Below are 114,183 nucleotides of genomic sequence, written 5' to 3' on the forward strand. Positions count from 1 at the left end.
ATCTTGAAGGCGAGGAAACAACAAAAATGGAAGAGACAGTTACGCAGACAGTTACGAGCACAGACTTGAATATGATTTTGGCTGCAATATCTGCTCAAACATCGACAGTGGCTTCTCAACTGGAATCGCAAAAGACAGATATAACATCTAAACTAGAAGAAGAGAAAACGTATATGTCATCATAGATGGAATCCCAAGAGACACGAATAACATCAAAGATGGAAACACAACTGAAAGAACAAGAGGCACGCATAACAGTAAAACTCGAAGCGCAGGAGGCGCATATATCATCAAAACTCGAAGCGCGTATGGACGAGAAAATAACGCAGTTTCAGGAAAAAATTGATGCCGAGATAGAAGCTTTGAGAGGTCGTATACAGGAGTTGCAAATGAATCGCCCAGCTGTTTCAGCGAGTAATACAAAGTTAAAAACACCATCCTTTGACGGTTCTGTTCAGAGCTTTATAAATGGCATACGGGACGTCGAAACAAAGGGAGCTACATACGCAAACCCAAAGCCAACATTCGCAGAAACGGTGTCACAAGCTCTGATTCAGGAAACAGCGTCGCTTCTGTGTAAGCCAGTTTTCAAAGCACGCCGTGTGGAAGTAGAAAGGCCAGAGTGGGTAGACGCAATATTGGAGGCGCTGAAAGGATCGCAAAAGCGGAGTGAAAAAGTTATCAAATGCTCCAAATGCGGGAGGTCCGGTTACATTGCACAACATTGCGATCTTGGTCTTAATAGTTCCAACAATGTGGGTGGCCGTAAACGCAAAGTTGGAGGAGATAAGCAAGAGCGTGTAAGTTGTAAAGAACGAAAACTTGCTCCAGCTATTGAATGTCCTGTGATATCTGTGTCGCAAATTGGTAGAAAATCGAGCAGTCTTACCGTCAGAGGGAATGTGGATGGCAAAGAACGTGTACTGACTGTAGATATGGGCGCATCTCATTCCTTGATCCGATCTGACTTGGTCAACAGGAGAGTAAAACCGTTACCTGGAGCAAGGTTGCGTACGGCCACTGGCGAGTATAACCAAGTCCAGGGAGAAGTTATCTGTGAAGTCTTAATTGGGAAGGTCATGGTTTTATACAAATTCGTTGTGGCGGAGATAGTTGATGAAGTTATATTGGGAGTGGATTTCTTGGTTGACCATGACATCAACATCGATATGCAGAGAAGGGTGATGCATTATGAGAACCAAGATGTGCCACTTAACTTCAGTTTGGAAAAAGGGTTCAGCAGTAAGCGAGTGCTGGTGGAGGAGATTCGACAGAGACCACTAAAGTCAAGGAAAGTAGATCGAGCAAAGGTTGATGGATCCAATGGGCCAAATAAAGCGAAATCAAAAGCACCTTCTAGAAAAACACTGGCATTGACAAACACTAATGGACGCACTAAAACGACTGAAAGAATTTTCCAGAAAGAATGCAAGGGTGGTTTCAAGCCAGCGCGTAGTACTGTTGTGAAACGCCAAGACGATACTGATGATGCAAAGTCAATCCGTCAAGGTCAAGCTCTGCAAAGTAGTTCTTCATTGGCCAAGCAACAGAGTGCGAAGGATAATGAGTAGTAAGATGAAATACAGGTACGACAACAAGAATAATTCGGAAGGTTCCTTGGTGGGAGATTTGGTACTGTTGTACAACCCTCACCGGCGGAGAGGTGTTCCTTCCAAATTTTGGTGCAGTTGGGAAGGCCCGTACAAAGTTGTAAAATGGATCAGTGATGCCATCTACCGCATACAAATAATTGGGAAACCACGAAATAGAAGAGTGGTTCATTTGGAGAGGCTAGTAGTGGTTAGATCGAGAGATTCGTCTGATCGGGACGATCAGACTTAGGTGTAGGGCAGTGTCACGGATATTAGCATCACTAAGCTATACCATCACTAAGGCGATGCTAAGGCCATGCTAAGCGGTATTTACGTCAATAATCAAATCATGTATACACATATATAAGGCAGCCGAGAGATGTCACACACAGATGCATTTACTTATCCGCCTATGTGTGTGCGAGAGACTGTAAACTACAAACTCACATAGATTTGAGAGACGCTGAAAAGTAGACAATTGTAAACAAGTAGAAACTATATGAGAACTATAAACACACGAAATAGTTGGTAAGTTCTGGAAATAGAAGAGCCTAGATGTATGCAGCGTAAACTATAAAAGCGGCGCAAGCGAGTAAAAAGTAATTCAGTTTGATTTGAGTCATTGTAAACTTTACCAAGTAGCAGATTTTTTAATTTTTATAAGCTTTTCTGATCTAATTGTTGATAGTGCGAATAAAAGAGACTTATTCCACCTTATAACTCAACGTTTCGCCAAATTTCCTTGGCATCATCAGGAGTTGAGATATCTATATTTATTTAATATAAGAAAGCGAACATTACAATAAGTTTTTATTTTTTTACATCCATATATATAGAGATATGTAAGGAGACGGTGAACATGATTACACATCAAACAAAAATTACACTTGACAATAATGTTAATTTTGCACTTACTTACATAAAAATGTGTTGCTTTAAATATTCAAATATGTTAAAACCATTAAACTATTAAAACTAAATCAAAAATCGATACCATCGTTTTTTGTGGTAAACTTGTCACTATAAATGCTATAAACATAATAAATATGAAGCGGCAATATTGTCAGTGTCTTCTCTTCTGTTAATCGTATGTTCTCTTTTTTGAAGTATTCGAAGGCTCTCTATGGTGTATCTCGTTTTTTCTCTTTTCTCTTTGTCCAATATTCTTGTATTTGCAAAGTCAGCTGTGTGGTTGTTTGTTACCGCGTGTTGAGATAAAGCTGTGCTTTGTTTTTGTTTGCGTATGTCGGCTTCGTGTTCAGCTAATCGCGTACCTAGTGTTCTTTTTGTTGTGCCAATGTACACTTTGTTGCAGTTTTCGCTGTCGTTACCTTTGCACTGTATTTCATATACTACATTACTTTGTTGTTGGATATCTATAGGGCTTTTTGTTTTAGTGAAACACGTCGCTAGAGTGCAATTCGATTTGAATGCCAATGTTGTGTGGGATGTTCTCTTATTATTATGATCATGTGCAAGACTTTCTGTCAGCCTGGGAATGTATGTGACACTGAAGTATCGCTTTGTTTGGTTATCTATATTTGGGGTTTGTTTTGTTGTGTTTTTTATGTCCATTAGTTTTTTGTCGATTAGATTGGTTATTAAGTAGTCAGGGTAGTTATTCTTTTTAAGCGTGTTTTTAATATTTCTTACATTGGTCTCATGAAACTGTTGATGGCTTATTGATAATACTTTATGTATAAAATTATTTGCTGTATTAATTTTATATTTAAAGGGCTGAGAAGAAAAATAGTTCATTAGGCGCCCAGAAGCCGTTGGTTTAGAGTACCAATCTAAAATCAAATTATTGTTGTTGTTGTGAATGCGGGTGTTCAAGAAAGGGATACTGCCATTTACTTCTTTCTCTATAGTAAATTTTAACTTGTTGTGGTATTTGTTGAGTGTATCTAAAATTATATTTGGGTCGTCCTTTTCAATAATCGCGAAGATGTCGTCTACGTATTTGACTAGAAATTTTATTTGTATGCCGTGTTGTTTTTGGAGTTCCATGAATGTGAAGTTGAGTACATCGTCCAGGACTATGTCGGCAATAGTGGGGGAGAGGGGGTTGCCCATGGGCATGCCATAAGTTTGTGTATACATTTTGTCGTTGTGTGTGAAGTAATTGTTATCTTTGAGGCAGAAATCTAATATGCTTTGGAACTTGCTCTTTGATATAGTCGTGTTTTTTGCTATTTCTTCCCATTTCCGCATTATGATTTTTGACGCTAAATTTGTTGGTATGTTGGTGAACAAGGAGACAACATCGAACGACACTAACACATCTTTTTCACAAACATTTATATTGTTTAGTCTTTCTTTTAATTCATATGAGTTTTTAATGTTGAGTTCAGGCGAAATCAACGATATCAGTATTTTTCCTATAAATTTGGAGAGCTGATAACATGGGACATTGGTGCACGAAACAATTGGACGTAGGGGACATTCAGGTTTGTGGATTTTTGGTAGCCCATATAAACGAGGGGCAGTTGCTGCCGTGCTCGTCAATTGTTGTTTTTCTCTTAAGCTAATGTGTTTGCCTTTATATAGTTCGTAAACTATGTTGTTGTTTTTCCTTTGTAGTGTGTTTGTTGGATCGCCTCTAACTACTTTGTAAGTATTCTTGTCTCCTAGTAGATTTTCCATTTTAGTGTTGTAGTCCATTTTGTAGAGTGCTATGTTTTGTTTCCTTTGTCGCTGTCTGTGATGACTATGTCGTCTATGTGTGTCTTAAGGAACGCTTTTGTTTTCCTATATGTTTCTAATATGAATTTTTCCACAGAATTTAGATACACTCAACAAATACCACAACAAGTTAAAATTTACTATAGAGAAAGAAGTAAATGGCAGTATCCCTTTCTTGGACACCCGCATTCACAACAACAACAATAATTTGATTTTAGATTGGTACTCTAAACCAACGGCTTCTGGGCGCCTAATGAACTATTTTTCTTCTCAGCCCTTTAAATATAAAATTAATACAGCAAATAATTTTATACATAAAGTATTATCAATAAGCCATCAAAAGTTTCATGAGACCAATGTAAGAAATATTAAAAACACGCTTAAAAAGGATAACTACCCTGACTACTTAATAACCAATCTAATCGACAAAAAACTAATGGACATAAAAAACACAACAAAACAAACCCCAAATATAGATAACCAAACAAAGCGATACTTCAGTGTCACATACATTCCCAGGCTGACAGAAAGTCTTGCACATGATCATAATAATAAGAGAACATCCCACACAACATTGGCATTCAAATCGAATTGCACTCTAGCGACGTGTTTCACTAAAACAAAAAGCCCTATAGATATCCAACAACAAAGTAATGTAGTATATGAAATACAGTGCAAAGGTAACGACAGCGAAAACTGCAACAAAGTGTACACTGGCACAACAAAAAGAACACTAGGTACGCGATTAGCTGAACACGAAGCCGACATACGCAAACAAAAACAAAGCACAGCTTTATCTCAACACGCGGTAACAAACAACCACACAGCTGACTTTGCAAATACAAGAATATTGGACAAAGAGAAAAGAGAAAAAACGAGATACACCATAGAGAGCCTTCGAATACTTCAAAAAAGAGAACATACGATTAACAGAAGAGAAGACACTGACAATATTGCCGCTTCATATTTATTATGTTTATAGCATTTATAGTGACAAGTTTACCACAAAAAACGATGGTATCGATTTTTGATTTAGTTTTAATAGTTTAATGGTTTTAACATATTTGAATATTTAAAGCAACACATTTTTATGTAAGTAAGTGCAAAATTAACATTATTGTCAAGTGTAATTTTTGTTTGATGTGTAATCATGTTCACCGTCTCCTTACATATCTCTATATATATGGATGTAAAAAAATAAAAACTTATTGTAATGTTCGCTTTCTTATATTAAATAAATATAGATATCTCAACTCCTGATGATGCCAAGGAAATTTGGCGAAACGTTGAGTTATAAGGTGGAATAAGTCTCTTTTATTCGCACTATCAACAATTAGATCAGAAAAGCTTATAAAAATTAAAAAATCTGCATGCCAAACAAACTGATCGTTAACAAAAATCTTGTATATTTACCAAGTAGCACAACTAACAGCTGATCGCTCAAAATTTACACACACACACAAACATCACTAATGGCCATATTACGGAAATCTTAGGGAAATTGAAGTTAAATTTTTAAACAGACATAAAATGTTATAATTTTGGAATACATAGCATCTAGGACACCTTAATTGCAGTAATTGAAAGAAAATGTTTGCTTATACTCAAGTATTTAATTATTTTTTCTAAATTTATCTTTAATATTGATGCAATGATTGATTCAATGCAACTCTGGTCTTCCTATTGTTCTTCATTCCACTCCATTCGAGTGCCTATTTTCACGGCCTGCGAGTGCCTTCCACTCTATTCGCAACATAACCTCGATTTAAGCTGCAAAACTATATAGTAAATAATGATTTGAGTTGTCAAGCAGTTTCGACTAAGACGCTATCTAGCGAGCCAGAGCAGTATTATTTTGAATAGTAGAGTTTCATTTGAGCTATCAGTCAGTTTGGTCAAAGAGTATATATTTGTCAAGAGGCGTCACTCGATACTTTTTCTCGAAACCAGGGATGCACCTTAACGTTAAGCTAATCGTTTATCAAAAAATGTCCACCGTTTCCGTTGAAACACTTCGAAATATTATCGATAAGAAATTATCAAGATAAATTGTATCCCGTTTTTAAGCTGGAGACATTGGTGCTTTATCGGTAACCGTATCGGTAACCTTATAACAGCTGACTCGACCAACCTTATGAGAATCAATGCAATCGATTATTGGTGCCGCTAAGGTCGTAACCGCATCGTAGCCAACCAATTGGGTTTTGGTTTACCGTCGTAACGATAAACAGCTGATTACGTTAGGGATACGGATACAGCGATACGACATACGGCACCAATGACTCCGGCTTTAACCGAAACGAAAAGCCTTCGTTAACGTTAAAAACGTTAACAAAAACGTGATACTTTATGTTTGAATTGTGCTGGCAATGCTATAGCCATGGTGAAGCCGTAAGGTGGTAACAGCGAGCGGACATACACACACAAGCTCCATGTAAGTTGTTTGTGTAGTTCGTTGGTGGTAATGTCAAAAATACTCTGAGAAATATTCGTACTGTCAAAATTCATGAGAAAAGTTGCAATCGCCGTGGCTAATGCTTCCACCTTTAATGACTCCGCCATCAATCAGCTTTGCCAGCATAGTTTGAAATTAATAATCAACATAAACGATTTGATTTAGTTTTGATATGGCAGAAAACGAAACAAAATCATTTCGTTAATTTGACGTTCTTAACGGTAATAAACGAAACGAAATGACTTTGTTTCGTTTATTAACGTTAATTATCGTAACGAAATGATATCGGTTCGTTGGTTAAGCATGCCTGCTCGAAACAAAGAGTTGCAAATCCATTCATCTTTGTCGTTAACACGATAACTTGAGCAAAAATCGATATATCTTTACTAAACTTAGTTCACGTACTTACCTGAACTCACTTTATCTTGGTAAAAAAATGGCCGAAATCCGACTATGACCACGCCCACTTTTTCGATATCGAAAATTACGAAAAATGACACAAAAAAATGCCATAATTCTATACCAAATATGAAAAAAGGGATGAAACATGGTGATTGGATTGGTTTATTGACGCAAAATATAACTTTAGAAAAAACTGCAAAATGGGTGTGACACCTACCATATTAAGTAGAAGAAAATTAAAATGTTATGCAGGGCGAAATCAAAAGCCCTTAGAATCTTGGCAGGAATACTGTTCGTGGTATTACATATGAATATAAACAAATTAGCGGTACCCGACAGATGATGTTCTGGGTCACCCTGGTTCACATTTTGGTCGATATCTCGAAAACGCCTTCACATATACAACTAAGGGCCACTCTCTTTTTAAACCCTCATTAATACCTTTAATTTGATACCAATATCGTACAAACACATTATAGAGTCACCCCTGGTCCACCTTTATGGCGATATCTCGAAAAGGCGTCCACATATAGAACTAAGGCCCACTCCCTTTTAAAATACTCATTAACACCTTTCATTTGATTTCCATATCGAACAAACACATTCTAGAGTTGTATTAAAGAAAGGTTACTATCTAATAACTTAAACTTTTTTTTATAGATGCATTTTCATCTTTGGGTCGCAAAACGTTTGAAAAATTAATGCGGAAGTCGATCGAGCTAGCGCATAACCGATTTAAGCACGTCAAATCAATAATAAGTAATAGTAATAAATAAAATAAACTTTATTCGTTTAAGCCAATTACATATAGGGTATTCCATCCCATTTCGACCAATTTTGAGCCCGACCCCTTTGGAATTGGCTGAAAAATTTTCTTCTTTTTCTAGCTTACGAAGACGTTTTTCAGAATTTTTTCAAATTTTGCATTCCAACTCAAAAAAAGTTATGAATTTTTAAAAAAACACCGTTTTTGTTTTCAAAATGCTATAACTTTTTCAAAAATTGACCGTTTGGGATCTTTTTTTTTTTAAATATTGTTTTTAAATGTACTTTTCGGAAAAAATACAAACAAATTTTTAAAGTTTTTTTTTATATTTTCAGTTTTTCAAGATTTTTCGAATTTCGCCATTTTTTTTTCTCATAAAAAACTTCAATAAATTCAGCAATCATCCCCACTAATCTCGGAGTGGGCCGATTTTTTTTATGTTTTTTTTTATTTAATTGAAAAAAAAATTTTCAAAAATAAAATTTTTTTTATCAATTTTATTTATATAACAAAAAAAATGTAAGAAAATGATTTTTAAGTATTCTTTTCTTTATATATTATGGTAATCTACGATTAAAATGACTCGCTTTCGCTGTCCAGCAACTGCATTAGGCCGGTATACACATACATTCGTATTCAACAACTTTTCCGGTAGTAATTTATTATAAAGTAAATGGCAAACTTGAACACAAAAGCTTAGCAATTAATCATGATGCCATTGCTGTTCATGTTTTTATTAAAATAATTACTGATTATGTGAAGAGTTTTCCTGAACGTTGTGACAAGATTTATTATTTTTCTGATGGAGCTCCTCAACAATTTAAAAACTTCAAAAACTTTGTAAATTTATATTATCATGAAGATAATTTTGACATTCCTGCCGAATGGCACTTTTTTGCGACTGCTCATGGCAAAGGTCCGTGTGATGGTATTGGTGGCATTACCAAACGATATGCAGCAAGAGCGAGTCTCCAACTCGCGGTTGATAGTCAAATAACGAAACCTGAAGGACTTTTTAAATGGACTTCTGATCCGGACAACTTGCCAAACATTACAGTCAAGTTTTCCCCAGAAGATGATTATAAAAAAAAAAGATTTGAATGAAAGATTTTTGAAAACAAAATCGATTACAGGAACTCAACAATTACATTGCATAATTCCTGACAAATATGGTTGTTTGTATGTTAAAAACTTTTCAAATTCAGAAGAACAAAGAATTTGTAAAATATTTAAACGCCAGAAAATAAATTCATAATTTGTTACATTAGTATTAGAAAACTTACATGTTTACTGTGTCAGTCATTAATCCTGGTTATTTTAATCGTAGATTACCATAATATATAAAGAAAGGAATACTTAAAAATCATTTTCTTAAATTTTTTTGTTATATAAATAAAATTGATAAAAAAAAATTTATATTTTTGAAAATTTTTTTTTTCAATTAAATAAAAAAAAATATAAAAAAAAAATCGGCCCACTCCGGGATTAGTGGGGATGATTGCAGAATTGATTGAAGTATTTTATGAAAAAAAAAAATGGCGAAATTCGAAAAATTGAAAAATTAAAAAAAAAACTTTAAAATTTTTTTTGTATTTTTTCCGAAAAGTGCATTTAAAAACAAATTTAAAAAAAAAAGATCCCAAACGGTCAATTTTTGAAAAAGTTATAGCATTATGAAAACATTATTTCATGTTTTTTTAAAAATTCATAACTTTTTTTGAGTTGGATGAAAAAATTTGAAAAAATTCTGAAAAACGTCTTTCGTAAGCTAGAAAAAGAAGAAAAACTTTCAGCCAATTCTAAAGGGGTCGGGTTCAAAATTGGTCGAAATGGGATGGAATACCCCAAATATAAGTTTCACTTGCATGTTTGAACGTATGTAACTCACCTTTTATACCACGTGCTAACTTTTTTAAATTTTAAATTTGAATTTACCTTTTTTAAATTTAGTTTTAATTCTAATTATTGTTAAATAAAGAATGAATTATTAATAAAGTTTGATAGAAAATTGACTTTATTGGTATTTAATTTAGAATACGGAATTATTAACTAGTAAGTAACGGCCACCGTGGTGTGATGGTAGCGTGCTCCGCCTATCACGCCGTATGCCCTGGGTTCAACTCCCGGGCAAAGCAACATCAAAATTTTAGAAATAAGATTTTTCAATTAGAAGAAAATTTTTCTAAGCGGGGTCGCCCCTCGGCAGTGTCTGGCAAGCGCTCCGATTGTATTTCTGCCATGAAAAGCTCTCAGTGAAAACTCATCTGCCTTGCAGATGCCGTTCGGAGTCGGCATAAAACATGTAGGTCCCGTCCGGCCAATTTGTAGGGAAAAATCAAGAGGAGCACGACGCAAATTGGAAGAGAAGCTCGGCCTTAGATCTCTTCGGAGGTTATCGCGCCTTACATTTTTTTGTTTTTTTTTTAAGTAACTGGACATGAAAACATCGGTAAATTAGGCTATAATTTTGGAAATATTTACCCAAGAACTTACAAAGAAACTAGTGTAAGATTACCGGATAACTAACGGTATTTTAGACTATTTTTCCACGTACGCCACAAGGAACTTTTTTATAAAATACCAATATATTTCACGTGGTTTCAAGACAAATTAGCCATAAACTACGAGAATTTGCCTAGAAAACTACCAGTACAATTCACTGTGTTTATGAGATATTTACCAAAAAAACTACATGGAAATGATCTAAGAAATACCAGTAAACTACTAGAAATCATCAAGTAAACCACCGGGATAATTTACTGTAGTTATTGGTTATTTACCAAAAAAGTATGCAGGAAACTACCGGTATTTATGGCCATATATATACCTAAAATAGTTGGTTAAATCATGGAAATACTTTTATTTTCTTACGTAGACTACCAAAAACGAGCCTATTAATGGACGGGTTTTGTATTGGTAAAATACGTGGAAATTTCCAACAAATTACTGGTATATTCCAGTTTTCTATATGCTATTGTACTTATATAAATTCACATGTACGAGAGGTATATAGGGCAATTCCATCCCGATGCCAATTCTGTTTAACTGAAGAACTCTCTGATAAATTATCCGATAATTACCGAGTAAATACCAGTAGTATGTTTGCAGGGAATGGATGCGCAATTGAACGTGCAACTTTGCTGATAACGTTATTATCCGCAATCAGAATACGAAAAGTAGTTTTTCTTTTCGTAACCGGTTAAAATAATAATCCTTCTCACATTTATACCTAAATTTCTTATGCGATTACCCATTCGTTTCCCAATATTTCACAAGGTTCTATGCTGTATTTATAAAAAGTTTCAAATGCAGCCTAGATTTCGAGAAGAATTGTTAAAATAAAATAGTTTGATTTAAAATTAGATGACGTTTCAGGCAGGGCAAATGTCTACCAACAATCAGCTGTCTGATGGATCAGGCGCTTCGGGATGTATATGTGTGGGCATACGGAGTTGGATTAACCGCTAACGCAGAAAACCCCGATCTAGTATTATTTACTAGGAACAACAATAAGGTCGCTAAATGGACTAAGCCTATGTTTGGAGGGGTAAAGAAAAGTATAGAAGTAAATATCTAGGAATTATAGTAGATAGTAAGTTGTCGTAGTTCCACCATGTGGAAGAGAGGGCGAGGAAAGCCTCAATGGCACTGTATGCACGCAAGACGATGCTATATTGCATGCGGGGCCTATCGCCCAAACTCTCAAGTTAGGTAATTGTCTAGCCCATACTTTACTATTGGTCCTAGTTTGGTGCACAGCCACACAAAAAAGTAGCTTTTATCAATGAGTAGGATAACGGGAGCCTTGAAAGCTACCCCAACAGCAACATTGCGTGCCATTCTGCAAATCTCACCTACAGACCTAAAGGCAAAAATATAGCGCAGCAACAGCAACAAGGCTTTAGTCCTCGTCCAAGATTCCAGCTACTAGGGTGGCAGAGTTGCCATATCTCGAAGCAGCAACTAAGATAGGTCCTAAAAAATTCTAGTATCTGACAAGAGAACTTTCCGTTTCCGTTTTGTCGTCAAACGAATTCTGGACGTGCAAGAGTCCATAGCAGTCTTTATTAACCGGCCGCTTCAACCTAACCTAGACCTAGTAAAGGATAAATCGCACTCGGTATCAACGCAATAGCTCAACACCCCGCAGAGTTACATAGGCTTAACATGATAATTAGCGAGAGGACCCAATTTGTATCTATGTATACCCCCACAATAATACAAAGCGCCGAAAATTTTCTTATATAAAACACGTTTTAATTTTTTCTCCAAAATTATAACTTTTTTACATGTACATATTCTCATTTTTAGGTTTACACTCCACATTCATTTTATAGTGGAAGCTTATCAAATTAGGTTTGTATGTGCAAGAACGCGGTAATTATAATAAACATTAAATTAGTGTACATAAATAAGTACATACATATGTACATATGTATATAGTACGTGTGTGCTTGATTTTAGGTTGAAACTTGAATATTTCCTTAATCAGAACAAATATTTCTGTTTTAAAATTGATTTTTTGAACTGAGTCAAAAAAATGATGAGTACTTAAATAAAGAATGGATTATATTTATATTATACGCTCATACATAAAGGGTTTAAATAATTTGTTTATACTAATTTATATATGTATATATGTATATTTATTTATACTTTGCATTAAAATTACTTTAAGCCTACAATATACATGACTAAAATATTATTAATTAAATTAAATTAACCTGCGATAATGACGAGAAAAGAAAATTACGTAAAAATATTTGTTCTTTATCAGCCCAATTCTAAATATTCCCTCGGAATTTAGTTCTCGCGGATTTTTTTATTCCCACGAAAAAAATCCTCCAATTCTTTTCTCCTAGGGAGAACAATAATTGGGGAATAGTCAGCTGTTTTGTCAATTGAAATTTCGTTTCGCATTTCTTATTTTGTTTAAAAAATTGAAAAGTTTAATTATTGTTGCAAATTTGTTTGAAATTAAGAAATAAAATATAAACAATGTACAGTATTGCATTTCATGTGGTATTCACTGAAATGAGTAATGAATTAGTGCCACAGCAACATCAACAGAGGAGCATAAGAAGAAGAAGACGGCGGGATAACACAAATCCGCCGGAGTTACCTGCTTCCATTCAGCAAAGCAATTTTCTGGCGGCCAAGTCGAGTTGAGTTCGTCATATGCTAAATCTATTTAACCGTTCTTAAAAAATCCTTGTGCAATTTCTGGATTGCTGCATCAAATATATGTACCAAGAGCTCTTCCGTTGCTTATCATATACTTTTCGACTTAAAATAAAGAATATTGTGGTAGAATGTCCATATTTCAGCACAAATTTGTACAAATAAGTGTTCTTTCTTAAAAGAACCAATTTTCTTTAACTATTTTGATACATTCCCTTTAATTTAAAGGGTAAATTATACTTACATACATAGCATAGCAGGGCACAACAACATTGCTCTCACAAAAAATATCTGTTCAATGGGATTTGCGTGCTTGTACATTGCATGAAAGTCTGTTGAATTTTGATTTCCATGTATGCGCTATGCGCGCGACTCTCTCACTCTTCGTGCTGTTAACATTGTTATTGCAAAGAGTGGAAAAATGAGCATCACTCTCAGAGTAAACCATATTGATTACTTGAGTTTGTCTATATTCTACGTACTAAATTTATTTGTGTGTGTGTTTGCCCTTGTCAGCGATAGTCTATGTACGCTACGTAAAGTATAATCAGGTCTATGTTTCACATGCTATGTAGGTACTGTTTTGTCATGCAATGCGCTGTAAGTATAATTATACCTTAAACAAGTGAAAAAACTCCTAAGTAATGACAGAGAAATCTCCCTCTCCCTCACATTTATAATACCTACTTTTCTCACATAACCAGTTTCCGCTTTTTCGAACATTGTTCAGAATAGAAGGAAAGGGAGAAGTGAAGAAACTCACAAGGAATTTTTATTTAGAATACGAGGAATGGGAGAAGGGAAAAAACTAGCACGGAATTTTCGTTTAGAATTGGGCTGTAGTATGTATGTATATTTCTAATTTTCTTAGTAAACATTACGGGTGCCTAAGAAAAAACAACAAATTTATTGTGATGTGCAGTTAACTTTTATGTACATATGTAGGTTCATTTGCATGCCCAATGTTTTTTGTGTAAATTTTAATTTATATATTGTATGTATTTACAGCTTAAAAATGTGCCGCTTGTATGGAATATATGTGATTAAAAATAAAAACTTAAAACAGTTTTATAGGAAAATTTTGGCATTAAAACAAGTATTCGCTTGATAAATATGTATGTACATATGATTAAATTATTATGATATATAGGTTTTTCGCTTCTTTTACATATTTTGAATATGATATTAACTATACATATATGTAAAATATTTAGGAGACGAGACGAGGTGGAGCTTAAAACGCAGATATTATTGATAAAAAAATGGCTCTCAAATTGCAGTATAATTTATTTCAAAACAATCATTTCTCTAAAACGATTAAAATTTACTTAATTTCGCTTAATTTATGTAATTAAGTTTTTACTTGAATCTCATTTTTAATTTTCGAAAACGTTATAAAGTGAATTAAAAAAAATGAAATGATATGAATTAAAGAAAAATACAAAAATTTATATTGATTATAGTAAAAAATTAAAATTTTGAAGTTTGGAAAAAATTTAAATTTGGAATCTAAAGTGGCCTTCGACATAGGCAAATAAATGCATATTTACTTTATCATTTTTCCATGAACACTCATTATAATATATCTTTTTAATATTAATATTGTTATTTTTAAAAGATACAAAGATACATTACTCATGTATGAGTATGAAAACTAGTGCTCTCAAGCCATTCGACTAATAAACGCACGTTCCATTGTTAATTTTTTAATAACTGATGATCGAATTTTATTATTGAACTCAGTTCAGTGAACAATTGTAAACAATGATGATCTTTAAAATTGTATGTTTGCTATCATCTCAGCTAATAAAAACAAATCTGTCTTTATTAATACAAAACTGATTTTTAGTAAGCAAGCTGAAATAAGCAAAATAAGTTCTAAATGACTAGGAATAGTGGAATTAAAATTTTTAACAAAATTAGACATCGCTATATTTTTGAATGGATAGCTATAACGATTTCGGTATTCAGTAACGCTGCTTTATCGATATTCCTTAATCTATGATCAACTATTGTGGCTAAGACCATGTTTACACATGCCCTAGTCTACGAAAAATCCACAACCGTTATTCTAGATGTTTACAGATATCCCGGCCCTCGAAACTACGTTATAGGTTTAGAATCTGCTGGTCGGCCATCTTGTTTACACAGTTTTTGGACGTTTCTCTTTTATTTTGTGCTTTCATCTAGGGATGAAACCGCAAAATGTATGGGCATCACTACAACTTCTTCATAATTACCGTTTATCGAAGGGAAAAATTTGTGTGGAAAATCGAGTTATTAAATTGCCGATTAGGAGTTAAGTACGAAAATTAAGATAATCTTGTTATATGTGAAAGATGATTTCAAGTTTGTTGGCGTCATTATTTTTGAAGCCATTTGTTTTCAATTTAACGATGTTAACGACGTCGAACCTTAGTGAAAAGCACAATCGGTTTCGCAAACGAAAAATCATCGTTAAAAGCTAGTGAATTCCCATACAGTTGTACCATACTTCAAGTTATTTGAATATAACTCACCTAATTGTACTTTTACTATCGAATGCAGTCGAATTTAAAACCTAATTTCTCAAGGTGTCGCCAATTATAAACACTTGACATTTAAGGTCGTTATAGTTACTGCAATATCCCGTGAAATATGTTTATTCAAAATTTTCGATTTCAAGAACTCATGTTTTACATTTTTTAGTTGATTTTTTTAAAAAAGTGTAACTATATGCTCGAAAGATTCACGTTAATATAGTAGGCGTGTTGTCGTTTTGATCTCATAGTCGGTCGATCGGTATGGTGGTGTACACTGAAAGAAAGGCTGGTAAAATCAACCGAAATACGGGTCAATTCAACCGAAATTTCTGTCAGTTTTTATCCATCGCAACAAGATGTTGAATCAACTGCGTACAAATCGTTGATTCGTAATTGACCGTTTTAGTAGTCAAATGAACAAAAAAAGTTGTTGCGACAGCTTTGTCCGAAAGTACCTATGTTGCGGCATTTGCAAGGCAGATGAGTTTTCACTGAGATCTTTTCATGGTAGAAATACACTCGGAGTGCTTGCCGAACAGTGCCGAGGGGCGACCCCGCTTAGACAAATTTTCTTCTAATTGAAAAACCTTATTTCTAAAATTTTGATGTTGCTTTGCCCGGGGTGCGAACCCAGGGCTTACGGTGTACACAGCATACATAAGTACAAAGTAGAGAGCGCAGTGTGCGTAAAATTCTCTTTCAAATTTGCTCATATATTGATTGTTGATCGCTGTTGAAATGACCAGTGAGATCAGTTGTGTTAACAAAAAAATCAGTTAGATTGATTAGGAATCTGTTAATTTTACAGAATTTTGTTAACTTAAGAGCGACAATTTCTCTTCTGTTGAAATGACTAAACTAATTTGTTCGCTTAACAAAGAACTCGGTCGAATTAACCATATTCGATCAATTTCACCGAATCTCCGTTAAGTCAAGAACAACAGAACCGATTTGTTGATTTTACTAGCACAATTTCTTTCAGTGTACTTTTTTATGAATTTACATACAAACGCTGAGTTGTGTACATAAATTCATATATACATATGTAAATAACCATTTATAAGTCAGTGTATATAAATATAAGGTATGCTACACTTGTACACTTAAAAATTATTCACAGCATTTTTTAAAGTGCTCTTTTTTCTCCTTCATATATTAGTTATTTTCTTTACTAAGTTTTTTTTTTAATAATTTAGTTTTGTTTTCAATATGTCCTAATAATTCTTCTTAGTTTAAGTTCTTTTAAAAACGCTCTCAATCATTGGCCGACATTGCCATTACGATATTGTTATCCTGATCCATTTCCACTGGCAGGGTTGAGTTATTGTTGCTACTTCTGCATGTCGTATTTTCTCCAGCTCCTGTTACGCTCGCTATCGCCAATGCTGTGTCGGTAGTTTCGCAGGTGATTATATTTGTCGTCTCATCCGCCACTTCTCGTATTGACATGCATGATTGTGATTGCCTTATGGGTGCAAACGTGGAGCGCAGGTTAAGTCGCAATTTAGCTGGTGAATGACGCTGTTTTGGCACAGTTTTTGGTGTGTAGCAGAGGAACGGTGACTGTGCGTTAGATAAAGCAGCTGACGGTGAGGTCGGCGTAGAAGCCGTAGATGAAGAATAAGACGATGCGGACAACGATGATGAGGAAGCCGATGATGAGAAGGACGCTGTCGCTGAATAGCAGTACGAGTTCGAGGTAGATGTTCCCGTGTGCGGTGGCCATGTTAACCGCAATGCTTGACCATTTGCACAATTACTACTGCTCGCCGCACTGCTGTGTGTACTACTGCTTAGCTTACTGCGTGCATCTTCGAAGCATTCCTCACTGCTGTCATCAATGTTATTGCTTAGTTTACGTTTTGTATCGATATGATGTTTGCGTAAAAGTGATGAATCAGTTTCATCTTCATCCTCTACAGACGTCGATGGCACTGTATGTGCGCAAAATTCTACGTGACTAGATGTTGGTGTGGTGGGTGTGGAGGCACCTGGCGAGGCTGGCTTTAAAACTCCACTCATACGTAGACTCTGTTCTAGCTCGAGCAGTTGTCCCATGAAATTAAGATTTGGTGAAATAATGGGTCGCGCCACTTTGACCAGTTTGTAAGCCTCGAATAGTGACAGTGATTTGTAGCGCATAACATAAGCGATGGCGATTGTGGCGCTGCGCGAGATGCCTGCATGACAGTGTAAAAGTACACGAGAGCCAGTTTTACGTGCTTCCTCTGGAATAAAAAAAAGGATACAAGAATTAGTATGCAAGTTATTTAAAAGCAATCATATATGTATGTATGGCATGTGTTTTAGTATGGGATAAATGCTTTGAAGAGCCAATATATCTACAATATAGTAAATTTTTTTTAAAGTGCCAAACATTTTTTTCTGAAATATTTAAATAAATTATTTATTGCATTATTATTGTGTAGAAAAGTTGCAAATAAAAAGAGCTTGCTTTTGAAATATTCGAATTTGCACTTATGTATGTAAAAAAAAAAAATGCAGATACCCTAATTTTTTGTTAGGATGGCAGAACGAATGAACTAGGATTCTTAAATTTGTACTTGCATTCGCAAAAAAGCGAAGTAAGTTTTCTTTTCAACACGAAAATTTGCCTCTTACCAAAATCGATGATCTCTTAATAGAGACCACCACTAATTATCTCAAAATCTTAATTCTAGAAATATGCCACAGTTTTTTTTACCCTACCTATATTGTATACTGATTTTAAGAAAGTACTGGCATATAATCGCTATATCGAATAGACTGAGTGGAAAAAAAATTGCAAAAGTCCGCCCCTAAATTTTAACTAATAATGTTTTCCTACTCATTCCTGTAAAAAAATAGCTTGTTTCGATTCCTGCTTTAGCAGTGTACATTCATCGTATTTACTATATCTTTACCTTTGAAATACCCTATGCAAAATTTTGTAAAATAATTAAAAAAAAATTTAAAAGCGAATACATATACAAGATTATTATCGGGTGCACAAATAATGTGCAGCTTATTAATTTATATTAAAAAAGTCTATCAAAATCAGGGTTGCTAAGAAATTTCGCTTCGGTTTTGTTCATTGCATCTGTACTGAATTTAGTATTCAATTTAAACAAATGATTAAGTATGCACAAGTGTTTTCGGATATTTATGTATGTTTTAAGGCAGAGCCGGCCAAAAGTTGCACCATAGCGGAATGATACAAGTGGCAGCATGGTGACATACCTACAAACATAAATAAAAATTCCATGTACATTGGTTTTGTAAATTCGATGGACAAATGTCAAAATCGTACTGGGCCGGAAGTTGATGTATCAAATCAAATAAAAAGTTTGTAATCAGCTGTTCCATGCTGCCACCTTGTATCGTTGCGCCATGAGTTGCACATTGCGCAATTTGAATTCGTATTTTCACACAGAGACTAACTATGTGCGATCACGATCGTTTGCTTTCGCTTGTCACTCACTAAAATCAACAGTGAATGCAAAAGGAAAAGTCCATGCTACTTTTTGGGCACATAATAAACACAATATGCTGCAAGGTTAAAGTGACTTTTAATACGTTTTAGTTAGTATTATTAAGTTCCTTTGAGCATACATATTAATATTGACGATTTAAATATTAATAATTAATAATAATTAATTAATTATTAATAAATATTGAAACTTTAATATAAGTAACTTTTTATACGTTCTACTTAGTTTTATTAATTTTCATACATTTTTTTTATTGAATAACTTTATGTTTTGAAAATATATATTTCTATCTTTACATTTACTTTTTTTTATAGTTCTTTCTTAATGAAAAAGTGATTTTTTTACGTAAATTTTGCATTGAAGAAACACCATACCTTCTTTTATAAAAACGTTTTATCTGGCTAGCTCGACCTCCGCGTTCTTATTTATATGAATATAAGTAAATATTGTTAGGATTAGCTTGAAACCAAATAACCAGTCCTTTTTAATTTCGAACTTCACAGTCCACATTTTCTTTTAGCACACTGTGGGGAGTTGTCAGTCAATTTTTACACACACTTATGCAATTGTTTTAGCATTTGTGTGGCCGGCTCTGTTTTAAGGCCTGTTTCAAATTTTCAGTTCTTTTGAGTTTATTCTCGAGTAAGTATTCTTGAGTAGAATAACATATGATATGTAAGAATATTTGCATATCTTCTGGTAATGCAGATGGAGGAAACGGTATATGGAACGCTACTTTAAGTGATAAAAAGGCACGCTGGAAAATATGCAAGAGGTTTATAACGCTTTTAAAACCGAAAATTGATCATTTCAAAACACGTTATAAACCTCTTGCATTTTTTATGAATTGAAGGGGGACAAGTTATACCCTTGTCTTCTAGTTTAATATGTCAAACATTACAAAAAATAAAATTTAATTGCTGTTGTAACATTGTATTCTTCTACGCAGCTACTCAAAACTATTTATTTTCGTTGGTTTTTATAATAAAACAAAGTTTTTTTGCTTTTTTTTTTTGTTTCCCAAAACAACACCGAGTTCCAGACATTGAAAAGATACATGAGTAAGTTGTAATTTAAAATTTATTCAGAATGTATACATTTTGTGTATTGCGCAAGTAAGAATTGTATTAGTTACTAGTAAATATTTGAACCACTTGAAAATATATTTAAAGTTCACATAAATGTTGGCTGCATACTTGATTGTGACCCTGAAGAAAACATTAACATTAACATCTAAGCCCAGAATAATTAAACAAGGGGTACCACTTCTACATATTGAAGCTAGCTTCACCACCAGAAGGAGTCACTATCGTTTCCTACGCCGATGACTGCTCAATAATGGCCACAGGCACAGGCCCACACATCGATGAGTTTTGTAATAAAATTAACAGCTATCTCCCTGATCGCTCCAATTAAAATAATTTCGAAAAAGCATATATTAACATATTTAAAATTGTAATATTTCCTTTATTTCCGATACGCTTTAACTTCCCAAATACGAGTGGTCAAGATGTCCAATTTCATTTTTTCAGGGCATATTTATTTAAATTACGTGCCTTTTCTTTGCTTTCATTGGCTCTGAAGCCAAGGGATTAAGAGTCACGCCACCTGCATAGATGGAAGAGTCTCTGCCTTGCCAAAGCCACGCATTCACAGAGAATGTGAACTGGCGTTTCATCCTCCAGCTCACAAAAGTGAAAGTTTATTGTATCGCATAGATTTAAATTATTTTGGTGATATTGTACAGTGCCCGTATAATGTTCTTGTAGTTCGTAGGTCCTCTCTGCTTAGATTAATGAGTTTGGCTGATAGTCTCATTGCTGGGAGCATAAGCAATTTGGGCTGCTCTGGACATTCAATCCAATGTCGCCTAAATTGCTTTGTTTCGCAGTTACTAATGGTGTTCCTGGTGTGTACCTTTCTAAGTCCAAAGTAGGGCTCTGGATCAAGCAACCTTCTGTTAAATCTCCGGGAATGTTTGAGGGGAATGAATTATGTACATACATACATATGTACATATGAACATACATAGCAATGAACGATTTTTGTTGATTTCTTTATAATATAAATAAGAGGATTACTCACACACATTTTTTTTTCTAATTTTTTAGGATTGCATACTCTATGTATGAACGATTTGCACAATCCAGAGCGGCATACATAATAAATCTACCGTTTTCCATTGTGTGAAAAAGTGAAGTAATAAAATCTGTTTTTAGGGAGTGCATTTTGGGTGCCATATAATAGGGCGCGCCATAAAAACAGATTTTAGCCAAAACTTCAATATGTATGTATGTACATATGTGCAAACTGAATTTGTGGATTGGTGTTTATAAAAGAATCCGAGGGCTACAACTGATTATCTGTCTAACTGTATGATTTCCTGAAAACATAAATACGAACATTGAGGTGCTGCTTATTTTTAGCTTTGAGCAACAGAACAGAACTTCCTCACGTCAAGTTCTTTGGGTTAAAAAAAACCTGTGTATTTCTTTAATTTTATATTTGGAATACGTGCGACAAAAATCAGTGAATTCCCGTAATTGTTCAGAAAATATCACAGATTGGTTAGATCATTATCTTTCAGTTGATTATGACGTTCCATACGGAAAAAAGCATAAACATGCTCAACATTACAAGGGAGTTCAGGATTTTGTGCAGATGGGATAGAATCGTTGTACAAATTTGCAAATTGGTATTTTTCACAAAACCCCAACAAATTATGTGGTTATGCATTTGCTATACGTATTTTACAAAACTCTATAGCTGCCTTCACTTTAAATTGAAACTCGAGCTCGTGACTACAATTAGCCGAAAGTTTTTGCTAAAAAGCAAGGTCAAATATACGAAGTCTGGGTACCTGCCGCAAAAGGAGATATACAGAAGGAGATCTAACCCTTCCCTAAGGCTACAACTGATGTCTATGCTTTTTATCTTGACCCTCGTAGGGTTAGTTAGGATCAGTGGTATGTTCACAAATCCAATATCTGATACTAATGACCTTAGCTGTTTTAAAATTTTCCGCTTTAAGTTTTTTTTGCTAGATTTGAAAAAATGTATCCCCATGAAAAAGGCGAAGTCTAATGTGCACACATCCATACACATATATGTAAGTTATATGACTACCGTTTTGTTTGTTTGGCGGTGTGTCACTTGAAAAGAAGCAATAACATTGTTGACTCATAATGTTTGGCAAAGCATTCAAGTTGAGAGTATTAATGACCTCAAAAGTGTGTTCAATTATTTCGCCCAGCTACGTATATAAAGCATAAAGTCTAAGTGCCTATTCTTTGTATTTAGTATGGATGTAGCTATTAAGTATATTTTGTACTATAAATGTACATATATTTTTTTCAGTAAATATAGAGCTTTTTGCATGTATTTACGAGCCTTTTGCAGAGGAAGCAAAGTGACAAATTGATTTTAAATAATAATCGCTGATTATAGCTGAAAGAGATCAATAAGTTGACGATTCAAACTTAAAACCCCGTCACATGAACAGTTTTTCATATAGATGCGTTTAACTCAATCTTATGCATTATGAGTAGATTTTGCTCTTACTTTTATGGAAACGGCAGATCGAGCGACATCTGACATGAAAAATTAGCCAACTTCCAACTTTTGTTGGCAGGCAAATCATAAGAAGAAGTTCCTTTATATTTACAAACGCAACATCTTGCGTGATTGTGGCGATGCTTCGGAATGCATAAGATTCCATTTAACGCATCTATATGAAAAACTGCATTGTGTCTCGACTATAACTGATCAAGTTACGTGAACAAATTTGCATTCGCACGCTACTGGCCAGCGCCGAATCTGGGTGTGTGCGCTACATACGTGATTAAAAAAACATTAGTATTACGCATAATGTGAAAAACAATAATTACAATACGATGAATAAAGCCCCCATTACTGATACTTAGCATAGACTTGACTTGACTTGGCGTAAACTTGGCAACTTAGCCACGATTATACTCCACTTGGCGCATAAAATCTGGCATCATAATCAGTGTTGAAATTTATTTTTAAATAAATGTCAATTTGTATGACAAAATGTCAAAATGAAATGGAAACAAACAAATGGCATCTCAAAATGTAAACGTCACTTAGAACTTACATAGAAAATCAAAATTCAACAGACTTCTAAGTCAACTTATGTTTTGAGTAATCAGTAACATGCAATGTTAATTTAACAGAACTGTAAGTGACAGTTCGCAAGCCAAGTCAAGTCTATGCTAAGTATCAGTAATGGAGCCTTAAGCTGGAGTCATTGGTGCCGTATGTCGTATCGCTGTATCCGTATCCCTAACGTAATCAGCTGTTTATCGTTACGACGGTAAACCAAAACCCAATTGGTTGGCTGCGATACGGTTACGACCTTAGCGGCACCAATAATCGATTGCATTGATTCTCATAAGGTTGGTCGAATCAGCTGTTAAAAGGTTACCGATACGGTTACCGATAAAGCACCAATGTCTCCAGCTTTAAGCGCCGCTAAAATCAATGAATGGCGGTGCTGTGAAAGGAAGTTTTGAGTTGCGCATGCGCAGCTGCCGCGCGGCATTTTGTTACTCATACTGAGCAAATGCGAATGAGTTAATGAGCGTTGACAACGCAAAGGAAGTGAATATTGAATAAAAATGCTTTACTTGTGTGTATGTGTGTGCATGTTTTTTAAATTGTAAAGATGAATAATTGTGGTGACTCGTTACGAAATGGTGGGTGGGGGCGGTTTTTCGTAATCACATTGGAATTTGTGGAATGCGGGCACTATTCACGCATGATGATTTTAAAATTTCTTGTACTGACCCATCTTGTTCTATGAATATATTTGTCACAGCACTCTAACATTCAAACATAACGACTAAATAAAATATTTAAGAATGCGTGACGCAAGTTTTATTTGGCAGCTGCATGCAGTTGTTGCATCACCGCTGCAACATTAAAGTGTCATCTCTCTGTGTCGTATTATTTTTGTATTGTAACACATTGCGCGTTTAAATTTTGTTTTCATGCCTTATTTTTCGTTTTTGTTGATTTTTAATTGCTCATGATGATTAAAAATATTTTAGGAATGACTCCTACTTACAGGCACCACTAACAAGCTACTTGTCACTTGCAGCTGCAACATATCGGAAGACACAAATAAACTTTTTTGATATGAATGTTGGATGATGCATCAAATGATTGCTGTGTTTTTTTAAAACTATGAGCTGTCTGCGTTTAAAAGGTGTTCTATATATCTTTGTACATATATACATATACATATATACATTCTTGCGTTTATATCCGTATTCTCGATCTTTTTTGCTGCTGTAGCTGGCGATTAGCGTTCAAGAACAGCAGGTCACCGCTACTTCGACCGAGTGGTACATCAAGGAACAACAGGCAAGTATGACGCAGATACGCACTTCCCTCAAGCTGTCATTTTCATTGCATTTTTTTATGTAGTACATACTCAAATATTTTTAATTTAGATTGTATGTGAATAAACTTAAGAAATGTCCTTCAGCTGTGCTCAGATAACATCGTTAACACGTCATAGTTTTAGGCGCATGAATACGTCTAAAGTAGAGTATTTTGTGTAGTTTATTTGGGTGCGATTTGGGTTACAATTAATGTTTACATCAGGCATGCTTAACGAACGAAACGATATCATTTCGTTACGATAATCAACGCTAATAAACGAAACGAAGTCACTTCTTATCACTTATCACGTTAATTTGACGATCTTAACGTTAATAAACGAAACGAAGTGACTTCGTTTCGTTTATTAGCGTTGATTATCGTAACGAAATGATATCGTTTCGTTCGTTAAGCATGCCTGGTTTACATTCATCTAAGTAAATAAATTTATTTTTCTTGAGGATCGTGAGTTTTGTATTGTTTGCCTTTGCGTTTTTACATTAATCTTAAATATGTCTGGTGACTCATATGCACATATTTCTGCTAAATTGTTATATATATTCTTGATTTATAGCCGTGTGTATTTTTATGCTCACCTGAGCAGAGCTCACAGAGTATATTAACTTTGTTCGCATAACGGTAATCCGTAACGGCATACACTAATCGAGATTGATATAGACTTCTATATATCAAAATGATCTGGGTGAAAAAAGAAATTCATTTGGCCATGTCCGTCCGTCCGTATGTCCGTCCGTCTGTAAAGACGATAACTTGAGTAAATTTTGAGGTATCTTGATGAAATTTGGTATGTAGGCTAGAAAATTTCGAAAAACCGAAAAAGTGCGATAATTCATTACCAAAGACGGATAAAGCGATGAAACTTTGTAGGTGCGTTGACCTTATGACGCAAAATAGAAAATTAGAAAAATTTTGGACAATGGGCGTGGTACCGCCCACTTTTGAAAGAATGTAATTTAAAAGTTTTGCAAGCTGTAATTTGGCACTCGTTGAAGATATCATGATGAAATTTGGTGGCCACGTTACTCCTATTACTATATGTGTGCTAAATAAAAATTAGCGATATCGGATGACGAATTTTTTTTAAAGTCAAATTTTAACAAAAAATTTAATATCTTTACAAACAAAAGTAAATTATGTCAAAATTCGACTACAGTAATGATATGGTGCAACAAAATACAAAGATAAAAGAAAATTTCAAAATGGGCGTAACTCCGCCCTTTTTCATTTAATTCGTCTAGAATACTTTTAATGCCATAAGTCGAACAAAAATTTACCAATCCTTGTGAAATTTGGTAGGGACATAGATTCTATGACGATAACTGTTTTCTGTGAAAATGGGCGAAATCGGTTTAATCCACGCCCAGTTTTTATACACAGTCGACCGTCTGTCCTTCCGCTCAGCCGTTAACGCGATAACTTGCGCAAAAATCGATATATCTTTACTAAACTTAGTTCACATACTTATCTGAACTCACTTTGTATTGGTATAAAAAATGGCCGAATTCCGACTATGACCACGCCCACTTTTCCGATATCGAAAATTACGAAAAATGAACAAAATGCCATAATTCTGTACCAAATATGAAAAAAGAGATGAAACATGGTAATTGGATTGGTTTATTGACGCAAAATATAACTTTAGAAAAAATTTTGTAAAATGGGTGTGACACCTACCATATTAAGTAGAAGAAAATGAAAAAGTTCTGCAGGGCCAAATCAAAAGCCCTTAGAATCTTGGCAGGAATACTGTTCGTGGTATGCCATATATAAATAAATTAGCGGTACCCGACAGAAGATGTTCTGGGTCACCCTGGTCCACATTTTGATCGATATCTCGAAAACGCCTTCACATATACAACTAAGGGCTACTCCCTCAAAAAAAAAAAACCCTCATTAATACTTTTAATTTGATACCCATATCGTACAAACACAGTCTATAGTCACCCCTGGTCCACCTTTATGGCGATATCTCGAAAAGGCGTCCACATATAGAACTAAGGCCCACTACGTTTTAAATAATCATTAACACCTTTCATTTGATACTTATGTCATACAAACACATTCCAGGGTTACCCTAGGTTCATTTTACTAAATGGTGATTTTCCCTTATTTTGTCTCCAAAGCTCTCAGCTGAGTATGTAATGTTCGGTTACACTCGAACTTAGCCTTCCTTACTTGTTATCTTTATTCTTCTTTGATCTTTCGCAATAAACTTTGCTGATCTCAAAAATCAAGAAAATTAACGAAAATCTTTGCACCAAAGGCCGGGTGATTTACTTTTGGGTTATACGTCATCCACAAAATTTTTCTACTTTATTTTTAAGGCATTTTTTTCTCTTAATATTTTGTTGTTCTACTATCTTCTTTTTCAACTTATTTATATTTTATCTTGCCGCGTAATTGCTGGCCGAAACGAGTTTTGGCAGTAGTTAATTTTTAGCACTGACGCTATTTTTTTTGTAGCTTCCAATGGCTCACAACTACAACAAAATGAAAATATGCTAAACTAACCAGATTGGAGTAGCAAACACAGTGCAAACTATGAAATGAGTAAAATTGAGTATGAAAAGAAGATCGGCATAAGAATTATGGAGAAGCAGGTGGCAGTTTAAGTACCCTGCAACAAATCATGCGATTAATTCCTAAAGAGAGTGATCTGCGATTGATCTCTTTTGTCTTTATTAGAGTATAATTGATCCCCTCTAGTCCCTTTTGGGTACAGTTGGGGATAATCAGTTTGAAACTTATGTAGCAAATTTTAAGAAATATTTACAAAAAAAAAAACCAAATGGGTAGAGATGGGAAAGGGGTAAATACCCAAATGGTAAATACCTGATAAATTGGTTATATATGGTAAAAATGGGTAAATACCCAAATATTTACCCAAAAGAAGGGTAAAAATAATATTTTGGAAAATATGGAAAACAAACACACAAATTCAATCCAAAATGTACTCAATTTGTCCTATATTGGTGGGTAGTTATCCATTACGCTATCGGTTGAAATACTTTAAATCTGTAATCCAGCGTTTTTCAAAAATATTTAGCCAATAATACATACCGTTGCAAAAATTTAAGTTTACCCAGTAAAAATTTTAACTCAAAAAAGTGTTGGAAAAATATCTAAATTGGAGCGTTTACAGTCGGTATGTGCTCATTTATGAGGCCGAAACAAATGTATTTCCTTCTTGCAATGGTCGTCCTATATGAGCCTATCAACGTATATCATTTGAGCCTAAATAATAGTCCGACATACGTCTTAAAAGGCGTTTAAACAGCCCATATTATACTCTGCTGGAACTCTCCGGCGTCATTTTTTACTCTAATAAACTCTGATTATCTGACACCTATATAGCCTATATATTAGGCATCGTCAGCGCTTATTGGGGTCATATCTAATTCGACACACCTGGACAGAGCGTGGCAGCTTTACTGTCACATTAAAAATGTCGAGAAGCGTCCATGAGCGGAAAACGTGGATGCTTATACAAAAAAAGAATAGCAAGGGTAACAATAATGTACAAATGTAATTCATTTTGTATTAAAATGAAAAATTGTCGTAACAAAGTTTCAAAATTTGTTCCAAACTCGCTGTGACGAACATAAATAATTGATATATGATACTTTTTGCATGCTAGGTTAGGAGCTTTTAGGCCGTCAAATAAAAGGTAAAAATTTAATTTTCTTTTACCCTCCTGAGCGTTTCGACGCTTTTCTGATTCCTACTTATTTTGGACTCGTTTCGGATTTTTAAATTATGAGCGCCGTGAGCATGTTTGAGGGGTAGCTTTGTTTGCGTAAATATGTGTACCCTATAAACATTCTCTTACAGTTCTGGTGTTCAATATGGGTCCGAAAAATAGCAGTTTCAAAAATGCTATCACCGTAGAGCCTTTTATGACTCCAATTTCATGAAATTATGAACAAACGAAAAATATTAAAATCAGTAAACTAGGCAGCTCCGGAATATAAATTCCGAAAATTTTCTGCGACAATTTATTCTAAATAAATAATTAATTCAACTAATACTTATTTCATTTCTATCTTATCCTCATGGGGTTTTATCACAACAATTTTCCCCCCTTTTATTTTCCGCTTCGGATATATGTAAAAAATTCTTCCTAAAAGCCCTGAAGTAGTGTCATTAAAAGACTCAAAATTAGCAGTATATGACGTCAATAAGGCTCATATATGATATCAGAAGGAGGCCTGTATAATACTTATGTTAGAGGCAAAATATGAGCATATAGCATTCGCTTCAGGCTCCTAAATGAGTTATAACGAGTGCAAGCGATCAAAAATTTGGACTTCTTTCAGACTAATTGTTGACTCCGAGTGTTTGCTGGGTTGTTTGTTTAAAATCAAAACGAAATTTTTTTAATTTTAAATGACGTATAAATTTAATTGCTGAATTGTAATTCCAAGCAGCCTCGAATCAAATGATTTTTAAATACCCAAAAAAAGATACAAAACAGGAATAATCCATGTATTTTCCTGGTATTTACACATAAAAATGGTAAATACCCAGTAGAATCCCAGCTCTACAAATGGGTAAAGTAAACAAAAATTAAATGGATATGAAACGAATTATTTCATTATAACAGGATTTGTTTTTGTTATATTTTTCTACAACACCAATACGAAAAAGAAAATAAAAATATTTTGTTAAAGTTAAAAAAAATTATAAAATCTTTAAGAATTCCTGTATGGGTAGAAAGAGAACTTATCCGACAGTACTCGTAGTCGAAGAAAAAATCTGTCTATCTAGCACCCATAGAGGTACGAAGAGAATCTGCCCGACAGCAATCAAAAATGTACATAGAGGACTTGTCCGACATCACCCGTTGTGGTACAAAGGGGACCTTCGAACAGTATAAATCAGAGTGCCAGTACCCGTAAGGGTACAAAGAGGACCTGGCCGACACTACCCTTAGGGGTACAAAGGGTAAAAGTCTTGTCAAACCGACAAAACGACAACGAATAAATATCAATCGCTTTTAGCCATAAAGTTTTGTCGGAACAAAACGCATTTTGGCTTCGGTTGGCAATGCCAAAGCGAGCAATAAGGCGAGCGCACAAACACAAAAAACCGCAGACGTTTATGAAGCCATCAAACAGCAACACCTCAAAGTAGAAGGCTCAGTAGCCATGCCAACGGCTATCGTAGAATTGTAAAAATCAAAAACTTTTCAAAAGTTGAAGAAATATATTTTCGATGTTTGTTGGGATGTATGCCCAAAAATCATCATAATAGCCAAATAGATTCGTAAGCATGACAAAATAAGTCTTAGATATCCTAAAATACTATAATACCCTTCACCTGATCACATGGACCTTTGTGAAAATTCTATACAGTACGGTTTTGAAAGTCGCACACCAGTTAATTCTTATTTTTAAAAAGATAAAAAAAAAAAACACCGCTAAACTAAGAGTAATGAACGTTTAATTGATATGCATATGTATGTGTTTACAACAACACTGATTCGACCTAAAGCTGTTTATTTGCAATTAAAAAATGTGTAACTGCAATAAAAATCGAAACTCCAAAGTATTTAAAGAGGTTTCAAGTTATCAGCTGATTATTTAAATTTAAGGCGGCATGATTCAATAAACACAATCGATAACCACACACTTAAAAAAAAAACATAATAACAACCAGGCACTGTATGCAAACTCATCGTAAACAATGAAATGATTCATACGAAATGTTTAAGGCCAACGGCAACAGCAGTGCCAGCAAAGTTCAAGTGCCGCACCACATACACAGAACGAACTCCAACTGAAGTAACCACAAGTAAAATAATAAACAAAAACGTCAGGGAAAGGTTATAAAGAGTTTCCGCTATCAAGTGGATTTCTGCGCATGCGCCACTAAATAGCCTTCAATAACGAAAAGTAAGCAAACCATCCGCCCACAGGGGTTAGGGAGCACAGAACAAGTTTGTTGTGCAAAAAAACCATGAGCAGTTTATCATCTAGTCATCGACCACTGTGCGCGGTCACAACCAAAGTGAACTATAAATCGGAAGTGATGATGGATATTTGGCTTTTACAGCTTTGATGCTATACGACAGCTGCGCTTTACTGATCGGCCTTGAACTTTCAGCGCAGACAAGCAGCTGTTTGGATCATAACTGGGAGTTGAATGGAATGCTTTGAAAATTTAAGAACAATTCAACTCGAAAAAGCAAAATAAACATTAAAAATATAAAATCAAAATTTAAATGTTTCACATTTACGGTTCATAGTCATCACAGGCGAGCGCTTGAGCACATTATTTGGACAATCAATCAAGAGAGCGACGATAGCGAATATGCCTAACTTTTATGTTTTGTTAAAACTAAAATAATAAAATAAATATTAAAAAATTGCAATACAACACTAATTAAACCTAATTTTTTTTTGTGAATTGCTTAAATTTTGGTTTTGGTGATTCATCAGCATTAAATGCCAGAGTGCATACCTTCACAGGGCGCGCCTGCGCGCACACTACCGGTTCCAGTACACAACTCAGTGGCGGATCCACGGGTGGAACTGGGGGAGTATCAGCTTGAGAAAAACAAGTTTAAAAAAAACTTGTATTTAAAAATCAAATAGTTGTCAAACATTGTTCATCAATTTTCTTTCATATTAATTAGATGAAAAAATACAGAATGTTCATTTCTGTACATAGACCAATCCTGTACCTGGAATATGTTTGTGAATATAAGTAAACTGGAGTAAATTTCCAGAAGAGAATTTAGGCCTAGCTTCCATTTTACGTCGTGCTCTTTTTAATTTTTCCCACAAATCGGTGCGACTGGTCCTACATTTTTAAGCCGACCCCAAAATGCATTTGTAAGGCAGATGAATTTTCACTGAGAAATTTTCCACGGCAGAAATACACTCGAAATCACTGCCGAGAGGCGACACCGCTTAGAAAGTTTTCTAATTGAGAAAACTTGTGTCTTAATTTTTAAAGTTGCCTTGACCGAAGCTTGGACAGAGGATTTTTGGAGGAAGTGGAGCACGCTTTGTTATATAGTATAGCGGAAATCGAAATTTAAAAAGTGAATTGCACACCTGTCCCGTAAAAACAATTTATTTTCGAATAGACGTATCTAAATTTTATTTGTTATTTTAATAAAGTTTGGTACATCTACTACCAAATATAGCATTTGTTTTTTTTTTAACATTAAAGTTTCGTTGAAGTTTCTGCTGACTGACTAGTGTCCCGAACAAACGGATGCTTTTTTGCGATTTTCAAGAGCAGGTTTCTGCTTTTCATTTACGCATGTACGATACAATCCAATTGCACTAAAACCTTTGTATGAAAAAGTTATAGTTCTTCTTTAGTCAAGGCCTAAAAATTAAAAAATTTGTACGATTTGTTCCGTACCAACCGTGCAATGGCTCTATTAGCAATTATTGTGAGGAGCGGTAGAACATTATCAACAGCGCTGGGTGCTTCAACGCTGCTTCCGTTTAAGAAGACATAGACGACTTCCCTTTAGAATATGAGCACTTTCTGAATATTGGTTACCAGATTTCCGTTTCGTTCTGGCGGATATTTGACACGTGTTTGAAACCTTCCGTGTTTAAAAATTTTCCTATACTCTGTGCTATATTTTTCGATCAGGTGACAGCCATGTAGTTTTATGGATCTTTAAATGTTTAAACTTTGAGGTGGATATGAAAATATTTAGCGAAGTCGATCGTCCTCACTCTATTTATTATTATCTGAAATTGCTGTGCAAATGTATTTTTATGAACAATATAAATTTTTTCATTGCCAAATACATGGGAAAGTGCGATAGATGCTACAAATCTCGAATTTGTATGTGTGTTTTATATGTGTATTTTTCATTTTTATATAGGAAATGGGCGTGGTAATCAACCGATTTGGTTAGTCTTGTCTAGGGCAATGTTATTTTGAAAAGAAAAGATGGTTGTATTATTACACAACATCTTCAACCGTTTTTGAAGTCGATGCTTTTTTCAAGATAGTCAAATACAGTTTTTAAGTCAATCTCTTGATCATGTAAAATTTTAGAAGTGTAGCCTTGTATATGACGAAAATATCGCGTAAAAAAATGAATTATCACAGAATTGTGTTTCTTTTTGGAACAATATTTATTTTTTTACAGGATATTAGTCGGGGTAAAAAAAGTAGTTATTCAACGAACAATACATTTATTTAAATGACAGTTAGTGCAAAAAAAACAAGTAAGGAAGGCTAAGTTCGGGTGTAACCGAACATTACATACTCAGTTGAGAGCTATGGAGACAAAATAAGGGAAAATCACCATGTAGGAAAATGAACCTCGGGTAACCCTGGAATGTGTTTGTATGACAGGCGTATCAAATGAAAGGTATTAAAGAGTATTTTAAGAGGGAGTGGGCCATAGTTTTATAGACACATTTCGAGATATGGCCATAAAGGTGGACCAGGGCTGATTCTAGAATTTGTTTGTACGATATGGGTATCAAATGAAAGGTGTTAATGAGTATTTTAAAAGGGAGTGGGGCTTAGTTCTATAGGTGGACGCCTTTTCGAAATATCGCCATAAGGTGGACCAGGGGTGACCCTGGAATTTATTTGTACGATATGGGTATCAAATGAAAGGTGTTAATGAGTATTTTAAAAGTGGGTGCGCCTTAGTTCTATGGGTGGACGCCTTTTCGAGATATCGCCATAAAGGTGGACCAGGGATGACTCTAGAATGCGTTTGTACAATATGGGTATCAAACGAAAGATGTTAATGAGTATTTGAAAAGGGAGTGGGCCTTAGTTCTATAGGTGGACGCCTTTTCGAGATATCGCCATAAAGGTGGACCAGGGGTGACTCTAGAATTAATTTGTACGATATGGGTTTCAAATGAAAGGTGTTAATGAGTATTTTAAAAGTGGGTGGGCCTTAGTTCTATGGGTGGACGCCTTTTCGAGATATCGCCATAAAGGTGGACCAGGGATGACTCTAGAATTTGTTTGTACGATATGGGTATCAAAAGAAAGGTGTTAATGAGTATTTTAAAAGGGAGTGGGCCTTAGTTCTATAGGTGGACGCCTTTTCGAGATATCGCCATAAAGGTGGACCAGGGGTGACTTTAGAATTTTTTTACGATATGGGTATCAAATGAAAGCTGTTAACGAGTATTTTAAAAGGGAGTGGGCCTTAATTCTATAGGTGGACGCCTTTTCGGGATATCGTTATAAAGGTGGACCAGGGTTGACTCTAGAATGCGTTTGTACATTATGGGTATCAAACGAAAGGTGATCATGAGTATTTTAAAAGGGAGTGTGCCTTAGTTCTATAGGTGGACGCCTTTTCGATATATAGCCATAAAGGTGAACCAGGGGTGGCTCTATAATGTGTTTGTACAATATGGGTGTCAAATTAAAGGTATTAATAAGAATTTTAAAAGGGAGTGGTGGTAGTTGTATATGTGAAGGCGTTTTCGAGATATCGACCAAAATGTGGACCAGGGTGACCCAGAACATCATCTGTCGGGTACCGCTAATTTATTTATATATGTAATACCACGAACAGTATTCCTGCCATGATTCCAAGGGCTTTTGATTCGCCCTGCAGAACTTTTTAATTTTCTTTTACTTAATATGGTAGCTGTCACACCTATTTTACAAAGTTTTTTTCCAAAGTTATATTTTGCGTCAATAAACCAATCCAATTACCATGTTTCAACCCTCTTTTCGTATTTGGAATAGAATTATGGCACTTTTTCCATTTTTCGTAATTTTCGATATCGAAAAAGTGGACGTGGTCATAGTCAGATTTCGGCCATTTTTTATGCCAATAGAAAGTGAGTTCAGATAATTATGTGAACTGAGTTTAGTAAAGATATATCGATTTTTGCTCAAGTTATCGTGTTAGTGGCCGAGCGGAAGGACAGACGGTCGACTGTGTATAAAAACTAGGCGTGGCTTCAACCGATTTCGCCCTTATTCACAGAAAACAGTTATCGTCCTAGAATCTAAGCCGCTACCAAATTTCACAAGGATTGGTAAATTTTTGTTCGACTTATGGCATTAAATGTATCCTAGATGAAAAAGGGCGGAGCCACGCCCATTTTGAAATTTTCTTTTATTTTTGTATTTTGTTGCACCATATCATTACTGGAGTTGAATGTTGACATAATTTACTTATATACTGTAAAGATATTAAATTTTTTGTAAAAATTTCACTTAAAAAAAAAAATTTTTTTAAAAGTGGGCGTGGTCGTTCTCCGATTTTGCTAATTTTTGTTAAGCATACATAAGTAATAGGAGTAACGTTCCTGCCAAATTTCATCATGATATCTTCAACGACTGCCAAATTACATCTTGCAAAACTTCTAAATTACCTTCTTTTAAAAGTGGGCGGTGCCACGCCCATTGTCCAAAATTTTACTTATTTTCTATTCTGCGTCATAAGTTCAACCCACCTACCAAGTTTCATAGCTTTATCCCTCTTTGGTAATGACATATCGCAATTTTTCGATTTTTCGAAATTTTCGATATCGAAAAAGTCGGCGTGGTTATAGTCCGATATCGTTCATTTTAAATAGCGATCTGAGATGAGCGCCCAGGAATCTACATACCAAATTTCGTCAAGATATCTCAAAATTTACTCAAGTTATCGTGTTAACGGACAGACGGACGGACGGACATGGCTTAATCAAATTTTTTTTCGATACTGATGATTTTGATATATGGAAGTCTATATCTATCTCGATTCCTTTATACCTGTACAACCAACCGTTATCCAATCAAAGTTAATATACTCTGTGAGCTCTGCTCAACTGAGTATAAACAAGTAAAGGTGTCTAAGTTCGGGTGTAACCGAACATTATATGCTCAGCGTGAGATTCAATTGTACATTTCATTTCAGATAAATTAATTTCTAAATAACACGTGGCACCGCCCGTTAAAAAAAAATATGTCCCCATTTCCTCTTACAATATAACTTGATAAGTGAAATACCATAGATTAAAAACTATTTTTTGCTAAGTTATAGCTTATTATTCTAGTCTACGACCCTTTTAAACTTGTTTTATATCTAAGTTGCCGTGGTCTTTAACCGATCCCGTCCATTTTTGCTAGAATTATTTTCTGCTATAAGGTAAATATGTGTACACAATTTCAATACGATACGTAAATTTTTCTTCGAGTTATGGCTCCCGAAACATAGAAAATTGCTTAGTCATAAAAGGGGCTGTGCCACACCCATTTTCAAAAATTTTAGTGTTTTCCAATTTAATGTTATAATTCCATTAAGAAAGTAAAATTCTATTGATACAAAGCTCTTATTCGCTAAGATATAGCATATTATTTTCGTCTACGACCCTTTTAAAAAATCTTTTATATAAAAGTGGGCGTGCTCTTTAACCGATATCGTAAATTTTTTCTTTTTCTACTACAGGTAAAATTTGTGTACCCAATTTTATGACGATCCGTTAACTTTTCTTCGAGTTATGGCTCCCGAAATATAAAAAATACTTAGTCATAAAATGGACGGTGCCACGCCCATTTTTCAAAATTTAAAGTTTTTTCTATTTATTGTTATAAATCCACTTGGGAAATGAAATACCATTGATATGAAGCCCTTTTTTGCAAAGATATAGGTTATTTTATTCGTCCACGGCCCTTTTAAAAATCTTTTATATAAAAGTGGGAGTGGTGCTTAAGCGATTTCGTAAATTTTTTTTCAAAGCATTCCGTATAGTGAAGGCAACCTCTCTGCCGAATTTTGTTACGATAGGTATAACGGTTTTTGATTTATGAATAATATTTGTAAAATTGATTTTATCACAAGTGGGCGGTGCCACGCCCATTTTAAACAATATTTCAAAATTTTTATCAAGAGTCTCAATATCAGTCCAGACGTCAAATTACAATACTCTAAGTGTATTATTTACAAAATCATCAGGTTTTTTGTGTTTTCCAAAATTTTATATATATAAAAAGTGGGCGTGGTTATCATCCGATTTCGCTCATTTTCAACACCAATCTATTCTGGGTCCAGATAAGCAAGTGTGCCACATTTGGTGAAGTTATCTCAATATTTACTCAAGTTATCGTGCTAACGGACGGACGGACGGACATGGCTCAATCCATTTTTTTTCGATACTGATTATTTTGATATATGGAAGTCTATATCTATCTCGATTCCTTTGTACCTGTACAACCAACCGTTATCCAATCAAAGTTAATATTGTTACGAATATTAGCAAAACTAAGGAGTGCTGCCATCTCCAGGCCGATGCTAAGCAGTGACGTGAATTCACATCAATAATTCAATCATTATGTATCTACATAAACGAATCAATAATTGCGTCAAAGTTCAGTGAATTGAAGATCCAGCAATTAAAGAAGGAGTTGGAGAGCCGTGGATTGAATACAAGCGGCGTTAAACTGGAACTTCAGGCACGGCTACGAGAGGCAATGGAAACAGAAGGAATTGATGTGGAAGAGTATGACTTTCATCTTGATGGCGAGGAAATAACAAAAATTGAAGAAACACCGCAGACAATGACGAACACAGACCTGAACATGATATTGGCTGCAATATCGGCACAAATGTCCGAAATGTCATCACAAATATCCACCAACATGTCATCTCAACTGGAATCGCAAAAGACAGATATTACATCCTAGATGGAAACTCAGCTGGAATCGCAGGAGAACCGTATAACAGCGAAGATTGAAGCACAAGAAACACGTATTTCAGAAATGTCGACACAAATTTCTTCACAACTGGAATCGCAGGAAACCCGTATAACGTCAAAGATGGAAGAACAAGAGGAGCGCTTATCATTGCAGGTGGCACAAATGTCTTCACAGTTAGAAGCACAGGAAGCAAGGGTAACATCAAAGCTGGAAGCGCAGGATGCAAAAATCGCTCAATTTCAGGCAGAAGTCGATGATTTGAAGGGTCGTATGGAGCAGTTACAATTAAATCGTCCAGCAGTTTCAGCGAGTAATCCAAAGGTAAAAACACCATCCTTTGACGGTTCTGTTCCTTTCCAGGTCTTTAAGCTACAGTTTGAGAAGACCGCAGCAGTGAACAACTGGAATGCGGAAGATAAAGTTGCTGCACTGTTCGTGGCATTGAAAGGGCCTGCAGCGGAAATCTTACAGACGATTCCAGAGTACGAACGGAACAGTTATGAAACATTGATGGCTGCTGTAGAACGACGATACGGAAGCGAACACAGGAAACAGATATTTCAAATAGAATTGCAAAAACGCTACCAAAAAGCTAACGAGACTTTGCAGGAGTTTGCTTCGGACATTGAAAGATTGGCTCATCTTGCAAATGCGGATGCACCTGTGGAATATACGGAAAGAGTGAAGATTCAGAGCTTTATAAATGGCATAAGGGACGTCGAAACGAAGCGAGCCACATACGCGAACCCAAAGCAAACATTTTCTGAAACGGTATCCCATGTATTGACTCAGGAAACGGCGTCATTATTGAGTAAACCAGCATACAAAGCTCATCGTGTGGAAGTAGAAAGGCCGGAGTGGGTAGATACAATTTTGAAAGCTCTGAAGGGATCACAACAGAAAAATGCCGGAGTTATGAAATGTTTCAAGTGCGGTAACCCAGGTCACATTGCACGTCATTGCGATCTTGGTCCTAATAGTTCCAACGATGTGGGTGGCCGTAAACGCAAAGCTGGAGGAGATGAGCAAGAGCGAGTAAGAGATAAAGAACGAAAACTTGCCCCGGCTATTGAATGTCCTGTGATATCTGTGTCGCAAATTGGAGGGAAATCAAGCAGTCTTACCGTCAGAGGGAATGTGGATGGCAAGGAGCGTGTACTGACTGTAGATACGGGCGCATCTCATTCCTTGATTCGATCTGATTTGGTCTACAAGAGAGTAAAGTCATTAACTGGAGCGAGGTTGCGTACGGTCACAGGCGAATATAACCAAGTCCAGGGAGAAGTAATATGTGAAGTCCTAATTGGGAAGGTCATGGTTCTACACAAATTCGTTGTGGCGGAGATCGTTGATGAAGTTATATTGGGAGTGGATTTCTTGGTTGACCATGACATCAAGATCGATATGCAGAGAAGGGTGATGCATTATGAGAACCAAGATGTGCCACTTAACTTCAGTTTGGAAAAAGGGTTCAGCAGTAAGCGAGTGCTGGTGGAGGAGATTCGACAGAGACCACAAAAGTCAAGGAAAGTAGATCGAGCAAAGGTTGATGGATCGAATGTGCCAAATAAAGCGAAATTAAAAGTACCTGCGAGGAAAAGACCGGCATCAACAAACCCTAATGGACGCACTAAAATGACTAAAAGAATTTTTCAGAAAGAATGCAAGGATGGTTTCAAGCCAGCGCGCACTTTTGTTGGGAAACGTCGGAACGATACTGAGTATGTGAAGCCAATCCGCCAAGAACAAGCTCTACAAAGTAGTTCTTCATTGGCCAAGCAACAGAGTGCGAGAGAACGATCCAGAATAATGAGTAGTAAGATGGAACACAGGTACGACAGGGAAAATAATTCGGAAGGTTTCCGGAATGGAGATTTGGTACTGTTAAACAACCCTCACCGGCGGAAAGGTGTTCCAGCCCAATTTCGGTGCAGTTGGGAAGGCCCGTACAAAGTTGTGAAGAAGATCAGTGATACCATCTACCGCATACAAACCACTGGGAAACCACGGATTAGAAGGGTGGTACATTTGGAGATGCTAGCGGCGTTTAGATTGGGAGATTTGTCTGATCGGGACGATCAGACTTAGGTGGAGGGCAGTGTTACGAATATTAGCAAAACTAAGGAGTGCTGCCATCTCCAGGCCGATGCTAAGCAGTGACGTGAATTCACATCAATAATTCAATCATTATGTATCTACATAAACGAATCAATAATTGCGTCTACACATATGTACACATTCCGACGAGCAACATTTACATACAAGGCAGCGAGAGATGAGAGTCACACACAGATGAATTTACTTATACGCTTATGTGTATGCGGGAGACTGTAAACTACAAACTCACATATGTACATCTGAGAAGCGCTAAAAAGTAGACAATTGTAAACAAGTAGAAACTATATGAGAACTATACACACACGAATATAGTTGGTAAGTTCTGGAAATGGAAGAGCCTAGAAGTATGCAGCGTAAACTATAAAAGCGGGGCAGGCGAGTAAGAAGTAATTCAGTTGGAGTTGAGCAATCAATCAGTTATTGATTAAGCACGCGATCTGGCGGCCAATAGTAGAGTTCAATTTGAGTTATCAATCAGTTTGGTTATTAAGCCAGCGAGTAGCAAAGTATAAGTGTCATTGTGAAGTACTTTAATAAAGGCCATTTTTCCATTATTCAATATTGGAGTTATTTATTCAACAGTTTAGTGATTCGAACTTAGCAGAGGATTGCAAATAAGAGGATTTGCAAGTAAATTCGTTAAAATATACTCTGTGTGCAAAGCACGCTGATAAGACTACCCATTTTTCCGGTTGACTTATGTAGGTTATAAAACACCCCAAAATGCCTCTATAGACCCGCACATGACACAACTCATACACGATCACTTATGTATGTAGGTAGATACGTACTAATGCGGCTTTTCCGACTAAGGATTACTTTAATTTGCTGAACGACTGGCTGCCTGACAGTTCGATCGTTTACACGCTTGAATGGCTAGATGGATGAGCTGTCAACAATAAAAATCAACCATGCTGCTGTGATCTCATGCAGATGTAAACAAAAAACAGGGAGTGATACAAATTCGCTATAAAACTTTATGAAATCGTGAGTTTTCACCCCACCTCTTCCAGCTTCAAGTTTGCTGGCCATTTTTGGAAATTCTATGTTTTTATCGCAAAATTCTTGGTGACTTCAACGCCAGTGATTTATAAATATAAAAAACCCATTTAAGGTTGTGGAATTTTTACAAGCTTACTTTTCTGTATGTAAATATGCATATGAACGTACCGACACACATAGGTACACGTATTTACATATATTATATAAAGAAATTGTTTATATTTTAAATAGCTGATGCATGAGTAGCGATCGCATCTGCTGTGGGTGTGTACTTTTAAATATTTTTTTTTATACTCAACTTAGTAACAAATGATGTTGACCAAAGTCCGTACATGTTACAGTTCTACGTCGAGCGCTTTGTTGAGGACTGCGGAGTAGTATACGAACTGCGACGACGCGACAAAAATCGGCATAAACCTCTAATTCATATAGTTTTAAATTTTATATATTTAGGAGTAGGCGCATTGCACATCCAAGGCTGGATCTATATTGGAGCTTTAAAAATTTATGTTGAAGCTGTGATCCTAGTCTGAACTTTTATACTGAATACTCCCCGGGCCATTGAATCTGATGGTGTTATGGTCAGGATCTTCTTGTAGAAGGGCTTCGCGTCTTAACAATCGGTGCGATTACTCACAAAACGATATGGATATCCTCTAACGGAAGTTCACGGAAACTTGCAGTTTAAAAATGGTTGGAGCGAAGAGACATGAGCCTTAGAGGCGATGGGCCCATATCGCAGTTGAAAAGATGGCATTTAGTGACATATTACATTCGGGACACACATACATTGTGCGTGTTGGGGTGATTCTGTATAAGCAAGAGTTTAACCTATTGCAGTATCCAGATCGAAGTTGTGTTAGAATGACACGTATTTCCCCAACTGCGGATTTCTGGTATCGGACTCTGATCATATATTATCACTATGCTTAACGATTTTCAAGTCTGTTTTTGTTCGTCGATAGAGAACTTGGCTTCTCAATTGTCAACTTAGTCCAAAGAAGCAATTGTTGGCAAGGGAGATTTACCGTTGAATTTATTGGCTGTAAAATTATTGCTGTTTAAGTTCTTTGCAAGATTATAGACCCGTACCCGTATAGTTAAACCACAAAACCGTTTTGTATTCTTTGGTCAAATGTCTTTACTATGGTGATATTCAAATAGTAACAGTAACTCTACGCTGATTTTAGAAGAAGTTAAAATAAGGGTTAACATATATTTTGGAGTAAAATATGTTTAGGTTAACTTCACGAGAAACAATTTTTTGAAACATTTTAACTATTTAGATATCCCATGAAACGATCTTTTTGGCTCCTTTTTTTGATAGTACCAATAAAATGATATCGCGAAGGTCGCCACAGGACAGAATTGTTTCAGAAAACATGAGTCCTCGGACAAAGCTTTGTACAAAAAACGTGAAAGATAGGGAGAATAAAAAAGAAAATCTGTGCCTCCAAATATGCAACATATAATTTATTCATCCTGGTGTTGTTATTTTGCGTACTACAAAGTCTTAATAATGTTAAGATATGCACTAAAACAACACACCAGCGGAGGATTTCCATAATTCGACAGTCGACCTTCGTTTGTTCGATACTTTAAATCGATAACGTTTCGTATTGATATTGTTCCCGCATCTTGGTATGAGTGCTTTAGTTTTCACATTTCAAAAAGTTTTCAAAAAGAGTTTCGAACCAATTAAAATATATTTTGATGTGAACAGTTTCTGCTTTTTTAACTTTTTATTAAAAAAAATCATTCCTTAAGGAATAAAAAAAAAAAAAAAAATGTTCAATTTATGAAGATGCAATTCAATAGCTTTTAACGTACTGAACAGTTTCTATCGAACGTTGGCTACGTCACGGCGACATTTTGTGTTATGGAAAGCGAAAAGGATCATTTGATACACTTTTTTTTAGCCATCCTCGTAATAGGCGTTTGTAAAGAAAATGCGAATTGAATAAAACATGCAAAATTGTTGCAAACTTTAAGGCGGAAAATATTGTCTTTCTTCTCTGTTGGCCTTTTACCAAAGAGAATGTATATAATAATAGACGTCACTCTTTACTTGTAGCCATTTGCTGGATGTTTTCTTCGAGGCAGTCGCTGTTTTTTTTTTTGTGAGCATACAATTTCTTCTATACATTTTCGTGGGGTATTTGTATTTATTTTTCCGACTGTATTTAATTAATTAATTAATTATCTTTCCAAAAATCACATTTGCATAAGGTGCCTACACCGCATGGATAAATGGGAGACAATTCAAAAACGTCCCTCATAAAAAACATTAGGCATACATTTTTTTGATTTCCAGCGAGTTACTCCCCACTCTTAGCGGACTGGTGGCTCTTATTCAGCGGTCCCCATTTAGTCATGGCGGAACGATACAAGGTGGCAGCATGGTGACATACTTGCAAACCATGGCGCAACTATAGAAGGTGGCAGCATGGAACAGCTGATTATAAACTTTTTTTATTTGATTTGATACATCAACTTCCGGCGCGGTATGATTTTGACATTTGTCCATGGAATTTACAAAAACAAAGTACATGGAATTTTTATTTATGTTTGTAGGTATGTCACCATCCTGCCACCTGTATCATTCCGCTATGCTGCAAACATAAATAAAAATTCCATGTTCTTTTTTTTGTAAATTCGATGGACAAATGACAAAATCGTACTGCGCCGATGTATCAAATCAAATAAAAAAAGTTTATAATCAGCTGTCCCATGCTGCTACCTTGTATCGTTCCGCCATGCATTTAGTGAAATAATTATTGGCGCTACTTCACACGTATTATTATTCTCTTTCGTCTTTATTCGCCTTTAGTTGTCGCTGAACAAGCACATTGTGTAGACTAAGCGATAAACGTCAAAACTACAATCAGCCTCGCTCACCTGATGCAAATCTCAGGTCTAGGGTTGCATTTTTGGTACGTAAGGGTACCTCAAGCTGAGTTGCATTTGATAGTTTAATAAAACTTTGTAGTATTTACAGATGAAATAGTTGAATATATTTCCGCGGAAATAAGAATACTGGAAGATTTGTAGCCTGCAACAATGCGGAAACATACGGAAAGCAATATTTCTTTAGAGTCAAAATATAAAGCGCTACATGTGTAACATGGAAAAATTTCACTTCTAAGGCTGTTTACACAAATGCATAAGGGCAAAATTATATAAACGCTTTGGTCGCTTCAAAGCAAAGATAACGTACGGCGTTTCATTGTTTTTCTTCTCTTATATTTTTTGTCGAGGGAGCCAATAAGGTTTCAGTACTGGTGTGTGTGAACTATATTTAAAAAAACTTACGAAATACAAGAAAAATGCAACGTAGTTCATTCAAAACAACCAAGCTAGTTTGTATTTCGATAGGGTTTTTTGACATTAGGCCGTGTTTTCTTTATTTTTTCTAACAAATGAAAATTTAGTTTTTAGTTTCAAAATTTTTAGCATAAAAACAAAACTAAATTCAAAGTGTAAATTGTGTGTGCAAATGAGTTTTCAATAAGTGTACATTTTTCAGTTTCACATAGTTAAGGAATTGACCTCCAGATTCTTGTGTTACACAAATATAGTGAACTTGGGTACAGAAATTCTAATTAAAAAGTTTTTCACAATAATTTGAAAAATTCTACGTTTTCTCTGCTTTTTACACTTAAAGGAGTAACCCTCCGCAATGAACTAAACTTTTAATGAAAATCAATAACTCTCAACTGAACACTTTTCGCCATGATATAAAAATGCTGTGCAACAGGAGCAACACTTTTGTGACTACATAAACCTTGTTTCAATCTTTACGTCTCTGCACAGAATCCTAATTGACCGTTTTCAACCGAAACAACAATGGCAACCCAGATTTTCCCGTTATGCTCACTTAAGCGAGTGCCTGTCAGAAAGAAGTCAACACACTTGTTCTTGTACACTATGAACAACATTGTTTACTATATAGTTTGGCAGCTTAAATAGAGCTTATGTTGCGAATAGAGTGGAAGGCAGTGGACTAGGTAGTCGAATGTCATATAATGAAGGAATTGATGTTCGGAGTTTTTTCAAAATTTGCCCGAAATCCTGAATCACAAAAGGGAGTGTAGTTAAGTACGAAAATGAAAAAATGTAGTTAGGTTTTGCTTCTTTTTAGCAGGAGATTTTCATTTTAAAAATGTAATGTATAAACCAATGTTCATTCTATTACTTTTTTAGCAGGAGATTTTCATTTTAAAAATGTAATATATCAACCAATGTTCCTTCTATTACTCATTTTATCTAGGGAGCTTCACATGCACTTTATAAAAACGTGCTTTTTATTTTTACAAACTTATTCCTCAATGAAAATATATGAAACAAGTATTAATGTAAGCATTAATCATGTCTCTTACGTCTTAAATGTTCTTCTTAAATATTATAAATGTGTTAATAGTAGCAGGACCAAAATAATATTGACAAATCTGATATGTCAAACTAATTTTATATAATAAAAATGATTTCATAAATTGCATGCATCTTATACATATGCATTATATTTTAAATTTTCTCTAACTATTCGTTTTGTGCTGACTAAATTTTGATTATGGATAACTTTCTTTGGCTATATAAGCTAACAATTCCAGGGGCCGTTTTCACCATCTTCCTTGAACGCTAACAAATACTTTATTTGAAAGAAATCGTTCAGTTATTCGTCAAATAAGGGTTACTTTAAAATAAAGGACGTTAAAAGTTCCCCTGTCACATGAGGAAAAATGAAATACAACTATTTTTATAACATGAAGATAGATAGAAAATTTATTGGGGATTGCACTGCGACTGTGGATCTATTGTGCCCTCATCAGATTGCGTCGCGTTCCAGGAGGATATGTTACACCGTCTCTCCTGATCGATCACGAAATCGACATGAATAAAAAATTATGTTTTTTATTTAGTTGAACGGCGATAGAAAATCGTTTTTTTTTTTTCTAAAATGCAAGAAACTTCAAGAAGAACGTAAGTTTCTAATTATTTGTGTGTTACTTTGACGTTGGCGTTGCGTTGCTAATGGATTGAAGCAATTAAAGCACGTGTGTTCAAAGTCATATGTAGACGCAACGCAAGTGCCAAAACGAGGCAGAAGTCACCTTAAGCGTATTTGCTTTAGGTGTTATTTATCAATATTAATTAAAAATGTTAGATCTCCTAAAAAGTTGAACTTAGGCAAGATAAACAATAGGCGTAGCTTCGTAGACGCCTGCAAAATATGACATGCAGCTAAGATCTCTCTACACCTCAAGATTGCTTATGCTGTGCCTAATACGCGTCTATGAAGTTACGCCTCGTGTCCATATTCTCTTAGATTATATTTCGAATACATTTTTTTTAGCTTTAAACTTTGTTCATAATATTCATGTACATGTCTACTACTATGGCAGTCGCTGCATTTACTATTTCATTATTAAAAAAAAAAATTTAGTTCGGAAAAATGCAACCTTATCACGTGCATTCTCAAACACGGTTGCCACACCATGTTGTCGTTTTGGACCAAAATTTATCAAAAAAAGGACCAGACGTCAAAAAAAGGACCAAATTTTAGTTTTATTTTATTGGTATACAAACAATTCGGCAAGTTACTAGAGTATCGTATTTGTTGTAAAAAGCGAAAATTGTAGGATGTTTCAGGGGTGTCCTATATAAAATTTTAATAAAGGACACACTTGGCTTTAGTTCAAACTGCACAAACAAAAATAAAGTGTACCTTTAGGTATCACATTTTCAAATTTTTAGGATAAGACTATGTCTTTCACCAATATAACGTTGTGAACCTAGTTTTGCTTGATTGCAATGAAATAAAATGTATAGCGGTTAGGTTTTAGTAAGGAACGGTTAAAAAATTTGCGTTGTGGCAAACTCAATAAATCGTAAATGAAACTAAGCAATTATGTTAATGCTATTTTTATAGATGCTTTCATTTTCACTCACAGTTTAAACTTCATACCAGAGCCTAGATCCAGTAAGTGTGAGTTTTGAACTCAGACTAAAAATGAAACGTCTTAAACGTTTCAACTGTATAATAATTGAATACCGATCGAAATATCTAAACACTAAAACAAGTCTTTTTCTGATAAGTGCGTTGTTTCATCAAAAATCAATGACAATGTGTTTGTCCGAACATGCAACACTTCATTTTGAATGCCTCGCCTAAATTATCTCCCAAGTGAAATGTCATTGTTCTGCTACATTTTATTGATAGAGCAATTTTCGTGGTAAGAATTCCATTGGAGTAAATTGAAAATTATATGTGGGTAATAGATTTGCGACAATTTTTTAGCAGTGTTTTGAATTTTTGTTTCAGTGAAAAAGAAATAAAAGTACCAAAACCGTGCCGAAAAAGACCCAACATTGAGAAATAGGGACCAACGGACCATATAGGGGAGGAGGGGAATGTACTGAAGTGGCAACCGTGTTCTCAAATGCAAGCTTCCACATCAAATACATATACATGTAAGTACTTCGACATTACGAAATACATTGTCGCGTTGTGAGCCTAATTATTTTTGCATAAAAGCTTTCTGACCACCACAATACCACAGATTATGTATACAATTTCACAAAAATACTTTTTTTCGAAAAATCACATAGAATATCCGCAGTCATTGTTTACGAATTTAGGAACAATGAGAATGGAAAATACGAACGTGTATGAAATGAAACGTCAAAACGTATATGCACATGGTTGTATTTATATGCACGAAAATGCTTTAAAATCGCATGAAATTGTTAAAATAAAGTTCAAAAATAAATGATAAAAACCAGGCATGCTTAACGAATGAAACGATATCATTTCGTTACCATAATCAACGCTAATAACGTCAAATTAACGTTAATTTTACGATCTTAACGTTAATAAACGAAACGAAGTGACTTCGTTCCGTTTATTAGCGTTGATTATCGTAACGAAATGATATTGTTTCGTTCGTTAAGCATGCCTGATAAAAACTGTAATATAAATAAAAAGATTCATTTAATAACAACAAAAACGCCTTATATATTCTATATATATATCAATTGGTAAGGATTATCTCGCTTTAAAATTTAAGCTAAATAATCTAAAGTTTTTTTTTGAAACTGAGTCGAGACCTGTGCGTGTGAATGTGCGAATTTCACCGATCAGCTGTTAGTTGCGCTACTTGGTAAAATTTACTATGATGAACAAGCAGTGTAGCAACCATTGTGTACTTATACAAGTGTGTCGACTAAGCGATAAACGTCAAAACTACAATCAGCCTCGCTCACCTGATGCAAATCTCAGGTCTAGGGTTGCATTTTTGGTACGTAAGGGTACCTCAAGCTGAGTTGCATTTGATAGTTTAATAAAACTGTGTAGTATTTACAGATGAAATAGTTGAATATATATCCGCGGAAATAAGAATACTGGAAGATTTGTAGCCTGCAACAATGCGGAAACATACGGAAAGCAATATTTATTTAGAGTCAAAATATAAAGCGCTACATGTGTAACATGGAAAAATTTCACTTCTAAGGCTGTTTACACAAATGCATAAGGGCAAAATTATATAAACGCTTTGGTCGCTTCAAAGCAAAGATAACGTACGGCGTTTCATTGTTTTTCTTCTCTTATATTTTTTGTCGAGGGAGCCAATAAGGTTTCAGTACTGGTGTGTGTGAACTATATTTAAAAAAAACTAACGAAATACAAGAAAAATACAACGTAGTTCATTCAAAACAACCAAGCCAGTTTGTATTTCGATAGGGTTTTTTGACATTAGGCCGTGTTTTCTTTATTTTTTCTGACAAATGAAAATTTAGTTTTTAGTTTCAAAATTTTTAGCATAAAAACAAAACTAAATTCAAAGTGTAAATTGTGTGTGCAAATGAGTTTTCAATAAGTGTACATTTTTCAGTTTCTCATAGTTAAGGAATTGACCTCCAGATTCTTGTGTTACACAAATATAGTGAACTTGGGTACAGAAATTCTAATTAAAAAGTTTTTCACAATAATTTGAAAAATTCTACGTTTTCTCTGCTTTTTACACTTAAAGGAGTAACCCTCCGCAATGAACTAAACTTTTAATGAAAATCAATAACTCTCAACTGAACACTTTTCGCCATGATATAAAAATGCTGTGCAACAGGAGCAACACTTTTGTGACTACATAAACCTTGTTTCAATCTTTTACGTCTCTGCACAGAATCCTAATTGACCGTTTTCAACCGAAACAACAATGGCAACCCAGATTTTCCCGTTATGCTCACTTACAGCTGGAGACATTGGTGCTTTATCGGTAACCGTATCGGTAACCTTTTAACAGCTGATTAGACCAACCTTATGAGAATCAATGCAATCGATTATTGGTGCCGCTAAGGTCGTAACCGTATCGTAGCCAACCAATTGGGTTTTGGTTTACCGTCGTAACGATAAACAGCTGATTACGTTAGGGATACGACTACAGCGATACGACAAACGGCACCAATGACTCCAGCTTAAGCGAGTGCCTGTCAGAAAGAAGTCAACACACTTGTTCTTGTACACTATGGTAGCAACATCGGGTGAGCCTATTGTTTATTTGCGAAAAGATATTTTGCAAACAAAAGCTCATGCGCAGAATGTTTTCATGGTTTAATGTTAGCAATTTATTTTGTTTAAATTTTTCCTTAGACTCAAAAAATAAATGTATGCCATATTTACGAATTAGGTACTTTTTGTATGTTAACAAACATACGTGCATACATCCTACCTCATTGATTTTTCATCAGCAACTAAACCACTACCAATAAGATGATTTTAGTTTTACTCACACATCCACAGTTTTGATTTTGGGGACCACTGCTCTTATTATATTTATCCTCTTTATATATAGGGAAATTTTCCGGAAAATAATTTCGTATAACAATTTTACCTTTTAGCTACCTCTTAAATGCTATTTTATGCGAACTTTCTAGAGTAGGAGCCAAAAAACGCCTTTCGGGAGGGAATTAACGGGTTGAAATATTCCATATGATACATGTTTTTAGCCCTTTTTTCACTTGTTCTTAAATCACTTAGAAAAAATATTGCAAATTTCAAATATTACCATAGCAAAGAAATTTGATCAAAGAATGCAATTTCGAGATTTTATCATATGAATCTGGGTCTTTCATACTGAGTTAGTTGAAGTAGAAGTCCCATCGTTTTTTTTTCCATAGCACAATTTAAATTTTTTTTTAATGTTTTTGTGATTAATAAAAAGTAATTTTTTATTTAGAAGCTAAGCAGTAAGCTCTGTTCAGAATAGAATCTATTTTGTTAGCTCCAAAACACTTTTTGTAATATGAAAGCTATAATGCACATATCAAGATACTTACTTACTTAATTGGCGCTTAACTGTTTAAACGGTTATAGCCGTTCAACAAGGCGTGCCAGTCGCTTCTTCTCTCTGCCAACTGGCGCCAATTGGTTACATATCAAGATAAGGACACCTAAATGATCTCGTTGGGCGTTCGATATCGAATTGAAGTATCGAACCGACGAGTGTCGACTATCGAATTACTTAAAGCCACCCCAGGGCTGGGCAGCGTCCTTATCCTGGCGCTTTCGTGTATACCTATACACGAACGACGACTTCGTCATCATACTTCCGACTAAATCGCACTCATACTTACTTACTTATTTAGTTATGGCCGTACAAAAAGCAGGCATGCTTAACGAACGAAACGATATCATTTCGTTACGATAATCAACGCTAATAAACGGAACGAAGTCACTTCGTTTCGTTTATTAACGTTAAGATCGTCAAATTAACGTTAATTTGACGTTCTTAACGTTAATAAACGAAACGAAGTGACTTCGTTTCGTTTATTAGCGTTGATTATCGTAACGAAATGATATCGTTTCGTTCGTTAAGCATGCCTGACAAAAAGGCTTCTTCGCTTTGCCAATTGGCAGTTTAAACGCATTCATACTATGGTTCACAATTCCACGCATTCTCTGGTCAAGCTGCCAGCCGTAGACTAATGCACCTTTGAACCCTGGATAGAGTTATACCGAAAACTCTCTTTAGAGACTAGTTGCATAATTTTTTGCAGGGCAATTATAAACCGTTATAAATGTATATGTGGAAGTTATGTATGGACAAGCAAGTGCGTATGTAATAAAATTCAATCTGTTTTCACGCCATAGCCTAAAGATAGCATTAAGAAATATTTATGAATGGATAAATGAAAAAGGCCCATACACTTAAATGAACGATCGGCGAGTAATAAATAAAAGGAAATAACAAAATAAAAAAAAGATATTGCTTAACAAAGACGATTTTTAACACAGTACATAAATATATTATACATATGGGGTATTCCATCCCATTTCGACCAATTTTGAACCCGACCCCTTTAGAATTGGCTGAAAGTTTTTCTTCTTTTTCTAGCTTACGAAAGACGTTTTTCAGAAGTTTTTCAAAATTTTTCATCCAACTAAAAAAAAGTTATGAATTTACAAAGAAACACCGTTTTTGTTTTCAAAATGCTATAACTTTTTCAAAAATTGACCGTTTGGGTTCTTTTTTTTTTTAATTTGTTTTTAAATGTACTTTTTGGAAAAAATTCAAAAAAATGTTTAAAGTATCAATTCTGCAATCACAGCGGCCACAGTGGTGTGATTTTTCTAAGCGGGGTCGCCCCTCGGCAGTGTTTGGCAAGCGCTCCGGGTGTATTTCTGCCATGAAAAGCTCTCAGTGAAAACTCATCTGCCTTGCAGATGCCGTTCGGAGTCGGCATAAAACATGTAGGTCCCGTCCGGCCGATTTGTAGGGAAAATCAATGGGAGCACGACGCAAATTGGAAGAGAAGCTCGGTCTTAGATCTCTTCGGAGGTTATCGCGCCTTACATTTATTTTATTTGTATTCTGCAATCATCCCCACTAATCCCGGAGTGGGCCGAGAATTTTTTTTTCATCCAATTGAAAAAAAAAACTTAAAATTTTTTTTTGTATTTTTTCCGAAATTACATTTAAAAACAAATTAAAAAAAAAATATCCCAAACGGTCAATTTTTGAAAAAGTTATAGCATTTTGAAAACAAAAACGGTGTTTTTTTTTAAATACATAACTTTTTTTGAGTTGGATGAAACAATTTTAAAAAATTCTGAAAAAAACGTCTTTCGTAAGCTAGAAAAAGAAGAAAAACTTTCGGCCAATTCTAGTTGTTCTACTTCTAGAGTTGGATGAAACAATTTTAAAAAATTCTGAAAAAACGTCTTTCGTAAGCTAGAAAAAGAAGAAAAACTTTCGGCCAATTCTAAAGGGGTCGGGTTCAAAATTGGTCGAAATGGGATGGAATACCCCATATATAAGTTTGCAAAATGTAATAAAATGTTTTTATCAATTCCTGAAAGAACTCGAGTTATCACTTAGAGCAAACAGACCTCGGGATGGTATAACGGTATCAGCAGAATTTGCTTTTCGCTTAGTTTGGTTGTTGCCATTTACATATGTAAGTAAACAAGAAATAAGAAGTTTTAATTTTAGTTTTTTTGAAAATTTTTCGTTTTTCGTGAAAATAGAGAAGAGTTTAGTTTTCAAAACAAGAATAAAGGCCGTTGTAATTTTTTCTAAATTTTTTTTTTTTAATATTTTAAAGAGAGAAGTAATCTTTTTAATCACTAGCCTGTAGCAGCAATTTCAATAAATTGTTTAGTTGTATATTGTTGTTTTCATATAAGATACATATGTAGCAGAGGGTTATATTATTAATAATTAGAGTATAATTTTGACAAAAAAATATTTGCATAATTATTTATTTGCATTAAAAAGGTTTTAAAATATTTCAATGCGTACATAAGTATATGAAATTGGCATGTGCAATGACTGAGAAGCTTAATAAAATATAACTTCAAATACTATATTAAAAAAGAAATTATAACAAGTAAGGAAGGTTAAGTTCGGGTGCAACCGAACATTACATACTCAGTTGAGAGCTACGGTGACAACATAAGGGAAAATAACCATGTAGGAAAATGAACCGAGGGAAACCCTGGAATGTGTTTGTATGACATGTGTATCAAATGAAAGGCATTAAAGAGTATTTTATGAGGGAGTGGGCCATAGTTCTATAGGTGGACGCCATTTAGGGATATAGCCATAAAGGTGGATCAGGGTTGACTCTAGAATGCGTTTGTACGATATGGGTATCAAATGAAAGGTATTAATGAGTATTTTAAAAGGGCGTGGACCTAAGTTCTGTAGATGGACGCCTTTTCGAGATATCGCCGTAAAGATGGACCAGGGGTGACTCTAGAATGCGTTTGTACGATATGGGTATCAAATGAAAGGTGTTAATGAGCATTTTAAAAGGGAGTAATCCTTAGTTCCATAGGTGGACGCCGTTTCAAGATATCGCCATAAAGGTGGACCAGGGGTGACCCTAGAATTTGTTTGCACAATATGGGCATCAAACGAAAGGTGTTAATGAGTATTTTAAAAGGGAGTGAGCCTTAGTTCTATAGGTGGACGCCGTTTCGTGATATCGCCATAAAGGTGGGCCAGGGGTGACTCTAGAATTCGTTTGTGCAATATGGGTATCAAACGAAAGGAGTTAATGAGTATTTTAAGAGGGAGTGGGCCTTAGTTCTATAGGTGGACGCATTTACGAGGTATCGCAATAAAGGTGGACCAGGGGTGACTCTAGACTTTGTTTGTACGATATGGGTATCAAATGAAAGGTTTTAATGAGTATTTTTAAAAGGGAGTGGGCCTTCGTTTTATAGGTGTTCGCCTTTTCGAGATATCGCCATAAAGGTGGACCAGGGGTGACTTTAGAATTTGTTTGTATGATATGGGTATCAAATGAAAGGTTTTAATGATTATTTTGAAAGGGCGTGGGGCTTAGTTCTATAGGTGGACCCCTTTTCGAGATATCGCCATAAAGGTGGACCAGGGGTGACTCTAGAATTCGTTTGTGCAATATGGGTATCAAACGAAAGGAGTTAATTAGTATTTTAAGAGGGAGTGGGCCTTAGTTCTATAGGTGGACGTCTTTTCGAGATATCGCCATAAAGATGGACCAGGTGTGACTCTAGAATGCGTTTGTACGATATGGGTATCAAATGAAAGGTGTTAATGAGTATTTTAAAAGGGAGTAATCCTTAGTTCCATATGTGGACGCCGTTTCGAGATATCGCCATAAACTTGGGCCAGTGGTGACTCTAGAATTTGTTTGTGCAATATGGGTATCAAACGAAAGGAGTTAATGAGTATTTTCAGAGTGAGTGGACCTTTCTGGACCAGGGGTGACTCTAGACTTTGTTTGTACGATATGGGTATCAAATGAAAGGTGTTAATGAGTATTTTTAAAAGGGAGTGGGCCTTCGTTCTATAGGTGTTCACCTTTTCGAAATATCGCCATAAAGGTGGACCAGGGGTGACTCTACAATGAGTTTGTACGATATGGGTATCAAATTAAAGGTATTAATGAGAGTTTTAAAAGGGAGTGGTGGTAGTTGTATATGTGAAGGCGTTTTCCAGATATCGACCATAATGTGGACCAGGGTGACCCAGAACATCATCTGTTGGATACCGCTAATTTATTTATATATGTAATACCTGCCAAGATTTTAAGGGTTTTTTATTTCGCCCTGCAGAACTTTTTCATTTTCTTCTACTTAATATGGTAGGTGTCACAACCATTTTATAAAGTTTTTTCTAAAGTTATAATTCGCGTCAATAAAACAATCCAATTACCTTAACATATTTCATCCCTTTTTTCGTATTTGGTATAGAATTATGGCATTTTTTTCATTTTTCGTAATTTTCGATATCGAAAAAGTGGGCGTGGTCATAGTCGGATTTCGTTCATTTTTCATACCAAGATAAAGTGAGTTCAGATAAGTACGTGAACTGAGTTTAGTAAAGATATATCGATTTTTGCTCAAGTTATCGTGTTAACGGCCATGCGGAAGGACAGAAGGACGACTGTGTATAAAAACTGGGCGTGACATCAACCGATTTCGCCCATTTTCACAGAAAACAGTTAACGCCATAAAATCTATGCCCCTACCAAATTTCAAAAGGATTGGTTAATTTTTTTCCACTTATGGCGTTAAAAGTATCTTAGACAAATTAAATCAAAAAGGGCGGAGCCACGCCCATTTTAAAATTTTCTTTTATTTTTGTATTTTTTTGCACCATATCATTACTGGATTTGAATCTTGACATAATTTACTTATATACTGTAAAGATATTAAATTTTTTGTTAAAATTTTACTTAAAAAATTTTTTTTTTTAAAAGCGGCCGTGGTCCCTCTCCGATTTTGCTAATTTTTAATAAGCGTACATATAGTAATAAGAGTAACGTTCCTGCCAAATTTCATCATGATATCTTCAACGACTGCCAAATTACAGCTTGCAAAACTTTTAAATTACCTTCTTTTAAAAGTGGGCGGTGCCACGCCCATTGTCCAAAATTTTACTAATTTTCTATTTTGCGTCATAAGTTCAACTCATCTACCAAGTTTCGTCGCTTTATCGGTCTTTTGTAATGAATTATCGCACTTTTTCGGTTTATCGAAATTTTCGATATCGAAAAAGTGGGCGTGGTTATAGTCCGATATCGTTCATTTTAAATAGCGATCTGAGATGAGTGCTCAGGAACCTACATACCAAATTTCATCAAGATACATCAAAATTTACTCAAGTTATCGTGTTAACGGACGGACGGACGGACGGACGGACGGACATGGCTCAATCAAATTTTTTTTCGATCCTGATTATTTTGATATATGGAAGTCTATATCTATCTCGATTCCTTTATATATGTACAACCAACCGTTATCCAATCAAACTTAATATACTCTGTGAGCTCTGCTCAACTGAGTATAATAATAATAATCACGAAAATAAACTAGGCAAAAGCGTCAAGAAAAATACACTTGAGCATACATATAGATATGTATGTATATGTACAAATAACGGCCAGCAAAAAACTGTGTAGCCGATTATAATAAATGGGGTATATGGCGGTAGCGCTTTTAAAGTTGTCACTTCTTCTGCTTAAACTAAGATGAGCAGCAAAATTGTATGCTATAGAGCAAAGTGGCAAGGTTAAACTTAGAATAAGGACCATGGAGCTTTACTTTACATGGCCTATCAAATTGTTATATGAGGTTGTCTCCCAGACGATATACAGCCCAATTCTAAACAAAAATTCCGTGCGAGTTTTTTCCCTTCTCCCATTCCTCGTATTCTAAATAAAAATTCCTTGTGAGTTTTTTCACTTCTCCCTTTCCTCCTATTATGAAAAATGTTCGAAAAAGCAGAAACCGGTTATGGCAGAAAAGTAGGTATTATGAATGTGAGGGAGAGGGAGATTTCTCTGCCATTTCATAGGAGTTTTTTCACTTGTTAAATTAAAGGGAATGCATCAAAATAGTTAAAGAAAATTGGTTCTTTTAAGAAAGAACACTTACTTGTACAAATTTGTGCTAAAATATGTAGGTATATTCTACCAAAACATTCCCACTGTTAATACAACAACAACAACAGCAACAACAACCAAAGTATTCTTTATTTTAAGTCGAAAAGTTTATCATAAGCAACGGAAGAGCTATTGGTATATTTGATGCAGTCATCCCGAAATTACGCAAGTATTTTTTAAGAAGCCTTAAATAGATTTTGGCATATGGCGAAAGGCGAACTCATCTCGACTTGGTCGCCAGAAAATTGCTTTGCTGAATGAAAGAAAGCAGCTCCGGCGAATTTGTGTTATCCCGCCGTCTTCTTCTTCATATGCCCCTCTGTTGATGTTGCTGTGGCACCAATTCATTACTTATTCCAGTGAATACCACATGAAATGCAATAATGTGCATTGTTTATATTTTATTTCTTAATTTCAAATAAATTTGCAACAATTATTAAACTTTTAAATTTTTTAAACCAAATAAGAAATGCGCAACGAAATTTCAATTGACAAAACAGTTGACTTCGAAATTCCTATTCCCCAATTATTGTTCTCCCTAGGAGAAAAGAATTGGAGGAATTTTTCCGCGAGAATAAAAAAATCCGCGAAAACAAAATTCCAAGGGAATCTTTATAATTGGGCTGATAATGTTCTATAATAAGCCAACTTTCCATGATCCATCACACTTATAATGAAGGATGTCTATGGCTAAATCATAGATACTGCATTAAAAATAATACTAACTCTCTTCCATCATGAATTCGCTATCCATCACATTGTAGAAATGATATATTGATTAAAGAAGTGGCATCTACCTAAAATATTCGCACGAAAAGCATTTAATGTGGATAAAAAGGTACGTTAATATTAAAAAAAAATTCTACAAATTTTCTATTGGATATAGAATTTTAAAATTTTCAACGGCATGTGATATATATTTTTTCTTATATAAATAAGGCGTTAACTAATATTTATGTTTTGGATATCGATTTTTGCTTATTTAAATTAAGTAGAAAAACGTAATTGTAGCCAAGGAATTTCTCTCTGTGAAAGAAAGATATAATAATAATTGATACAATATGCTTCCGCGGAGATTTAGGCGGAGGAGGACCAATTTAGTGGGGACAACAAAATTCATGAGTGTTGCCGAATCTTTGGCGCGGAAGAATGGACTAAACCATGCTAAACCAGCTAAAATATTGTGTTGGGTACTTATGAACATTCTTTACATAAGCATATTTGCATTAACTCAACTACACACACAGGCAGATAAGTACAACATATATATAAACATTGCATCAACCCAACAGGATAATTTTTAGGCAGCATATTGTAAAAATAGAATGGAAAACAGAAAAAAAGCTTGAAATAGGTATAGGGATTCAATACACTGCTATAGTTGAAATAGTTGCACCTCAGAAGTGCTCCTAATGTATTCCGCGTTATAAAGTGTCTCAATAGCATTCATCTGCTTTGCCAGATAAAATTTGAAGTTGCCATAAGACTTTCTATTAATTCGCACAAAATTACATTGTGGATAAGACCATCGCCATATTTAAAGCATAGCCGTCAAAAGATAATATATTGGTCCTCATCCTGCTGTCACAATGCCAGACGCATTGCTTCGCTTTGACAACTCCAAAAGATAACAATACTACGCCTTGCTGCAATATTCGCTTTGCGTCTTAGGCAAGGTGCACACAATGCTATGCGTCATAGATGCGTACAAGATATTTCATGTAGCTACAATTCCTCTACGCTTCAAGATCTGCATACGTAGCTACTTCCAAGCGGTGCTACAAAAAGAAAAATATTTCTAAACAAATTAATTTATGCTGTATAATTGCCATTATACAAAAGTTGATTGTGTATAAAATTAAAAAGGAAAATTTCCACCACCGCGCATAAGTGAAAAAAAAGAAATTTCACAAGTTTGCAAACGAAAAATTGTAAACAAACATCTTCTTCTTGCTCTTTTCTAGGCGTATTTACACCTAGCTACATGAAGCTTTCATGCTTTGTCGCTTCCATACAGCTGACGCCTCGTGCGCAGCTCCCCATTCAAGTACATGTGTTCGACATCAAAGCGTAAAGATTTCGTCTGCAGCGTCTAATATGCGTCTATGACGCGTCGCCTCGTGTGCACCTTACCTAAATCGTTACAAGAGTAGCGAACCCGCTGCATATACCGCATATAATTTCTTAACCAACACTGGTTGCAGACTTTTTAACTTAAGATTCATATAGGGCTAGTCGGTATATAGACTGGGAATATACACACGAATATGTACGTATGAAAATGGAAACCTTTATATTTACTCGCCCAACGATTGCTTCAGAAATTTCATGGCGTAAAAATGAAATGGATGAGTCATCCATTGATTGTCAGCAGCCGCAAACCATCAGCCAGCGGCAGTCAATGCGCCAGCCAACTTGCCGGTCGATAAGTGGGTTAGACAAACAAATAAACAACCAGGGTGAGTATGAGTTGTTTCTGTTTTCGTTTCGGTTTAGCGTGAGCTAAGGAAACGCCAGCAGTGAAGTCAAAGTCACTCAGCCAGTCATCTATTGCTTTTCTTGATTTTTTATTTGTGATGGTTGTTGTCATGTTATTGTTATTTGGTTATTGTAGCTGTTGCTTCAGCCAAAGCAGACATAATAGAACCGAGGTACCTATTTATATTAACTAATACATATGTATGTGCTGAAGCGCGAAATTTCGCCGCTAGTCATCCTAATGAATCTCCTAGATACGTCGAGCATTGCTGCTCCCCGTTGTACGTACATATGTATGAATTTTTGTAGAGTTGCTATTTATGTGTAACTGTGTGCATTTATTGCCAGATATCGTTGTGTTTTGTTAGCATTTAAATAATCTTTTGCTTTTAATTGTTGATTTTTTTTCGTTATTGTAATTTTTCAGCTGGGACAAGTACTAGGAAAAGTATTCAAATTTTGAAGAAGAAACAACTTATGTATTCGTAGAAGTAAGTAGTATTTCGACATACAGACGAGCTGACGTATATGACAATTATGACACTGCTATGAGTCCAGTAAGAAGATGGGAGGGTTAATATATTAGAAAGGTAAAGTACCCTGCAAAAATCGCGAGTACTCCATGCATGCATGTATGGAGTACTCGCTATGGACCAACCGAGTGCTCCAAAATTAACCACAATTCATACAAAAAATATGGTCCAATTAACATTGCGATGTCCTAGGACTGGACCATATACTCCAGCTCCGCATTACATCAGAGTAATCCATGGATTACCCACAGTCCAAAAAGCATCGTGTAGTGATTACAATCGTTAAAAACGAGTAATGATCGGCTTACAATATGTTCGTGTAGAAACATGAGTTGGTCCATTGCTGCACTACAGTGGAGTATAATGGTAAGTACTCCAGTGGACCACATGATCCAACGATTTTTGCAGGGTTGTTGTACGGAAGTGTCGTTGTGGAATTGATATAGAAAAGGCGTAGAGGCGCAGTGAATGGAAATAGCTTAGTACATGTAAATTAAATAGTTTCGTGCCGTGTGCGAATACATTTTATTTTGGTTTGTTTGTTTTGCTCCTGCTTTCACTTTCGATTAAGCGTAGTTATCGCAAAAATGTCTAAGCATTCTTTTAAATTTTATATTGGAAACTATGGAAACAACTTAAAACCTCACAATGAAGGAGTAAATAGTGCCAGGAATGGTAACAAGTTAAAATTGCCAGGTCCTGATATTACTTGCTATGTTGCAGACGACAGGTGGGACGATTGTCCAACGGCTTAGCACAATATTTTAGGGTTGCATAAAACTGGCCGACGTCCCGTTTTCTTGGAGAACGGCTGAAGTCGTCTTCATATCTAGATCGGGACGAACAAGTCATTAAAGCCATTAGCTTGCCATGTTTTGAGCTGAAAACCCTGGAGAGAGCAATAGACGTACATATATATAAAGTCGAATAAGAACGAAGCTTTTATCATACCTAACCATGCTATAGCCAGTCAATTGAATTTGTGGAACCCAAATTCTATACAATGTGTCCATAGTGTTTCGTTAGTATTAGTATGTTTAAAAATAGAGTTTAATTCTGATATTGTTAAGCATGACAGACTTTTGTACTAATCCTTTACCTTGGAATGTGAGGTGTAACATTTCCATTGCTTCTCAAAGCAGTCAGCCTAAAAGTAGGCATTCATTTGCTCAACTAATAATTTGCATATTAAAATTCGCAATGTCAGCTACAAAGAGAGAACGAAAAATGGCACTGAAGATGGCATAACGTCGAAACCGGTTTGTCTCCATGCCAAAATTTGATAAAGGATAACGGAAACTGGTTTCAAAATCCATCAGATAGTATCACTTTACGAGGACTACCTTGCTGTCTGACTTCGCTTTCAAAATACCTAAAGCGACTAAGACAAAAACACTTTCCTTTTCCTGATTCGTATAGTCCAACGTTAAATAACTTGACTGCATACGTTTTTTATTTTGCCGCATCCTCTATAAAACGACAATTTCTTAACGATTTTGCACAGTGCACGGTTCTTGATTTTGGCTCAAATTCGTTATTTACTTAGCTGACAAGAAACTGACAGCTGAGTTGGCTGTGTTTATTTAAATGATAAAACGCCAGATAAGCAACGTACCAGTCATCGCATCCGTCATAATTAACCAATTTTCTACCTTTGACGTACAGCCACGTTACATATGCTGCGCCTGTGAAAAAACTGGTGCGTACAATTAAGAAATTTTTATTATTTTGATAAATGAAAATACAATATTATAAAATAAAATAAGCAATATAAAAGTATCTACGTCAGTTGTTATTACACATGGTGCACTTTACACCACGTACGTGCTGACAGTGGAAAATTGCATACGCTGTAACGCTGAGGGATTGTATTTGCTGAGCCCATTATTCACGTATCCTTTTAGCCCACGTATAATTAAGCTCACTTAGAGGGGAAATGAATGCCAAAGGTTTCATTGTAACACTCGCCCAAAACATCCATGCTGTAATTGCGTCATCGAGTTGCGATAAATACATTTTCTATGAAAGTTACAGTCGAATTAGAAAAAGTAGAAAGCAAAAAGTGGAAACCCGAAAAAGAAACTCTAGCCCTTTCACCCCTGCGTTTTTTTCCGAAATCAGGCGGTGTTTTCATCATTACGACAGCTAATCCTGTAACATGACTAAAATATAAGATGTTTGGCATACCTGAATCCTTACCGTTATCCTGGGATATATAATCCCAATAACATTTATTAACATTTAAAGGTGGGACGAATAAGTCCCAATAATTCCAAAAGGGCCAAAAAATTGTACACATCTAAAGGTATAAACAAATATTGGGATATTATTATCCCACACAAATGCATTATTGGGATTATATTTCCCAATGCAGTTATAAATATAAAAAACTTACTTTTTTTATTATAATTTCTTTCCAATTTCGAAGGAATAATATTTATTCACACCTAAACTTTACAGCAAGCGGTATATTACGAATAAAAACGGTATCAGATAGACGTTTCACGCTGAAATACAACACGCTACTGATGAAATTTCGCGACATGTCTGTGCAAAATATTGCGTAACGGGAAATTTGATGTCAATAATGACGGAATGCGGTTACTGATCATTAAAGAAGGCTTCAAGGTTTTATTGGGCACATTTCAATGCGTAATTGGATAAAAATAAAAGTTATACACATATTTGAAGTTTGCTGGGACGTATTGTCCCAGTAGGGGCGAAAGGGCTAGCCTTGAAGCCTTCTTTGATGATCAGTAACCGCATTCCGTCATCGACATTACGAAACAGTACACACCTGACATTAGCAGCTGCTAATACTATTAATTATTAGACAAAGTTTAAAAGGAAAATACAATAGAAATCTACAATTAATTAAAAGAAATAGTTGCATTCGAAATACTAATGTTTCGGTTAACACAAGCGAAGCCATGGAAGAAAATATAATATGGAAAACCTACTGAAGCAGCTAATGTATAAAAGTACCATCGTCGTAAACTGTCCAAGGAACAAACCAAAATTAATAAGGTTAGCTGAATTCATGCAATGAAATCAGTTTCCTACACTTTGGAGTAGAACAGGGCAAATATATATATGTAGGTACATAAATATTGTGACGAATATTAGTATCACTAAGCGATACTACCATCACTAAGCCGATACTAAGCAGTGACTTGTATGCACATCAACAAATCAATCATTATGTCTATACATATGTCCATACAAGCAGTGGATAGAAACGCACAAACACATGCATATATCTGGGATACTCCAAAAAGTAGGCAATCACTGGTGGAAGTAGCACTCACATATACACGCGTATATGGTTATGCGAGAAGCTATAATTGTGCATCTGTAATAGCTGAGTAATTTATAGCTGGTAAACAAATAGTAAATTCTAGAAATAGAAATGCCTAGAAGTATGCGAACGAGACATCACAGAGTATAAAAGGAGCTAAAGCTGAGTAAGCAGTAGTCAGTTTGATTTAAGCACGCTATTAGTTGCGATGTATAAGTGTTATTTTGAAGTATTCTAATATAGACATTTTGCATTATTGAATATTGGAGTTATTTATTCAACAATTTAGCGATACGAACGTTAGTAGAAGGTGTAAAATAAGCGGAGTTTCACTAAATTCGTTACAATATGTATGATGTTGCTGCGATACTTAAATTATGAGTTTGGAAGCAATAAAGCCACATGTCAACTTTTCAACCTCAAGGCTGGACAGTTGCATTTGCACATGCACTCGTTGCTGAATACACTCTTAATAGAAAACAAAATTTTTTGCTAAATACATATGTATGCTACATAAATATTTACATGGTTACATATGTTTGAACAGTGACGGACAAAAGACTACATAACTCCTTTTTCCGCTGGATTGAAAGAATAAGAACCTATCTAAAAGATGTGATTATACAGTTTCATTATAAACCTTTTTATAATCCTAAAAGAAAAGAAGCTTACATTACCATAAAATAGCAAGGTTAAGTGAAAGAAACATAAAAACAATGTTGACAAAAGTCTACATATGGTAGGTACACAAAAAACCTGTTTAGTCGGTCCATCGTTTGCATCAATAACAGTCTCTCGTGGCATTGAGGCTACTAAATTTGTTCCAAGCCTCTATGATGCGTTCTTTTAAAATTAAGATGATGCCTAGGCGAGATAGTTTTCTTGAAGACTTTTTTCAAAGTTTATTACAATGGTATATGCTCCTGCTGGACTCAAGTTTACAATTTTTGCAATCTTTCTCCATGAGGAGGCATTGTTGATGCTCAAGTGATCCAACCGCAACTAAAGTCAATATTAGCAAAGCAAAAAACATGACAAAAGGGATTAAACGAGATAAACAGTACATTATGGTTAGCACAACACAGCTAGAATGCAAGCTAGGTAACTGGTACTGTATGTAAATTTTTATCAACGCTAATATTGCGTTTTTTCGCCATAACTTAGTTGTTTCATGTTAAAAGACGGATTTGTTTTAGGTAAAACGATTAAAAAAAGGGTTAAAACAAAACCTCATGAACAGATTTTTTGTAATGTTTTTATCTTTTCTAAACACCGAAAGTAGGGGATGTATGTGGACTTCTGTCCGTCACTTTACATATTCTTGTTTGTAGCACTTTAAGCTAGTGCACGGCACATACAATATATTATTATGAGAAACGATCGCTGTGTTTCTGCGTCTTTTCTACACACTTCCAAAAATAGATCTATAACCGCCGTACCCGAAGTCTGTGAAAGCCGTTGGGGCGCACCACATACATCACTTAGCCATTACCACCATTACGAATGCCAACCTGAGAGGTGGAGGAAAATGTGTTGCTGGCAGTTTACCGGAATCTAAGCTAGGCAAAGTGTACGGAAGAATGGTTCATTTAAGTGTGCAACATTGTATATTAAAAGTAAACAAAATCGATGAATGAAAGGAGACTCCTCATGTAGATATGTATATACATACATACATATGCACATATGTAGATCAAAGAAGGAAGACATTTAATGAAAGGGGTGTTCTATGGTGGTAGTGGGGTGGTTTGTAGCTGTGCACATTTGCATTGTAATGCGATGAGTCATCATTGTAGTAAGAATATCGCTGCCAACACCGTTCTCATCATAATTATCATTATTTACACCAATATGATGATGATGAACAACAATAACGACATTGAAATAATTACATACAGCCACTGTTAGTCGATATGAGACCGTTTGGTTGATCCTAGATACGACTTAAGGTAGGAAGTGTTGATCCAATATTTTAAATGGTATATTAGAGCATGCAATTTACGCATACCGAAACGTTGGTTGTAGATTTTTTTTTCCGGTGAATTTTTTCATTCGCTAATGATTTTTACGTATTTGATTAACGAGGCAGCATCATTGCTTTATAAAATGTCTCTATGTCTTCGATATTAGAGAAAATTAAAAAAATTTGCACACGGCGATGGTTCCTAGGACATGTTTCTGCATTTAATTTCTTCATCAGCCAACATTTCGGGTGCTGAACTTTGAACTCAAGTACACCTGCATTAATACTTATTATAAGGCAAGATGGCTTTATTCACTCAGCCAGTTGAATGGCCCGCGGATCGCTTTGTTGTTATTGTCTTTGACACTTCGGTAAATTACATATAATCTATGCTTTTAAGCCCAAATTTTTTTTACTGCTTTAGTTCGGTTAGGACCGAAGCACACAAGAAAGACGAAAAGAAAAAAAAATATACAATTGAAATGGGAAAAGAAGACAGATCACCACTAAATTTCAACCTTTTTAATTAAAAAAAAATTTAACTTCGAGCACGGGATGTTACTTCTTTGGTTATGGATTAATCTCTATATTGGATCCAATACCCAGAAAAAAGGGGCTTCGTATATAATAGAGATTAGGTTTCACAAAAAAGCAGCCTTTAAAACTTATAGGGCTGCCTCACAAAAATTTGCCCCCTTACTAGTTTTTATTGAAAAAAAAAAAATAATAATAAAAAATATATAACAGTTACGTATAATGTAAACTTTATATATAGTGTAAATAAGCCTAAAATAAGGAGCCAATGAAAGAAGTTTGTTGTACCTTATTTTAAGTTTACTCATTTCCTGCTGGGATAGTCTACGCGTAACTTCTAAAATCTACAAACACCTTTTAACGTATACGTAAACATCCGTGACGTCAGCGACGAGTCGCAAAAAAAAGGTAAACGGAATATAGAAACAAAAGCAGGATAAAATACACAGCCTTGAGCAAAGAAACATAAGCAATGAAGCACAAAACCAACAACCCTCGCGATGATTTTGTCGCAAAATAGTGTGTAAGCTAAGAATGAGAATGCTAACAAAAAGATGACTAATGGTGTAGCGATAAAACAAAAATATTTATGAAAGCAAGCTCCTGATTCAAAAAAATTCCAGCTATGGAATGGAGGGCAAGTAATGTGCGTTCTAAAAGGTTGTGAGACAATATCAAGTTAGGGCTGTTGGGTAGTAAAGTAGATAATTACACTCACATATACATATCACAACTATATATATGTACAAATGTATGTCCTGGAAGGATGTTTGCGGTGTGTAGTGTTATAACAAGCGCCGGTGCTATATCTTTTATGTTAATATTACAACTTTTGTGTTTTCAAGTCCATTTGTGAAAATTTGTGTAAATGTATTTAGTTTGCTCTCCTCGTAGACCGCCAGACTGTCAGTTAGCTTCCACTTCCTGCCATCGCTCCTGTTACAACCTGGCAGGCTCAGCTGCAAAGCATGCAGACTTTTACGCTAACACTTTAGTATATATGGATTTGAGTGACTCCGGGAGCCATACTGTCTGTGACGAATGACAAATACTGCAACTGGCGTCGCTGTAAGCAAAATGCGACCACGCCGCTAACGTCAAAATAGACGATGGGCAGCAACTTACTATTTCTGTTGGGTGAACGGTGTGCTGAACTGAAGAGTAGTAGCTTTAATGTATGTATATACATAAGTAAGTTTTATGTACATAAAAGCTGATGTTAGCAATGGAAATTTTTATTGACGTCTAGTAGCACTAATAAAAATAAAAAGCATATACGGCGACCTCCGTGGTGTGGTGGTAGCGCGCTCCGCCTACCACATCGAAGATCCTGGGTTCACGCCCTTGGAAAAGCAACATCAAAATTTTAGAAACAGATTTTTTCAATTAGAAGAACATTTCTCAAAGCGGGGTCGCCCCTCGGCAGTGTTTCGCAAGCACTCCAAGTGTATTTCTGCCATGAAAAGCTCTCAGTGAAAACTCATCTGCCTTGCAGATACCGTTCGGAGTCGGCATAAAACAAGTAGGTCCCGTCCCGCCAATTTGTAAGACAAATTAAAAGGGACACGACGCAAATTGGAAGAGAAACTCGGCCTCAAATCTCTTCGGAGGTTATCGCGCCTTACATTTATTTTATTTATTTACAAGTGCAAACATAAATTTTAACTAAATATATCCAATAATTATATATATATATATATATATATATATATATATAATTATTGGATATATTTATATATATACTAGCTTTACCAGGCGCACGTTTTATCGCCCGAGATCGAATGGATGTTGCGTTATTTTTTCTGTTTTTTGTTGATAATTTAATTTATTGTTCGGTAAATTGAATTGAATTTTGTACGCATATTTGGTGAAATTTTCTGTTAAAACATTTTATTCTTGTATCTTAATTTATATTATTGTATTGCTTTTACCGCTGATGATTGTTGCTTTGATTACATTCCGAAGAAGCATGACTGGTGAGCCAATTTTCAAAGCTGATATATGCGCAGGCATTCCTTTTGGTTCTAAGGAGTATAGAAATTCATTTGCATAATTCACAATTTTATCTTCATCTGTAACTGTGTCGATCGATTTATATTTCTTCACTTCACCAGGAAATTGATTTTGAAAGCGATCATTGATTTTGTTAACATGATCATTTTTGGGAGCTAAGATAGTTCTTTCGCATAGCCAAAAAACAAAAACATTTAAATTTAAAACTCTTAATTCTGAAATATGAAAAACTTTCGTCTTGATCGAAGGAACCTCGAGCCAAAATTTGGTGATGATCGAAGTATAGCAAACACGTTTTCATAGGGAACACACACACAGAATTTGATTTTTATAGAAGATGTAGATAGACTGAAGCTAAACAATTTTTTAACAGCGGCAGATTACTAAACGTCCAAAAGGCATAACAGCTAAACTCAACAATGCAGTCAAATTTTAGGTGTTAAAATAACTTAAGTTTGTACGGCAGCCATAGTTTTTCCCCATTCCACATTTTACTGGAGGTTTTAGGACTTAACGTCACATAGCTCCTTACCAATTTTAATTATCCTACCATTACGACATACAGATATATGCAGTATAATATATTCCATTTGTATGGGAGGTGCCACGCCCCCTTTTTCCCAATTCTATATTTTCTTGGTGGTGTAAAGGATTCACCTCAAATAACTCCTTACTGAATTTCAATGTTCTGGCATGTATACCTTCAAAGTTATGCAGTACCAAAGATTCCATTTGTATGGGAGGTACCACGCCCCTTTTATATATCGAAATTATTTTTAGCCTAAAACCTTCCCGTTGATCGAAGGAACCCATAACCAAAATTTGGTGATAATGGATGTGTGGGAAATACGTTTCCATAGCGAACACACACACACACAGAATTTGATTTTTATAAATATATGGCTAAACCGATTTGGGATTTCAAAATCAGCTAACCATCATCTCTCCTTCCTGTATCTTTCCTAAAAATTTCATGGCAATCTGTCGAGCCGTTCTCGAGTTATGGAGTGACAATCAAAATGTACACTTCTTTTTATATATATAGATATAAATATATATATATATATATATATACATATATATATATATATACATATATATATATATATAATATAGGAAATATTGAATAACTGATGACGATATTTCACCGCTGCACAATAATTCATTAACTACGATCAAGAGTGGCGACAATGGCAAGTAGCAGTTTATTTTCTACTTAATGGTAAACAATTTTTCTTTTAATTACTTTAAATAATAAATTGCCATATGTCGTTACACGTGCATTGGGTATTTAGAGCTAAAATACTGCACTTGAAGGAAATTTTACAATCATGAACAAAAACGACTGACATCAACTGTAGGCATAACAAAAAAACCAACAAATCTAGCTAGTAAAGAATATAAAATAAAATCATGACATCGACAACTACTACCCTATTTTCTTTAAATAGTGAGTAGGTGGCATGGCAACCGCCACCGACAAAACGTACCTATATTATTCCTATAAGTAAGGAAAAATGACTGAGAAAATTACCGGTCTATGGCGCAAAATCAATCCCATTTTTTCTTAGTTTTCAGTAATTTTTACGACTGTTTTTTGAGTGCATTTACTTTGTCCATTTCGGAATATATAGCATGTACATATAACATATTTTTTGCAGTAATATCGAGAAAATTTTGATTTATACATATTTAAGTTTTTAGTATTTTTTTTACATTCATCTGTAATATTGATTCAAATATTGAAGGTATTTTGATGCAATACAACTCTACTCTTCGTGGTATGCTTCATTCCACTGCCTTCATCAATTCGCTCCATAACCTCAATTCGCTACATATCGTCAATTAAAGCTGCCGAACTGTATAGTAAACCGTGGTTTAGTTCATCTGCGCGAATAATCTTCCCACGATGGGGACTTGGCTTGTCTAAAGCCTCGAAAACTTGCACCAATTTATAATATATGAATATCTAAGGTTGAACTTTTTTCAAAATTTGTGATTTAAAGTTGTTGGGCGCATTCAAATTGCTACCACAGGCTGGGTACTATCACAAACATCAGAGTGCCGATATATTGCTGTTCAAATGTTTCTGGTTTTCGATAAGGGAATTTACATAAGTCCTGAAGCCCATTATGGCGCCTTTGATTTTTGAAAAGAGCGTTTGCCAGAGCCAAAATATTTATTGTAAACAGATGTAATTCAAAATGTAAATTTAATATTAATTTTATTCAAAATTTAACGCAAAGTTTAAATTTTCATTCTGATTCATTAAAAATATGAAATTTAATTCACCAGTGTTTAGGGTATCAAAAAAATCTAAACAAATTAAAAGTTTGATTTACATCTGTCTACAATTAAAAGTCCACACAGACTTGAACTTTCAAACCATTTATCTATATAGCAGATTTATTATTTGTATTAAATACGAATGAAAGAATAAAAAACGTTGCCACTCACCAATAAAATCGTAGGCTTCCTGAAAATATTGTTTAATATTTTGATGTGGTGTATCACTGGCAGGTATTTGTTTATACTTAAGTCCCGGTGTTGGCTCTGAGCTGGGTGCTTGGCAGGTAACGTTTAAAACACAATTGGCTCCCACACTACTTGGATCGCAGGCATCTTTGCCATTCCCCAATAAAAGATGGGGAAAAACTGGTGACGCGGGATGGGTTTCAATATCTACGAAGAAAATAATAAATTTTTTTCATGAGTACGAAAGTCGAGTATATAAATTTATTTGTATATGTATGCCCGTTGTTATATTATATGCATACATCTTAATTGGAAAGCGTCAACACGGCGTAATTTATAAGCTAATCCTACAAACAAGTCAATGTGATACATACAAATTTGGGATATGTCAGTGCGCAATTGTGGTTTCCCGCACGCGCCTTACGAAGTTATTAAATTGAATGTATCTATAGTAAGCTATTATTTATTATTTCTTATGAGTTCATCATTAATTCAGTGTATCTGCTCTACTAAAAACCATACATAGTTATGCACATATTTAAATTAGTTTACAGCTGAGCGTCTCTCTTCTTCGGAAATCTTTTCCGGGGCTAAAATTCGGCAAGTGCACGAAATTGTTGCTATTATTACTAAGATTACGTGGGGAAATGGAATAACTACGAGTGCAATTTTTCGCCGCAAAATTAGTTTTACATACGATGAAAGTGTTCTTGAAGTTTTGAAGCCGATTGTGGGCATGTGATGGGCACAAATATATCCTTGCCCAGGTCAGCAAATCATCGCTCAATGGTGATAATATATAAATGTTATTCACAGTATGAGTACAGAAGGTGGCCCTTTACATACCGTAACAAATTTAGTGCAATTCCGCTTATTTGCAACCTTCTGCTAACGTTCGAATCACTAAACTGTTGAATAAATAACTCCAATATTCAATAATGCAAAATGGTCTTTATTAGACTACTTTCTCAATAACACTTCTACTTCTCAACAGATAGCGTGCTTAAATCAAACTGATTCCATGCCTCAGCTGGCTCTGCTTTCACACTCTTCGGTTTCCTTGTGTGCATATTTCTAGGCGTTTCTAGAATTTGCTATTTGTTTATCAGCTATAAACTCACCAGCTATAACTATAGATGCACGTTATAGCTTCTGTTGTTGTTGTTGTTATAGCTTCTCATATGCACGTGTATATATGAGTGATACTTGCGCAAATGACTGCCTACATTTGTGAGCATCTCAGATAAGATATATGCATGTGTTTGTGCGTTTCTCTGAGTAATACTTCCATCGATGATTGCCTACTTTTGGGAGTATTTCAGATATATGCGTGTGTTTGTGCGTTTCTCTCCCCTGCTTGTATGGGCATAATGATTGATTTGTTTATGTGCATACAAGTCACTGCTCATTATCGGTTTAGTATTGCTAATATTCGTCACAATACGTATTTCGTTTGCAAACGTTAAGTAATACGGAACTCATCCGATTTCAGAGAACAAACGTAGTCAAAAGGTCAGTATCACGTCGTTTCGCAGTTTGTAAAGTTTATGGGGCAATAAATATCCCATTTTCAAGTTCATTTCCCCTTTTTTGTTTAAGTTGTGTGAAAAAGCGCGCATTTGTTTCATAGAAATTTATAACATGATGGATTTATGTCAGTAAAATGAGCCGGCCAGTCCATGACCTCAACTCCATTTTTTTGCCAACTTGCTGGTATACTTAGGGTCGTTGTCTTGTCGAAAAACTCATTTCAGTGGCATCTTCCATTGTGCGTGTGGTAGCGTAGTCGACCCAATCATTTCTGCGTACAACTTGGCATCAATATTCTCTTCTATCTAGTATAGCGAACCTGTGCCATAGTAAGATAAGTGTCCCCCCACATTGATTTTGTCACCCCCATGTTTTATAGTAGAAAACATATCTGGGATCAAAATAAACAGTTTCTGGCCTTCGTACATACTCTCGGCGATCGAACTAAGTGAAACGATTTTAGTTTCATCGGATCATAAAATGTTGCGCCATTTTTCGACTGGTCAGTGCACCTGCTCTTCGGTAAATTTAATACTGGCTTGCACACGCCGGGGTTGAAGAATGGGCAGCCTTCTTGGGCTTCTGCCAAAAAGTTTAGTTTCGATCAATTTCTTTCTGATTCTGGACGAGTTAAAATTAAGATTTAACTCATCTCAAATTTTTTTGAGGAATATAAAGGCTTGTCTCTTGCTAAAACTTTTCTCAACTCTGCCTGCGAAAGAGCTTTTTTCGCCATCTTGTTTTGGGGTTTGGTGTCATTTTTTGACATTCGCTATTATTTTGGCGGCACATCCGAACAAATTCTCGAAAAACTTCCAAGTTTCACCTGCAGCCAATAACTGTTTGATGAGTTCTTGCTTTTCTTTAGACGAGTTTTTAGCACGGCCCATTTTTTTGAATTATTATCACAAAAATTATGAATTTATATAACTACGGATTGAAGCATAAAAAATCATGACTAAAATTTTCATACGCCACTGCTATTATTTCGAACACAGTTATATGTACATATATATATTATGCTGGAAAACTTACGAAACACTATGCCGATTTAAACTATTTAGATGGAAATCAAAAAGTTTTGGAAAAAAACAAAATTTTCGAACAAAATTATAGTTACTAATCGAAAGCCCCGGGAAAGTCCCATAGCATCGGTGAGTCTGCATCAGTAAAACACCTGTAATACTTCAGAAAAATCGATATATTTAAGTGGCTTTAACAAGTTAAACTGCAAATTAAATTTTCGCTTTGACAGACCGCACCAATGTACACTTATACAGCTGATCTTGAAATATCTAAAAATTAATGAGTTTATCTTCAAACTTAAAGTTTTTAATTAGGGATTGTTTTGAATGATGAGACATAGGAATAGGGAGGAGCTAAGCATGTCCGATACAGCAATCGTGCATAGTATGATGGAACAGAAGCTGTGAGTCTTTTCAAACGCGTTTGTTTGGGTTAGGAAGAATAGAAACGGAGGACCGGCGAGAAGAGCATGTTACTGCTTCGTATTCTGATTGCTGAGTGCGTAATGTAAAGCTGGATGCGAGCGAAAATCCGCAACATATTTATGTAATCTTTCATCTCGCTGGCTCCATGTCCATAAAGGCACCATATGATATACCACGTGCGCATATATACCCAAGGGAATTTAAATTCAAACCAGAAACAAATGTTAATATTAATATTTTATTTTTTATATTCATTTGAAATTGACAATATTTGACTCTGACAGTATAGTATGAAATAGAGTATTTATTTGTCAACTCTGTATGGTGTTGCAATATTGAAAATCGTCAATACAGTTTAATCCATGAAAATTTCTTGCATTTCAACAAGATATAAAATTTCAAACCCCTATTACCTTTCCAAAAATTTTTTTACCTGGTACAATCGACAATTTTTACCCCGTAAAGCGCTTTTAAATCAACTTCCCCTTTAAACTCGGGGCTCGAAATCGGTTATAGACCTATGGTGCGTTACACAAAGTTGCTTGAGGGAAGTACCCAAATTACGTGACCCCTTTAGGGGGAGGGGGGTTTCTTTAGGTATTACACCTGGTCACAGGGGGGAGGGGAGGGATTGAGACTTTGTCACGTAGTCAATAATCTCAAGAAAATCTTGCATTTTTTTGTGGAATTTATTTCGCGTCAAAATTTCCATGAAAAATCATCAGAAAAACGTGCATGGTAATGCAGCGGACGACGTGTCTCGCGTGCGACCTCTGCAGGTCCTCTACAGGAGACCAAAAGAGATCTTATGTATCGTAGAGCGAAGCGCGAAGTGGATGGACATCGAGGATGTCAACGAGAAAAATATAATCACGTCTGAGGAAACTCCTGATCCTACTGCTCCCATAATCTACGATGTATCCCAGTGGCTTGATGCTGAAAGCGTATTCGTTAAAGTTGAATTAGATGAAAAGAAATGAAAAAGAAAAAGACTTTATAAATTAAGCTGTTGTTAGAATATGTTTTTAAATACATTTTTATACTCAGCTGAGCAGAGCCCACAGAGTATATTAACTTTGTTCGCATAACGGTAATCCGTAACGGCATCAACTAATCGAGATAGATATAGACTTCTATATATCAAAATGATCTGGGTGAAAAAAGAAATTCATTTAGCCATGTCCGTCCGTCCGTCCGTCTGTCCGTCCGTCTGTAAACACGATAACTTGAGTAAGTTTTGAGGTATCTTGCTGAAATTTGGTATGTAGGTTCCTGGGCGCTCATCTCAGATCGCTATTTAAAATGAACGAAATCGGACTACAACCACGCCCACTTTTTTGATATCGAAAATTTCGAAAAACCGAAAAAGTGCGATAATTCATTACCAAAGACGGATATAGCGATGAAACTCGGTAGGTGAATTCACCTGATGACGCAAAATAGAAAATTAGAAAAATTTTGGACAATGGGCGTGGAACCGCTCACTTTTAAAAGAAGGTAATTTAAAATTTTGCAAGCTGTAATTTCGCAGTCGTTGAAGATATCATGATGAAGTTTGGCAGACACGTTACTCCTATTACTATATGTATGCTAAATAAAAATTAGCAAAATCGGATGACGAACACGCCCACTTTAAAAAATTTTTTTTTTAAGTCAAATTTTAACAAAAAATGTAATGTCTTTACAGTATAAAAGTAAATTATGTCAACATTCGACTCCAGTAATGATATGGTGCAACAAAATACAAAGAAAAAAGAAAATTTCAAAATGGGCGTAACTCCGCCTTTTTTCATTTAATTCGTCTAGAATACTTTTAATGAACAAAAATTTACCAATCCTTGCGAAATTTGGTAGGGACATAGATTCTATGACGATAACTATTTTCTGTGAAAATGGGCGAAATCGGTTGAAGCCACGCCCAGTTTGTATACACAGTCCACCGTCTGTCTTTCGATGTATGTTAACTAAACTTAGTTCACGTACTTATCTGAAGTCACTTTATCTTGGTATAAAATATGGCCGAAATCCGACTATGACCACGCCCACTCTTCCGATATCGAAAACTAAAGGGGGAGGGTGGGGTCTTAAAATATACTACCGGTGGTCACCGAGGGGGGAGACGTTCCCTTAGAATGTTTCAAAGAGCATTTGTCGCTTACGAGGTGATTGCGCCCTGCTCTGGTGTGTATGTAACTACGTACATACATACGTAAATAGTGCCAACAAATTTTAGAGGTAATTGAAACTTGATGCGTATTTACAAGTAAAAAGCATTGAATATGTTTTTGATGTTATTTCATTTTTCCTTCAGTATTTTTAAAAACTCACACAGCCGCACACAAACATAAGTACATACGAACTTATATACATATATGTTTTCTTTCAAAGCAACGTAAATAAATACACGCGGTTTGCATGAGTCATGCAATCGATGCGATCGACCACACTTTGAATAAAACATTTCTCTCTGTATGAATGCCTTTGTAAAAACGACGTTGTGAGTATTAAAAGTTTGTATAAAAGTAAACAAAATATTACAACTACAGTAGCGAAATATGTACGTGCGTTTTAATAGCTTCATTCTTACACATCCGCACACACTAAATATATGTAAACAATTTTTTTCTCTCTCAATTTAATTCCTCGCAACTCCACCCCCCATATTGTACCACTAATGTCCATTTAGCGTGCATATGCTTGGAAAATGTCAATTTTTATCAAGCCTTTTCAATTGAGGCAACAACTATTAAGCACAGCAACAACAAAAAGAATAGGGGGACTCATGTAACCGTATAAATGCCTTATAAAGTGTGTAAACGTATAAATTTATCTAGTTTACGCACGAGCTGTCAAATTTTGTATGAAAAATCATTTACACAATTTGTATAAATTTACGCGCACATTTCATTGTGTAAACGCGGTAAACTCAAAGGAATGCAACCTTGCAGACATTACAGACGGCATTTTCATCAAAAATATCCAACATCAGCAAGTAAAGGCGTTTTAGTTTTGATTTTTCACTTAATCTTGGTATTTTTTAATTACTATAACAATCAAAAAAATTTTTTTGGAAATAATACAGCTGAAAAACAATCAAGTTTATCAAGAGTATTACTAGGTGCGTTCATATAACCGCGTGTGTAAATGGATATAATTTTACACCTTATAAGTTTATATGCTATCATGAGTCCCCCTAATATATTTATTTAAACAAACAATCATTGTGGTTGCTGTTGATTAGTGGCCAAAGCTGAAGTATTCAGACAAGGGCCACGACAGTGAATAACGTTCATACATAGATAAGTATGTGTCTGCATATGAAGAGGTGAAGTTGGGAGAGTGTTGTAAGAAGTGTAGACATGTACATATGTATGTGTGTTGGGGGAAATTATGTCTATGAGTGGTGTACTGTTTGGTGCTAAATGTCAACATGCAAAAATATATTTGTTGTTCTAAGTAATTTTGACTCACATGAAGAAAATATGCTGCTCGACTGTAATTTGTAGAATTCTGCTAAGATTAATGCATATAATGATTAATGGAAATCGATTAGAAAAACTTCCCGCATGGTGATTTTTTGTTAAACTATTTTCGTGGACTTCAACTCGGGAAACATGGACTATTTGGATTAAAAAACTCTTTATAAAAATCTGTACAAAGCTCAGCTCTTGATATCAGATTAAAAACGAAATAAAGCTTCAGTGTTTTTAAGGTACTTCGATATCATCTTAGTTCACCAAGAACTTATATGAACATTTCAAAAATATTTTCCCAGTAACAAAACTAATATAGGTAGTTTAGCACTGAAAATTCAAAAATCCAAAGGACGCTTCCAAAATTCCAATTGAAAATTTCAAATTCCAATTGACGATTTCGAAAATCCTACTGACTATTCTAAATTCCAATTAAAGCTTTATTAAATTAATTTGGACATGGTGTAGGTGAGAGTACTAATACTGTATAGTTAAACCTCAAAGGTACTCAGCGAATGGTTTGGGAAGTGTTTTCGATGTTTGCCGGATATACATTCGACATGTTTCGGTACCACCCCGACGATCTTCGGAACGATTTAACATGATCACATTGAACCTTCTAGGCCATCCCGCCCCCATCTCCTACTTCCATGAGGTTTCGGAGTCGCTAGAGCCTCGATTGGTAAATATGTGTATGATACATTCATATTTCTAATAAGATTCCCCACGGAAAGGTGAGTGGAACACTTTGGTTACGGAAGTTGTGAAGCTATAAAGCTTTGTATTGCGCTTATCAACCCCTTGAATACTGCATCATTTGGTCAATTGTCTTTGCCACGGTAATTTTAATTTTACAATATTGTGCCTAAGTTTATTTCAGAAGAAGTAGAAAAGGCTAAAATACATTCTGGAGTGAACTAATCTACAATAAGTCCTCAAAAGCTAATCAACGCGATTACATATGTTCCATCCCTAGGAACTAGATTATTATCTGTCAGTTTTTCACGCTTCACTTTTATTTTGTGCTGTCTTTATGAATATTTTTATGAATAAAATGATATTTAGGAGGTCGCAACGCGATAGAAAAGTATTTGCCGGAAAATTTCATTATAATCCTCTCAATTTACTCTAGTGCAATATCCTTGTACAAAGAGACTGGGAGATATTATGAAAAGAAAATTGGCGCCTGGAAATATGCAAATTTTTTTTATTATTTTTGTTTTGACCTTTTGTTTCCTACATATATTACATTAATGACAAGATTTGCATACCAGGCGAAAATTTCTCCCTTCTCTTTGGCTTGGGTCTGACATTATGTGTTGGAAGGGGGAGAATTTTTAAAAATAATATTCACATTAAGACGCGATTTTCGTCGGGATTTTGTGTCCGGATTTAGTCTTGTCGGGATTATTAATAGGTTGGATTTGGTTGTGTCGGGTTTATAATTGGATGGAAGTTGGTCCTGTCTGGATAATATTTTTTGGGATTATAAGTTAGTTCTTCTTCATAATTTATATAAGTTGGGTTAATGACGGTGTGTGAAGAGGTAAGCGCACAACGATAAAGTTTTTGAGGTGCTAGACCGATTTGAAAACGCCTCCAAAGTTTTGAAGGAAACAAAATTCTTGTGAGCAATATATCGTCGACGCCGCCGCAAAAACTGCTAACTCCACTTTTCAATCAAAACTAATGTTAGAAGTGCTGATATTATTCGATTTTTTCCATTCTACTTTAAAATTTTGTTTGATGAAACCAGCAGCTTTTAACGCGGCGTTGACAATACGCTATTTCATCTCTGACATTTTTCCAAGTGAACCAATTTCGTTCAAAGCTTTTCCATACCCTCAGCTTTTTCCCCCTCAAATATTCTTTTTGAAAAAGGAATTCAATGGCTTCTTCGAGCGAAGTTTGCCTCAAATATGAATCTCGACTTTCATTGCAACCATAAAATTACTAATTGACCTATTAAAAATTTTTCATTTTCCTTTATCCATTTATTTTGTTTGGAATGTTGGTATTATTTTTGTGTATGCTCCCTTTACGACTAAAGACTACAATAACGGCCATTACAATTTTGTTTTGTTTGGTGTGGCGGCACGTGGATGTAACTACTTGCGTTAGCTTAATTCACGAATGCCCTAATCAAAAACTTTCAAATTTCAAAAAATTATTTATTTTTACATTCAATACATAAAGAAATTGCTTTTTAAAAGTGGCATAACTCCATTGTTTTTGGTTCTAATTCTTTCAAATTTTTACTAAGGGTGGATTTGCATATATGTGTTTTACCAAAATCTGTGAAAAACGCAGTTTCGAGGAATCTGTTGGTGAGGGCCTTTGTGAATTAAGCTAACGATGCATAGAATGCTTTTATATGATAACGCTTTGTAGAAACTGCCAATTAAATAGTTGGGGCAGTAAATTCAAGAAGGAATTCAAGTAATACGTTTTATTATTTTCTTTATTTATGTTGATTTGAAAACGTTTCAAAAGTGTCGAAAAATATTTAGACATTCTCATCTAATCTAAGCGAAAAAAAAATAATTCTGTTAGAAAAATTACTGATATTTGATTAATTTATATGTATACATGACTAAGTGTAACAAAATTATCAGTAAAAAACGGTTATTTGAGGACAATAAGTACAGCTTTGCTACAATATAAGAGATAAGGAATGAGTTTCAAGTAAACAATGAAGAGCTACTACTTAGCTCAATAGCATTTACTACTGCATTGGCTTAATTTTCAAAATAAAGGCAACATCAAATTTGATCATACTTCTAGATCTACAAACTTGTTTGTATATTTCGTGATACTGGTACCTTTCTAAAGACCGTTTTCTTAAATATTTCGTCAATAAAACTTTTGGAAGTTTATTATTATCAGCATAGGCTCAGTAAGTTTTATAGAAACAATGTGAGTTTAAATCTCTCAAAGATGAGAAAAAGCAAGGTTAAATAAGAATTTTCTAACAAAAGGAAATTTATTATATGATTAAGTTGGGCCAAATATTTCCTTAGCTATTTAATATGAATTTGGAGCTTTTATCTTATCAATTAGCTCTCGAAAATTGAGAGAATTTTATAACTTTTCATTAAAAGCTCCAAATTCATATTAAAAGGAAATTTACTTTAATAACCCCCCTCAGATCCAAACGTATTGTAAATCAACCGATGTAAGGGAGTACCTATTTGCAACTTTTTTATTTACCTCGGCCCTCACGTGCCTGAAATATGTCGGTGTGTCGAATGTAAAGGCTTATTTCCCTCCATAAATGGCACTTTATTCTTGAATTATTTTGGGCTCCCAAAGCCATTCGACTTATAGTTTCGAGACCCAATTGGAAACACCAAAGGATTTAAAAAGCTTCCGCTGTGTCCTACCAAAGATATGGAGAGGTAAGTGCCTACAATAATACCTTATGGTCTGGAGGATTCTCGATTTGCAAAAAGGAAGGACAGTGTATGAGAAAGTTTTAGGCTTATTTAAGAGTTGGGGAATGCCATACAATTTACAAAAACCGTTAGCTAGGTTTCCCTATGTTAGCCTTCTCACCGCTGGCATCACTGAAATTAAATCCCCATATGACAATATTAATATGAACTTTATGTATGTATTTGATTATTAGCAATCAACAATTACATAAATGGGGTTTGCCCTTCACATATAGGTACTTAAGTACCCACATATTAATGTCTCGTATAAGAATACTTATAAATTCGTTGATGTTCGTAACTCTTGACGTTTAATTATGAAATTCCTACTCTCTACTCCAATCAAACCCTGTGCTGATTCAACCAATTAATTACAAATGTTTGGAGAATGTCGTTCTGTGAATAATAAAATTGCAACACTAATACAAATGTTCTAGTAAATGAATAACAAATAATCATACTGCGTGCATGGATGACCAATTAAGGTGAAAAAAAAGACACGTCATGAAGGGATCCTTCTTAGTAATGCATTTGGTTGAGCTTCAATGGAAATCACATTAAATTTAATAAAAAATAAACATTTCATAAAACCTGCACACAATTCCTTAAACATAAAGCAACACATACATAGGCATTGTTTAACTTGAGAAAGGCTGTTGAATTCTTAATCAAACTTTTTAAACTCCTCCATGGCTCATTGCTTGTTCCAGAAAAAATATTATTTAAGTTGCACATGAGCTAGGAATTCGATGAAACAATTTCTGTACGACTCTCTTGCTTCTGTGCAGCGACACAAAAAAGCATAGTTTTTCTAACAATGTTTAAATGAAGAGTGATAAATGAATCACACTTGTATCGTTACGCGCAAAAAGCGATGGAAATATAAATCAAAATGTGAAATAGCATACACTACCCAGCCAGCATTTTTTGAAAATTTTGATCAAAAAATATTCAAATATTATACCCCAAGATGATTTAAAAGCATTTTCTGTTCGAAAATTAATGTATCGTCGGGAGAAAAATGTACCCTAAATGTGATTATTCTTAAAGAATCATTTATGATTCATATTTCAATCGTTTTGGTTGAGATTTTTATATCATTTTTGAATGCGATTAACATGCATTTATTCTTCATATCTCATTCAAAGATGCTACATAATAATGTTATTTCATCAGGGGAAGGAAGCATGCGGAAGAGAACTATTTGAACCACGGGTAACTCGCAAACCAACTTGACCGATATACACTTGCTACTACAAAATCAGCTATTATCGTTAACATCTTAAAAAACGATACGATATGGGATGTCGAAGCTGTATCCATGTATGTCAAAATAGTTTCACTTAGCTCAGTTCAAATAGTTCACAACCACGGTATTGTCAAACCATTATGTATTTTCTGGTAAGCCGAAGGTGGAGAAATGGTTGGGGAAATTTACATTATTTCGTGTCTTGAAGAATATATTTTGTATAAATAAGTAAGTAAGTAAGATTTATCGGCCTATTGATAAAGTATTCAAGGTTCGAAACTAGCTCAAGGCCAGAACAATATTTTTTTTTGTAATGATTATTGTTTTTTTTATTTTGTTTTTGGAATAGTAAGTAGAAAATTGTTCAAGCAACCTGCCATAGCTGCGCAGATAGATTCACTTCGAAGGGTGCTAAACCTTCATCATCAGTACGCTTTAGGCACGCTACGCTAACCATTTAGCTATACAGCGGTGGTTTGTTCTACTGACAAATTGCTACTTCTATTCCTTCTTACCAACTATGTTTATTCAGCGTTGCGCCACCTGTTGCAAGACACTGATAATGTTGGATTTCTTTATTGTCCATTACTTTGTTTGACATTTCCCAAGTGCTCATCGTTTATTAACAATTGTTTTTGTTTTATCGGCCTATTGATAAAGTATTCAAGTTTCGAAACGAGCTCAAGGCCAGAACAATAATTTTTCAATTATAGAAAAATTAAAAAACAATAATCATTACAAAAAAAAAATTATTGTTCTGGCCTTGACCTCGTTTCGAACCTTGACTACTTTTGTATAAATAATAAAATTTTTATATATTTTTTCAGAACTTCGTGATTGAACAAGTGTGAGTATGTGAGAAAATGAGATTTGCAATTAAAAGTAAAACTTTAACAAGTATAAAATTCATTTTGCAGCCAACAAATATAGTCAGAAAAGATTCAGAAAACTCAATTAAAAATGATTATAAATTTTTGATCCACATTGCGGGCATTTTCTATTAGCAATATAGGAGTATTACATATATGCCTAAAGTAAACATATTTGATTCAAATATGATTCCAAAATGTGATTGAAAAACTATATTCAGTTTTTGGTCATCAAAAGGTAAGAATATTTGATTATTCCTTTTGTTGATTTTTATAAAATATTAAAATTCAATCACCAAAGGACTTCAAAAACGATTCCAAAAAGTGGTCGAAAAATTCTTTCCAGTTTTTGATCATCAAAAGTATTCATATTTGATCATTTATTTTGTTCAACTGTAAAATAACTCATTATTTAGTCAGAAAGGGTAATCAAATTGTATTGATATGTATGGAAATTCAAAAATTAATCACCTAAATGCTGAGTGGGTACTTATCGATACTTTGTAAGCAACGAAATATATTTATTTGAATGTAAAAAAATGTAGTTTTACTATGATTATTGGTTGGTTATCAGTCGTGTCAGCGAGGGCAACTAATGACGCAAGTTATAAGCGCCAGCGCTAATGACTGCGCTAGTAATAGATATTGAATCGGCTGTACCAAAAAATAAGCAAAACAATTATTTCCGATGTTATAAAAGCTAATATATACCCAACAATAAATGTTATTAGATGTAGCTAAAGTTACTTTTGACCTCTTTTTTATGAAATCAGCACTTCTTTTTTGTGTTAGCGTGCTCTATGAAGGCAATGGTTGGCTTTTTCACTATCAGCAAAGGTAAAAGTTTTGATTCAAGTTTTGTTTTATGTTAAATGGTTCCATAAGCTGGCTTTTGAAAACTGATTTATTGCACTAAGCAACATAAATTTTGGGGGCGCCATAGCTTCTACTCAGAATGAAAGACCCAGACCCTAATAGTAAAACCTCGAAATCGTTTTACATTCTTTGGTAAAATTTTGTATGCAGTGGTCATTTTAGATTTGAAATATTATGCCTTATTGATTGAAGAATAAGCGAAATAAGGGCTGCTACATTAAAGTGTTCTAGAAAATTATTTGCTGGAAAAATTTCGCTAAAGGTGTACTTCGAGAAAATATTTGAACAAAATCGTGAAAGATCACAGTGAATAGAAACAAAATTTAAAGTTCAATATGGGAATGTTAAAAAATATGCTGTATGTTTCAAGGCTCAAAATTCCCTTTTTTATGCTCCCTGACTTTTCAAATATTCTTACAAGGGTTTAGTCCGGGAGCAGCCTAAGACGTTCACACATGCCCTAATCTACAGTAAATCCGCAATAGATAATCTAGGCATTCACATATGTCTCATTTCACGTTTCTCTTTTATTTTGTACTCCCAAATTCGAGATGGCACCCTAGAGATAGTTCATTTTATATAAAAAGTCGGCATTTCTAAAATTTGTTTATAACTATCGATTATCGAAGAGAAAAATTTATATGGTAAACCTAGTTATTGAATTAACGATTAGAAGTTAAGCACGAAAATGAAGACAATCTCGTTATACATAATAAACTCGGTCAAATAAAATTTTCAGCGCATAATTTTCTAGAACATTTTAACTAGGGCCCTTGTTCACAATCGACTAGTTGAGTAGAATTGCATACTGGCGGTTTCATAAACTCAATTTTCTGTCATTATAAATTAGAATTAAATAATTTCGTATATACGATAAATTCAAAATAAGTTTTCGAAAACATAGCTGGGTGTGGAATTTATTTTCTAATTCCGATGATATCAAAGAACTAAAATGGAAAATATGTTAGATGCAGATGGCCTACAATACCCCCATAATGTCCTTACGAATTGCACGATTCAGTGCAAAATTAAAAAGACATAGTCAAATAGTCGTATCAGTCAATAGCTGTAACCAACAACTAGTCGATTAGTGATAGTAGATTGCTTTACTAAACAACTTTTGCTAATCGACTTATCGTTTATTCGAATAGTCGATATCAACCTCGTAGCGATCTCCGAAATATCGTTTTATTCGTGCTGTCCACAAAAGGAGTCAAAAGTAAACTCTCAGGATAACATTAGAGCAATAAAATGTTTCCTAAAAATATTCCTGGTGGAGTTCTAAAATTAACTTTAGCAAAATGTTGCAAACTTAAAAAAGACTATGTCAATGGCATTTGACCAAAGAATGCAAAACGATTTTTAGGCTAAAATTATGTGGGATTAGGACCATGTACTCTCCAAATTGGTTACACTATCATCAATTCCGTATTGGTAAACAAAATCAGGTCTTTAAAACAGATAAAATAAAAAAAATTTTCAATTGCATTAGTTTGGGACTACATGATACCCGACTGCACTCAGCTTAGAAATATGAGGGAGTAGTCTTTACAAAATCATCGCACAATTATTTGTAGGGTACTTATTTCCATTTACATCTGTCATAAACACGTACATATGTATGCTTGTACGTTGTAACTCAAATTATTTTATTACAACTGCAACAATTTCATCAAGTGACGGAAGTTTTTTTCGCGTTGCGTAAAATATGTTTGTAAATTACTCTGTTGTTTTCGTAACCGTGTGTGAAGGTGAATGAATACACATCAACAATATAAACAACTTAAAATTAGTGCTAGTGAGAGAGTTATTACAACATCTATTACCCTACAAGAACACTGACTATCATATGACTATCATCTGATTGTCAGCAATGTCAACCTAACGATCAGCGCCTCATACAAACTTTCTATCACAAACTTAAGGGGGCTTGCGCAAATGTGATGTAAACAACTGTGTACGTGTGAGTTTTTGTCTCCTTCTTATACACCAACATGGCCTACTGATTAAGTATATAGCCGTACTGCTCACTCCCATTCCTTTTCCTGGATCAGTGCTGACACTCTAACTATCAAAAAGTGTCATAAATGATAGTTTACTGTAGATATCAGGTTTGACTGTTATACTATCATAAATGACCATTGTTATATTACGCCAAAAATGAAACAATGCTTTTTGCTTTTTATTTACTTTATTTCATTACGTTTTTAATTTTGTACGTGATAAAAGCATACGTGTTTCTTATTTGTTTAAAATAAATAGTTTTATAAGAATTCGAGTTCAAAATGTTCAATTTAAATTCAGAAAATAACAAAACAACAGAAGAGCGCTTTCCTCATGCGGAAACACATTTAAAAATGAAACACCACTAACCACTATTATTTTTCGCGTATCAATTTTTTGAGTGCGCCCCATACATTCCGCCAACTTTTGGTATTTTTTAATATTATTTTCAATTTTTTTTCTTTTAGCATGGAGCTTTGAAATGCTCTCTTTTTCATTTTTTAAACTTATTTTTGATATGCTTTTCGTCGGTTGAAAATGGCGGAATTTAAAAAATAACAAACCAACCGTGATAATCATTTGATTTTCATATGACAGTCAGTAGTGACAACATGATTAAATCGGATAATCTGTTCTCGCATACATAAAATTCCGTTGAGAATTTTGTATCTGTCTCACATGCATTATGGTATCTGCTGTATGTTCTTTTGTTCTGTACCAGGTGTCCGAAGCCTTCCCAGTTTCAGTCCTTTTTCATGATTATAGGCTGTCGTTGGGAACATGCGGACATGCGTGAGCGAACAAAGGAACATACATAAATTTGAGTATCAATGTTTACGTCATCGCAGGATCAGCATTGTCAATTACAAGTGTGAGTGTTTAGTAAAACTATCAGCGTTTCTTGTAGGGTAGGTGTCCCGCTAAAAGAGCATACGCAGTGAGAACCACACGTCGTATGAACAACAAATGGAATGCAGTCAGGATTGCTGAGCGAGCAAAACCGTTTAGTGTGTGACTATGGTCGCATTTGGCTTGCATGTGACACGTGCTTAATGCAATTAATACAACAGTATTCTAAACTGATGCACATAAAATCATGTAAACAAATGTTTGCAAAGAGAACAAGAGAAATGCGGAAAGCTTATATAAATAAAATGTTTATTTTAAAATTGAGTTATTATTGGTTAATTTGGGTTCGTTTGGTTTGAGCTCAAAAAAAAAAAATAAAAATGTTACTCGTTAAATGAAAGCTATTTGCCCGCTTGCCGCCAGCACACGTCGTATTGTTGCTGCTTATTTGTCACAAAAGTGGCACTTACAGATTTTTATTATCAATATAATTTGCATAAGTACATTTGTACATACATATTGTATGCAAATATACATAGTCACTTAGTGTTGTATTGTATCAGGAAATTATATTTTTGTTTCCTAACCATGCACAAATAGTTTTTAAAAGTGTGTGTGTGTGGGCACTTAGGTTAGGTTAGGTTGAACTGGCCGGTCCACGAGGGCCTCACATAGACTGATTGAGTCCGTAGTGTTACCAGAAGTTTGTTTTAACGACCAAACTGAAAAAACCCTATCAAAAACCAGGACCTATGTTATAAAATAACTCCGTCCTCTTGGCAAATACTAGAAGCCACTGCTCCTAGATCTTACAGCTGTGTCACTCCTAATAGCTGGAGTCTTAGCCTGGCAAGTGCAGGGCACATCGATCGTTTTCTCCTCCAACCCGCACTTCCTATATCTGCTATCACTGACCAAGCCTAATTTAATGGCATGTGACGCCAGAAGGCAGTGTCCAATCAGAATACCCGTCATGAGTCTACAGTCCTCTCTTTTTAATGACAGAAGCAACTTTGTTAGTCTAAGAGTGTAAGACCTACACATAATCTTCGACACTTTACAGCCCCGCGCTTGAACCCACGCCTTTCCTGCTTGGTCGATCATGTGCACCTCTCGCCTTCGCTTAATCTCGCCCAGTCTAATTGGGACGTCTACGGAGCAAGTTTCAAGGGATGCGTCTTCTTTAGCTAGTTCATCCGCTTTTTCGTTCCCATCTATTCCCATATGCCCTGGGACCCAATATAAATGTATGCTTCTCCCTGTCCCGATTCTCTCCAGAGACTGCTTACACTCTAACACGCATTTAGATGCTGTGCTATGCCATTTGCACACCCTTGCGCCAACCGTCCACCTCTTTGTGGCCTTAAGATTTCCCTCGGAGCGCAGATAGGGAATCAGGTAGTCTGTTCGTCTTCTGATTGATGACGCTATACTACTATGGCCATATGGTCGGCGCTGAAGCTGCCCCCAGGCACCGAGCCTGGTTGCAGTTGTTAATGCTATGTTCTTTACTACCAGGTCTACAGGTGGAATGTGCAGAATGGCATACAGTGCAGCCGTGGGGGTTGTTTTCAGGGCTCCCTTTCCCTCACTAGGGTAGGTACCTTTTCGTACGTGTGAGGGCTTATCCGAACACCATAGCGCCCGACTATGAGGCGGAGCTGTTTAGGAATGACATCTACGCCGTTTCGCCTCATAGGAGGGCGGCGGGATGTCGGTGACCAAGAATTGCCAACACCCTAATCCAGGGTGTTATGCGGATAGTGCCTATTGGACGATTTGCAGCCAGGGGATAAATTCGGCTGTATTCGAACGGAGCCTTCCCGATACCGGGCCACCTCGGGAAGTATTGATGGCCTTACCAGCGCTGCTGTGGCTGATAGTTCTTTCCCCGTATATAATACTGGACGGCTGAGCCCGCCTTGTCTGGCAGGTGGTCGTACGACCAAGATGAACGACTCATTACCTAATTGTAATAAGGACGATGATAAGTGGAGGACTGAGTCGCAAGCCAAGGACGACAAATAAGCATTAAGCGATGCGTCGGCCTCGGCGAGCGAGAGTAGTGCTGATTCAATGAACTCCGTGTTGGAGAAGCACATAAATGAAAACGGAGTAAAAGAGTGGAGAAGGGTACGGAGCAGAAGAAGTAAAAGAGCTCTCTCGCAGTACCGTGCAGCACTAAGAATTGTACAACGCTTGGGAGCAGTGGTGGACCCAACAGAAGTGGAGATCGAGGGCTTGGAATTGGACCATGCGGCGGTAGAAGTACGTCGAAGGCAGTTCAAAAGGTTTGCTGCTAGAAACCCTCGGTTCTGCAACCGGTACGAGGAGGAAGAAGCGTCGAATGGCAGAATGAAGGGGCAACGTTCGGCGGAGGCGACAAGCCTGCTGTCAAGAGACAGAAAGGACCCAGTCCCAGAGCCGCGAGGCAGGGCAGTCGCATAGACAAGACAAGTAGGTCCAAAGCTGTAAGACAGATGGGCCCCAATAGCGAGGTAGCAACTACCTCGAAAGTTCCAACTACGGAGGTAGGAGATAAGCCAAAGGGAGATAATGCTAAGACTCCGGCTTTCTCGGATGTGGTAAAGGGAGTTAACGCTAAGACTCCGGCCTTCTCGGAGGTGATGTGATGTGGCAAAGCAGTCACTGGCTGTGCCGCTGGTTGATCGTTAGCAGTCCTTTCGGACAGATGACTACTGAAATGTGGAGATCTGTAGAAAGGCAGCTTATTATCTTAATGCTTAAGATGATGCGGGAACAACCAAGTAAGCGCCATCCAACCTTTGATTCGGGGGATGGTATAATGGTGTGAAGATGATAGCGTGCGACAATATCGCGAGCTTGCGGTAGCTGGAGGAAGTGGTTCCAAACCTCCAAAGGCAAGGCACGAACGCGGTTTGAGGTGGTGGATAAAGCGCAAATCCCCACGGTACCAAAAGTTAAGGTATGGATACCATGCGTGATGAAGTCGGAGGATACATTGCGACTTCTGCAGAATCAGAATCCGAACATACCGACACAGGATTGGAAGGTACTTACTGTATCTCGGCCTACGGAGGAAGGTCAGTTCTACATCTTCCAAACAAAGAAGCAGGCGGAAGATATATTGTACACGCAGCTTGGCAAAATGTCCTTTGGCACAGGAAAAATGTACATGCGACTCAGGAAAAGAAGTCCCGAGCATAAAAATACTAACACGCTAGGTGTGGGCGAAGTCGAAAAGGACCTCAAAAGTCTGAGAGAAAAAATGACACCTCCACCTGCCGACGTCACCACGAAGGTGTTAGAAGAGGACAAACCGCCAAATGGGGCAGTTACGAGAGGCTAAAGGGGCCTCGAATACTCTAAACCAAAAGGGCAAGGGGAGGACGACGACGTTACGACGAAGGTGCTGGAGGGGGACAAACAGCCCAGTGGTGCTGCGAGTCCTACAGATAAACCTCCAATACAGTAAAGTGGCGTCGAGCGAACTCCTCCTAACCCTTGATGACGGTTCGATTGACGTGGCGCTGAGCCGTGGCCGTCATCGGGAGGAAAGGTTTCTGGACTTAGCGCGCGTAGGTTTGGCGTTTACTACGCGCAAACGGAAGAATGGGTGCGAACTGTAGTAATGATGTGGGCGCTTAGTTGATGTACAAACAAATTTACAAACGATTAATTTTAGTTTTGATTATTGCAACTATTATTTGAAACTTTTTCGCTGCATTTCTATGTATCTTTTTTTTCAATTTTCACATGAGAAGCTATCTATACACGTGCATCTGTAGTTATAATTTTATGGCAGTAACTAAGTAAATTCTGGAAGCGCCTAGAAGATGCAACGAGGAAATCACAGAGTATTTAATAATCTCAAATGAACTCACCATAAATAGCTGGTGTGGAACAACTTCTCATCAATGGAGATCGATTTCCTACTGGTGGCGCCGTGGAGGACCAATCCTCATTGCAGTCTTCTGATGGCATAGCCTCTGGTGCGGATGCTGCGCCGTGTGTATCGCAAACTGTGGGCCGTTTATAATCTGCAAAGTAGTGAAATAATTACTGTAATATAAAACAAGTAAGGAAGGTTAAGTTCGGGTGTAACCGAACATTACATACTCAGTTGAGAGCTATGGTGACAACACAAGGGAAAATAACCATGTAGGAAAATGAACCGAGGGAAACCCTGGAATGTGTTTATATGACATGTGTATCAAATGAAATGTATTAAAGAGTATTTTATGAGGGAGTGGGCCATAGTTCTATAGGTGGACGCCATTTAGGGATATAGCCATAAAGGTGGATCAGGGTTGACTCTAGAATGCGTTTGTACGATATGGGTATCAAATGAAAGGTGTTAATGAGTATTCTAAAAGGGAGTAATCATTAGTTCCATAGGTGGACGCCGTTTCGAGATATCGCCATAAAGGTGGACCAGGGGTGACCCTAGAATTTGTTTGTACAATATGGGTATCAAACGAATGGTGTTAATGAGTATTTTAAAAGGGAGTGGGCCTTAGTTCTATAGGTGGATGCCGTTTCGAAATATCGCCATAAAGGTGGACCAGGGGTGACTCTAGAATGTGTTTGTACGATATGGGTATCAAATTAAAGGTTTTATGAGGGTTTTAAAAGGGAGTGGTGGTTGTTGTATAGGTGGTCGCCTTTTCGAGATATCGCCATAAAGGTGGACCAGGGGTGACTCTAGAATGCGTTTGTACGATATGGGTATCAAATGAAAGGTGTTAATGAGTATTCTAAAAGGGAGTAATCATTAGTTCCATAGGTGGACGCCGTTTCGAGATATCGCCATAAAGGTGGACCAGGGGTGACCCTAGAATTTGTTTGTACAATATGGGTATCAAAAGAAAGGTGTTAATGAGTATTTTAAAAGGGAGTAATCCTTAGTTCATTAGGTGGACGCCGTTTCGAGATATCGCCATAAAGGTGGGCCAGCGGTGACTATAGAATTCGTTTGTGCAATATGGGTATCAAACGAAAGGAGTTAATGAGTATTTTAAAAGGGAGTGGGCCTTAGTTATATAGGTGGACGCCTTTTCGAGGTATCGCAATAAAGGTGGACCAGGGGTGACTCTAGACTTTGTTTAAATGATATGGGTATCAAATGAAAGGTGCTAATGAGTATTTTTAAAAGGGAGTGGGCCTCCGTTCTATAGGTGTTCGCCTTTTCGAGATATCGGCATAAAGTTGGACCAGGGGTGACTTTAGAATATGTTTGTACGATATGGGTATCAAATGAAAGGTGTTAATGAGTATTTTAAAAGGGCGTGGGGCTTAGTTCTATAGGTGGACGCCTTTTCGAGATATCGCCATAAAGGTGGACCAGGGGTGACTCTAGAATGAGTTTGTACGATATGCGTATAAAATTAAAGGTATTAATGAGAGTTTTAAAAGGGAGTGGTGGTAGTTGTATATGTGAAGGCGTTTTCCAGATATCGACCAAAATGTGGACCAGGGTGACCCAGAACATCATCTGTTGGATACTGCTAATTTATTTATATATGTAATATCTGCCAAGATTTTAAGGGTTTTTTATTTCGCCCTGCAGAACTTTTTAATTTTTTCTACTTAATATGGTAGGTGTTACAACCATTTTATAAAGTTTTTTCTAAAGTTATATTTCGCGTCAATAAAACAATCCAATCACCTTACCATGTTTCATCCTTTTTTTCGTATTTGGTATAGAATTATGGCATTTTTTCATTTTTCATAATTTTCGATATCGAAAAAGTGGGCGTGATCATAGTCGGATTTCGTTCATTTTTCATGCCAAGATAAAGTGACTTCAAGTAAGCACGTGAACTAAGTTCATTAAAGATGTGTCGATTTTTGCTCAAGTTATCGTGTTAACGGCTATGCGGAAGGACAGACGAACGACCGTGTATAAAAACTGGGCGTGGCATCAACCGATTTCGCCCATTTTCACAGAAAACATTTAACGTCATAAAATCTATGCCCCCACCAAATTGCAAAGGTATTAGTTAATTGTTGTTCGACTTATGGCGTTAAAAGTATCCTAGACAAATTAAATGAAAAAGGGCGGACCCACGCCCATTTTGAAATTTTCTTTTATTTTTGTATTTTGTTGCACCATATCATTACTGGAGGTGAATGTTGACATAATTTACTTATATACTGTAAAGATATTAAATTTTTTGTTAAAATTTTACTTTAAAAAAAAATTTTTTTTAAAAGTGGGCGTGGTCCTTCTCCGATTTTGCTAATTTTTATTAAGCGTACATATAGTAATAGGAGTAACGTTCCTGCCAAATTTCATCATGATATCTTCAACGACTGCCAAATTACAGCTTGCAAAAGTTTTAAACTACCTTCTTTTAAAAGTGGGCGGTGCCACGCCCATTGTCCAAAATTTTACTAATTTTTTATTCTGCGTCATAAGTTCAACCCATCTACCAAGTTTCGTCGCTTTATCTGTCTTTTGTAATGAATTATCGCACTTTTTCGGTTTTTCGAAATTTTCGATATCGAAAAAGTGGGCGTGGTTATAGTCCGATATCGTTCATTTTAAATAGCGATCTGAGATGAGTGCTCAGGAACCTACATACCAAATTTCATCAAGATACCTCAAAATTTACTCAAGTTATCGTGTTAACGGACGGGCGGACGGACCGCCATGGCTCAATCAAATTTTTTTTCGATCCTGATTATTTTGATATATGGAAGCCTATATATATCTCGATTCCTTTATATATGTACAACCAACCGTTATCCAATCAAACTTAGTATACTCTGTGAGCTCTGCTCAACTGAGTATAAAAAAGTATGGAGGTTTAAAGGAATTAAAAAAAACAAAATCACAAAAATCTATCCCTCTTATATAATAAAGCTGCAGAATGACGATTCAATGCCCCAGCGGGTTAGGGGATCAGAATATACCCGCGGTAGGTATGCCTGTCGTAAGAGGCGACTAAAATACCAGATTCAAGGGGTTGTGTAACGCAACCCTTCAGGTTGCCAGCGCAATATATAGCTTCTCCGGACCCAATTGTCAACCTCACCTATCCGCGGCGAATCCTGTTTCACTAACAGACGAGGCTCTGGCGACCACAAGCTCCTCATGGAACTTGATGGTGGGGAGGGGGGAATGGCCTGAAGGTTTAATGTGGCCACATAATCGTTCCCGAGATGGTCGGGCTAGCACCTTAATGGTGCTGTGGTATCGGAGCGTACCGGATCTTTATCCGGCAAAGGACCATCACATCGATAACACTCCCCAAAGCCTTCGGGGAGCAACCTTATCGCTACAACAACAACAAAAACAACATGCCGATTCAATGTAATAACTCCGCACAGAAAGCTCCGATTAGAAAACGTTTTTTTTTTTTTGCACTTTAAAGATAAGAAAGTTAATTTTGATAGAATATAATAGAATTTCTTATATGTGGAGGCACGGAAATTTTGAAGAAAAAAGTGGTCCAAAATTCGTATCCTCACAGCAGTAAATCAAAAACGTTCACTCGACTGTAGTATTTCTTCCTTGCAATTAAACTCTGAAATTTTATTTCCTTCTAATATAAACCAAAATTGTTTAAAAAATTACATTTTTCCAAAAACCTCATTGGTGTGTGTGTCCGCTGTGAAACATCACTGTTTACTTAGACCCAATGGTGGGAAAAGTCAGCTCGTGAATGCATGCTCACTTATGTGCGTACATATCGACGTCCCAAATTTTTTAGATAGGAAGCGGGAGAAAGGGGTAATAGAATAAATCCTCTTAAAAGTCATGTAGGTAAACCAAAGTAACGGCATTACAACGTATGCCGGGTTCGTAGTTAATCTGTTTATTTGTGAACCGGCATAAACACAAGCAATAATATCGGCTTTTAAATCCAGCGAAGAATCACTCTCGGCAATATATGCTACTTTGGACTAGGTAGGCAATTGAAAAGTAAAGTCCTCTCTTGGCAAACGAAAATCATGCTCTACAAGTCTTTTATCGTATCGTCTTGCTATATGTTGCAGAAGCATGGACCATGACAGCATCAGATGAAGCGGCTCTAGGAGTGTTCGGGAGAAAGGCTAGGCCATGTTATGCGAGTGAAAGATTACGCTCCGGCTAAGAAAATATTTTTATCGAAACCCGCCTCTGGAAGTAGGGGATAGTGCGGCCCCCACTCCGCTGGAAAGATCAGGTGGAAAACGATTTAAACTCCCTTTGTGTGACCAATTGACAGAGCGAAGTAGCGACTGGCGCGCCTTGTTGGACGGCCATAACCGTTTAAACGGTTAAGCGCCCATTAAGTAAGTAAGTAATCCAAGTTACTTAGACAAAGTCTCTTCTTTATTGTATTTGAAATCATGAAAACTACTAAAGACTTTACAACGCATATAACACTCTCGTGAATTGCCTAATTGTCAAACAGTTATATATTTTTAAGTTTTAAAATGTTTTTAAAAAATGCAAACTAATAAGGAGAAAGTGGTAATTACTAATAAAAAGATTAGCGGTTTCAAAAACTTAGATTTTTTAGGTTTTTTTTTCTGATTAATATTATTTTCTGATGGCCCTTCTTAAGTATGTATTTAATTACGACATACAATTCATGTAGTGTTCACGAGAGTTGTATTTTAAAAGATCTTGCGGAAAAAGAAAATAATGAGCTTTGTTCCAATAATAAGCACAAACTAAATATTGATATATCAGCGAACGTATAAAAGACAACGAGTTTCGTCTACAATACACCGGCGGTATCAAACCCCTTAAAAGCAATTTCGTATAACGTTTGCGATGTGAGAATGAGTTTAGTCTCCAAACACCTCTCAATTTGAGATGGTATAAAGTACAAAATAAATTGCAGATATACCTTTACCATAGACATAAAAACATATATGAGAATATTGTCTTGTTAAGTGGCATAAGTCCAGTTTTGCGAAAAAAGAATTAATTACCCCTGAATATTGTTTTTACTAAATGTGGACTTATACTACTTTAAAAAATTGCGACTTATGTATACATATACATGCATACATAAATACTAATGTAAATTTATATATACTTTATATACATAAATGAAACAGAGACACAGTTTGATATCAAAACAAGTCAACTAAACATGACAACTCAAATTGAGTCGCTTACGCCAGAGCGATTAATTCGTAAAATATTTTATTTGATTCAGTGTGACGGCATGACGTCAGCATACATTTTTTCAGCTGTTCATTCTTTTATTTGCTTTGATGTATAAAATAAGAGATTAAATTAAGAAAAACAGTAATCATGAATGTATGTAAACAGTTTGAATTGAAGGTAAGTAATGTATGTATGGAAATGTATTTGCAATATTTATAAATCGTTATATACGTACTTAGATTCACATACATACATATGTATGCATATTTTTATTAACATACATATGTAGTACCTTCCTTTGAGAAGACCATTTTTCATCAATAATAATTGAATGTTACCTTCTCCCGTCCAATTAATTACCTATAGATTATTGACGCCCAAAAAATATTTTTAGGAAGTTATTTTAATAAAAAGTTCTAAACTTAATTACCCGGATTCGAAGAACTTAATTGAGGGCTTTACATCAGTGACATCGTTATTTACGTTTAAAGCAATACGTGAGAAATAAATAATAAAGAAATAAAGTAGTTTCAAACAAAGCACCCTAATGTACCTACATAAACTAGTGCACACGTGCAAAAATTTCAGATTTGATCACAATGCGATTGTGTCCAGAAGCAAATATGTAAATACATTTATTGCGCACCTAGAGTTTTTAATATTAGGATACAGTGACACTTTAGGCAAATAATTTTATTAAAAGCTGACTTTTTTAACAAAATTAAAAACGAATTTAAACTTTGCAGGAAATTTTGGAACTAAAAGTTTGTTAGGCCCACTTGCAGAACGGCAAGTTAACTATTTAACTCAAAGTTAACCTGAGGGTTTAAACTCATACATATATTTTTGACAAATTTTTAAAATTAACTGAGAGCTAAAAAAAAATAGCTTGACTTTCTCCAAGTGAGCCTTAGCACCGGTTTTGGACTCCTGTGTGTGATTCCATAAAGTTCTTCTCAATGACTAAAGATTGCAATTGGAATAACAGCTCATATATTGAGTCATTAATAAGAGCTTCTTATATAACGATAGCTTAACAATTTTATCTTATCAAAACTACATAAATATCTAAACGCATATATATATGTCACCAATTTAATGACTAAATGACGTAAATGGTTGATAGTTCATTTTTCCAAAATTTACTTTGGTTTTTTTTTTTGAAGTTGAACTATTGGAAATTTATGTTTCAGCCACAATGCGCTAAAGGCTTAGAGAAAGACACAACAAATCAAGGTTTTGGATTCTCATCACAATTTAGTGCAAATCGTTTAAAATTTGATACTAATGTACATCTCGAATATGTATGATATCCTGAGTCGCTTATCACCATATTTGGGCTGCCTATGCGAAACCAACCTACGCAAGAATTTACTGGAAGGAAACCCTATCTCAGAATTTTGTTAAAGAACGTCCTATCTCAGAAACTTATTAAACGCAATGAGGATTTTTTCAATGGATTCAACAGACACTAAAGAAAAGTTAAATAATTTGTTTTAAAATAATACAAAATTTTCTTGTTCTTGCAATTAAAATGAGTGTTTGACTGAAATTGCACTTAAATTTAAATAATTCGCTTATCGAACTGGGCTGATAAATGCATAAATTTATACGTTTGGTAAACATATAGGATTGAATGAATAGGGGTTACACTAGCGCCCTATGAACCCCGTTATCAAAGTACACCATTCAACCCGTTTAAAAGAAGAATGCAGGTTACCAAGTCTCTTTGACCCAGCTTCGTTCTGGATACTGCAACAAGTTAAACTCTTAGCTTATCAAGCACGACTTACGTAATGTTTGTCCTGCATGTGATGTGTACCCACATGACCCCAACCTATCTTTTCAATTATAGTGTGGATCTTACGCCTCTAACAGCAACTTCCCAATAGTCCACCCCTGTTGAAACTGCTAGGTTTCTTGGAATTCCGTTCCCGGACTTTGATGACAATTGGTGAGTGGTCGCACCTATTGAATGGGGCGAAGCAATGTTAACACAACAGCAACATTAAATGAACAGCCATAAACCATACACGATTAATTCTAGTTTATTACTATTCGAATTTGTTATATAAAGAGCTTCCCGCTTTTACTGTATTAAGTAAATTGAATAAATGCCTTTGCTTCATATAAAAATTCTTTTTCCTTGCTCTTGCATATGATTTTCAGGTTCTTACATATGAATCGAATTTATATGTGAGGGCATATAGGAGTGCTACGAAACTTTTTTAACACGCTTTTATTAGCTTGGCCTGTATCTATGTAACGGAATTTTTGAGCTTAATTTTCACCGGTTTCTAGAAGTCTGATTAATTTAAAACTTTGCACACGTATCAAGGACCGCTGACAATGCATTAATGTGATGGTGTGGTGACATAAGGTCAACGGCCATAAGGTGAATTGGCCTTATTGCCACTTTGAATGGCCACAAGTTTGATTGAAACTTTGCACACATATCAAGGCTCGACGACAAACCATTAATGTGATAGTGTGGTCACATAAGGTCAACGGCCATAAGGTCAATTGGCCTTATTACCACTTTGAATGGCCATAAGTTTGATTGAAACTTTGCAGACGTGTCAAGGGTCGATGAAAATGCATTAATGTGATGGTGTGGTGACATAAGGTCAACGGCCATAAGGTCAATTGACCTTATTACCACTTTGAATGGCCATAAGTTTGATTGAAACTTCGCACACGTATCAAGGCGCGATGACAATGCAATAATGTGATGGTGGGGTGACATAAAGTTAACGGACATAAGGTCAATTGAAATTATGGCCACCCCAAATGACCATAGATTTGAAACCTTGCATATAATGCGAAAAACGAATTCCTTTATTAATGATAGAAATGGATGCATGGCACATCTACGAAAGAGCATACTGGAGCCCTTTTTAACACGCTTTTATTAGCTTGGCCTGTATCTATCTATGTATCTATGTATCCATGTATGTATGTAGCGGAATCTGGAGTGGAGCCGAGAGCCCCGGTAATGCAGAGCTCCGAACTCTGTTGCACCTTTTTAAGCATTTTAAGGTAGGTACTTTTAGCTAGTGCAGGACACCAGACCAAGGCACATAAAGAAGAATCGTGCGCACAATAGCTGTGAAAATCCAGTAGGTCACCTTAGGGGAGAATACCCAGGAGGTACCAATTGCCCTCTTGCAGGTGAACAGCTCTGCTGCTGCCTTCTTGGATCGCTCCACAATATGTTCACTCCATAATAGCTTCCTATCCAGAATGACTCCCAAATACTTGACTTGATCGCTAAACGCTAAGAACGTACCACCAATTCTTGGCGGTGTAAAATTTGGTACTTTGTACCTCCTCGTGAAGAGGACAAGCTCGGTTTTATCCGGGTTGACTTCGAAGCCTGTGGCGGGTTGTACTCCTGGAGCAGCTCCAGGATGTTAGCTGGGACCGTTGGCGTGACTGTAACCCAGGCTCTAGCCCTTGGTCTTGAGGGGATATCACTCCACTACCTTGAGGCGCGCGCCCAGATATACCACCCCTACCAGCGTGACGGCGGCCCTATAGAGGTTTACCGACCTAGCGTCGTCACAGGCAATTAGCTTGACATTGCCCTGGAACCACCCTGCATCGGTGTAAGATGGCGGTGGACCAGGGTTGTCTTTTTAACCTTAACGGCCACCGTAGCGAGCGCGGCTTCGATCCACTTCCACTGTTGTTTCGGGATCCTGCCATCTTCGCTGCTCTCGTCTATAATGCCAATGATCTGCCGATCTCCCTGCTTCTTGGCCTTTTCGGTGTCGTGGGGTTGGATTCATCCATGGACCGCTGGCGCTTCGAGGTTTCATCACTCTCGACTAAAACTTTTAAAATTACTTGAACTAAAAAATTAAAAATATATAATAGTTTAAAAAAACTAAAAAAACACGCTTTTATAGCAAACCTAACTAAAAAATAGAAAATAATTTTCAATTAAAAAGAGGTTATATAACAGTAGTAGAAGGTCAAACAATCGTTTTTAGTTAATCACCTCAAAATAAAATTATAATAAAATTTAAGTTATTAACAAAATAATTTAATTCACAGTAAAAAGCGTGGGGTGCTTGATATTGAATGTTACAATCATTCTATTGGCAACTATCTGAGAGGAAAGATATGAAATGTAGTCAAATGCACCCCACGCTTTTTACTCTGAATTAAATTATTCTGTAATAACTTAAATTTTATTATAATTCTATTTTGAGGTGATTAACTATAAACGATTGTTCGACCTTCTACTACTGTTATATAACCTCTTTTTAATTGAAAATTATTTTCTATTTTTAGTTCGGTTTGCTGTAAAAGCGTGTTTTTTTAGGTTTTTTTACACTATTATTTATTTATGTTCAAAGTGTAAATTTTGCAGGGCAAAACAAAAAACAAAAGTGTTATAAGTGTGTAAGGGTTGAGCAGGTATGGAATCGGAACATACGATCACGGATCGAAAACGGTTTTCACACAAGCGATAAAAATGAGGCTATTCAACTATTTAAAAAAGTAATAATATATGTATTATGGATTTAGTGTGTACGCGTTGTCCCTAGTTCACATATTTCATCAATCCAATACATCATTTCGGAGCTATGTTTATTTAAAAAACCGCATTCGATCACGGATCATATGCAACGCTTTGGCCCATCCCTGTACATGACTATGTACACTAGGGTGGGCCTTAATTATATGGAGTAAAAAAAAGTGTTTGGAATCGATCTGAATAGCGCAAAAAGGAATACATACAAAGTATTATGCGAATCTAAAAGATTTATAGGTTGCGCAAAGATCTTGAAATCTGAAATAGGACGAATTTTAATCGTTTCAAGTGTCCATGTTTCTTTATTTTAGAAACATTAACTCCTTTTCAAAGCAATTTTTATATCTTGCATTTTTGAAATGACTATAATCTTAGGAATCGGCCCATTAATAAAAACGTTACAGGCCAAGATATAGTACATATAAAAAGATTTTTTTCGTTCATTGTTTAGACGAAAATTACCACCACCCGTCACAAAAAAAAAACAAAAATTGTTTAAAAAAATACTATCTAAATTAAATTGAAATAAGCAAGAAAACCAATACAAGCAGGATAGACTAGTTGTTACGGCAACTGCAGTTTCGCCTTGTGATTCGCGGTTCGAATCTCGGTGAAACCTTTGATAAAATTACGAAATTGCCTGATGATGATTACGTGGCGGTTTTCGAAAGGGTACCATGGCAATATGCCAGTAACTGTTTCTTTCTTTTCAGTTTCTCTTAGAAAACATAATAATTGAATACTCAGTTATTATAAGCCGGTGTTAAGCTCATTAATTGTTAAATAATAAAGAAGTCGATAGCGTTTTCAAACTTTCACGTCATTAAATTCAAAGTGAATGGACTGCGTCCTCGAAAAATTTCTAATAAAAAGTTGAAAATTTTACGCATGATTGAAATCCTGGCACCTCTTCTATTTTTTAACTCTATTATTATTTGACAAATTTTTGCAATATTAGAAATGTTTGACGGCAAAATCTGTAGAGGTTTTGACAACTGATAAACCATTCCGTCAACATTAAATGCAGGGATGCACCTTAACGTTAAGCTAATCGTTTATCAAAAAATGTCCACCGTTTCCGTTGAAACACTTCGAAATTTTATCGATAAAGAAATTATCAAGATAAATTGTATCTCGTTTTTAACCGAAACGAAAAGCTTTCGTTAACGTTAAAAACGTTAACAGAAACGTGATACTTTATGTTTGAATTGTGATGGCAATGCTATAGCCATGGTGAAGCCGTAAGGTGGTAACATCGAGCGGACATACACACACATACTCCATATAATTTGTTTGTGTAATTCGTAGAAAACGAAACGAAATCATTTCGTTAATTTGACGTTCTTAACGTTAATAAACGAAACGAAATGACTTTGTTTCGTTTATTAACGTTAATTATCGTAACGAAATGATATCGGTTCGTTGGTTAAGCATGCCTGATTAAATGAATTAAGAGTGGATCAGAGAATATTTTACACATAAAAATTTTAGGTTTATTTCCATATATCTGGGGGTGAGGTCAAGAATCGTAACAGAACAAGGGCTACCCTAATGTACGCAGTATATGTTCATGCAAGCAAAAATTCGATGGAGACATAAGGATTCGGATAAACACTGCAACCGCAGCAGAAATTTAAGTGGTCGAGCTTAGCGATTCCAGCGGTTCATTTTTAATTCATGTATTTTAAATTTGATTTCATGAATTCTACAAGGTGTATACACGTATTTACGCACACTAACATATGGGCATAAGTACATGCATACATACATTCGTACATATGTAGGTGTGGTATATAGGGCAGCGTTGACAAATTGACGACGCCGTCGTCATTTTGACGATTTTCAACTAGAATGACGCTTGGACGATTTTGTAATGACAAATGACGATTTAAGCCTGCCTTCTATGTAAGATGTCTTTTAAAAATTCAACCACCAAGAAATTACATAAATATACTAAAATTTGAGATACAAGCTTTTTTTTTATCAATTTGTTTTTATGCCATTTCCAGCACTAAGTTTTATGACATTTGTGCTTATCTTTTATACGCTTATTGGCACTGTACAAGAATGATATTTGATGTATGTAGATACAAGCCGCGCAAGAAGAATTTGAGTGCGAAAGTGAAAGTGAAAGAATTAAAGCAAAATGGATAAATTTGTGAAGTTGCGCTATTAGAATTGCAGCCGAAAAAGATGCTACATCCACGTCAAACTCGCTGGCTATCTTTAGAGGCAGTAGTATACAAAGTATTAGAACTTTATGAGCCATTAAAAATATTTTTTAACTTCGCTGTAAATGTTGACAGAATAGACAGTGCAAAAACCATTCTTGATAACTTTGATGATATTAATGAAATTAATCTCTCCTTCCTGAAGTATATTCTTCAAAATATTAATAAAGTTAATAAAAGTTTCCAAAGTGAGGGGCTTCAAGTACATATGTATTCAGAAATAGAAAGACTTTATTTAAGTATATTGTATAATTTTGCAAAGCTGGAATGTATTACATTTGACAACATAGAAATTATAGATTATAACGTTTCAAATATATTGCAAAATGATCAGATTTAAAATTTCCGAGCAAGAAAAAGTCAGATTTAAACAAGATTGTATTATTTTTTATATTGAACTGTGTTATCAAATTAATAAACGTTTTGATTTTAACAATGTTGTTCTACAAATCTTAGGTTTCATGGGTCCAAAAGAAATTGATGAAAAAAAAAATTGATTCTTGCAACATTTTTCGCACAAAATCCATCAGAAAATTGTGCAGGACATTGATAGCGAGTATAGGGAATTAAAGTTTTTAGAATTTAAGACATATTTTGAAGAAATTTCTAAGGTTCCTCCAGAAGTGTTTTGGAAAACTGTTTCTACTATCAAAAGAGCTGACTCAACATACGCTTTTTCTAATTTATGTGCATTCGCTGCCGTTCTAATGTGCTTGCCACACTCATCAGGGAATTTAGAACTAATTTTTTGTAAAATAAATTCAAACAAAACAAAAATCAGAAACCGTCTGGAAACTGATACATTAAAAGGAATATTGCTAGCTCAATATTATTTAAAATTTCATAACTTTTCCTGTCATAATATTGAAACGCAAATACATATGCTCAAAAAAATGAACGCGAAAATGTATTACTAATAAACTAAAATGATTTAAGCTCAAAGAAAAAAAAAAAAACAATTGTTAAAATTACTGAAAACAAGTATCTTTTGTATGTAATAAAAAACTTATCTTGTAAGGCGTTTTTGTTATACATAAAATGAAACGAAATGAATTAAATACGATAAGAAATAACAATCAAAACAACCAAAGACAATTTTCAGAAAAGCGCTTTCAAAGTTAATATTGTTGAATGAAATCCGCCGATCTCACTTTGGTTTTCGCGAAACAATCGAATGTCCCCTGGTAATAACCCAACTTCGTCCTAACTCAACTTTGGTTGTTATTGGTTGTTGCCATAGATATGACGATTTTTGACGATTTTTTGGGCGGCGTCTGACGACTTGGAAAAATAATATATGGCAACGCTGATATAGGGTCTCACAAAACTCATAACAAATTTCAATTTTGGAGTTTCTGCAAAAAGAGCTGAGCAAGACAGCTGACGCTAAGCGTGATTACATCAGAGACAATATTAGTGTGAAGCAAGCTTCACAAAACCTCTAGTAGGCCACATTCACCACTTCCCACAGCAGAATTTGTTAACTACCACTGTCTGTATTTGTTATTTAATAATTATTTGTATACTTTCTATTCAGCTAATGTGTTCCGAATTTTGACTTTTACTCTCTAAAGCTCGAATCAGTGTATTTCTGTGCTTAAATTATGTTAAAAATTTTGTTAAAGTTTTTTTGGTGTGGTGGAAGTGACCTACTAGATTTTTTTCACGCTCCGCTGCTTTCCACTGTAGTTCGCGCATGCAACATCTTTATGTTCAAAAATTTTTTATTACATTGAACACGGCGGCTTAAAACCACAAAAAATCAAAACTTGACGACAACCGTAGCCAAGCATTGGCTACTTGATTACTTTTAGAGCGGCATATACTATATCAGACAACCTGTACTTTTGTTCCTAAAAAGTTCAAGTCATCAAAAGGGTCTCAGAAGCATATGAGTGTCAACAATTGTGTAATATTATGCTGCTAATAAGTTAATGTGAATATGTACATATTATATTTATGCATATATCTAGGCATATGGTGCTTAGCCATAACTTTATTTGTATGCAAAATAAAGCTTGTGCATCAATTTCGAACCGCTAAAATTGTTGCAGTGTTCGCAGACGTCAAAGGAAGACCGAAACGTGTTTAAAAAGCTACGATTTAGTGCTGCATTTTTACCTTATTTCAGTTTTTTTTAACGGCTTACATTTTTACTGCGTTGGCAGTTTGTTGGGCTCAATTGCAATAACAAAAAAAAAATAAATATAAAATAAATCCAGGTAGGTACGTACCTGAATATAAATTAAAAAATGTACATAATAGTAATTCATTAAAAAATTGTTTTTTAATAATAAAAAAAACTAGGTACATATTTGATTCATAGAAAAGCGAATTCGAAAAGATATCAAGCAAAAAATAACAAGAAACAAACTACATAATTTGAAATAAGAAAATGCAAACAATGTGCCAACAACTACCACGCACAAAACTTCAACCAACAAGTAAGTAAACAAGAATCAGAGCTTAAAAAACAACAGTACATATACACAACACAACAAATATTCCAAGTCAATACCAAGCAACGTTATCTTTGAGCAACAGTCATCACTGCAATAAAAACAACAAAAATTTACAACGTAGGAGTGAAGCAAAAACAAAAAAATAAAACGATCAGCAACCGGAGTTTCTGGTGAAACAACAACAAAGACAACCAGCAACAATAAAGCTTATTGGCGATATAGCAAAAACTCGAACTCGTACTCGAAAGGTCGTTTTAAAACGGGTTCAAAACAGTGTTGCCAACTATTCAATGAAAATGTACACATGCATATATACATACCACTAACACGAGAAGAACGTTTTCTTCTTGGGCCTCGTCGTTTTTATATCTTCGATTGGCTGTAGATACGAAGTTCGAGCATTTTTGTTTGTTGGATCGCTACGTTGATTGATTTGTTTGTTTGTTGCTGAAGTTATTACTGTCGCTATTGTTGCTGTAATTTACTGTGCTTGTGGTTTGTTATTAGTACGGGGTATCGCGCTTTATTTTATTCAGTTAAATTTTATTTCATGTTATCTTTTATTTATGACGCCTCTTTCCTTACTTTTATATGTTCAGTTCGTCTCTCTGTGACTCACATTGCAACGACACCCTACTAATATTTGCACTGAAATACATATGTACGTCCATTTATATATCTAAATAAATATAAGCATGTACATATATTTACGAGGTTACGTCCGCGCCTGTTGATGAATAATTCTTGATTTGGAGTGTTTTTTGATTGATGAATAAAGTCCGATTTTTTGTTGGATTTAGGATATTTTTATAACTATTTTGTTATATCACTGCTGCTCAAAAAGGCGCGAAAGCAGAAGAGCTACTGTGAAATGGTGGAATTATGTTTGGTGCATGTGTTAAATTGTTAGGGAATACATATGTACATATTTCGCTTTTACATTTGTGTTCCTATTAATGTATGTACATATATACATTAGGGAGCGGAAGAAACACAAAGCGCTACAAATTTACAAAACAATGTTATATGCAAAGGTTCTTAGAGAATTTATGGCTTGCAATGGCCTATAGGACCACACTACATATTTGGGTTTCCTTCATCACTTCACGTGTTTTTACGTATAAACATAATTTAGTATTTCTTGGTCGAACATAAGTTTTGTCCAGTCTATAAATGTCCATCTTATTTATTATATATATTTTACTTTCTCATCCCAGTACTTCAATAGCCGATATTCAAGTTCAACAACAATACCAAACTTTCGGTAAATTAGTAAAAGGGTATGTACCTTTCATCTGAGTGGAATATCACCCTATCTTGGCCAATAGTTCGAAAACACCTTCTCTCAGAATAGTTTTCAAAAACATCCTTCGAAAAATGCGTTATTTTTTCCATAAACTCAATGTCTCACGTTGTAATGCATATAAGCTCAGATAGGGCATTTTATAAACAAATTTGAAGATAAAGCGGTTTTTGAATAATTTTATGAAGTAGGGGGTCAGACAAATTGTGAAGGTTTTTGAGTTAGGGCGTGAACGTAAATAAAAGATAATTTTTGATAATTGTTGCATTATGTGATGTTCACTCTGCAACTCTCATTAGTGATTAAGTCCCATTTTTGTCAATCAGCGAGAAACATCTTGCCGAGCTTCATCAAATTTCATTCAAAATTTTGAAAGGAAATCCTCGCATTCGGAGGTAGTTATTCTTACCGATGCCGGGAATTTCACATATAACTATTATTTGACTAATTTCTATCAGAAGTTTATCGAAATCTTACAGAAAATACAAGACCAACGCAGAGACCCTACAAATAAATAATTTGGAAGCACGAAAAAAATTGCTAAGAAAACATAGCACACAAGACGAAGGACACCTTGCCTTGTGAGATGCCATACTGTTAAAAAATAATAATATAATGATGTGGCTCTCAGTAATACTTGAAGAGTATGCCTAAATACTTCAAGCCTCAACTAAATAACCCGAAATATATTAAACATTCAATATCTATTAACAAACGTACAATTTATGGTTTAGTGTGAGGCTCAAGGCCCCATTACTCATACTTAGCATAGACTTGACTTGACTTGAGAACTGTTAAATGAACATTGCATATTACTGATTACTCATAACTTAGCAACACTTAACTTGACTTAGAAGTCTGTTGAATTGTGATTTTCTATATAAGTTCTAAGTGACGTTTACATTTTGAGATGCCATTTGTTTGTTTCCATTTCATTTTGACATTTTGTCATACAAATTGACATTTTGTCATACAAATTGACATTTATTTTTATTTTATTTATTAATTTTTACACTCATAAATTAATTGTAGTACTCAAAATTAACTTTGTTTAAAAATCACCACTTTTTGTAGCAAATATTTCACAATAAAATGACAGCTGATTATGAAGCCAGATTGTATGCGCTAAGTGGAGTATAATCGTGGCTAAGTTGCCAAGTTTACGCCAAGTCAAGTCTATGCTGAGTATCAGTAATGGGCCCTTCAGCTTAACGTAAGTGGCTGTGTCCAGACTATCGAACTATACAAAGCAATTTATTACTAAACTTGGATGATTCATGAACGATTAATGTATTTAGCCGGCTTTAATTTACTCTTACTTCAGACATTTGCGTACCTTCATACATACGTACAGATTTACATATAATTGATGAGTTAAATTCAAAAGAATTGTATGAAATATTATGTTAAGGAATGTATAAAACCGGAAATTCTGCTACAAACGAGAGCCGGAATGTGTGAATAGTATTAGATCATAATTATTTATTTTGTGAATAAAGTCACACTTAGTTAATACCTTATGCTAAGCTCACTCGTATGCACATGTGTTATATGTGTGTTATAACATAAGATTTTAGTCAGGGAGATATTTGTTTAAAAATTTTAATAAAGAAAATTATATTTTAACACATCATGTATATAGGTGCATAGTTATGGCTATGGCGTGCTTTGCACACAGAGTATATTAACTTTGGTAACATAACGGTTGGTTGTACAGGTATAAAGGAATCGAGATAGATATAGACAGACTTCCATATATCAAAATCATCGGTACCGAGAAAAAATTTGAATAAGCCATGTCCGTTGGTCTGTCTGTCCGTTAACACGATAACTTGAGCAAATATCACAAAATCGGACGATAACCACACACACTTTTTTGATATAAAAAATTTAGAAACATGAGATAGTTCAAAAACGATTACCATTAAGCTAATGAAATTTGGTAGGTAAGCAAAACATTAATTCCAAATAAAATTGGAATATGTGCGGGGCACCGCCCATTTGTAAAAACATCAATATAAACAAATATTCCTAAATCAAAAACCGTTAAACCTATTATAACAGAGAACTTTCCTTTACTATAAGGACTGATTCGAAGAAAAATTAAGGAAATCTGTTAAGGACCACGCCCACTTTTATATTAAATTATTATTTTTAAAGGGGGTCGTGGACGAATTAAACAAGCTATATCTTTGCAAAAAGAGCTTTATATCAATGATATTTCTTTTCCTAAGTGGAATTATAACAAGAAATTGTAAAAAATTCAAATTTTTTAATTTTCTATGTTTCCGGAGCCATAACTCGAAAGAAAAATTAACATATCGTAATAAAATTGGGAACACATATTTTCCTTATAGCAGGAAATAGTTCTAGTAAAAATGAACGGGATCGGTTAAAGACCACGGGCCATTTTATATAAAAGAAGTTTAAAAGCTACATTTTCGAAAAATAGTTTTGCATCAATGATATTTCACTTATCAAGTTTTATTGTAAGAGGAAGTTGTGAGACATATTTTTAATGGGCTGTGCCACGTGTTATGTAGAATAGTAATTTATCTGAATGAACTGTACAATTGAAGATAACACTGAGTATATAATGTTGGGTTACACCCGAACTTAGACACACTCACTTGTTAATCAACTTTTGTTTCTTAGACCTTCCTAAACACATCTTTTACCATACAGCCTGGGAAAACTTTCCTCATAAACTAAATATAAAAGTTATAATGATTAACAAAATTTCGTTTAATAAAAGCTACATATTTCTGCTTAATATGAACCGAACGAAAAGTATCATTAACCAACAATGACAGCGAGGAGTATGAAATCTCCCATAAAAAGGTGGTTGATTTTTCTTTCCAATTTCAAACAAACTATTAAAATCCATTATAAATGTATATGTTTTTAATAGCATATGGATGTTGTTGTTGTAGCGATAAAGACCTCTTCGAAGGTTTTGGTGAGTGTTAACGATGTTGATGGTAATTTGCCGGATATAGTCCCTTACGTTTCGGAAAAGGCATCATTGAGGTACTAGCCCAACCATCTCGGGAACGATTAAATATGACCACATCTAATCTTCTAGTGAAAAACAAAATAAGAAAATATATGTTTTAAAATAAAAACATTTTAAGTTTTGCTCACAAGAGGAAAGTAAAAAAAGCGTTTTCTTGGTATCTGGATACCGCGCTTAGGAATGTAAGATTCAAATAGCGGTTGATCCGGGTGTGCATACCCAGCACGAAATAATTTCGTATAAATTTTTAGTTGCCATTGAAGTAAAATATGCCGATAACTGAACAAATAATCAAAAATTTTAAATAAAAAGTGTAAAAATAAAGTAAGATTTATTTATTGATGCTATTAGCTTTCAAGTTTAATCTAGATCGCCAGCTTAAAAATGTATACTGCGCAGTGTTTTTGAAACGTGTGAATTAGGTACAATTCTTATTTGCACAAATTAATTTTTTTTTTATTTGCACAGGGATTTTGCGGGATGTTTTGTATTAGACATTAATGAAATTACCAAATAATTGTAGGTAAATATTTATTTAGTTATGTATGAGCTATATGTACATATGTATGTATATTAATCACTATCCTAAACATTTAACATTCTTTGTTATACATGTTTCTAATTTTATACGCAAAGTTGTTCTAATTTTAGCTATCTGGCTGATGTGCACGTTTTATAAATAAATGAAAAATGACCGCAAATATTCGGAAAATGCACAACGTAGCTGACCATGGATGGAGGCGTAAAATTTTGCTCAAATGTTTGGGAAAAGTTTCCAATCATCAACATTAACAATCAAATTCGCGAACTTACAACAATATGCTATATTTGCATACATATGTACATAGGTAGGAAAGAATAGTATTTTGATATGTACTTTGGATTTCCTGAAGAAAAAAGTGGGCGTTGAAGTGTCTGCTGCTAAATCAACAACCAACCAACTTATCATCACCATCAATTTTCGTACAAATCGACTGCATGATTGTTATAAGAGTAGGTATGTTTGATTGTTAAACAAAAATTCAGCCATACCTACATATTAGTATTTACAAATATAAATATTAAACATACCACATCTCATGCACACACATTCACACGCACCCAATTAAATGCGCCATAAAAGTGTTAATTTGTGCGTTTGAATGTTTTATGTCCATATGTACTTACCATTTCTGCTGTTGATTGTCCTAAATCTCAGCACGAGCAGCGGTGATTCTCTCTTTACCCGCATTTTCATTTCACTTTTATGAGTCACGCTATTGCTCTCACACTCGCACTTGTGTTCAATGCACGCTTAACTCTTCACACTGTTTTTTGTTAGTGTGTATGTTTTGCTCTTTTTATTATTGTTGGCTGCTGCGATGCATGCAGCGGCAGTGTTAGCAGCAGCGAAGTGAATCACTTTTGAATATGTGTATGCGTGTGTACAGTGGTGTATGTATGAATGTAGGTAATTCGCAGCAGTCAAGTTAAGGGCTTCTCTGTTCACATTCTTCGTTGTGTAGGTACGTTAATTTACAGTGAGATTTGTCTAATATTTTTTAGTTAATTATGCATATGCTTAAGTTATCTGCTGATTTTAAATTGTTATTGTTTAATAATGTTACTTTTTAGACGTTTTGTTGTACTTATTGTCTTTGATGCCGTTGGCTTAGTTGATAATTTAGAGCAAGCTGCCAGGGCTGACTTATGTATTTCTTGAAACAATTTTAAAACTAAAATAAGTTTTGTATTAAATCAATCTTATGTGGAAAATAGCAGCAGGTGGTAGATATTTAGAATCCAAAAAATAAATATTAATTTTATTTTCTTTCTTTACCTGCTTACTATTCTATTTTCACAGACCTAGACTTTCTCAAAATGTTTTTTTTTGTTGCAATTTTCCCGAATCAGATCTTTGTTCGTACTCCTTACTTTTTAATTTCCCACTTTTCAAGCGAACTTTGCCGCGTCTTTCGTGCCCGAAATCCTTATTAATAACTTGGCTTATTGGATGTTAGTTAAGTTACGAACATATTTTTCAACTTATTTTATTAGTTGTTGCGCGCTCCAGTTGGCTTTGCTTTGTACACGCACAAAATATATAATTGAATGAATGCAACAGGAGCGTTTTAGCAGACTTCAAAAAAAATTAAAATAAGTTCAACACTCGTTTTGCTCAAATACACAGTTTTATTTTTGATTTCACATTTGTTAAAATTTATTTCTTCTTTTTTACACACAACGCTTGGTTTTTGGTTAGTAGCAGTCGGTTTGGTTGTTGTTGTGTAAAAGGCACTTGTTCGTTCCTTTTCATCAGTATTTACATGTTATGTTAATTCGCTTAAATTCGTTGTACCTAGTCGCATTTACTTTTGTGTAATATTTTCTCGCTCTAGATTACACTATTTATTATATGAATTCTTGAATTTAAGCCAAAACTAGCACTTTTATGTTAATTAGTAATTTATATCTTTGTTTTAATGTGTACGTTAGCTTGTTTTATTACATTTTTTTCTAACTTTCGGTTTATCTGTGGTAGTAGAACAATTTTACATCCGTCGTTCGATCCGAAACTCACATCCGTTTAGTTACGTTCTTCAAATTCGAATAAAAGCAAACCAGAAATTGACTTCATTCAGGCAGCAATTCATAAATCCACATACATACGTATGGATGTGCGTATGCGTCACATATATATTATTGTGAATGATTGTGGTGGATTTCAAATGTTTCACCAATGCACAATGGACAGCAGCGCTGCCACTTGCTAAACTTCTTGGTATAAAAAACTACATATCCATTTTTGTTTCCAATTTATAGATTGATAGTTTTTGATTCATTTCTTCTGAATTTTTAATAGAGTAGGAAAAAAATCTTGAAATTAAAAATATTTGGAGCGGCCGTACTATTTTGGCTACACGGAACGCACAAAGACATTTCAACAAATTTTGCCAAGGTAACACAACATTTTTAAAATAATTATATAGAAGAAATAAAGTGTATATATAAGTAGAATATATACATACTACATAGGAAAAAATCCGACTGTGGCCGGGTAAAAGGAGACCGTATAAGAAAATTTTTCTGCGAATATTTTGTAAATAAGAACTTTGCTTTCGCCGTAACGTTACACTGTCGTTTGATTAACTACTTTTTTTATGAAAAATTTATAAATAATTTAATTTAATGTAGGAATCACATAAATCTTAATTTCGAACCTGACACAAAGTTCAGAGAAATAAATAATAGTTTGAAGGACTGCCACCAAAATTTGAAATTTTTAGTCAGAACTTTTATAATCTTATCCAGCTTGTGGCCAGTTGAATGTTAGTATAATAGCTGGAAGACTTTTTAACATTTTGTTTTAAACAATTTCATAGTAAACTCGCGGTTTGTTCATACGTTGTAGGGAAAAAGTATTCAATAACATCGACAAAAAAAGTGAAAACTCCGAAAAAAATTTCTTCTAAAATTTAGTTTGTCATAAATCTGCATATTCATAAATTTAAAAAAATTTCTAACTGAAATGTTTCACTTTTCATGGCTGTTTTCAAACTTTTATTCAACCAACAAATCTAAAAATATATCTGTTTAATTATTTTGTATCATTAAAAATTTATCTAAATTGTATCCTGATGGACAGGGTTGCTACCAAGACTGCCAGAAAAAAATTTTGATTGTGCTAGAATCAAGAAAAAAAGGGGATAGAAAGAACTTAATAAATTCTTCAAGAAAAAAAGCCATTTCAGAATGCGCCCAAAATATGTATATTGTCGGCTTAGACTTTAAATCGATATAAACAAATTTACATGGCTAGCGAAGAGCTATAAAAGTTTTTCATTGAAAACCAGGGATGCACCTTAACGTTAAGCTAATCGTTTATCAAAAAATTTCCACCGTTTCCGTTGAAACACTTCGAAATATTATCGATAAAGAAATTATCAAGATAAATTGTATCTCGTTTTTAACCGAAACGAAAAGCTTTCGTTAACGTTAAAAACGTTAACAAAAACGTGATACTTTATCTTTGAATTGTGCTGGCAATGCTATAGCCATGGTGAAGCCGTAAGGTGGTAACAACGAGCGCACATACACACACAAACTCCATGTAATTTGTTTGTGTAATTCGTTGGTGGCAATGTCAAAAATACTCTGAGAAATGTTCGTACTGTCAAAATTCATGAGAAAAGTTGCAATCAGCTTGGCTAACGCTTTCACCTTTAATGACTCCGCCATCAATCAGCTTTGCCAGCATAGTTTGAAATTAAAAATCAACATAAACGATTTGATTTCGTTTTGATATGGCAGAAAACGAAACGAAATCACTTCGTTAATTTGACGTTCTTAACGTTAATAAACGAAACGAAATTACTTTGTTTCGTTTATTAACGTTAATTATCGTAACGAAATGATATCGGTTCGTTGGTTAAGCATGCCTGTTGAAAACATATGATGTTTCTATTATTTATTGTACTTTGTTTTTTCTTTTTTTTTAAACTTATGTTCGAAAACGTTCTTTCATCTTTAGCATTACTGAGTGGCAGTACTGGGAATGTAAGTACGAAATCGACAAGCTCTTGGAAAGTGTTTTCATTTAACGCCTTCTTATATAATTTTACCTCAAACCCAAAGGTTAGTTGAAATCCTTCCAAAGCAATTATAACTTCGTTATATCATGAGTTCTATACTTATTTTTTCACGCTAGTTGCTCAAATAGGTTCGGAGCAAAGAAGGACAAACATTTCAAAAGGGCCAAAAAAGTACTAGGGTCTAAAACCGAGTTTTTAGAGCTAAACGAAAATAGCCCGCTTTTTTCTGGCTTCAAAGTTATCTAAATGGCAAAACTGTCTGCTACCAAGGAACATTTTTCCTACCAAAACCATCTCAAAACCTACGAAAATCCAATCTATCAAAACATGTTTTTTAGAAAATACAAACGACAGTATTTTATGTATGTACTAGTACTATTTCTATTTTGTATAAAGTTATAAGGTACTAATATACATTTTTTTTTCAAACCGTATGTTCTACAAATCCTTGTTAATTAATTGTCTACACTGCACTAAGAGCTCTCATTTACTATATCTAAAGTAATTCACAGTTTCGTTTTCATAAAGGAAACTGCCGGTAATTAAGGCTACGTGGGAACAGGTATACGGTATTTATATGGTGAATGTGAAATCTATGTTTGAGAAAATACTCGATGTACAAACACTATTCATGTACTTTCCGGAACCGGGTTGCCCTTCGCCCTGAAGATATTGGCCAAGTGCATGGATGATTTTAATTCGAAAATCATGTCTCGGAAATTAACAACGCTAGAAGGGTCAATAAAGCAATAATAAGATAATTAGAAAATCTTATTTTGTATGAAAAATTGATTTCAATAAGGGCTTTAATGTGGATAACTTGACGACTTATTTGAATAAATAGGTGTGTTGAAATTGGTACTAGTACAATATATTACATGATAATTTTTATCATGTTGGTGGTGATTTACTTTACTACTTCAAGTCCTGTACCATTTTTGCCTTGTGCTTTTATGATATATATTTTATTCCTGATTGTAACTTACAAGGATCGCAAATGTTTTTTTTTTTACATTTGTTCATTAATATTTTTATACAAAAAACTTCCTAAAATAAAAAAATATGACAATATGCCCAGCGAATTAACCAAAATAATCTTGTTGGTTGAACTCTTCTTATGGGACACGCGTTCCATTCAAATGCAGTATAGCATGATTTTTTTTTTAATCATTTATTATATCTCCCGGCTGAATCGCCCAAATTAACTGCCTTGTTTTGGATATCAATACTTATTATACGCTTTAAATAAAAAATAATCATAAACATAAGGCGCGATATACCTCCGAAGAGATTTAGGTCGAGCTTATCTTCCCATTTGCGTTATGCTCCTTTTGATCTTTCCCACAAATTGGCGGGATGAGACCTACATGTTTTACTCCGCCCCCGAACGGCATCTGCAAGGTACATGAGTTTTTACTGGGAAGATTTTCATGGCAGAAATACACTCTACACTATATTTTATTAAGATTACCCCATCTATAAAAAGCATATAAATAATTAATAAAAAAGCTTATTTAAAATATAATAAATATGTACGACAAATTATTCTTGGCTTGGCGGCCGCCGTGGTGTGATGGTAGCGTGCTCCGCCTATTACACCGAAGATCCTGGGTTCACGTCCCGGGCAAAGTAACATCAGAATTTTAGAAACAAGGTTTTTCAATTAGAAGAAATTTTTTCTAAGCGGGTTCGCACCTCGGCAGTCTTTGGAAAGCACTCCGAGTGTATTTCTGCCATGAAAAGCTCTCAGTGAAAACTCATCTGCATTGCAGATACCGTTCGGAATCGGCATAAAACCAGTAGGTCCTGTTCCGCCAATTTGTAGGAAAAATTAAATGGAGCACGACGCAAATTGGAAGAGAAGATCGGCCTTAAATCTCTTCGGAGGTTATCGCGCCTTATATTTATTTATTTTTTTATATTCTTGGCATGTTCTTTTAAAAGCTTGTATTAACAGTGCTGACAAAATGCAGAAAATAAAGGACGTTTTGGATTTTCGAGTAAAAAGCTAAAACCTACCAAGATTTGAATCCTCATCTTATCAATGGAAAAAACCTACCATATTTGGTAGGAAAAGTCTAAAATGGCAGCGCTGATTATGTGCAGTTCGTGGCTACATTTACAAACTGCCTACAGATGTCGTACTGTGACGGTGAATCGAAACTTGTTCTAATTCCAAGATGGTGACAACATTCTTTTTACCGGTTACGAAAATGACCAACAACTTTTTGTATTCT

General features: G+C 35.1%; 1 protein-coding gene across 8 annotated transcripts; it reads right to left on the reverse strand.

Moving 5' to 3' along the window:
• Positions 1–12,135: 12,135 nt before the first annotated feature.
• puc (puckered) lies at positions 12,136–109,977 on the reverse strand. Of its 8 annotated transcripts, none has more exons than XM_067760425.1 (5): positions 109,195–109,977; positions 103,377–103,704; positions 88,593–88,748; positions 68,974–69,198; positions 12,136–17,831 (listed from the first exon to the last, which is right to left on the reverse strand). In XM_067760425.1, the coding sequence occupies exons 3-5, from the start codon at positions 88,690–88,692 to the stop codon at positions 16,858–16,860; spliced, it is 1,299 nt and encodes a 432-aa protein (XP_067616526.1). In that variant the 5' UTR covers positions 88,693–88,748; positions 103,377–103,704; positions 109,195–109,977; the 3' UTR covers positions 12,136–16,857. The 8 variants fall into 8 exon arrangements, with proteins under 8 accessions (XP_067616526.1, XP_067616524.1, XP_067616525.1 ...); XM_067760423.1 differs by having other exon boundaries at positions 108,543–109,977; XM_067760424.1 differs by having other exon boundaries at positions 103,377–103,735; positions 108,543–109,977.
• Between the last annotated feature and the right edge of the window lie 4,206 nt (positions 109,978–114,183).

This window comes from Eurosta solidaginis, chromosome 1 (assembly GCF_040869045.1).
Source record: "Eurosta solidaginis isolate ZX-2024a chromosome 1, ASM4086904v1, whole genome shotgun sequence".
NCBI lineage: Eukaryota > Metazoa > Arthropoda > Insecta > Diptera > Tephritidae > Eurosta > Eurosta solidaginis.

Excerpts from the sequence above, each read along its gene's own strand:
- puc (XM_067760421.1), bottom strand. The coding sequence starts at position 108,612 with ATGAAAATGCGGGTAAAGAGAGAATCACCGCTGCTCGTGCTGAGATTT. Across the intron at positions 69,199-88,592 it reads TTCCACACCAGCTATTTATG|ATATTGAAACCCATCCCGCG; the intron begins GTGAGTTCATTT and ends TTTTCTTCGTAG. Across the intron at positions 17,832-68,973 it reads GGAAGCCTACGATTTTATTG|AGGAAGCACGTAAAACTGGC; the intron begins GTGAGTGGCAAC and ends TTTTTATTCCAG.